General features: G+C 42.2%; 2 protein-coding genes across 6 annotated transcripts; one reads left to right on the top strand and one right to left on the bottom strand.

The window, feature by feature from the left end:
* Window positions 1–10,946: 10,946 nt before the first annotated feature.
* LOC140487892 (heat shock protein beta-1) lies at window positions 10,947–26,763 on the bottom strand. The gene is made up of 3 exons (XM_072587292.1): window positions 26,336–26,763; window positions 15,718–15,781; window positions 10,947–11,788 (listed from the first exon to the last, which is right to left on the bottom strand). The coding sequence occupies exons 1-3, from the start codon at window positions 26,667–26,669 to the stop codon at window positions 11,476–11,478; spliced, it is 711 nt and encodes a 236-aa protein (XP_072443393.1). The 5' UTR covers window positions 26,670–26,763; the 3' UTR covers window positions 10,947–11,475.
* A 26,708-nt stretch (window positions 26,764–53,471) lies between these two features.
* Window positions 53,472–138,386, top strand: LOC140487891 (coiled-coil domain-containing protein 60-like). 5 transcript variants are annotated; one of them, XM_072587288.1, is made up of 15 exons: window positions 53,472–53,582; window positions 53,678–53,967; window positions 56,020–56,109; window positions 72,365–72,444; window positions 99,226–99,411; window positions 101,444–101,596; window positions 104,598–104,702; window positions 108,003–108,093; window positions 109,215–109,479; window positions 121,300–121,387; window positions 124,721–124,819; window positions 132,773–132,913; window positions 133,822–133,956; window positions 134,909–135,038; window positions 137,881–138,385. In XM_072587288.1, exons 2-15 carry the CDS (start codon window positions 53,680–53,682, stop codon window positions 137,986–137,988), a joined length of 1,959 nt encoding a protein of 652 aa, XP_072443389.1. In that variant the 5' UTR covers window positions 53,472–53,582; window positions 53,678–53,679; the 3' UTR covers window positions 137,989–138,385. The 5 variants fall into 5 exon arrangements, with proteins under 5 accessions (XP_072443389.1, XP_072443386.1, XP_072443388.1 ...); XM_072587285.1 differs by having other exon boundaries at window positions 134,909–135,098; window positions 137,881–138,384; XM_072587287.1 differs by lacking the exon at window positions 137,881–138,385 and adding an exon at window positions 136,386–136,953 and having other exon boundaries at window positions 134,909–135,098.
* Window positions 138,387–144,179: the final 5,793 nt, after the last annotated feature.

The following is a 144,179-nucleotide window of genomic DNA, read 5'->3' as shown; positions in this document are numbered from 1 at the left end:
CGAGTGAACCTTCTCTGGACTGCCTCAAATGCCAGTTTATCTTTCCTTATATAAGGGGCAGAAAGCTGCTCACAGTTTCCAGTTATGATCTTACGTGTACCATGTAGAGTTTGAGCAAGATCTTCCTAATTTGTATTCTATGCCCTTTGGAATAGAGGGCAACTTTCCTTTTGCCTTTCCTATTACCTGCTGAACTTATATGCTTGCATTTTGTCATTTATAGAAGTTGAGATCACCCTAACAGCATAACTGAATTCTTTGGTGGCTAAATAATCACATTTATAAACCCACTTCCTTTCACCCTTAAGCATGTTGGGCTCAAATATCAGTTGATAACAACATAACATAAAATCCTTCAACGCCATTCAGTTTTTCCCTGAATTGGTTTAAACAACCTCTTTAGAGATGTTATGGCCCATCTCTGGAGTAGGTGGATCTTGAACCTTGGCATTCTGACCCAGAGGTAGGGGCACTATCAATGTGTCACATGACCCCGTTCACCATTTTCTATTCATTCTTATCACGTTGAGTGCCTCCTGCAAAATGAACAGTAATTATCCAAATTCCATTGAAAAGGCAATGGTGTTCTGGCATCATTTTAGTGCATATCTGCAGTGGCTCAGAGAATTGTACAGCATGGAAACAGACAGTTTGGCCCAACTCGTTCATGCTGACCAGGTATCCCAAACCTAACCAGTCTCATTTGCCTGCATTATGTCCATATCCCTCTAAACCTTTCCTGTTCATGTACCTGTAAAAGAATATCCTTCAGTGTCACGTGTACTCCAGTACAGAAGTACAGTGAAAAGTTTTTACAATGGCTGCCTTCTAATGGCACCATCTTAGGAACAAGTACCTAGATACAAAAGAGGAATAAAAGGAAAAGTGGGAACATTACTTACAGTGTCTAAAAAATAAGTTAGAAGTAAGATAATTAGAATATAGTTAAAGGATTGACATAACAGTGCGGTAAAGAATTTCAAATAGCAGCAGCTCAGCACGTGGTCTGACTACCTGCGCCAGACCCCAGTCCAACAACTGTCCTGCTCCATTCCAGACTCTAGTCCGCTCTGCACTGGCACCCAGCTGCACAAAGGGAAATTCCACTGTTCCAGGACTCACTTCCCCTCACGCTGCTCTGGGACTCAATTCCCCTCGCGCTGCTCTGGGACTCACTTCCCCTCGCGTTGTTCCAGGACTTGCTTCCCCTTGTGCAGCTCAGGTGCCCCGAATGATTTTATAAACCTATATAAGGTCACCCCTCAGCATTCCACGCTCCAGGGTTAGAAGTCCCAGCATATTCAGTCCCTCCTTATCACTAAGATTTTCTGGGTCATTTAAGGAAATGCACAATAGCCAACCACCTGATTTGGGACTGGACAGACCTGAAGGGTAGACTGAGTAAGGACAGAGGTAAAAACAATAACTGCAGATGCTGGAAACCAGATTCTGGATTAGTGGTGCTGGAAGAGCACAGTAGTTCAGGCAGCATCCAAGTAGCAGCAAAATCGACGTTTCGGGCAAAAGCCCTTCATCAGGACAGCATGCTTTCTTCCAGGATGGTATCACAAGATTTGTTTTGCCTGGCTCTGAGGAAAATAAATTGAGCTGTTGATTTTAAGCAGTGAAAGATCACATTCCGCATCAAAATGCATGCAATTTACATGTAAAAAGCCTTTGAGCCACTTTTATGTCTTAGAGGGACAGCATAATGATAGTATTCAGTTGCTTTAGATTGACATTTTAAGACATTTTTTCAGATGGAAAATACTGCACTCTCTCCTCATCTGGTACTTTTCTTTTCCAAAGCGAGAGGCTAGACAATGCAACAGACAGCATCCAAGAGATAAAAGGAGTAAGTCTCAATTTGCATTCACTATAAGCTTTTATGAGGCTCATTGAACACAGGTTGCAATGTTTATAAAGCAGCCAAAGGTGAAAGTTACAAAATAACTGTTATTAAATATCATTCAAGGTAACTCCATCAAATCAGTTTTTTTGTTTCTTCTAGAAAGATACCATAAATACAGGAAAAAGCAAACCAGCTATAAAACTGAGTCATAAATATTTCATAAATTTGTTAATGACTATCCTAATGGCTTCGGATGTTTAGAAATATCAAGGTAAACAATTGAGCATAGTTAATTAGGTTCTGTTCAAGGAGAGGGAAGTGCAATATTTTTAGGGGGAAGTCGGGATGAAGCAGTTAAGAATACATTATACAAAAGAAGATGGTGTATCTTCTAACAGAAATGTTAACAGCTCAAAAGGAAATTGATCCGTCCAATGTGTGCATGCTAACCTTAAATGACTTCTGGTCCCTTTTCAAAATCCAGCCCTTGGTCCAGAGCCCTCTAGACACCTCAAGTACAAATGTAAGCATTTTCAAACTACACTCAGGTTTTTTGCCTTGACCACCATTCAGGCTGTGAGTTTGAACCAACTATGACCTTCTAGATGAAACCATTACTCCTCATCTTTCCACCTATATCTTCAAACAATTACTTTAAACCTGTGCCTCCTGGCTTTTGGCCTCTTTGGTCCTTTCTATCCACTCTATCTAGGCTCCTTATAATTTAATATATCTTTGGTAAATCTCACCACAGCTCCTTCTATTCCAAGGAAAGCACATCCAGCTTATCTCGTCTTTCTCTCAGAATAAATACTCTCCATCGCTGGCAAAATTCTCATTAATTTGGTTCAGCGCTGCCTATAGCGTGATCACAGCTCTTCTGCAATGCGATGTCTAAAAGCTATTGCAAGTCCTTGCGATGGAAGTATTCTCAGTGAATTCTAAGGCAGTGCAGAGGCAATGAAGGATCGGCCAAAATAAGACGGTGTGTGATGTTAGGGGTCAGTGTCACCCAGTGTTGTAGCTAGTGTCCATCGGATCTGTTCACAATAGCACTCATTACGTACAATGTTTCGTCCTGCATCAGTTTGAATTTCTCGAGTATTGTTGCAGCTCCACTCATCTGGGCAAGTGAAGGTAATCCGTCCCTCTCTTGAAATGTGGCCTGCAGATTTTAGGAATGATTTAGGGGGTCAGTACGTGAGCTATCCAGCACTGAGTACTTGATAATTAACATGCCCTTGTTGCAAAAGCATTGATGTAGCTGGTCCATTTACAGATCTTGCTCATTTTTTTTTGACAGGATGTTGGCATCACTGGCAAAGTTAGCAGCTATTGTTCCTCCCAAATTGCTTTTGGGAAGTTGTTGACGAACCACATTCTTGAACTCCCTTCCATTCCTCATTGAAGCACAGTCATCTGACACATATTCCCTTTCACATCATTTCATAGAACATCACTTACCTGTACACCCTCTGGAGTGGTAGTGATCTTCCTCTGCAAGTGCAAATAATGCCAGACTCTCCTTTGCATTGTGTCATTCAATTATAGTATAAGGAGTACTGTTACAGTACGCAAAGGTGCCATGGGTGAACTTATATTAGATTAGATTACCGACAGTGTGGAAACAGGCCCTTCGGCCCAACAAGTCCACACCGATCCTCTGAGAAACCCACCCCCCTATACTTACCCCTGACTAATCCACTTAGCACTATGGGCAATTTAGCATGGCCAATTCACCTAACCTGCATATCTTTGAACTGTGGGAGGAAACCAGAGGAAACCCACGCAGAAATGGGGAGATTGTGCAAACTCCACACAGACAGTTGCCCGAGGCGGGAATAGAACCTGGGTCTCTGGCGCTATGAGGCATCAGTGCTAACCACTGTGCTGCTGTGCTGCCCCATTTAAGAGTTGTCGAAGATTTCACAATAGATTATGGAATACCTGTTCAAGTTTTCTCTATGACTCTATGACACTATGTTAGCTCACATCGGTTTACAAGTGGCTTGCATATGCTATTTTTAACATGTTGCACTTTTGCAAAGCATGCTAAAATCCATTTACATAAACAGACTTGTAACAGTGAATTATAAAATGTTGCAGACTCACTTGTCACATATATCACTTTTGCAAAAACCTCTAAAGATAAATATTATCTTAAAGGGACTTTTAAAACTTAAATATACCAAACTACATGAGGCATTTTAACTTGCATGGAAATGTTGAAAAAAGCAATTCCTTCATCATTAAATATTCAGCAGAGTTATGGATCATTGGAACAATGGTTAGGTTTCAAAACAAAACCACCCACCTTCACACATTCTCTGAGATAGCATCTGCCTCGCCTTGCTGGTGTAAGAAAATGTCTAAGAAACTGTCATTTTTCCTCATAGCATGCAACTGAAGTCTTTGCTGTTATATTCTGATAAATTGGTGCTGTTATAAAAATTATACACATTCAGGCACTTAAAGAAGCATTTGGGCGGCACGGTGGCTCAGTGGTTAGCACTGTTGCCTCACAGCGCCAGAGACCCGGGTTCAATTCCCACCTCAGGCGACTGACTGTGTGGAGTTTGCACATTCTCCCCGTGTCTGTGTGAGTTTCCTCCCACAGTCCAAAAATATGCAGGTCAGGTGAATTGGCCAGGCTAAATTGCCTGTAGTGTTAGCTGAAGGGGTAAATATAGGGGAATGGGTCTGGGTGGGTTGCACTTCGGCAGGTCGGTGTGGGCTTGTTGGGCCGAAGGGCCTGTTTCCACACTGTAAATAATCTAATCTAATTATCAGAAATTCAAACGTCATGAATGATCTTCTGAACATGTTTACGTGTCAGGACTTAAATGGGATCTTGATGCAAAACTTCAATCTATGCTGTTGCCCCAAGAATCTGTGACTCAGTCTGAGCTAATATTTTCTTTCAGGTTACGAACAAATTACTGGCCAGCTCACTGCAAGTAGGACAAAAGGTTAAAGCTCTCTACCATATGTTCAGGTTTATTAGCCTAGTAGAATCATCTCTAGTTTATGGTACCCCTTGTCTAGTGATGAAATCCTCTCATGCCCACTCCAAAGAAGTTAATGCTGGTGTTATGAAGTTGAAGGCATGTCCTGTACCTTTAAGAGAGAGTGAATGCTGCTCTCCACTGAGAGTCATAGAGTCATAGAGATGTACAACATGGAAACAGACCCTTAGAGTGTGCTGGAAAATTGAAAATATGTAACATTTGGCTGTGAAATAGTTACCTAAGTTGGTTGCTGTTTTGACAACAATTCAAATTTAACCAATCAGTTTAAATTATGCCCCAGGATACTAAAACCCAATCAATTTTGAATTTATTGTTTTGCCAACATCGAATAAATGAGACGATCCAATGATGGGGATATAAAAAAGGCTGGCATTTTGACATCGAGAGAGAGGCCCAAGACCTTGAAACACTCTCTATCAAAGGGACTTTTTTATATGAAACATCTTGCAGTAAAAGAAAAGAGACAACCCAGGGAGATCTTCAGATGGAAGAAGGAAAACACCAAAGATGGCAACCACTGTGTGGTTTTGAAATTAAGTTGATGTAATTTTAGTAAGTGTTTTGTGGAACAGTATATTGTTATAAAGTTGGAGGCAGGTAATAAGCAGTTAAGAGAAAGGGGGGCTTCGAGTTGTGAATAATTGTTGTTTTATGTTCACTTTTAGAGTTAAATAATAAATTGATATTATTTTCTTTAAGTAGTAGAATTTGAGAGTTCTCTGTCACTCACACTTTAACAGATTATGAGGTGAGCTGAGCTTTTCTGGGTGTTTAATTTAATTAACAGAAGGGTTGACTTCTGTGTCGTAACACTGGGAGATTCAGTGATAGTATTGGTCAAGTAGTAAATCGCTCATCGAGGATTGACTAACTCTATGTGTAAGTTTATCTGAAATAGTAGAACACATTTCAAATCATTAAGCAGGCATTGATTACTGTGTGTGCAACTGATTACTGTGTGTGCAACTTGCACACCTACAGCAGATTCATTGAAAGACAGTCACAATGTTGTATATGCATAATACATGGCATCCTTAAAGGTAAACATCCTTAAAGGCAGAGTACACACATACAGTCAGTTCTGCTATAATGCGATAGTTCTATTTTTGTGCAATCCCATGTTATAAGAAAATCACATAATAGCAGCATCACTTAAACTAATGGGGCTGAAATTGCAATATAACCAATTCATAATTTAAAACTTTGTGTTATAGAAACAGTGTCCCCGATTCATCAGTCGTGTTAAAGCAAATTCATGTTAATGAAATGTGTGTTATAGCAGAATGACCTATACAACATTGCTAAAGATTGGGGAGCTGTCTGGGCTTTATCTTGCTTCAGATGATCATTACGTCACACTTACATGCTACAAGTGTAATCTACCTTCAGGATTTGGCCAACCTGACCAATGTGCTACCATTAAGATACACTGAGATAGACTTTGAAGACTTGAAAACTTCTTCCCTAAGTGTTTACTCCAAGAGTTGTTAAAAGTGAAGGAGCCTAGACTTTACACTTAAGGTGTTGGAGGAATATGGGCTTTTGAAGGTATTTTGAGGGATTAAGACATTGCAAGATTTAAATAATGCTATGTATTTCTCTAAAACCTTTCTTTGAGCACAAATAAAATTATGTTTTCTGCTGCCCCAAGAATCTGGGTGCACCTGTAGTTGCAATGGTGTTGCAAAAACACAATTACTATCATGAGGATGAAACAAGGGAACTCAGCGTTGCCTTGGTTTAATTTGTTTTGCATGTTGGTATACACAACTTACATAACTGTTGAAATGTAATCAATAATAAATACCTTTCACTGATTTTCTTGCACTAAAACTTTGAGATGGTTAGAACACTCATTATTGTTAAGGAATGCTCATTATTATCAAAATATCTTCTGCATTATCGTCACCATGAAATCATAAACAAAGGGCATAAAACATTTGTGCTCAAGTTGATAAAGGAATCCCAAGATCTGAAGGTGGAACTAACCAGGCTTGTGATTATATAGAATATCGGGTATGGTAGTTAATTAATGTATGACTATTTCTGTGATTCAGGTTTAAGGGATATATCCTCATGAGTTTGGATCATTCTCATTGTTGAAGACGAGGAGAAGATCTCAAGAGACACCTAAGAATGATCAGAAACCTGGGATGAGGGATGCTCGGAAATATTTAGGAAGAATGGGGAGGTCACCTTGGAAATGTACCAGAAGCAAGGGACTAGGCATGCAAACCATACAGTTACAACTTTGGCCCAGGGCAGAAGACTTGAGAAATATAAATCTCGCTCCATACACAAACTACTACTCTGAAACCATAAAATATTATGCCGTTGTACTCAAACGTTAAATCACTGTCATCAATATAAGTAAGTCATTGGCAACAAAAGTCCAAAGAGGAATATGAAGCAAAGAGATCCTCCTTGCTCGGTTTTAAAACATGAGACCTCCCGGAGTCTGAAGTCAATATTGAAGGCTCCCAAGGTTATGCCGAGTTGCAACATGAGGTATATATGGGCCAACAACGACACTGGTAGATAGATATAATGTGGAGATGCCTGTGTTGGACTAGGCCAGACAAAGCTAGGTAAAGAAAGAGATTCCCTCTGTTCAGCCAAATAAAATACCTTTGTCCAATCACAGAAGATTACCTTTACCATACATGACATTTTTCCATTTTCATTAAAGTAATTCTGTGAATTCGACAATGGATGCCAATTTTGACAAATTAGCAATGGGTTTATATTTTGGTCCATATCCACCAGGAACTAGGCTAAGGCTACTCATACGTCAATAGATTGTGAATATTAATTCAGTTTTATTATTTATTTTCTCCTCAGTTAGGTTGGGAAGACAGGAAGGTTACCTTGTCCCGAATTTTCATAATTTCATCCAGATCTCATAGAGTCATAGAGTCATAAGCAGGGAAACAGACCCTTCGGTCCAACTCATCCAGATATCCTAACCAAATCTCATCCCATATGCCAGCACTAGGCCTGTATCCCTCTAAACCCTTCCTTTTCTTGTACCCATCCAGTTGCCTTTTAAATGTTACAATTGCACCAGCCTCCACCACTTCCTGTGACAGCTCATTCCATACACACAACACCCTCTGTGTGAAAAAATTTCCCCTTAGGTCCCGTTTAAATATTTCCCTTCTCACCTTAAATCTATGCCCTCTAGCCCCATTGGAGCTCCTCTGCTCCACCCATTTTCTCTTTTAAAGTCACAGAGATGTACAGTACGGAAACAGACCCTTCGGTCCAACCCGTCCATGCTGACCAGACATTCCAACCCAATCTAGTCCCACCTGCCAGCACCTGACCCATATCCGTCGAAACCTTTCCTATTCATACACCCATCCAGGTGTCTTTTAAGTGTTGCAATTGTACCAGCCTCAACCACTTCCTCTGGCAGCTCATTCCATACACATACCACCCTCTGCATGAAAAAGTTGCCCCTTAGGTCTCTTTTATATCTTTCCCCTCTCACCCTAAACCTATGCCCTCTCGTTCTGGACTCCCCCACCCCAGGGAAAAGACATTGTTTATTTATCCTTTTTGTGCCCGTCATGATTTTATAAACCTCTATAAGGTCACCCCTCAGCCTCCGACGTTCCAGGGAAAACAGCCCCAGCTGATTCAAACTCTCCCTAAAGCTCAAATCCTCCAACCCTGGCAACATCCTTGTAAATCTTTTCTGAACCCTTTCAAGTTTCACAACTTCTTTCCTAGGAAGAAGACCAGAATTGCACGCAATACTCCAACAGTGGCCTAACCAATGTCCTGTACAGCTGCAATATGACCTCCCAACTCCTGTACTCAATACTCTGACCAATAAAGGAAAGCATACCAAACACCTTCTTCACCATCCTATCTACCTGCAACTCTACTTTCAAGGAGCGATGAACCTGCACTCCAAGGTCTCTTTATTCAGCAACACTCCCTAGGAACTTACCATTCAGTGTATATTCCCTACTAAGATTTGCTTTCCCAAAATGCAGCACCATGTATTTATCTGAATTAAACCCCATCTGCCACTCCCCAGCCCATTGGCTCATCTGATCAAGATCCTATTGTAATCTGAGGTAACCCTCTTCACTGTCCACTACACCTCCAATTTTGGTGTCATCTGCAAACTTACTAACTGTACCTCTTATGCTCGCATCCAAATCATTTATATAAATGACAAAAAGTAGTGGACCCAGCACCGATCCTTGTGGCACTCCACTGGTCACAGGCCTCCAATCTGAAAATCAACCCTCCACCACCACCCTCTGTCTTCTACCTTTCAGCCAGGTCTGTATCCAAATGGCTAGTTCTCCCTTTATTCCATGAGATTTAACCTTGCTAAACAGTCTCCCATGGGGAACCTTGTCGAACGTCTTACTGAAGTCCATATAGATCACATCCACTGCTCTGTCCTCATCAATCCTCTTTGTTACTTCTTCCAAAAACCCAATCAAGTTTGTGAGACATGATTTCCCATGCACAAAGCCATGTTGACTATCCCTAATCAGTCCTTGCCTTTCCAAATACATGTACCTCCTGTCTGTCAGGATTCCCTCCAACAACTTGCCCACCACCGACGTCAGACTCACTGGCCTGTAGTTCCCTGGCTTGTCCTTATGACCTTTCTTAAAATGCAGATTTTTAAAAACTTTTTATTTTTTTAACTCATCAAGAGGCTAACACAGGGAGGCAAGTCCCAGAGGCGAGACCCAGACTAGAGGTGACGCATTGAGTGCTGAAGCCCAGCATGGTCTGGAGACCCTTGGCCCAGTGGCTGGAAGATAGGTAGTGGCATGGACTTGGTGTAAAGGACTGTAATTTGAGTACTTTCTAAAAAATTTTCATTCTCATGGTAGAGTTTTATTTATTATTCTTTCAAATCTGTACCAAATACTTAAGTATCTGTACCTAGGTACGTTATACCTAAGATGGTGCCATAATTGGCAATATTGCAAACCCTTCACTATTTTCATTTGAGTGCATGTGACAATAAAGCTAATTCAATTCGCTATCCTGGGAAAAAGACCTTGGCTATTTAGCCATGCCCCTCATGATTTTATAAACCTCTATAAGGTCACTCCTCAGCCTCCAATGCTGTATGGAAAATAGTCCTAGCCTATTCAGCCTCTCCCTCTGATTGAAGTTCAGTCAAAGATGTCTTATTCTCACTGAGTTACTCTGTGACAAATATTCACGGCACAAAACTGGGGCCCAAGAAAATGGATAATTCAGATATCCACATCGCCATGCACTGTTTTCACAACCTACTGTATCAGTTCACCATCTTGCAGGTCACAACTGGCTTCATACGTCCTGCGTCCTTTATGTCAGTGTACCATGCAATTTTGCAATGTCAAAGCAATGTATATATATATTGCTGTGCAACAACATGCACAATATTACCTTTCCAAAGGGAAAGTAATGAATTGCGCTCAAGAAAGATGGTTTCTTTGTTTTAAAGCAAAATATTACAAATACTGGAACTCTGAAACCAATACAGAGACTGCCAGAGAAACTCAGGATGTTTGGCAGCAGAGAAAGAGGGTTCTTGTTCGAGTCCACAAGAAGAGTCATATTGGACTTGAAACATTAACTCTCTTTCTCTCTTTACAGATGCTGCCAGATCTGCCAGGTTTCTCTGTTTGGTACTTTGCCTTTTTGATCAGCAGATTGTATTCTGTTCAAGTAAATCGTGACAGTGACACAATTGAGTTCCTACATTTATATAACATAATATCCTGCTATGGTAGTCATGGCAATTGGAAGGGGGCATGATTTGAAACCTTAAGGTAGGCATGGATCATATTTTCCCCTCAACCATTATACAGACTCGAAAAAAATGGCAGTAATTTTGTTTTTCCTTCCACTTTTACAAATTTTCATATTATGATTCAATTACAGAGCTTGTTGTGGTTAGGTGTAAATGATTTATCACAAAACTCAGGTAAATCTTTCAGCACAAAGATCATTGTGTATCGTGGACAATCAATGCCCACACATTTGCCTCTGCAATCTCTAAATAAAGAACCAACAAAATGGAATCCAGTCATCCATAAAATGAACAGCGTATAATTACATAACTAAATTACAGGCGATTTAACCTTAGGCTTTAAACTACAATTATAAATCATAAAAAGCTTTGCACTTTCAGGGTCTCTGAATTTCTTGAGTACATTGTTGCCTTGTAACTACATTCAGGTATCTGTTATTTTCTACAACATACTGAAAGTAGATATATTTATTATAGTTTCAGTACAAAATGTTCCAAAAGTTGGCTGTTTATTATGTAAATCAAATGTTTAAGACACTTTTAAATAATATGATCAGTTAGTGCAAATATCTCATGGGATTTCTCAAATATTTTCATTGCTTTACTTACATAAAAATGCAAATGATTTCTGATTTTGTCAAAACATTCTTGTTCAATTGTCTACATTAGTGCTGATTCTTTTTCACTAACGTTATTAAAATGATATCTTGCCTTAAGCTAATTAGCAGCCTTTTAATTATAACATTCCTTAACAGGTTTGCCTGTTGTCTTTTCTCCACAATTTCTTATTTCATTTGAGTCACTTCCTGGTCTTATTCTTGCAGTACCACTTTCTCTTGCTCTGCCTCCTCTTTATCTGGCTCCACCTCTTGCGCTGTATCCTTGCCCTGTTCCTCTGGAAGCTCCGTGTCTTCCTGCAGCTCCTTCCCTTGGTCTGTCTCCTCCTCTATCACCTTCTCCGTCTCCACTTCCCTCTCAGCTGCAGATTTGTCCTCTGTTTTAACAGGAGCTGTTACTTCCACAGGAACCTGGACAGCAGGATTGGGCAGTGGAGCTTCCACAATTAGGATCCCATCCGAAGTCAAAGATGAGGTCACAGACAGGGTGTCCACTTCAGACGGAAGCCTGCATCACAATTTAAAATAGGAGAAAAATCAGGATGAATTTAATTTAATGGAAAATGTAATAAATGTGCTGTGTAAGCTAAAAACACTGCATGAATTCTGTAACATGACGCTTCCTCAAGATTGGTGTTTACTCCAACCACAACATATTCATGTATATTGCAGGACTCTGTTTCTTTATGTTATCTACAATGACTACAATTGGTATCTAAGATATCTACAATTGGCATGTGAGGTACTCACTCCACTGGCATTACTTCCATAGATGGTACTTTATGGGTATTTTCAATGTGAAGGGCTAACTCTAGCATCATCCATGAATATAGTGAGAGTTTATTAACCTGTAAATGTGCAATTAACCTAGATTTAAACAGGATGTTCATAATGATTCCTTTTTTTTCTGCTTTTATTTTCTCAGTAACAGCATTTCTATTGTTTGAAAGAAAATATGGAACATATTATTTTAAAAATCAACATTGGGCATGTATCCCAGTAATTACATTTATCTACTGAATTGTCTTTTTAATGTCACTGTATCACCCAGAAGCTTACATTTGGACTAATTTTTAACCAAAAGTTATAACTCTGAATTTAGATTGCACTATCCAGGCAAGTACAATGCCACTAATTTCTCATCTTTACACTAACCCCTATTTCTCTGGTGTCCCCTCCAATCTTCCTTCTTTTACTTCCCTTTCTCTCTGCAAGGTTTGTAGCTCAGGTTGAGGTTTAGGGTGTAGGTTTGCTCGCTGAGCTGTAGGTTTGATATCCAGACGTTTCATTACCTGGCTAGGTAACATCATCAGTGGCGACCTCCAAGTGAAGTGAAGCTGTTGTCTCCTGCTTTTGTGGGCGGCACGGTGGCACAGTGGTTAGCACTGCTGCCTCACAGCGCCGGAGACCCGGGTTCAATTCCCGCCTCAGGCAACTGACTGTGTGGAGTTTGCACATTCTCCCCGTGTCTCCTCCGGGTGCTCCGGTTTCCTCCCACAATCCAAAGATGTGCCGACCAGGTGAATTGGCCATGCTAAATTGCCCGTAGTGTTAGGTAAGGGGTAGATGTAGATGTAGATTTAGGGGTATGGGTGGGTTACGCTTCGGCGGGGCGGTGTGGACTTGTTGGGCCGAAGGGCCTGTTTCCACACTGTAAGTAATCTAATCTAAATTTATATGTTTTTCCTGGATGGGGTTCCTGAGGTTTGTGGTGATGTCATTTCCTGTTCGTTTTCTGAGGGGTTGATAGATGGCATCTAGATTTATGTGTTTGTTTATGGTGTTGTGGTTGGAGTGCCAGGTCTCTCGGAATTCTCTGGCATGTCTTTGCTTAGCCTTCCCAGGATAGATGTGTTGTTCCAGTCGAAATGGTGGTTTTTTTCATCCGTGTGTAGGGCTACGAGGGAGAGAGAGTCGTGTCTTTTTGTGTAGCTGGTGTTCATGTATCCTGGTGGCTAACTTTCTTCCTGTTTGTCCTATGTAGTGTTTGTGGCAGTCCTTGCATGGAATTTTGTAGATGACGTTGGTTTTGTCCATGGGTCTTTTATGTTTGTTAGTTTTTGTTTGAGAGTGTTGGTGGGTTTGTGTGCTACTAGGATTCCGAAGGGTCTTAGTAGTCTGGCTGTCATTTCTGAAACTTCTTTGATGTATGGTAAGGTGGTTAGGGTTTCTGGCTGTGTTTGGTCTGCTTGTCATGGTTTGTTCTTGAGGAATCTGCGCACTGTATTATTTGAGTATCCGTTCTTCTTGAATACATTGTCTAGGTGGTTCTCCTCTGTCTTCCGAAGTTCGTCTATACTGCAGTGTGTGGTGACTCATTGGAATAGTGTTCTGATACAGCTTCATTTGGGATGGTTGCTGGTATAGTTAAGTATTTGGTCAGTGATTGTCAGTTTTCTGTATACGCAGATTTGTAGTTCTCCGTTGTCCGTTCTTTCGACTGTGATGTCCAGGAATGCGAGTTTGTTGTTGGTTTCTTCCTCCTTGGTGAGCTTTATGCCTGTGAGGGTGTTGTTGATGATGTTAAATGTCTCTTCTATCTTGTTTCGTTTTGTGATGACAAAGGTGTCATCCATGTAGCGAACCCTGATTTTTGGTTTGATGATTGGAAGGGCTGTTTGTTCTAGTCTTTGCATTACCACTTCTGCTATGAATCCTGAGAGCGGAGATCCCATGGGTGTGCCGTTGGTTTGTTTGTAGACTATGTTGTTGAAAGTGAAGTGGGTGGTGAGGCACAGGTCCACTAGCTTCATGATGTTTTCGTTGGTAATCTGATTGTTGGTGGTTGGTGTGTGTGTGATGGTCTCTTCTAAAAGTGTGGTAAGTGTTTCCTTTGCCAGGTCGATGTTGATGGAGGTGAATAGTGCTGTTACGTCGAATGAGATCATTACTTTGTCTTCCTAAGTAAAGACATGCCAGAGAATTCCTAGAGGCCTGGCACTCCAACCACAACGCCATAAACAAACGCATAGATCTAGATGCCATCTATCAACCCCTCAGAAAATGAACAGGAAATGACATCACCACAAACCCCAGGAACCCCATCCAGGAGAGAGATATAAATAGAAAGCAGGAGACAACAGCTTCGCTTCACTTGAAGGTCGCCACTGATGATCCAGGTAATGAAACGTCTGGTTATCAAACCTACAGCTTAGCGAGCAAACCTACACCCTAAATCCCTTTCTCTCTCCCATGCCTTCCAATTGTTCCTCCTTCCTTTACCTCGATTCTTACTTTCAAGCCCTCTTCTGCCTATCTAACTTTCCTCATGTTTCCTCATGTTGCAATTCTCTTCAGCTGCTTGAATTGAAAAGTGCCCTTGGTCCTCTGCACTCCACCATGAAAGAATATCCAGTTCTTTTTGTTAATTATTCAATGAATCTTGAAATAATTGTACACACTCACACCTCCTTTCTGTTTCTCTCCCATGTATTGTATAGCAAGAGTGTTGTTTCAGGACATGTTTTGGAAATGGTTAATGCATTAACAGAGACTGCATTAAGTTCTACACAATCTGATGATGTCATAAAGACTTGGGTGGGGAAAGGCAGAATAGCTTTCGGATCTCAAAGAGGAAGACCTACTTAGCCTTTAGGTTTCCTCATCACCTTTATAAGAATATTTGGCATCCTAATGTAACTTGTACCATACTGCTACCATGCAATACTCTACATCTTGTTAAAAACAAGAGCCGGTTTCCATGAAGACTCTATCGTGGTTTGCCTCTGACACTGCAAACCAAGTAGCCTTAGACCAAGTCAAGGCAAGCTCTTGATGGCAGCAAACTCCCCTGACCACATGCTGTTGATGGTTGGCATCACAGTGCATACAATAGTTATTATCTGCTGATGCTTCATTTTGTTTTCTGGACAGCTTTATTTATGTCAGTGATGGTTATCTTCCACTCTCAGGGGCAGGATGGGGAGGTTGGTCCCAAGTCTGCCTCAGCTAGAATGGGAACAAACCTGTACCCCAGGGAGTAAACGTTTGACTTTGCAACTACTGTAATAATACCTACTAGACTTGTGCATAAGGAGCTCTGACAGAGTGGCAGATCAGATCACATGGAACTGGGTTTGCAGGTTCTCTTATCATCCCTGGTGTAGAATTATATTAAATAAAGCCTGTTGAAGTTCTCTCACATAATGAAGATTTATATTACTACATACTATTACAGTTAATCTGTCATTTAACCAACTGAATTATCTGGCCCCCATTCTCTTATATACCTATGTCATTTTCGTTTTGTTGCCAGTTTGTATGAAATATAAATTGCGACTTTACCAAAAGACTGGCTAATTTCTCTCTTGGCAATCATACTTATTTCTTTCTCTTTTCCTATCTGTTTCTATTGTATCATAGTAATCATCTTATTAAACACTACATTCAAGTTAAGTACCAAGACAGTGGTTTGATTAATGAGGAGAACATACTCACATGTACTTTCTGGTAAAACTTCTCGAAATAAACCCATGTTGATCTTGTTTTTCCTTGTGGTTTCCTGAAAACAATAGCATTTTCATCAATCAATTTGTTATAGTTTACTGCCATATTATGAAGTCATGATGTCCAAAATAATTATATACCATAATCACTTATGTGATCACAATGGCCTTTTCTACTTTTGCACTTTCTTATTTTTCTTTGTAAGTTCAATGGAATAATACTTATTGATTAGCAATTTAGCTAAATCAGCTCAGAAATATCCTGCTTAAGATGCTACTTCACAACAGCCATCTGTATACAAAGACAGTTTATAAAAATATGCTTCCTGGTGGAAAATGTACATGGGATAAACATGGGAAAAAACCCAACTGTTTTATCACCCAGTGTAAAATGACTTGGCTGCACTCAGTGCCTGGGCCACTGCCCACAGCTTAGCTGTTTGGGTGTGGTGCTAGAAGGCAGCCAGTATCATGGAGTAATAATTCAACATGAGGAAACTCTTTCAAAATATCAGGGAAGAAAATTGAGCACAAAACAGAATTTGATACTCAGTAACTTCAAAATGTTGTAAGATGCACATACATGTCCGTGTTGTGATTTTAATGGGACAATGTATTATTTGAGTATCCGTTCTTCTTGAATACATTGTCTAGGTGGTTCTCCTCTGTTTTCCGAAGTTCGTCTATGCTGCAGTGTGTGGTGACTCATTGGAATAGTGTTCTGATACAGCTTCATTTGGGATGGTTGCTGGTATAGTTAAGTATTTGGTCAGTGATTGTCAGTTTTCTGTATATGCAGATTTGTAGTTCTCCGTTGTCCGTTCTTTCGACTGTGACGTCCAGGAATGCGAGTTTGTTGTCAGTTTCTTCCTCCTTGGTGAGCTTTATGTCACTTCCCATCCTGAATTTTCAGAGTTGATGGCAGAATTGAGCAACATTTTCACACACAAAAAAAAAATCAAAAACCATGATTTCAGGTGAATCTTCCAGTATTCTACTTCTATCAAGACCTGTTAATGGGGAAGCAGTGAAATGAAAGTAAAACTTGTGACTTCCTTTATCATTTTTATGGTCATCATATTTTTCTTTAGACATTCTACGAATTAAGAAATAATCAAATCTTGAGATCCTTTTTAACTGAAACCTTTAGATGAATGGCCAAGCCCTACAGAAAGAAAGGGGGCAAGGAAACGGTGGCATCTATTATGAGTTTAAAAGGCCTGCATGTTCTATGAAGGTGGGAAGACCAAGTCATTGATCTATATAGACTTGAAGTCCTGGAAATTAAAGAGTTAAAGAAGGAGAGAGTATGGTATGTCTTGACTTTAATATATTATATTCCATCAAGCAAGAGAAACATTGAATGGCAAAGATTGGGTTTCCATAATTATCAGATACTTATATTTTCTCTCACTCCTTCCATCTCCTTATACTACAGCAGAATACAACATGCAAAATGAGAAAGAGGATGCAGAAGAATCTCAGGCTGCCAACACTATAGGCTTGTAATGGTTTTACTAGGAGGATAAGGATTGACCCAACGATTCACTCAAAATGCTTGCCTCCCGCTGTACAAATTCTTAGTTTCAGCATTTATCTTCAAGCCCACCCCTCCCTTCCTCTAACAAGACTAAGTTTGGGAGATAGTGATATGGGACTTGTGTACTGCTTGATCCTCTATATTGACACGTTGAATTCTTTCATAAACCTGTCAGAATTTTGGTCCAGAATTTCATTCTGAAGGTAGGTAATGGGAATCAGCGAAATTCTTCGGTCAACTAGTTCAGTTCTCACAGTGCACATTTCCCATATCTCATTCCTGTTCCCTCATACCATCTGCCCCTTCGTCTTTTGTGCTGCCTATGCTAGGCTGTGCCTTCATCCACATTGTTCCTTATATGCCAAACTGAGGCATTTTCATTCCTTTTCACAGACTCTAACTGTATAAAAGCATTGAATCCTGTAGTCACAATTGGATTGTAGAAAGAACATCGATGAACAGTTATTAATTCATTATTCCCCACTTTCTTTTTAAAAATGCTCCTTTAAATAACAGAGTAACCAATAAAAGGTTCAGTCTTCCAGACACTTTAACGTATCAATAGCAGAAATTGCAAGCCCTTAAAACCTTTTAGTCTTAAACCCCTCCCACCTATAGTCTCTTTCAACCTCTTCTGCTGGGCAGAAGATACAAAAGCTTAAATACACGGAGCAACAGGTTCAAGACCAGCTTCCTCCCCGCCATTATTAGACTTTTGAACGGACCTGTCAAATTTTAGATTTAATGTTGATCTCGCTCTTTGTGCATGTTTTTTTGCAACCATAACATTCTATTCTTCTCTCTGCTCTATTACCCTAATGCATTCTGTATGTTATGATCTGCCTGTATTGCACGCAAAACAGAATTTTTCATGTACCTAGGTACATGTGACAATAATAAATCCAATCAAATCAGATCAGTTGGAACACAGTAAGCAATTAAACACGTAGAGCGGAATGTTTAATTTCAACTCATTTTACCATCTGGTCTAGCATTGCTTAAGAATCTGTAAAACAGAGAAGCTTTTCAGACTGATTTTAGATTGCACAGTTAAAAAAAGATGGATTAAGGGGGGGAAAAAACAGAGCAGGTCTCAAAGAGGAAACATTTTTTTAAAATTCAGAAAATATGCAAACTGATGAACAGAATATGGTTCCGGAGAATCTGCTCACAATGTTGAAAGACACCTAACGCCCCCTGATAGAATGCAGTTGGAGGACACACATTTGAGATCAGGGATGAGGTCAGTTTTATGGGCAGAAATTCAAGCAGATGGGTGGTTTGATAGGCAGGCAGGAGATTTGGATGGATTGTGATTATGCAAATAACGTACTGAGGCTCAGAATTCTGCATTTTTAAACCATGTAGTTGGCTTATAATCAGGTTACATGTGCATTTGGATGCAATGGTCGTGGAAGTTCCAGCATAGAATGCTAAGTAAGACAGAATATTTGTAGAGTTGTAATAACTGATGGTATTATTGGTGTGATGTTTCTCTGTCCATTAAATTAATTGCTAATATCTGCATTTATGTGGTGTCTTTAATGTAGTAAAGCATCCCAAGCCGTTTCACGAGAGCAATAAGCAAATGAACCTGCACACTGAGACACATAAGAAAATATTAACTTGGTAATTGTTTTTCTGCTATAATAGCAATTAGCAAAATGTTATATTGACATTGATGTTCATGTACTGTTATCGGCAACTGGCTTTTATTTGATTAACTAATACACACAAAATTTTCAATTAGTCTGATAATAGCACCATCTAGTGGTCTACAAATGCAAGATGTCATCAGGTACTACAACTTGCTGAGTTTTTCTAGCACTTTCTGCTCTGATTATAAGTTGGTCATAATTTTGCACTTTTTAACAACCCTAGTACAGGCTCAGACAGTTTCTTCTGCCAGATAGATATGTACTTTTACAGTAACTAGACAATCCATCTGGAAGGGGGAGCTCAGACTGGATGCAACAGACTCAGGAAGCTGGTTACAGCGCAGAAAGAACAGTGTCTTTGCACTGACAGAAGAACAACTCATTTTTAAATGTTTTACTTTAAATCTGATTGTCTTGGTATTTAATTACCCTGCAATTACAGCCTTTCATGTTTTACAGCATCACCTACAGCTAAATTAGACACCAGGTACACAGAGATTTGTTAAGCTGCAAATCACGTAAAACCCATTGTCATAATCAGCATCTTTCCATCTATTTAAGGTGATAGACATGTCGTGAATCCATTGGCGATGAACTAGTTTCATATGGTACATTGTTGCTGTTGATTGAAGAGACCAGTCCATGAAATACAAGTTCTTCCACAAGTGCAACATATCAGGAGTTTATTAGATAATGGGTGTAACATGCTGTTTTAAATATTGGCATCTGTGTTAAGCACACTGACCCATAAAAGTAATGTTTCTTCCTTCCTCCACTAATTGCCTGTGAAGATCAATATTTAGGGCCTTTATATTGTACTGTCAAGTATCCTTAAAGAGGAGATTCAGCCATCCCTCCTCAGACTGAACACCCTTGGAAAGATGTTTGAGTTCCATCCTGCAAACATGGTCCAGATAGCAAAATCAACTCTGACTCATTGAATGCAAACATACCTGGGAGATTTGCCTTTAAGTGGACCACAGCATTCATGATTTTGTCCTTCAATGAAATGCTGAGAACATGCCACAAACATTGAAATAAAATACATTGTTCCAATTTATCAACCTATTCATTTCGATTATATCATACGTATAATATCAGTTCCGGCTAAAAAAAAAATCTGAGGAAGGTGAAGGGGGTGACTTCTAGCACAGAATCGTGCAACTTGTTCACCTGAGGCCCATGAAGTGTGAACATGGCAATTCTTATTATTCAAAGATTGTCTGGTTTAAGCCCTGTTGTGTTTTATACATTCAGAGCAGCAGTCATTCTTATCAATGATGAGGTAACATGTCTTTAATTTGAGTGCTGTCACTGAACAACTCTTAAATGGCATTTTTAAAATTAAAACACATACATCTAATGCCGGTACACCTACAGTGTTCTGCCCAGCAAACTTTGCTTTTACTTTGGTATAATATTTTATAATGACAACATTCTATGACACTATGATAAAAGTTCAGTCACATATACAACTGGTTACAGTAGTATATTTGCTGCTCTATGCTAGCATTTGAATGTTCAAAATAAATTACTCAGTAATTATTGCTACAAAGGGGGAAGGTAGGACAACCAAATGCAGTCTCCCAGAATGGAAAGGGAATTGAAATTAATTTAATGAAGAAAAAGTGTGCCCAGTACACATATCAGGTAACAAATACAACTGAGAACCAAGCTGGACACAAAAGGTTCAGAAATGAGGTGGAGAAGCAGAAACAAGAAGGAAACATGGATGATAAAAGACGACGGGAGCTAATGGGGCAACGTATTGGCTGAGTGGTTCGCACTACTGCCTCACAGTGCTAGGGACTTGGGTTCAATTCTGGCCTTGAGTAACTGTCTGTAAGGACTTTGCATACTCTCCCCATGTCTGTATGGTTTCCTCCCAAAAATGTGCAGGTCAGGTGAATTGGCCATGTTAAATTGCCCATGGTGTTAGGTGCACTAGTCAAAGGGAAATGGATCAGGGTGGGTTACTCTCCAAAGGTCATTGTGGACTTGTTGGGCCAAATGGCTTGTTTCCACACTGTAGGAAATATAACCTAATAGTGGATGGCACGGTGGCTCAGTGGTTAGCACTGCTGCCTCACAACACCAGGGAACCGAGTTCAATTCTTGCCTTTGGCAACTGTGTGGAGTTTGCACATCCTCCTCATGTCAGTGTGGGTTTCCTCCGGGTGCTCTGGTTTCCTCCCACAGTTCAAAGCTATGAGGTTAGGTGAATTGGCCATGCTAAATTACCCGTAGTGTTAGGTGCATTTGTCAGGGGTAAATGTAGGGGAAGGTCTGGGTGAGTGGCGCTGGGTGTGTGGACATGTTGGGCCAAAGGGCCTGTTTCCACACTGTAGGGAATCTAATCTAACAAAGAAGGAAATCCCTGGGATTTCTATAAGCTACCTATCCATCATCTGTCTCCATCATTAGCAAAAGAATGGTAAAAGGTTTAAGATTTACAGATCAAAAAGGGGACCTAAACTTAGAGGCAAAAGGTGTGACTGAGGTATGAAATGAATACTTTTCATCTGTTTTTACTTGGAAGAAAGTTGGTGGCGGAGGATTTAAAATTGATAAGGAGGAAGTATTGAATAATATACTGGGAGAAAGTGAGGACTGCAGATGCTGGAGATCAAAGTCGAAGAATGTGCTGCTGGAAAAGCACAGCCGGTCAGGCAGCATCCGAGGAACAGGAGAGTCGACATTTCAGGCATAAGCCCTTCATTAGGAAGAATTGAATAATCTGTCTGTAATTAAAATTGATCAGACATCAGGACCAGGTGAGATGCCTCCAAAAGCATTGAATTAGGTGAGAGTGGAAATTCGGATGCGGTGCTGGAGGATTGTAAGATTGTAACCATTTTGCCCTTGTTCAAAACATTTGCAAAAAATTAGTTCTTGACTTATAATAGCTTGTAACTATGATCATATAAGTTATCAAGATGCCATAGAGTCATGGAGATGTATAGCATGGAAACAGTCCAACACATCCATGCCAACTAAAATAATCTCGTCCCATTTGGCCTATGTCCCTCAGAAGCCTTCCTATTCATATACCCATCCAGGTGCCTTTAAATATTGTAATTATACCAGTCTCACCACTTCCTCTGGCAGTTCATTCAATACATATACCACCCTCTGTGAAAAAATTGCACTTAGGCCCCTTTTAAATCTTTCCCCTGTCACCTTAAACCTATGCCCTCTAGTTTTGTACTCCCTTATCCTGAGGAAAAGACCTTGATTATTCACCCTATCCTCAGGATGTTATAAACGTCTATAAAGTCACCTCTCAGCCTCTGACATTCCAAGGAAAATAGCCCCAGCCTATTCAGTCTCTCTCTATACCTCAAACCCTCCAACCCTGGCAATAACCTTGTAACTCTTGCAATAGGTGAACAAAAGATAATTTCAAGGGATACATCTTTTGGGACATGCATAATTTTATTTGCTGCTTCTCTCTATCTGTGTTTGGCACATATGTTTTGAAAGGCAAGCAATAACATTATAACCCAAGTGGACACACTTCAGGAATTGAGACAGTAAGGGGAACAAGTGATATTTAACCTTGAGGTGCCTGTTTTCAAACTAAAAATCGGGATGGGTACCTCAGCCCCCTTATGAACACAGCAGGATGGTTACACATCCATTTATAGATCCATCTAAAAACAGATGGGGATTACTTAAACATGCAAATTGGGCCCCTACTCTGTTGTGGGACTTTGACCGCAATTTTCAGGAAAAAAAATGGATTGAGCGTGCACCATGGGTGATAGGAACTTGTAAAAGTCTTTTGAATTGCAGGGAAGAATTATTCCGAATATTATGTGAGCAAATCCTACTGTGAACCCAATCTGAAGGCAGTTAAATGTTCTTATCCATTTATTTGACTCCTTATTGTATGTGTCAATTCCAATTTGCAGCTGAATCATTTCAATGCACACGAGCAGCATTTGTAAATCAGCAAAGATTCGATGGGATTATAAAAAACACAATGATGAGGAAAGCCACCCTGGTTCATCTGTCTCGAATCTCTCCAAATTATCATTCGATTCATTCTTAATAATACTTTGATTTTTACCTTTAATGTCTTCAGAAGTAATTCATCGACTCTAAAATGCTCTGTAAAGTTCTGTGGCTGTGAAGACCGCAGTACTAATAAATCTATCCCTTTTGCCGGTTTGAATGTGACTCCAAGTGCTATTGTCACAGATTTAATTCCAGCTCGGGAGCTGGTGGCCTATTAAACTGGGTAATGTTCTCAGGACCTGGGTTCAAATCCCTTCAAGGCAGATGGTGGAATTTGAATTAAATTTTTTAAAAGTCTGGAATTAATAGTTAAATGATGAGCATTGTCACTTGTTAGAAAGACCCCTACCACCAACCACCCACCCCCCCCACCACAACACACAATCAGGCTCACTATTTCTTTTTAGGAAAGGAAACTGTCGTTTGGGGCAGTGAAGTGTGGCCAATAACTGTAGGCTTAACGAACAATGCCCACATCCCATGAACTAACATAAACAAAAATGAACCACATAAGAAACAAAGACAGATGTAGTCCATACAATCCCACAAACTGGTCTGCATTTCAATCATGAATGATCCTTGACCCGACTCCACTTTCTCATCAGATCTCCAGGTCCCTTGCTTGCCTCAAAATGTTTAAAAATCTAATAAACTTAGCCTTAAAGGTCAATGGTCAACCCACCTGCACAGTTTGATTTCACAATATTTATTTAGTTCTTCATTCATATGAAAATTGAACTCTCAACTCATATCTAAGAACAGTGATGCTTTTTACAATTTGATATGGACCTTTTAATAATGTTCTACAATTACCTCTTCTGTAACACTTAATATCTTATAAAAGAAGAAAGAGAGACTTGTATTTATACCATGTTTTTGCAAAAGCTGTGTGCCTCAAAGCACATTACATATTTTTTAAAGTGTAGTCACTGTTATGCATGCCTCTGTGATTTGACCTGTGCCCTTTAGTTGCTGTGTTTCAAGATTGAATAGCCAAACGTTTTCCCTCTGAATCCAGCCTTCTTACACCAGAGAGTAGAGATTCTAAGCAGTGAAGTTCACAGTCAAACATTTCTGCCATCTCACATACATCTGGGTACTCTGTTTTTGTACTGGTGTTAAGGAAGCATAGCATTTCTGTGAAAATGGTGCACAGAAGAAACTACTAAAAGGATGTTGTTATGTTACTATAGTCTGACCAGACAGAAGTGTGTACTGTAGATGCTGGAGATTAGAGTCAAGATTAGAATGGTGCTGGAAAAGCGCAGCAGGTCAGGCAGCATCCAAGGAGCAGGAAAATCAACGTTTCAACAAAAGCCCTTCATCAGGGCTTTTGCCCGAAACGTTGATTTTCCTGCTCCTTGGATGCTGCCTGACCTGCTGTGTTTTTCCAGCACCCCGCTACTCTTGACCATGGGGCTACACTCTCATTAGAGAGAAGCAACTGGTGGTGGTTTAACCTGAGGGCCACCAGACCTCAGGTGAGGGAAGAGGTTGAGAAGGAGAGTCCTTCATTGTAACCTCAAACCAGTGATGGGAATTGAACCCACTCTGCTTTGTAAACCAATGATCTAGCCAAATCAGCTAGTGAAAGGAGGTATTGTGATCATAACTTCACCAAACAGAAATCCCCATCTATGGATCAACTATGTGGCAAAGTCCTGCACTGCGCCAAGGGTTCACTGTCTCCTCAGTGTCTCAGTAATGAGAACTCAAACACAGTACGGTGGCTCAGTGGTTAGCACTGCTATCTTACAGTGCCAGAGACCCGGGTTCGATTCCATCTTCGGGTGATAATCTGTATGGAGTTTGCACATTCTCCCTCTGTCTGTGTGGGTTTTCTCCAGCTGCTCTGGTTTCCCCCGACTATCCAAAGATGTGCACGTTAGGTGAAGTGGCCACGATGAATTGCTCATAGTGTTCAGGGATGTATAGGTTAGGTGCATTAGTCCTGGGAAATATTGAGTAATAGGGTACGGGAATGGATTTGGGTGGGTTACTCTTCAGAGGGTCAGTGTGGACATGTTGGGCTAAATGGCCTGTTTCCACACTGTAGGGATTCTATGAGTAGTGCAATCTGACTGTTTCAGTTAATTACTCAAGCAAAGGGACAGCTAACAATATAAAGCTTCATCTGTAAGTGAATGTCTGGCTGGACAGATATCTGAGACAATTATAAAGATAGAAATGCAACTTAAAAAGGATTCTTAGTCTTGAAACAGTGAAGGACGGGAACTTTCAACATTTCTACAGTTTCATAATTTGGAGCGATTATGCTGTGTCAACTTTTTAAAAAAAAAATCTTACTATTTTGGTAATGTTTTTAAAATAGCATAACATTGATATTCTCCAACATTGGGTCAGATGTATTTAAGACTTAAACATACTGCAGTTCATGGACACAAAATAATGTGAGGGTGAGCTGCTATATGAATGGTTTTATACAGAAGGAGCAGGAGTAAATTGGTTCTGCAGTGAGTTCAAATGTGCCATACCATTGACCGGTACAATGTGAATTTGGGTCAAGATTAGAGTAGTGATGGGAAAGCACAGCAGGTCGGACAGCAGCTAAGGAGCATGAAAATCAACGTTTTGGGCAAAAAGCCCTTCATCAGCCTTTTGCTCAAAAAGTCGATTTTCCTGCTCCTCGGATGCTGCCTGACCCACTGTGCTTTTCCAGCCCCACTCTAATCTTGATTCTAATCTCCAGCATCTGCAGTGTCCACTTTCGCCTAATGTGAATTTGGGGTCAACCTAATTCGGCCCACCCTTGTAACATGGTCAATTGGATCCTGAGGCAGGCACCTGAAGACCATCATAGGTCAGTGCTTTCGGGATGTAAGGAAAAGTGGAGCAAATGCAAGTACGTAAAATCCTTTTGAAATACGCTCAAACAGTTGCTGTTACTTGCATTTATATAGTGTTATTAGGATTAGAATAGGTGTGTTATCAAACAAAATTTGACATTAAGTTGCAGAAGGACATATGATGACAGATAACTAAATGCTTCATCAAGAGGTATAAGGATGCTTTCAAGTAGAAGAGAGCACTGAAGAGATTTAGAGGATCAGGGAGAGAATTCCAATGTTTAAGGTTTATGGAACTGAAAGCATGGCTATCAACAGCAGGGTATTTAAAATGCGAGATGTGAATGAGGTTGTTGTCGCTATTATTGATCATTGATATATCTATGGAGGTCTGGTGACTCAGAGGTATTGACTGTATATACGTGTTAGAAGCTCCAGGTTCAAGTGCCACACCAGAATCTATTGACCATGGAAGGAGCATTCATGATGTAACTCAATGGCCTGAGAATAAACACAGAAATCCTTCTACCATTTCCCCAAAGGTGTGAGTGTGAAGATACTCTGCAAGAAAAGAAGTTGACATACCTGAAATCTCTAAATAACCCTCCTGGATCTTCACCTGGAGCTCCTCAGGGGTGAAATGCTTCACATCAAGGCTGATTTTCCAGTTGCCCGAGGTCTGCTGGATCAGGGACATTCCCCCAACCAGAGGCCTCTGCAAGGGTGATGGGCAGGGGCTGGGCGAGGTGCTGTCGGAGGGGCTCAAACTGAGCCGATTCTCTACCCACTGCATCCAGTCCTTCAGTGGCTCTTCGGAGAGAGGAGGGAGCCCAAAGTCCTGATCAAACAACCGCCTGGGGAAATAGCAGTTCCGCAGGGCATCCCAACGACTCAGGAGATAGGGATGCGAGAATGCCATTTCCCAAGGCAGGGGAAGAGAAAATGTGTCCTTCAAAATGAGTTAGCTGAAGGTGCAGCAAGCAGCCTGTACCAGGATGTTCCTGTTTCTGACAGTATTTATACAATCACCCTGCACACCGTACATAACTTCACCACAAATAAATGTGCCTCTGATTTGACACAGGCAGTTCAGAACTCCCCAGCAATTAGCTCAATGCAACCACATCAGAAGTTATATATAGAGACTTGACAAATAGGAACTAATGATCTTATTTATTGTGTGCATTCCACAGCAAGGATTACAAAGATGTGCCATGTTGGTGTTACCCTTTTACTGTGAATATTTTTTCTAACCTCGACTGCTGAGCAATGCTGTTGCAGGCTTCTCATTTGCTTCAGATTACTGTTTGCTCATGATTATCATTGATGCCATGGGTTTGTTTTCAATTTTTTTTTTGTTGAGGTGTTTCCGAGAAATTTCCCATATTCTCCCCCAAACCGAAATGAGATTTTCATTAATGGGAATGAATGGGGAGAAGCACCTCAAAACTTAATTTCTGATTTGTCTTCGGCATAAAAACGGAGGCCATGTACAGTTCAGATACAGGTCATTCAGCTCATCTGGTTTGTGTCAGTGTTTATGTTCTACATAAGCCACCTCCAACCTTACTTCATCAAACACTGTCTCCAAATTCTTTTATCCTTTCTCCCACATGCACTTAACTAATGCCTCCTTGATGTATTCAGCTCAACTACTCTATCTGGTAACAAGATAGAGTAGAATTTGCAAATTCTAACCACTCTCTGGGCAAATGACACTTCTCCTGAATTCTCATTTGGCTTCATGAATATCTATCTTCGACTTCTGGCCTGTTCTTTCAGTTTCACAAGTCGAAACACCTTTTGAATGGCTCATCATTCCTGATGAAGAGCTTATGTCCGAAATGTCGACTCTCCTGCTCCTCAGATGCTGCCTGACCGGCTGTGCTTTTCTAGCACCACACTTTTTGACTTTTCAATGGTGACCCAATCAATATCTTCACAATGTTAAAGAGTTCTATCACGTCACTGTTCAGTTTGTACTGCTAGTTAAAAAAATGCCTTTGCCTGTTTAATCTTTCCTGTCAGCTACACTGTGACTGCAAATGAGAGTTGGACTCTGGGAATTCTGCATTGCATGACTTACCTCCTCCACTCCCCATAGACTTCCCACCATCTACAAGGCAGAAGTCAGGAGTATGATGGAATACTCTTCATTTGTCTGGATGCGTGCATCTCCAACAACATGCAAGAGGCTTGGTACCATCCAACACAAGAAGTTTAATTTAAGTCACCCCCATCTTCCACCTTAAACATTCACTTTGTCCATGATAGCTGGGTGTTTAACACTGACAAGGTGCACTTCCACCAAGTAGAAGGACAAAGATAGCAAATACATGAGAGCCAATTCACCTCCAAGTCCTGCTTTAAGGTACACACCATCCTGAGACAGAAATATGTCAGCATTCCCTCATCATTGCTCTCTCAAAATGTTGGAACTGTGTCCATAATATTCACTGTAAGTGCAAATGCATTCTCTACTGTTATGTTAGCGCTGGTAACATGAACACTGAAACAGGGAACTTGTTGAGACCATATTTTAAAGGAATTTATTCATGAAGCAACTAATTAGAACTTTATCACAGACCTTAATACTATCTAAGTTCTACCATTTATCAGGCCAGTTGATGAATGACTTGCTATTGGGTTACAAAGGTACAGTAGCAGCTATTCAAGGTAGGTCTAGTACCTGTCTGAAGGAATATTAAGTGACATGATATCACACAGATGCAATCACAAGTCTCTTAAATATAAATGTTCACCTGGTAATACAATCATGCGATAAACCAAAAGTACCTTCAGCACTCGCACATTACTGGTTCAACAGCTTACCATTACCTTCTCATGGGCAATTAGAGATGAACAATAAATTCCAGCCTTGCCCATTCTGGGAATGAACAAAAAGCAACCCTCAGCTCACAATAAGTTCCGAATAAATCTTATCGATGCAAGGAGAAAGTGAGGATGCAGATGCTGGAGATCAGAGTCATAGAGTCATAGAGATGTACAGCAGGGAAACAGACTCTTCGGTCCAACCCGTCCTTGCCGACCAGATATCCCAACCCAATCTAGTCCCACCTGCCAGCACCCAGCCCATATCCCTCCAAACCCTTCCTATTCATATACCCATCCAAATGCCTCGTAAATGTTGCAATTGTACCAACCTCCACCACATCTCTAGCAGCTCATTCCATACACGTACCAACCTCTGTGTGAAAAGGTTGCCCCTTAGGTCTCTTTTATATCTTTCCCCTTTCATTCTAAACCTATGCCCTCTAGTTCTGGACTCCCTGACCCGAGGGAACAGGCTTTGTCTATTTATCCTATCCATGTCCCTCATAATTTTGTAAACCTCTATAAGGTCACCCCTCAGCCTCCGACGCTCCAGGGAAAACAGCCCCAGCCTGTTCAGCCTCTCCCCATAGCTCAAATCCTCCAACCCTGGCAATGTCCTTGTAAATCTTTTCTGAACCCTTTCAAGTTTCACAACATCTTTCCGATAGCAAGGAGACCAGAAATGCATGCAATATTCCAACAGTGGCCTAACCAATGTCCTGTACAGCCGCAACATGACCTCCCAACTCCTGCACTCAATATTCTGACCAATAAAGGAAAGCATACCAAACGCCTTCTTCACTATCCTATCTACCTGCGACTCCACTTTCAAGGAGCTATGAACCTGCACTCCAAGGTCTCTTTGTTCAGCAACACTCCCAAGGACCTTACCATTAAGTGTATAAGTCCTGCTAAGATTTGCTTTCCCAAAATGTAGCACCTCGCATTTATCTGAATTAAACTCCATCTGCCACTTCGCAGCCCATTGGCACATCTGGTCAAGATCCTGTTGTAATCTGAGGTAACCCTTTTTGCTGTCCACTACACCTCCAATTTTGGTGTCATCTGCAAACTTACTAACTGTGCCTCTTATACTCGTATCCAAATTATTTATGTAAATGACAAATAGTAGAGGGCCCAGCACCAATCCTTGTGGCAGTCCACTGGTCACAGGCCTCCAGTCTGAAAAACAACCTTCCACCACCACCCTCTGTCTTCTACCTTTGAGCCAGTTCTGTACCCAAATGGCTAGTTCTCCCTATATTCCATGAGATCTAACCTTGCTAATCAGTCTCCCATGGGGAACCTTGTCGAACGCCTTACTGAAGTCCATATAGATCACATCTACTGCTCTTCCCTCATCAATCCTCTTTGTTACTTCTTCAAAAAACTCAATCAAGTTTGTGAGACATGATTTCCCATGCATGAAGCCATGTTGACTATCCCTAATCAGTCCTTGCCTTTCCAAATACATGTATGGGGGTGCTGCTAGAAAAATACAGCAGGTCAGGCAGCATCAAGGAGCAAGAGAATCGATGTTTCCGGCATAAGCCCTTCTTCAGGAATTCAGCACCACACTCTCGACACTTATCTGTGTAATATTGTGGAATCCAATGCATCTCATCAGTCAGGAGAGTGAAACATGCATTGGCCTCTCCCTGGTGCTGAGTAAAAAGGGAATGCTTAAAAATGGGGAGGGGAGATGAGCCTGAGGGAGCGGGCAGCAGCAGGCACGGCAATAGGATGGATGTGTCTTACGGAGCCAAGAGAAGTATTCATGTTTGCCCGGTTCCCATCAAAAAACCAGTAGGAAAAGAACTCACTGCTGTTTTCGGAACAGCCTCCAGAGGTCCCTGTAAAGATTGGTTGGTCAACATCACTAGCAATGGTCAGGACCTGTGCAGTAAACACTCTCCCTATTGGTACCTGACAATTGCAAGAACACTACAATTGGCATTCAAGCACTGAATCCAACTTTGGATATTACAAGATCTCTCCTGTCTATTTAGAGTAGAGGTATTGGCTTTCCAGTTTGAGTCCTGCTCGAAACTCCAGGTGAATGTGGGTAGTTTTGTAGCTGTGAAGTGAAAATTTTCTTGAAACAATATTTGTTACGCACAGTCTCTTTGTTCAGCCCTCAGACATGGCAGGGTGGAGATAAATTACCCTTAGCATGTCATGCCCATTCCTCACCTCACCTGGCATCCGCATATTCTGAAAATATATTTGCTCTTTGGATCTGGGTAACACTGCTAAAATAGTATTTATTGCCTGTCCCAGATGTTCCAAAAGCAATAACAAGTAGTCACTTATTGGCGTACTGGAATCACTTGTAGGCCAGATCAAACAGAGGTTAACAGTCCCTTCCCTGAAAGACACTTCAGAACGAACTTGGGCTTCTCCAACAACCTGACAGGTTTTATGGCCAATCTTTCCTCGCACCATAAATTACTAAGAGAAAGGCTTACACTTTTTAGTACTTGTCACTACCTCGGGTTATCTGCAAGCACTTTATAGCCACAAAATACTTCTGAAATATAGCTGGTCAGAAGGAATTATTGCAACTTGCTGCACTGGGAATTTGACCTGATGACCTCTGCATTGCCAAACCTGCATCACAATAACTGAGCTACTCAGTAAACTTAGCATACAGAGTGGAGGGGGGCCCATGGCTGATAAACCTTTTCATTCATGCATTCACACTAGAACAACTGTAGCTCCTTTCTTTCCCTGCCCTCTGAATTATTTCAACACAGAATGGGGAGGTAATATTGAGACTTCATTGCTTCACCCATACAGAGGAGTCTCTGCACCAACTGGGCCATTTAGTGAAATGCTTATGGTATCTAGAATCAAACGTTGCATATCACAATTTGGTGAGAGGCAGATTGCCTTAGTTTTTATGGCAAACCATTGGGGCCCAGACTTATAGCCAATGTGAGTCACCTTCCATGGAAGTGCTGTTGAAGTTGGTTATATTGAACATGAACTGCTGGACGATGTAGAATAACGAATGTGAATGTGAGAACTTGCTGATCTAAACCAATGAACAGTTGACGTGAGCTCGCTATGTCAGGAAATAATAATTATGATGCACGATGGAAGTTAACTTTAGCCTTCCATCATCATTAAATTTGAGACAATTCTTGCAAAGTAATTTATGTGCACCAGCTTCCCCAGTCAGCTTTCTGTGTTTTTCAGAAAATCAAACTTGTCATGGGGGTCTTTGGTTGGATGTTGCTACAGCAACTGTGGTACTGGGGTTAATTATGCAGGTAGTCGGAGGAATGTGCTGTGACTCGACCTCCAGGGTACAGCATGAGTTGCAGCTGGTGCGTCATATCAGGAACGGAGATGACAGAGCCTGTGGGCTACATAGCAACATCACTCTGAGCACGGGCCATTGGTCCCAAGGGAGGATAGGATGTGTCAATATTTTGTGTTATACAGAAATGAAGATCTTCCATGGTTTAGAGTGTACATGCATCACATTGGTATGTTCCACAGGAACCTGAGCTTTGATCTTTGATTTTACCTCGGTTAGTTGATCAGTTATTATTCAAAGCCATCTCTAGCCTAGAGCAGTTCCTTTCAATCCAAAGGAGTGAGACCTACTTTATAAGCTGATCCAAAGTACCTTGACTTGAGAATGCTCCTCTGTAACTGAATATGCAACAGCACTACCCCCCAGAGTTACCATATTGGAGCTTGCCTCCAGGTTATGCACTATGTGCCACGAACAACAATCAAGTGAATCCTCGTGGAGTCAAAATACCTCAGGCTTCTTCCCATCCCATGCGAGTGTGTTTCAAACAGACTTCAGAACTAACCTGCCCAAAACGTGCACCCCCAAACCCCCCTGTTAAAACTGAGGCCTTCAGCTCAATTTTTTAACTCTATTTTTTCTTAATATGCAACTTGCTGGATTGGAAAAGAAAGGTCATAGGTTATGCTGTCAAGGATGGGGAGGACAACAGACAGAGGAGCTTCAGTGATTTGTGAAAAGAGAAATGTTTCAAAAACAGAGAAATTCATCTTTAATTCATTTTTTTCTTGAGACATTGAAGCCAACCAAGAATGTTTTGCATGATGGTCTGTTCATCTGTTTTGATGGATATATATCACAAGGTTAAGTACATTGGTATTAGGTGAAGGAGCAATGTTAAAATGGGAGTTAGATTCCACAGGACCTTCCTTAACAGAAAACAAATCAAACATAAGACATGCACTGTGTGACCTGTATTTACCTACTCTGGTAAGTAAAATAACTGTTTAAATGAAATAAATTTAAAAATAAAAAATAGAATTCTCTATGTACAGCATCTCCTCTAGTGTGCCCTCCGAGAGTGGAGCCTGAGGGGGCCCTGGGCACAGAGCCTATGCTGGGAGGCCTTTACCCGAAGATCCAGACTACAATAGGGTTAGGTCATGTCTTGCCTGCCTCTTAGTGGCACCTGGTCAGGACACTGGGGTGCTGAGAGGTTGCTGCAACCTCCAGGGTCTGGTCAAGCCATTGTTTGGAGGGGCTGCTCGTCCGTGCTGACTTTGGGTCATTTCTCCCCACCCCCACCCTCCTCTCATTTATCTCTCCACCTTACAGGCGCTCTGCCTCTATTCCTGATGAAGGGCTTTTGCCCAAAATGTCGATTTTCCTGTTCCTCGGATGCTGCCTGAACTGCTGTGCTTTTCCAGCACCATTCTACTCTGGAATCTGGGTCATTGGTCTTCCCTTATACTTCCAGACTGACAGGGTGTCGGTCGTGGCTGGGCTTATTGAATCTTCTGCTCCCCTCCGCCGCCACCCAGCCACCCTGCCACACCCCAACCATACACACACACACACACACACACACACACTCACAGACGTGTGTCTCATAGATGTACGGATGGTGGGAGAGCACAGGGGAGCTGCTGGCTTTTGTCTGGCCTCGGGCAGAGGGTACCTTGTTATTATAGTTGTGGACTGCAGGGTTCCTTAATGTGGCACAGGGTGAGGCCAGAAGCAGAAGGCAGGATACAGAAAGGGCCCTCAAGTCTATGAGATGGACGGATCAAATCAAAGTGGAGGCAACCAGGTCAAATACAACAGTATGCAATTGTGATACACCTTTAAGGCCCATGGTGAACCACTAATTCATCTCCTTGTGGAGTTTTTTGAGCATGCATTGCCTTGGTAACAGGCTGAATGGGCAGTGCCAGAACTCCCATTTGTAAAACCAGACAACTCAGTCCATCTCTGTAGGGATTGTGATTTGACAGTCAACAGAGTTTTCCCAGATGCCCTATGCCATAGAAGGCTTCTATGAAAAGCTGGCTGGGAGGTCATATATTTTCTAAACCGAATATAAGCCAGACTTACCTCCATGTGAGCTTGAGGGGTCCAACCAGGAAGCATGTTACTATAAATATTCACAAAGGAGTGTATGAGTGCACTCACTTGCCCTCTGGGGTATCTTTGGCTTGTGCCACCTTCAAAGGGTAATGGAGAACATCTTGCGAGAGCTGCCCAGAGTGGCAGACTGTCTGGATGACTCTCTGGGCTATTGTAAAGGCACACATGGAGAGTTTGGCTGGGGTCCGGCTATAAAGGGAAAAATGTGTGTTCCTAGTAAATGTGGGAATGTATCTCGGGTACAGGTTGGATAATATCCTGTCAAAGAGGAGATGAAAGACATAAAAAGGTGCTCCAACAGAGTCCATGTTTTTCGTCAGTCTCAGAAATTACTGGGACAAGGTATGGTCCACAGAAGGTACTTTGGTGAAGGTGCCTCAGGGATTCTGGAAGCTACATGGAAAAGGAAAGAATCAGCATTGTACACTGTCAAAGCCAGGGAGAAGATCGCAACAATAAAGAAAACACGCTGACTACCTCTGACAGGAACTCTCTACAGAGGCGATTGTTTCGATGGACATGCCATTGAGGATGCGCCCCCGTATTGGCTCTTGGACAGTCTTCACGTTTACCTTCTTATTATACACCCTTTGCCAAAGCTGGAAAGCAACAGAGATGGGATCAGGGGCAAAACAGCACAGGAGGACCCCAATGTCACAGGATTGAGGGGGAACCCTTGGATCAGTGGAGATAGATGTGATAACCCCGACACGGCCCATGGGGAATCATTCATGGAGTCTAGCGAATTTCAATTCCCTTTGGGCAATAGGCAATAGCTTTCCCAGCTGGAACTCATCACCGGAGCCCTTTACAAAGCAGAACCAGGGCCCCCTCTTGTGGTGCGGAGGTAGTGTTCCTACTCCTGAACCAAGAGGTCTGGGTTCAAGTCCACCTGCTCCAGAAATGTGTAATAATATCTCTGGACAAGCTGATTAAGAATATAAAAAAGCAGCAGAGCCAGGGATAGTTCTGCAGATCTGTCTGTCTCAGGCGGGAGCTAGCCTAGGCATCCCACCATCCGGGCTTCCGGAGTTATTCCAGGAACATTGATCTGAATTTGGTCATGCTCAACAGGATTTTAGACTAATAACTTGGAGTCATAGTCATAGAGCTGTACAGCACAGAATCAAACCTTTCAATCCAACTTGTTCATGTCAACCAGATATCCCAAAATAATCTAGTCCCATTTACCAGTGCCTGGCCCAAATCCTTCCAAACCCTTCTTATTCATGTACCCATCCAGATGCCTTTTAATTGTTGTTATTGTACTAGCATCCACCACTTCTTCTGGCAGCTCATTCCATACACGCACCACTCTCTGCGTGAAAAATGAAAGAGAAGAAATAAAAGCAAATTGATGTAGATGCTGGAGATCTGAAATGCAAAATTAAAGTGCTGGAGAAACCCAACAGGTCTGGCCGCATCTGCAGAGACAGAAACACCATTAACATTTCCAATCCTATGGTGCCTTCAGAACTGGAGAAGAAACAAATCTCCCTCAGGTAGAATTTTTATTTTCATATATATTTAGCAGAAAGGAAACAGGAGCTCTGGAAGACAATGTGCAAGTTAACTGAAAAGATCCAAAACATAGAAAGCTGTGCAAACAGCTTGGAAATGCTCAAGAGTTGGGTGTTTTACCAGAAATGACAAACTGTGAACTGAGATGTTATTTGTTTGACAGTTGAAAAGGAGCTTGGGAAAGGCAAACCAAAAGAGTTCACACCTTAGGACTTCTTTACTCTGATAAATACTCATTCTACATTAGGGTAAAGTCCATCACTAGCACTCAATTACTTTGATATTTCCCTAAAATTTGCCTGAACATTTATTCCTCCCTCCCTCTCTTTCAATACTTGGGAATCCATGGTGAACACTTAGCAAGTATGAACTGATAGCTGTTTTGAAGTTCTTTAATTCAAGTCAAATAGATTCAATCTTTGAACCTTCTAATATGTTGTTTTTCTATAGAACTGTAACATTATCCTTGGTAAATACTGATGCCCAACTACTGTACTCCGCACATCACCCACTCCCCCAACACTGTATTTTTCCCTTCTATAGTCTACATAGAAGCCCAAAATGTGGAGTTGTCGTGTTGAATCCTGATCTCTTCATGAGCTACTCTATCACAACTCCACGTTCCAACTTGCATCTGTAACTTGCCAAACTTACGTGTGACATTCCTCACACTAACAAAAATTCCTTTGAATAATGTGCCTGTCAACTCTGCTTTCCTGTCTAATCAAATATTACTTCCATTGTCACACTGACATGTCTGTCTTTTAAATGGCAATTTCCTGGAGGCGAGTATTGCCTGACCATTGTATCATGGAGGGCATTAGGTGGACAAGACAATTTTTAAAACCCAGTGCCCACTTACTCTCCAAGTTGCACCTGACTCAGTTTCTGAAGCACCTTAAAATGGTTGGCCACTGTTCTAATCCAAAATGGGCCAGGGATTGAGGGATCTTAATTAAAATATTTAAGTTGCATGCCTACCCAATTCCAGTTATAGGAATTTACAGCTATGAATCAGAAGCTTGGTTTTATTCCTGAGAAAGTAAATTGAGAAATTGCAAGTATTCTACGTACCACATTATGATCCTTGATGTTTATTGCGCTGTGTGGCATGTCTGGATTATAGCATCCAGGGTGTGATATTTGGTGTGTTGACCATTTAATATGTAAGAGATAGACAGAGTGGAGAGAAATTTCACACCATTGGGGTAACTTTAACTTTTAGCCAAAAAACAAGTGGGTGATAACATAGCAGCCTATTTTAAACGTCTTCCCATTTTCTTTTCCAAAATCCCCTAGTGGGTATGTGCCATTTAGTAGCAGTAAAATACTTTGATATGCAACATAGTTCATCAATATAATACCTCATAACATTTTCTGATGTAAATTCTGATCATATTTTAATGTTATTTCTCACAATTATGTTTCAGAACTAACATACATTTCATGCAGATTGAGAAGTGAATTTAGAAAGTTACATGATTATACACTAAATTATATTTGGAATTATCAAAAGTAATCTCCCTCTGGGATATATGAATATCATTTTATTCAGTTAAGCCTGTTTTATGTTTATTCTGAAGATACCAAAGGCCAAGCTACATGTAGGATCTTTAAAGCAGTGTGAATCCTTGTGCCTTTCCTACAGCAATTTCAATCCTAAATTATATTCTCAGAGTTGCAAATGGGAACCCATTATTGCAATTTACAACACCTTCTTGCAGTCTCTTCTTCATTGCTGTTCTCTTATCTGTCACTGCTGGGAAAATTGAACACTTTGAATCATCCACTCCCAATTTGGCTATAGCATCCAGTTAAACAGCAATGCTTCAGCTACTCTGACCCAGCCTTAACCTCAGAGAAGCAACCTCACAAACCACAACAGTTTAATCTTATCCACACAAGACATTTATTTGAGCTATCCAAATAACAATCTCAATTTAGGCACTGCCAGTATCCGACCATGACGATGTCTACACTGCACGCTCATGTCACAAGGAGTGAGATAGAGTCAGAGGGTCATAGAGATGTGTAGCATGGAAACAGACCCTTCAGTCCAACCCGTCCACGCCAACCAGATATCCCAACCCAATCTGGTCCCACCTGCCAGCACCCGGCCCATATCCCTCCAAACCCTTCCTATTCATATACCCATCCAGATGTCTTTTAAATGTTGCAATTGTACCAGCCTCCACCACATCCTCTGGCAGCTCATTCCATACACGTACCACCTTTTGCATGAAAAGGTTGCCCCTTAGGTCCCTTTTATATCTTTCCCCTCCCACCCTAAGCCTATGCCCTCTAGTTCGGGACTCCCCTACCCCAGGGAAAAGACCTTTTCTACTTAGCCTATCCTTGCACCTCATGATTTTATAAACCTCTATAAGGTCACTTCTCAGCCTTTGACGCTCCAGAGAAAACAGCCCCAGCCTGTTCAACCTCTCCCTACAGCTCAAATCCTCTAACCCTTGCAACATCCTTGTAAATCTTTTCTGAAACCTTTCAAGTTTCACAACATCCTTCCAACATGAAGGAGACCAGAACTGCACACAATATTCCAAAAATGGCCTAACCAATGTCCTGTACAGCCACAACATGACATCCCAACTCCGGTAGTCAATACTCTGACAAATAAAGGAAAGCATACCAAACACCTTCTTCTCTATCCTATCTACTTGCGGCTCGACATTCAATGAACTATGAACCTGCACTCCAAGGTCTCTTTGTTCAGCAACACTCCCTAGGACCTGACCATTAAGTGTATAAGTCCTGCTAAGATTTGCTTTCCCAACATGCAGCACCTCGCATTTATTGAAATTAAACTCCATCTGCCACTCCCATAGGCCCATCTGATCAAGATCCTGTTGTAACCTGAGGTAACCTTCTTCACTGTCCATTACACCTCCAATTTTGTTGTAATCTGCAACCTTTGAGCTAGTTCTGTATCCAAATGGCTAGTTCTCCCTGCATTGCATGAGATCTAACCTTGCTAACCAGTCTCTTATGGAGAACCTTGTCGAATGCCTTACTGAAGTCCATGTAGATCACATCTACCACTCTGCCCACATCAATCCTCTTTGTTACTTCTTCAAAAGACTCAATCAAGTTTTTGAGACATGATTTCCCATGCACAAAGCCATGTTGACTATTCCCTAATCAGTCCTGGTCTTTTCAAATACATGTACGTTCTGTCCCTCAGGATTCCCTCCAACAACTTGCCCACCACCGACATCAGGGTCACTGGTCTATAGTTTCCTGGCTTGTCCTTACCACCTTTCTTAAACAGTGGCACCACGTTTGCCAACCTCCAGTCTTCCAGCACCTCACCTGTGATTATCGATAATACAAATATCTCAGCAAAAGGCCCAGCAATCACTTCACTAGCTTCCCACAGAGTTCTCGGGTACACCTGATCAGGTCCTGGGGATTTGTCCACATTTGTGCATTTCAAGACATCCAGCATTTCCTCCCCTGTAAAATGGCATTTTTTAAGATGCCACCATCTATTTCCCTACATTCTATGTCTTCCATGTCCTTCTCTACAGTAAACATCAATGTAAAATACTCATTTAGTATCTCCCCCATTCCTGCAGCTCCACACAAAGGCCGCCTTGCTGATCTTTGAGGGGCCCTATTCTCTCCCTAGTTACCCTTTTGTCCTTAATATATTTGTAAAAACCCTTTGGATTCTCCTTAACTCTATTTGCCAAAGTTATCTCATTGCCCTCCTTCTTTGCCCTCCTGATTTCCCTCTTAAGTATATTCCTACTGCCTTTATATTCTTCTAAGGATTCACTCAATCTATTCTGTCTATACCTGACATATGTTTCCTTCTGTTTCTTAACCAAACCTTCAATTTCTTTAGTCATCCAGCATTCCCTATACCTACCAGCCTTTCCTTTCACCCTGACAGGAATATACTTTCTTTGGATTTTCATTATCTAATTTCTGAAGGCTTCCCATTTTCCAGCTGTCCCTTTACCTGTGAAATTATGCCCCCAATTAGCTTTAGACAATAGACAATAGGTGCAGGAGTAGGCCATTCTGCCCTTCGAGCCTGCACCACCATTCAATATGATCATGGCTGATCATCCTTAATCAGTATCCTGTTCCAGCCTTATCTCCATAACCCTTGACTCCACTATCTTTAAGAGCTCTATCCAATTCTTTCTTAAATGAATCCAGAGACTGGGCCTCCACTGCCCTCTGAGGCAGAGCATTCCACACAGCCACCACTCTCTGGGTGAAGACATTTCTCTCCATCTCTGTCCTAAATGGTCTACCCCATATTTTTAACCTGTGTCCTCTGGTTCGGCACTCACCCATCAGCGGAAACATGCTTCCTGCCTCCAGAGTGTCCAATCCTTTAATAATCTTATATGTCTCAATCAGATCCCCTCTCAGTCTTCTAAACTCAAGGGTATACAAGCCCAGTCACTCTAGTCTTTCAGTGCAAGGTAATCCCGCCATTCCAGGAATTGATCTTGTGAACCTACGCTGCACTCCCTCAGTAGCCAGAATGTCTTTCCTCAAAGTTGGAGACAAGAACTGCACACAGTACTCCAGTTATGGTCTCACCAGGCCCCTGTACAGCTGCAGAAGAACCTCTTTGCTTCTATACTCAATCCTTCTTGTTATGAAGGCCAGCATGCTATTAGCCTTCTTCACTAGCTGCTGTACCTGCATACTTACCTTCATTGACTGGTGTACAAGAACACCCAGATCTCTCTGTACTGCTCCTTTACCTAAATTGATTCCATTTAGATAGTAATCTGCCTCCCTGTTCTTGCTACCTTACATTTATCCACATTAAACTGCATCTGCCATGCATCTGACCACTCACCTAACTTGTCCAGATCACCCTGTAATCTCCTAACATCCTCATCACATTTCACCCTGCCACCCAGCTTAGTATCATCAGCAAATTTGCTAATGTTATTGCTAATACCATCTTCTATATCATTTACGTATATTGTAAAAAGCTGCGGTCCCAGTACTGATCCCTGCGGTACCCCACTGGTCACTGCCTGCCATTCCGAAATGGAGCCGTTTATCACTACTCTTTGTTTCCTATCAGCCAACCAACTTTCAATCCAAATTAGTACTTTGCCCCCAATACCATGCGCCCTAATTTTGCTCACTAACCTCCTATGTGGGACTTTATCAAAAGCTTTCTGAAAGTCCAGGTACACTACATCTACTGGATCTCCCTCGTCCATCTTCAGAGTTACATCCTCAAAAAATTCCAAAAGATTAGTCAAGCATGATTTCCCCTTCATAAATCCATGCTGACTCTTACCTATCCTGTTACTACCATCCAGATGTGTCGTAATTTCATCCTTTATAATAGACTCCAGCATTTTCCCACCACTGAGGGTCAGACTAACTGGTCTTCCTGTTTTCTCTCTCCCAATTTTCTTAAAAGGTGGAACAACATTAGCCACCCTCCAATCCACAGGAACTGATCCCGAATCTATCGAACTCTGGAAAATAATCACCAACCCATCCACGATTTCTCGAGCCACCTCCTTCAGTACCCTGGGATGTAGAACCATCAGGCCCCGGGGACTTATCAACCTTCAGACCTAACAGTCTCTCCAACACCAATTCCTGGCAAGTATAAATTCCCTTCAGTCCAGGTCCTTCAGCCACTGTTACCTCAGGGAGATTGCTTGTGTCTTCCCCAGTGAACACAGATCTGAAGTGCCAATTCAATTCTTCTGCCATTTCTTTGTTCCCCTTAATATATTCCCCTGTTTCTGTCTTAGAAAATTCTTGCCTAATACCATCAAAATTGCCCCTCCTCCAATTTAGAACTTCAACTTTTAGATCTGGTCTATTCTTTTCCATCACTATTTTAAACCTAATAGAATTATGATCGCTGGTTTCAAAGTGCTCCCCCACTGACACCTCAGTCACCTGCCCTGCCTTATTTCCCAAGAGTAGGTCAAGTTTTGCACCTTCTCTATAGGTACATCCACATACTGAATCAGAAAATTTTCTTTTACATGCTTAACAAATTCCTCTCCATCTAAACCCTTAACACTATGGCAGTCCCAGTCTATGTTTGGAAAATTAAAATCCCCCACCATAACCACCCTATTATTCCGACAGATAACTGCGATCTCCTGACAAATTTGTTTCTCAATTTCCCTCTGACTATTAGGGGGTCTATAATACAATCCCAATAAGGTGATCATCCCTTTCTTATTTCTCAGTTCCACCCAGTACCTTCCCTGAATGTATTTCTGGGAATATCCTCCCTAAGTACAGCTGTGATGCTATCCCTTATCAAAAACACCACTCCCCCTCCTCTCTTGCCTCCCTTTCTGTTCTTCCTGTAGCATTTGTATCCTGGAACATTAAGCTGCCAGTTCTGCCCATTCCTGAACCACATTTCTGTAATTGCTATGATATCCCAGTCCCATGTTCCTAATCATGTCCGAGTTCATCGGCCTTCCCTGTTAGGCCTCTTGCATTAAAATAAATGCAGTTTATCAGTCCTACCTTGTTCGCTGATTTGTCCCTGCCTGCCCTGACTGTTTGACTCGCTTCATGTCTCAACAGTACCAACCTCACTATCTCCCTGGATCCCACACCCACACCTTACTAGAGATGCACAGCACAGACAAGACCCATCAGTTCAACTCGTCCATGCCGACCAGATATCCTAACCTAATCTAGTCCCATTTGCAAGGCTCATATCCCTCTGAACCTTCCCTATTCATATACCCATCCAGATGCCTTTTAAATATTGTAATTGTACCAGCCTCCACCACTTCCTCTGGCAGCTCATTCCATACATGCACCACCATCTGCATGAAAAAGTTGCCCATTAGGTCCCTTTTATATCTTTCTTCTCTCACCCTAAATCTATGCCCTCTAGTTTTGGACTCTTCTTCCCCACGGAAAAGACTTTGTCTATTCATCCTATCCATGCCCGTCATGATTTTATAAATCTGTATAAGGTCACCCCTCAGCCTCCGACGCTCCAGGGAAAACAGCCTCAGCCTGTTCAGGCTCTTGCTATAGCTCAAATCCTCCAACCCTGGCAACATCCTTGTAAATCTTTTCGGAACCCTTTCAAGTTTCACAACATCCTTGACCTCAGGGTGAGAGATCCAAATTTATGTCATCTATGGTCTCATAATCAGCGAAAGAGGGAAGAAGACTATCATGCCATTACTTTTGGTTGGGTTTTAAGCAATGACCCAGAGGTCAGAGGCTAATGTGTTCTGTCCGTTTATTGCAGACAACTTGAAATAAATATATTTGTCAACACCACAGGACAACATCATATGTGTACTGTCCAGATTGTCGCTTCATTCAGTAAGGCGTTCGACAAGGTTCCCCATGGGAGACTGGTGAGCAAGATTAGATCTCACAGAATACAGGGAGAACTAGCCATTTAGATATAGAACTGGCTCAAAGGTAGAAGACAGAGGATGGGAGTGGAGGGTTGTCTTTCAGACTGGAGGCCTGTGACCAGTGGAGTGCCACAAGGATCGGTGCTGAGTCCACTACTTTTCATCATTTATATAAATGATTTGGATGTGAGCATAAGAGGTACAGTTAGTAAGTTTGCAGATGACACCACAATTGGAGGTGTAGTGGACAGCGAAGAAGGTTACCTCATATTACAACTGGATCTTGATCAGATGGGCCAATGGGCTGAGAAGTGGCAAATGGAGTTTAATTCAGATAAATGCAAGGTGCTGCATTTTGGGAAAGCAAATCTTAGCAGGACTTATACACTTAATGGTAAGTCCTAGGGAGTGTTGCTGAACAAAGAGACCTTGGAGTGCAGGTTTATAGCTCCTTGAAAGTGGAGTCACAGGTAGATAAGATAGTGAAGAAGGCGTTTTTTATGCTGTCCTTTATCGGTCAGAGTATTGAGTACAGGAGTTGGGAGGTCATGTTGCGGCTGTACAGGACACTGGTTAGACCACTGTTCGAATATTGTGTGCAATTCTGGTCTCCTTCCTATCGGAAAAATGTTGTGAAACTTGAAAGGGTTCAGAAAAGATTTACAAGGATGTTGGAGGATTTGAGCTATAGGGAAAGGTTGAACAGACTGGGGCTGTTTTCCCTGGAGCGTCAGAGACTGAGGGGTGACCTTATAGAGGTTTACAAAATTATGAGGGGCATGGATAGGATAAAAAGACAAAGTCTCTTCCCTGGGCTCGGGGAGTCCAGAACTAGAGGGCATAGGTTTAGGGTGAGAGGGAAAGATATAAAAGGGACCTAAAGGACAACTTTCTCATGCAGAGGGTGGTACATGTATGGAATGAGCTGCCAGAGGAAGTGGTGGAGGCTGGTACAATTGCAACATTTGAAAGGCATTTGGATGGGTATATGAATAGGAAGGGTTTGGAGGGATATGGGCCGGGTGCTGGCAGGTGGGACTAGATTGGTATGGATGGGTTGGACCGAAGGGTCTGTTTCCATGCTGTACATCTCTGTGACTCTATTTGTAATTTTGTCTTTTGAGACAAAACAAGTCAGGATGTCTATTTACTCATGAATTCTGCTGTTACTTTGAATCCGCTGATGATGGACAAGGGCTGGATCAGACTCAGTCATGCTGCCCCTTTAACTTCGCTGTTTTGGCCATTACTAAAAGCTGACCAGGCTGCTGCATGCTGGCAAATGTGAAATTCAATGGCTGTCGAGACAAGGGAGAAAGGCGAAGAAAGCTAAATGAATAAGAAGTCAAATGATGCATTCACATTTCTCTCATCTTGCACGTTCATTTTCCATAGACGATGAGATTCTATTTCTCTCACACTGTTAAAGATTCACATGGCTTCTTATAGATATGCAAATATTATGCTTGGTGCTTTATGATTCCATTCTGATACATTGCTCTGAGACTTGGGGACACTGTAAAGCAGACAAAGGTACCAATTTATCGTTTTTTGGTTGCATTTTCCAGAGTTTGAGTGGACGAAAATAACATAGTGCAGAAAAAGAACAATATGCTTTGAATTCCATTGCAAATGAATTGGCATTGCAGAGAATGGTTGTAATAAGGCAATGGGCACACTGTTGTGAATTTTTGCACACTGTCGTGGAATCTGAGAAATAACTGATAAGAAATGTGATACAATTAATTTGTCAGCTCATTGTACCTTTGTGCTATTCAATAATTATATCTATGGTCAACATGAGATTTTCAAAAGCAGATTTGCAACTTTAACAAATTACTAATTACAGCAAACAGACACTGCAAACGGTTTCCCTAAATATTAGAGATTGCTACAACTTACAGATAAATGTAGTAACCTGGGGTGCAAGAATCAACAATAATCTTTATCTGGCGCAATTCACAGTGCATTCTGAATACTGCGACTCTACACAAACTATGTGTTTGGAATTCTACAAGTCCTGCAATTTATTCCTCGCCTCCATTTTTTGTTGGATGGTACTGTCATCAATGGAAAATACTGAAATACTGTCAACTTAATCAACAGCTGAAAAGAATACTTTTTCTCTCAGCTCCAGGGGTCCTGCGGCCATTTGTGGCATCCTTGCACTTGACTTACTCAATGCAGACAAGGATTCTCCTCTGGGAATCTCCTGGTTCCCAGGGTGTAATATCTAATTACATTGCCCTTACAGCAACGAATCAGGCCTCTTGTTCTGGATGTTATTGCTTTACATAAACCTCCTCCTGCCCTGCATCAAAACCAAACCGCACATCATTTTATGCCTTTTGTCCTCATGCCTCTCAACAAGAATGTCTGATTCACCTCAAATTGAGGCCCTGATTTAGGAGTCCAGCTTTGAGGCAGGAGGCATCAGATAAATTCAGGCCCAGACTAGGGACCACAGGGTTACCAGCTGCAACTCTTGGTACACTTGACCGGAGGAAAGGAAAATCAAACAGTAATGCCATAGAAAAGCAATGGATTGAACAGTCCATGAGTAATTGCTGTTAGTATGTGCGTCTGCATGTGGGTGTGTATTACTGGTATTGATATATTGTTTTAAGGTCATAACTACCTACAATTATTAGCTTTGGCAATTTCTTTATTAATAAAGTTTACCGGCAGCATTAAACAGACTGGATGAAATGATAAATTCTTGATAAATTCATTAAAATTATCAATTAAATAAAACATTAAAAAGATGGTATGTACTGTGATTGAGGCATGTACAAGCTGCTGGATTCCAGTGTGATACAGGTCAAATATGTCTACCATAAATGTCTGCAGCTACAGAAACTTCCGTTTCAAATCAGTAAGCTGGGGGCTAGTCTGAAAATGTGGTGGCACATCAGCAGTGGGAGGATAGCTGCCATGTCACTTTATTCCAGGAGGTTGTCATAACCCCTTAAAATAGGATATTCTGATTTAGCCAGTGGTCATGGACAAGATGGTGTGACTACAAATGAGGCAGGTAAGGGAACCCAGAGGGCAGAAGTGCAAGGACTGCAAGGTTTGCAATTTTCCAACGGATCTGATTACTCAGCTTGTTTGCAAGGGAATGAAGGCTGAAAGGTGGATGGGCTAATTACCATGACATTGTGGCACAGGAAGCCCTTCAAATGGGAGAAATAAAAGGAAATGTAATGATGATAAGGAACAATGTAGTAGGGGTATTGATGCTGTTCCATGCAGCAAGGGTCTGAATCCAGATGGCTGTGTCGTGTGCTTGGTGCCAGGTTTTGGGGAAGAGTGTGCAGAAGGAAGTGAATTTGGTAGTCATTATCTGCCTCTCTATCAATGGCAAAGATACAGCATATGAACAAGCAGCGTAAATAGGCTTTTCTCAGCTGCTCAACTATTCAGTAAGTTCATGGCTGATAAAGTAGGAAATTAGGCCAGAGGTTCTGTCTGAGGGAGGATGAGAAGTTTAGAACTAAATTTAAGCACATGACCACAAAGGAAATAACCTCTGGATTACTGCCTGAGATACTTGGAAATTGACATAGGGCAAATAAAAGTAGAGAGGTGACCCTGGGACTAATATTGCAGATGTTGGTTGTAGTTTGTAGAGCACTGACACTGGTACAGGGGCAAGAGGGATCTGTATAACCTACAAATCTGGATAACCTACAAATCTGGTTCCAGTATACTAGTAATCTGAAAACTAGGTAAGTAGAGAGGGCTTTAAATTGAACAAAGGGATGAGTGATCAAACTTGGGTAGATGTAACAAATTAAGGGGTAAAGTCAAGACAGGATAGCAAAGTAGAAATATGGGAAATGAAGGTCAGAGAATGGCAGGAAGGGAAAAAGAGAAAGTGACTTAAGAATACATCAAATAATGTTAAAAATATAACAAAACAAAAACAAACTAAAAATATCTAAAGGTAATGAATTGAAACTGTAGATTGCAGTAAATAAATATGATTTTATAGCCATTATGGGGAGCAGTGTACCACAAGGATTAGCACTGGGTCCACTGCATTTCATCATTTATATACATGACTTGGATGATAATATAGGAGGAATGGTTAGTAAATTTGCAGATGACACCAAATTGGTGGTGTAGTCGACAGTGAAGAAGGTTACCTCAGAGTACAACGAGACCTTGATCAGATGGGCAAATGGGCCAAGAAGTGGAGATGTAATTTAATTTGGATAAATGTGAGGTGCTGCATTTTGGAAACACAAATCAGGGCAGGATTTATACACTTAATGGTAAGGTTCTGAGCAGTGTGGTGAACAAAGAGACTTTGGGGTTCACAGTTCATTGAAAGTGGAGTCGCAGATAGATAGGATAGTGAAGAAGGTGTTTGGTATGCTTGGCTTTATTAGTCAGAGCATTGAGTACAGGAGGTGAGAGGTCATGTTGCAGTGCAGCACATTGGTTAGGCCACGTTTGGTATACTGCGTGCAATTTTGGTTCCCTGCTATGGAAAAGATATTGTGAAACTTGAAAGGGTGCAGAAAAGATTTATAAGCATGTTGCCAAGGATGGAGGGTTTGAGCTATAGGCAAAGGCTGAATAGGCTGGAGCTATATTCCCTGGAACATCAGAGGTTGAGGGGTGACCTTATAAAGGTTTCTAAAACCATGAGGAGCATGGATAGGGTGAATAGTCAAGGTATTTTCCCCACAGTAGGGGAGTCTAAAACTAGGAGGAATAGGTTTAAGGTGAGAGGGGAAAGATTTAAAAGGGATCTAAAGGGCAACTTTTTGACATAAAGGGTGGTGCATGTACGGAATAAGATGTCAGAGGAGGTGGTTGAGGCTGGTACAACATTTAAAATGCATCTGGATGGATGCATGAAAAGGAAGGGTTTGGAAGGATATGGACCAAGTGCTGGCAAATAGGACTAGATTAAATTAGGATATCTGGTTAGCATGGACAAGTTGGACTGAAGGGTCTATTTCCATGCTGTACACTCTATGTGGCTGCAGGATGACAGGTATTGGGAATTGGGAGATATATGACATTCAAGAAGAATAGTAAGATGGGTAAAGGTGAAGGGATAGCAGTGTTAATTAAGGATGGCTTTTGTGCAATTATTATATATGAACTTAGAACAGGGGATCATTATGTAGAATTGATTTGAGTGGAAATTAGGAATATTAAGGGTAATAAATAATTTGTGGGAATGACCTACAAACCTCCTAACGGTAATTACAAAATATGCAAGAAGAAATACGAAGTAATCTAGAGATTATTAACTTTGGGGAAAAGATACAGCAATGATCAGTGGTAATTTTAATCTATATCCGTGATCTGAATCACAGAGTCACTCACAATCGATTTCAGTACCTGTCTGCTTCCCTTCGCTGTGTTAATCTCGGATAGTTAATCTGCCTGCTTGATCACGTTCCCTTGGCATGACACATCAAGCACTACATCACTGAATGAATTCTGCTTCTGGAAGATATGCAGCTCGATGGATAATCATTGCAGAGTAAGGTACAATTTGTGCAGGCAGTGCAAACAAATGATTAAGAAATATATTAGGACCTGGTATGCGAAGCCAGTAAGCTACAGTATGAGAAAAATAGGAAGCTATTTTGCCCATCATGTCTTGGCTAAAGGAGCTCAATGAGTCTTGTTCCTTTGCCTGTTCTCTAGATTTGCAGGTTTCCTCTGCCGCTGTTTATCTAATTAAAAATCTCACAACACCAGGTTATAGTCCATCAGATTTATTTGGAAATACTAGCTTTCAGAGCTCTGCTCCTTCATCAGGTAGCTATAGAGTAGGAATCATAAGACACAGAATTTATAGCATTAAATCACAGTGTCATGTAACTGATACGATATGCTGAACAAACCCGGATTGTTTTTTAAAAGTGTTCAATATATCGTATCAGTTGCATTCATGACACTGTGATCTTTTGCTATAAATCATGTGTCTTCTGATCCCTTCTAGACTCCACCAATCAGGGAAAACCTCCTTCTTACATCTAGTTTGTCCAGCCCTTGTAGATATTTATACCTTTCAATCAGATCCCCTCTCATGCTTCTCAATCAAGTGAATACAAATCCAGTGAAATCAATCTCTCCTCATCATCCCCAGTATCAGCCTAGTGACCTCAACTATGCCCCCTCTATAGTAAGTATATCTTTTCTTAGGTAGTGAGAGAAAATATTTAAGTGTGGCCACAGCATCTTATAGGAGAAAGTGAGGACTGCAGATGCTGGAGATCAGAGCTGAAAATGTGTTGCTGGAAAAGCGCAGCAGGTCAGGCAGCATCCAAGGAACAGGAGAATCGACGTTTCGGGCATCAGCCCTTCTTCAGGGGGGAAGGTGTAAGGCCCATTGCTTACAGTCATATTTCAGTCTCTCTTCTTTCCCTTTCTCTTCCTTTATTTATTATTACATAATAAATATTCATATTTAAGCAAATTGCTGTCATCGAATCTTAACTACATTTCACCAAATCCAAAAAGAGACACTTGGATACAGTCTGATCCAAGGTACCACATTGTACTGCATCTGCCATGTGTTTGTTCACTCACTCATTGTCTGGATAACCTGAAGCCTCTTTACATCAAATTTTGTGTCATCAGCAAACATGGAAATGTTGCATTTGGTTACCTCATCCCAGTAATTTATACATATTTGGGGTCTTGCAGTACCCCGCTTGTCACTGCCTGCCACTTCAGATAACAACCATTTATTCACTCTTTCTGATTCCTATCTGTCAAACCAATTCTCAATCCATGCTGATATATCCCATGAACTTCAACTTTGCCCATTAACCTCTTACGAAGGACTTTGTCAAAAGCTTTCTGAAAATCCAAATACAAGCAAAGCAGCTAGAAAAGTAAATATGGGTTGCGAGAATTTCTACAGTTATCTAAAAATATGTAAAATGTAAATAAAGTCTCCAGAGAATGAGAATGGGATGCTAATAGCAGATAATAAGGAAAGAGTGGATGAAATAAACAAACATCTTATAGAGGATACAAAAACATGCCAATAGTAGCTGTACATTGGAGGAGTAAAACTTAGTGAAATTCCAATCGTTAGGTAAGTCATACTAAGCAAGCTGACAAATCCCCAGGTCCTGATGGACTTCATTCTATGGTCTTATAGAGTCATAGAGTTATAGAGATGTACAGCATGGAAACAGACCCTTCGGTCCAACCCGTCTTAAAAGAGTCTAATTAGTTAAAATGGTCTAATGAGTTGGTCAATGAGTTGCTGGTTAATTTTCCAAAATTCATTAGATTCGGGAAATTTCCATCAAATTGGAAAGCTGCAAATATAACTCTTCTGTTCATGAAGGAATGGAGAAAGACAGCAGGAAAATTTAAGCAAGTTAGTTTGATGTCTGCCCTAAGGAAGGTTGTTAGAATTGACCAGTAAAGATATAAAAACTGGCCAAATTCAAGATAATTTGGAAAAGTCAGCATGGTTTTGTAAAAGAAAAATCATGCTTGACCAATTTACCGAAGCTTTTTGAAGGAGTAACATAAAGTGTTAATATTGACATACTGTACTTGGATTTCCAAATGGCATTTGACAAGGTGCCACATAAAAGGTTATTGTGCAAATTAGAAGTGGATAGTTTGGGGGCCGGGGGGAGGGGTGTAAAATCAATAGAAGGCTGGGTGGCCGAGAGAAAACAGAAATTATGCATCAATTGGACTTTTTTGATTGTCAGGATTTGATAAGAGGAGACCAGCAGGAGTATGAATTGAGATCTTCACACTTTACAATTTGTATCAATGACTTAGATAAGTGGAGAATAAGCATGGTAGCTAATTTTAAAGATGTCACAAAGCTAGGTAAGAAGATATGTCGTGAACAGGACATAAGAATGTTGCAGACATAGATAGATATAGGTAGGTTTGAGTGTGTGGACAAAGCTCAGGCAGTTGGAGTATGTTGTGGGAAAATGTGAAACTATTCAATTTAACAAGAAGGATTAAAAAAACAGAGTATAAATCACCACCATCCCCCCCCCACCCCACACACTTCCCCAAATGGAGAATGAGTGCAGAATTCTGAGGTGCGGACGGATCTAGGTGCATAAAAGTTAGTAAGCTGATACAGCAAGTAATTAAGACTGATGGAATATTATGTTTGGTTATGACAGAAATTGAATGTAAAAGTTATTGTAACTTGCAGGGTGAGTCTGTGATTAAGAAAGCAAATGTAATGTTGTCATTTATCTCAAGAGGGTTGGAATATAAAAGCAGCGATGTGCTTCTGAGACTTTATAAAGCTCTGGTGAGGCCCCATTTAGAATACTGTGTCCAATTCTGGACCCCGCACCTCAGAAAAGACATACTGGCACTGGAGTATGTCCAGCAGAGATTCACACAGATGATCCCTGGAATGGTAGGCCTAATACACAAAGAACGGCTGAGGATCCTGAGATTGTATTCATTAGAGTTTAGAAGGTTGAGGGGAGATCTAGTAGAAACTTACAAGATAATGTATGGCCTAGAAAGGTGGATGCTGGGAAGTTGATTCCGTTAGGTGGGGACACTAGGACCCATGGGCACAGCCTTAGAATTAGAGGGGGTCAATTTAGAATGGAAATGAGGAGGCATTTCTTCAGCAGGAGAGTGGTGGGCCTGTGGAATTCATTGCCATGAAGTGCAGTGGAGGCCAGGACGTTAAATGTCTTCAAGGCAGAGATTGATAAATTCTTGATCTTGCAAGGAATTAAGGGCTACATGGAGAGTGCGGGTAAGTGGAGTTGAAATGCCCACTAGCCATGATTAAATGGCGGACTGGACTTGATGGGCTTCCACTCCTATGTCTTATGGTCTTATGGCATTGGTGAAACCATTTCTCAAATACCGTCTGCAGTTTTGGTACTTAAGGAAGGATACATTCGCATTGGTACACAGGTCTACCAACTGATACCTGCAAGGAAATATAGAACAGACTGGTCTAGTTTCTGTTGTAGTTTAGAAGAGTGAGGGATGGCTTGATTGAAATACATAGGATCCAGAATGTTCTTGACAAGGCGAATATGGAAATGATGTTTCCTCTTGTGGGTGACTCCAGAATTAGGGAGCACTGTTGTTAAATTAGGCATCTTCTGATAGGACAGAGATGAGGAGGTTTTGTTTTTCACAGTGGTTAGTGTGACATCGGAACTGTGCCTCAGAAGACAGTGGAAATGGGTCATTAAATATTTTTAAGGCAGAGGTAGACAGATTTTTGTTAGGCAATGGAATTAATGGTTATCAATGTAGATGAGAATGTGGAATTCAAAACACAAATACATCGGCCTTAATCTTATTGAAAGGCAGAGCAAGCTCATGAAACTGGTCTACTTCTGCTCCTAATTCACACGTCAACTATTCTGCATTCCATATTCTATAGTTCCTTCTGAAAGTTTTGTTAAGTTTATTAGTGGCTCTTATATTTATAAGTTGTAAATGAAATGAAAAATCTACATCTCAAAATTATTTTAAACTTAACGATAATATGAGGTAGACACAGCATTAAACTAGACAAGTCTAGATGATAGGATTTTTGGGTAGTGTATTGGCAAACATCTAAAAATTATTTGAGCAATCATTGAATGCTATGAGAAGTGACTGTATGAGCTAAATGATGTTTAAACATGCATTTACCGATTCATACTTTGAACTATGGCTATGACAATAGTCTTGGTGCTGTGGGTGGGGTGATATATTTATGCTTCTTTTTATAATACATGTTAATTTACGTTTTAATCTAAGTAAATGAAAATATGTAAACACATCACCCATGGTCGAGGAAAGTCCTCACTGAAGGCAATACATATATTGAAAGTATTGATGCACAAAATGGCATCATCAGAAAAGAGAATTGAATACAGTCCTTTCAGGAAGCAGGCAGAAAGTAGAGTGGCTAAGAGTTGACTATATTTCTTGCAATTCTGCTGTTATCCATTCCCTTCCCTTCCAGAACCCTTGCCTTCCACCCCACAGCCATTTTCTTCAACAGATCATTCTTTGTCATTTCCATACCTCCCATGCAATGGAACCACCAAACACAGAATCACAGAAGTGTTACATTGCAGGAGTTGATTCAGTCCATTATGTCTGCAAATGAGCATCATTACCTACTTCCTTATTTGTTTTAACTCATACCTTTGCAATCATTTCAATCCAAATAATCATACAAGACCCTCTTGAATGCCTCAATTAAACCTGCCTCCACAATATCCCTCCCCCCCACCAATCTCCTTTCAACATTCCATTGTTTTTCTGATGAAAGGTCCTAGATCTACTTTGACATAAAGTTTATTTCTGCCTCCCTTGATAAGTGCTGAGTTGTTCCCTTCCCTCCAACCAAAGTGAACTCAAGCCTGTATCATCCAAGGAGACCAGACCACAGTTCGGGGAGGGGGTGGCAGTCCAGTGAAACATATTTGAAAATGGATTAATTAATAAGAAAAGTGGAACAACTATTTCCTGCAGATTGCAATTTCAAACTTTTGACGAGATTTCGAAGAAATACAGACATCAAAGGGTCGTCTTTGATGGAGTGAAGTGGACGTCGAGAAAATTACACCCCTGTTTTCAAAGTGGAAAACGCCGGCCGAAGTTGTAACCAAGGGAGACAAAAAAAAACAAGAAAAATAAGTTGGGTGAAACACAAGTGTGGGGAGAGAAAGTTTTGGAGAAGCGTTATTTAATTACTTCACTCAGGGCTGAAGTAGGTTAGGAGCCTTTTAAAGATCTAAAATTGGAAAATGCAAACTTTTAACAACATTTTAAATGTTTGTTTTTTTCTCTCTCTCTCTTTCCCAGCCATGCCCACCAACAGCAAAGTCCTGGAGCCGCGGAGTTTTGTGATGATCAAACCTTTGCCCTTCCCTCCGACCAAAGGCCTGAAGGTGAAAGCCCGGAGCCTGACCGTCTACAGCCCCAGCGAGCCCAGCAGGCAGCAGGTTTTCCACGAGAACTACAGCAGGAGGCAGGATCAGCTGAGCCGGCAGGGTTACCGCTCGGTTTCCTGGAAACCCTACCAGGCAATCGGCCAGCCCCTTCACCTGGAGCCGAGGCAACTCATCCTGCATTCACTGGGGCAGCTCGACCAGGTCAGCCAGGCACCAGAGAGTCCCCACCCCAACACTACATTCATGTACTGTGCACTGTCTCAAATCCTCCCCAAGATCAACTTGGGTGGTATTTAGAGACCAAAAAAAAACCCCCTGCCGATGCTGGAATCTAAGGTAGACAAGCAGGAGGCTGGAAGAACACTACAAGCCAGGCAGCATCAGGAGGTGGAGGAGTCAATGTTTCGGGTGTAACCCTTCTTCAATAATATTTGACAATCCTATGCACAAAATGCCCGCATCCCAACATCAATGCAATTCATTCTAAGCCAATTTTCGAGGGGCGAGAGTGTGGTGCTGGAAAAGCACAGCAGGTCAGGCAGCATCTGATACACAGGAGAATCAGGCAGAAGCCCTTCATCAGGAATTATGCCTGAAACGTGAGTTCTGCCCTTCAGATGCTGCCTGACCTGCTGTGCTTTTCCAGTACCACACTCTCGACTTTAATCTCCAGCATCTTCAGTCCTCACTTTCTCCTAGAATTTCTAGGGGATCTCACCATGGCAGAACAGTTTGGTAACAATGTAACACAACCATAAAACAAAGAAATTCTGGAAACCTGAAACACAAACAGAAATTGCTGGACCAACTCAGCAGGTATCGCAACATCTTAGAGATGCACAGCACGGAAACAGACCCTTCTTTGTTCTAGCACGACCAGATATCCTAAATTAATCTAGTTCCATTTACCTGCATTTGGCCCATATCCTTCTAAACCTTTTGTATTCACGCACCCATTCAGATGCCTTTTAAATGTTGTAAGTGTACCAGCCTCCACCACCAAGACCAGCAGCTCATTCCATACACAAACCACCCTGCATGAAAAAATTGCCCCTTAGGTCCCTTTTAAATCTTTCCCTAGTTGAGAGAAAGAGTCACTGGATTTCAATCATTAATTCTGCGTTTTCTCTGCAGATGCAGCCAGACCTGTTGAGTTGCTTTAGCAATTTCTGTTTTGAGTTCAGTAAACTTAATGGTCACCAGGAGATATCAATCTTTTGAGTCGCAATTAATTATAACAACTTTGTAATTAACCTAGAGCTGTAGGAAATTTAGTATGCTTTGTTCTTTCAATGTCACCTTGCCCTTAAGTAAATGAATGCCTTCCATCCTGAATAATACAGTTGCATTTTAAGAATGATTTTGATGTGTGGTTGGTGGAAAAGGGGAACACAGGGTACAGTGTATATGGGTTTAAGATGACCTCTCGTGTGAATGATGAATGCCAGCATAGAGTGGTTGGGCCCAGAAGGTGGTTTCTTTGTTCAGCATCTGTGTTACTTATTGTCTGCGTGAGTACCTTTGAGTTTGTGATGTTTCAGTCTCAGCCTGTTAACGTACTTGTGTTTGCAAGTACAAGCCACAGCTGCTGTGTAGCCCTGAATATTTTAAGCTGTTCCGAGAGATACTGGCAGAGTACACAATATTTCACTGCAAGCTGTGTGCGGACTGTACAATGTTTATACAGCAGTAAACATCATAGGATCATACAGCACAGAATGAGGCCATTTGGCCCATTGTGCAGTGCCGGCTCTTTGATAGAGCTATCCAACTTGTTCCCGCTCATTACAAGTAGCCCTGCAAAGTTTCCTTTTGAAGTAATTATTCAACTCCCTCTTGAAAGTTACTTCCAAATTGCTTCCATAGGCTTTGAGGCAATGCCTTCCAGATCATAGCAACCAACTACTTTTAAAGATAAAATCCCCACCTTCTGTTCACCCAGTTCCTTCACCTTAATCTGTGTCCTCTGGTTACCATTTCACTATCATTGCAAATGGTTTCTCCTTGTCTACCCTGTTGTTGCTTACTCTATCAAACCCTGATGACATTGAACACTAGTAAATCTCCTCTTGACATCCATTGCTCGAAGGAGTGCAATCGCAACTTCTCAGTATTCTTCTTCCTAGTCATTGCCATAGTCTTTAACCTTTAATGTTAGTGTAGGACAGTAAGTGAAAAACTTCTGTACATTCTTGAATAGTTGGGGAGAGTTCTTCCAAACTTGAAACTTCACTCTCTTTCTCCTTTGTCTAGACTGTAAATGAAGAGCCTAACAGCACTGCAAAGGAGAATCCAGAAGAAGCAAAATGCATTAGCCCCCCAAAGACGTCAAAAGAGAATAAGGTACCCAAGGTGTAAAATTGAGAGATTTTAAAATATTGATGGACCTGGCTACATGGAATTTTTGGTTTCAAAATCAGTGTGTAATTGTACTCGGTGACAAGTGTTCGTTTATTTTTGTTAAGTTTTCTTTTTGCTCCTGCTCCCTCCCTGAAGATACAGATTTCTGGTGGAAGTGTAGTTTTACAATTACTTTTGGTTCTTCATCCGATTAATGATTTAATTGAGTATATAAGTTAGCTCACTGAGCTGGAAGGTTTGCTTTCAGACGTTTTGTCACCATGACTAGGTAACATCAGTGAGAGCCTCCGGTGAAGCGCTGGTGGTATGTCCCGCCTCTCTGTTTATAGGTCTTGGTTTCTTAAAGTGGGTGATGTCATAGAGAAGTACAGCATGGAAACAGACCCTTCGGTCCAACCTGTCCACGCCGACCAGATATCCCAACCCAATCTAGTCCACTGCCAGCACTCGGCCCATGTCCCTCTAAACCCTTCCTATTCATATACCCATCCAAATGCCTCTTAAATGCTGCAATTGTACCAGCCTCCTCCACATCCTCTGGCAGCTCATTCCATACACGTCCCACCTTCTGCATGAAAACGTTGCCCCTTAGGTCTCTTTTATACCTTTCCCTCTCACCCTAAACCTATGCCCTCTCGCTCTGGACTCTCCGATCCCAGGGAACAGACTTTGTCTATTTATCCTATCCATGCCCCTCATAATTTTGTAAACCTCTATAAGGTCACCCCTTAGCCTCCGACGCTCCAGGGAAAACAGCCCCAGCCTGTTCAGCCTCTCCCTGTAGCTCAAATTCTCCAACCCTGGCAACATCTTTGTAAATCTTTTCTGAACACTTTCAAGTTTCACAACATCTTTCCGAAAGGAAGGAGACCAGAATTGCACGCAATATTCCAACAGAGGCCTAACCAATGTCCTGTACAGCCGCAACATGACCTCCCAACTCCTGCACTCAATACTGAGACCAATAAAAGAAAGCATACCAAACACCTTCTTCACTATCCTATCTACCTGCGACTCCACTTTCAAGGAGCTATGAACCTGCACTCCAAGGTCTCTTTGTTCAGCAACACTCCCAAGGACCTTACCATTAAGTGTATAAGTCCTGCTAAGATTTGCTTTCCCAAAATGTAGCACCTCGCATTTATCTGAATTAAACTCCATCTGCCACTTCTCAGCCCATTGGCCTATCTGGTGCAGATCCTTTGTAATCTGAGGTAACCCTCTTCGTTGTCCACTACACCTCCAATTTTGGTGTCATCTGCAAACTTACTAACTGTGCCTCTTATGCTCGCATCCAAATCATTTATGTAAATGACAAAAAGTAGAAGACCCAGCACCGATCCTTGTGGCACTCCATGGTCACAGGCCACCAGTCTGAAAAACAACCCTCCACCACCACCCTCTGTCTTCTACTTTTGAGCCAGTTCTGTATCCAAATGACTAGTTCTCCCTGTATTCCATGAGATCTAACCTTGCTAATCAGTCTCCCATGGGGAACCTTGTTGAATGCCTTACTGAAGTCCATATAGATCACATCTACTGCTCTGCCCTCATCAATCTTCTTTGTTACTTCTTCAAAAAACTCAATCAAGTTTGTGAGACATGATTTCCCACGCACGAAGCCATGTTGACTATCCCGAATCAGTCCTTGCCTTTCCAAATACATGCACATCCTGTCCCTCAGGATTCCCTCCAACAACTTGCCCACCACCAAGGTCTGGCTCAATGGTCTATAGTTCCCTGGCTTGTCTTTACCACCCTTCTTAAACAGTAGCACCACGTTTGCCAACCTCCACTCTTCCAGCACCTCACCTGACTATCAAAGATACAAATATCTCAGCAAGAGGCCCAGCAATCACTTCTTTACCTTCCCACAGAGTTCTCAGATACACCTGATCAGGTCCTCAAGGGAAGGTAGATAGGATCTAAATTGATGTGTTTATTGATGTTTATTGATTTAATTTGAGTTCTGACGTGAACTAATATTGGAAGTTCTGTTGTAATGTCCCAGCTAGAGTGAGAGACAGACCTGAACCTCTCAGGAGTATTCATGATTGGGCTGTTAGGATACATAGGCTCATGACATTGGTAGAATTGGTGCACCTTTAAGTTCTGTTGGTGTTGTTAGGAAGTAGAAAAATGTCGCACTGGAAATCATTGAGCAGGGCAATATTAATCTAGCTTTATTGTCACATGTACCCAAATTAATACAGTGAAGAAATTACTGGTCATCACTTATGACGCCATCTTTGGTACAAAGTACCTGGGTATAGATTCTTAAGTACAAATTCTGAGGGAAAAAGTAAAAATAAAGAAATAAAAAGTCCAGCAATTACAGATTATAGAAGTAAATTAGAAAAATAGAGGGATAAAACATTCAGTATAACAGTCCTTTCAGGCACCTAGTCTTTAGACTACAATAGATCTTGATTCCAGAATGTGCCAGGCATCAACTTGAGGCTGGGAGACTGTTTTGGAATCATCTCAAGGATATCCATGCTGAGGTTATGCTGGGCCATGAGACCATCATGCCAGGCTGTTGAGAGATTGCGATGCCGAGAGGACGCCAGGACTGGCTGAGAGGCTGCAAGGATACTATCATGGGCTGAGAGGACTTCACGCTGACCAGGAGATCGCCACCACCGGGTCCATGCTGAGACTGGGAGTTCAGGACATCACCAAGAAGAAAGAAGGAAAACAAACACAAAAGAGAAAAGGAAAAAAATGGAGGGAGTGGACAAGCTCCAGCTGAGAAGTCCTATTCCACCACCATCTTGGTATCATTTGGTCTCATTCTAGATAAATAGGCGTTTACGGTGCCCTGGAATAACCCAAATGAACTTTGTCACTCTAGTATTAGCAGTCTATTATCTTACTGCTTTCCACTGATTGGGGCTGATTAGGAGTGGGAGTAGAAGGTTATTGAGGAGATGTTGCCAGTCATGGGTCTTCAGAATTTGACAGAACATCCGGTCATCATTACAAAGTCTTCCATGCGGAGACAGGATTCTGCCTCTTTTTCAGCCTCCTACCAGCTTTGTCCTATTTACACATAGTTTCTCATTTTGGTTCTTATGGCTTTACCCCAGGTGAGCAGTTTTTGTGTTTTATAATTTGGCTATTTGGTTTATTTAAGCAAAAAAGGTGATGGCTTCTGGACAAGGAACGGGACTTGAAGGGAAAGGTGGAAACTGGCCCATGTGATAAAAACAATGACATTCTTGTAAATCCCTGAAAATATTTTGCTGCCTAATTCAACAGATGGATTTCAGTCTGTGAACAGTGCATGTCTAATGCACCTCATGTCTAATGACATGACCCACTCTCACCAGTATCCTTACATACAGGTGAGGAAGAACACCACTTCGACTGGGACAACACATCATCCTAGGACAAGCCAAACAGAGACACACACAAGAATTCCTGGAAGCATGGCATTCCAACCAGATCTCTATCAACAGACACATTGACTTGGATCACATTTACCACTCCCTGAGAAAAAGAACAGGAAATAACATCATAGGAAACGATGTCACCACAGGAAATGACGTCGCCAACCTTAGGAAACTCAAACATATAAATAGAAAGTGGGTTACACCATCAGTGCTTCATTCAGAGACTCACTGAAATGCTACCTAGTATGGTGACGAAATGTCTGAAAGTGAACCTTGAATAATTCCTAGAAGCATGGCATTCCAATCGGAACTCTATCAACAAACACATCGAGTTAGACCCCACCTACCACTCCCTGAGAAAAGGAACAGGAAGTGACTTCACCACAGGAAATAACATCACCACAGGAAATGACATCACCAACCCAAAGAAACCCAAACATATAAATAGAAAGCAGGAATTCTCAGCATTGCTTCACCTGAGGCCCACCAAAGATGTTACCTAGTAGGGTAACAAAACGTCTGGAAATGAACCTTGCAGCTCAGCGAGCAAACCTACATCGAAAAGGGACTTTGTATACCATACTCTTGTCTCGGACCTCTGACAAGCATAGCTGAACAGCTTTCTGTCAATTCTGATAGGTACATAGACACTCTGCAGGAATAACCTGGAGGCAAATGGCAGCAAAGAGAAAAGAATATGTCAAATAGCATTGATGCCAGAACACATTTTTAAACCCAATGCAAATTTCCTAGGGTTTAATGTCGCCCTATCACAGCTGACATTGTTCTTCATGTTAAGATGGAAAGAAGAGCTTGCATTGAGTGGCTTCAGTAAGGAGCCAGTTTTCTCCAGCTCCTTAAATAGACGGCTTCAGCTCATATGCTTGAATGCCTTGGTGACATTGATGAATGCAATAAGTAAGGGAATCTGACAACTGCCCTATTGTTGATTTTCAGGGAAGGACATCTCTCACTCTCACCTAGTCTGGCCAACATGTGACTCCAGACCCACAGCAATGACTCTCAACTGCCCTCTGGAAAGGCCTAGCAACCAACTCAGTTGTAACAGTCACTACAAAGTCTCAAAAAAGAAATGAAACCAGATAAACCACCTGGCATCGACCTCGGCGCCAGAAAAGCCAATGACAGAAACAGCTGTGTCGTCCCTGCAAAATCTTCCTTAGTACCATCTAGGGGCTAGTACCAAAATTGGGAGAGCTGTCTCAGAGACTGGTTGAACAACAGTCTGACATTGTCATACTCATGGAATGATACCTTACAATCAATGTCCCAGACTCAACTTCACCATCTCTGGATATGTCCTGACCAACCGGGAGGACCGACCCACCAGAGCTGGTGACACAGTGTATATGATCGGGAGGGAGTTACCCTGGGAGTCCTCAATGTTAACTCTGGAGCTCAAGAAGTCTCCTGGTTTCAGGTCAAACATGGGCAAGGAAACCTGCTGGTTATCACATACTGTCCTCCCTCAGCTGATGAATCAGTGCTCCTCCATGTTGCACAACACTTGGAGGGAGCACTAAGGATGGCAATGGTGCAAAATGTAATCTGGGTGGGGGATTTCACTGTCTGCCATGAACAGTGGCTCAGCAGCAGTATTACTGATCAACCTGGTGGGGTCCTAAAGGACACAGCTGTGAGATTGGATCTGTGGCAGGTGGTGAGAGACAAAAACATACTTAACCTTATGCTCACCAATCTGCCGGCTGGAGGTTCATCTGTCCATGAAAGTATCAGTAAGAGTGACCACTGTACAGTCCTTGTGGAAACGAAGTCCTGCTTTCACATTGAGACTAGCTTACCTGAAATTGTGTGTCACTGTACTAAATGGGACAGAATTTGTATTGGTGTAGCAACTCAAGACTGGGCATCCATGAGGCGCTGTGGGTCATCAACAGCAGCAGAATTGTACTCCAGTAATCTGGATCCAGTAATCCAGCAATCTGTAACCTCAAGGCCCAGCATATTCCCCCACTCAACCATTGCTATTTAAGCCAGAAGATCAATGTCAGTTCAATGGAGAGTTCAGGTGTATATGCCAGGAACAGCACCAGGCATTGTTTAAACTGAGGTGTTAACTTGCTGAAGCTCCAAATAGGATTACTTGTGGGGCCAAACAGCATAAGCAGCAAGTGATAGAGATAATTGATTCTGTGACCAACAGATCAGATCTAAGCTCCGCAGTCCTGCCATGTCCAGTCGTGAATGATGGTGAACAATTAAACCACTCATTGGATGAGGAGACTCCATAAACATTCCCATCCTTAATGAGAGACCTCAATACAAAAGATAAGGCTGTAGCATTAGCAACAATCTTCAGCTGGAAGTGCCAAGTGGATGAATGATCTTAGCCTCCTCCAGAAAGCTCCAGCATCACAGATGCTGCAGTCAATTCAATTCATTCCATGTGATATCAAGAACTGGTTGGAGGCATTAGATATTGCATAAGCTACGGGCCCTGATGACTTGGCAGTTGTACTGAAGACTTGTGCTCCAGAACTTGCCGCTTCCCTCGCCAAGTTGTTCCAACACTGGCAACTACCCAACAATGTAGAACATTGCCCAAGTATGCCCTATACACAAAAAGCAGGACAAATCCAGCATGGCCAGTTTTAGCGTCATCAGTCTACTCTCTATCATAAAAGGTGCCCCGAGTAGTGATATCAAGCAGCATGTGCTCAGGAATAACCTGCTCAGTGACGCTCAGTTTGGGTCCACCAGCGCCACTCAGCTTCTGACAGGTAAGTCTAGGATCACATTTTAAAACTTTGAAGTCAGCCTCTTTTGAGCGGGATAAGAATTTTTTTTTCCTCTGAAGGTTGTATGACTTTGGACCTCAGAAGTTGGTGGAGGTGGAGTCAGTGAATAGTAAGGTAGTTTTGGATGGATGTCTATGAGGTAAAGGAATACAGGGGTGAGTGGAAATATAGAATTTGAAACACAAACTGATCAACCTTGATTTTATTCAATGGCAGACAGGCTTAAAATGATGTATCTCCTACTTCTGCTCGAATTTTGAATGTTCATCTGAGAAGGCAGCAATAGTGTGGTCTCAAAATCTCTTTTTTTTTCCTGGGATGCAACATTATGTTTCAGTTAAGTGAAGGCCTGCTTGTGTGTCTGAATCCACAGTTCAGTATTCTCCCTACTGGCATTTCCCAAGAGAAAAAAATGGTTGATGTTCCAAATATATACAGCTTCTGCATTTCAAAGCCTTATTCAAGTCCTATGTGTATTTGTGTAAAAGAGACTTGGGAATATTGGTGTAGAAAAGTGGCAAGGGGCTGAATTCATTACAAGTGTCTTGTTAGAGACAGCATGCAATCGGAAATCAAAGAGCATTTTTGCTCCTGTGTGTTTGAACCCGTGTACTCCCCCAGTGTCAATCTATAATTCATCTTCTGACAGTCTGTTGCCTTCTGTACTGTCAGAGTGGCCCGAGTTTGCTACAAGAGAGTAATGCATAAAGGAATTGAAGATAATACCCTCTGCAACAAGAGTGCAGATATGACATGAATTTGTTAGTGCATGGGTGGAAGTTGTTGGGATGGTGACGCAGTGGGAGGGTTATTATTTTTCTAAACTATGTCTTTTAATTAAAATTCTGCTCAGGATTTTTAAGCTGCTTAACATTTCAGCATGAAGTTGATTGCGAACTTCAAGTATATTTCTGTGAACACTGATAAACGCGTAATATAATTACCTTTCCAAAACAACTTCTTCCTTTTACAAACTGAGATCAAATTACATTTATATTCCCCATTTGGTTTTCATTAATACTTTCGTAAATGATGGTATCCTTTTGTTGCGCTGAGCTATTTAGTGTCACATTCTAGGGTATCCAACAATTTCAGATCATTTCTATGACTGCAGATAATTCCTTAATGTGATTTGTTTTTTGGAAAATTAAATATTTCTTTTGTAATCCCAGCTTGAAGTTCTGTGTTACTTTTAGAATGGTTTCAGTGTTCACAGAAAATGTAGTTTGAACCTTAAACCTAGTAGAGATTAAAAAGAAACAGTTGTCCAGATCACATTAAGTATCTATCTCTTGTACATAGAAACATAGAAGATAGGAGCAGAGCAGGCCATTCAGTCCTTCAAGCCTGCTGTGCCATTCATCGCGATCATGGCTAATTGTCCAACTCAATAGCCTAATCCTGCTTTCTCCCCACAACCTTTGATCCCATTTGCCCCAAGTGTTATATCAACCACCCCTTGAATGCATTTTTACATCCCCTACTCCCTGTGGTAATAATTCCACAGGCTCTCCACTCTTTGGGTGAAGAAACATCACCTCATCTTTGACATAAATGATCCACCCTGTGACCTCTGGTTCCAGGCACACCCACCTCCAGGAACATTCTCCCTGCACCTACCTTGTCTAGTCCTGTTGGAATTTTGTAAGTCTCTATGAGATTCCCACAACCCCCCCCCCCCCCCGCCCGACTTGTCTGAACTCCAGTGAAAACAATCCTAACCTAGTCAATTTTTCCTCATACGTCAGTCCCGCCACTCCCGGAATCAGCCTGGTAAACTCTTGCTTACTCCCTAGAGAGCAAGAGCATCCTTCCTCAGAAAAGGAGACCAAAAACTGTACATAATCTTCTATGTATGGCCTCCCCAAGGCCCTCTATGACTGCAACAACACATCCCTGCTCCAGTACTTGAAACCTCTCGCAATGAACACCAACACACCATTTGCCTTCTTTATCGCCGGCTGCACCTGCATGCTTACCTTCAGTGACTGGTGCACAAGGACACCCAATTATTCCAGATTCAAAGATTATTATTGGACTAGAATTATTTGAGTAGCACTTATAAACCTTGTTTAGTATGTGTTCACTGTTAATCGAAACCATAGATATCAACAGCCCATTTGTCCCATTGTTTGTGCTGTTAATAGAAGAGCTAGCCAGCCGAATCCCACTCTCTGCCCTTTATTGTCTCCTCTAGCTCACTCGAGTTAGTAGTCTATGATACATTTCCAGTAGTGTGATTGTCTTTTATTTTATTTGCCATTTCAATCCTTATGGCTCTTCTAACGTACTATGTTTATCACAACTGTTAGTGTATCTTTGGCCAATATTACAAACCTCCTTTGTTATTGCTCTTTCTGTCCTAATTAAAACCCTGAAATCTGGAGTGTTGAGCTGTCATTCCTGCCCTCTTCAAATCACAATTCAGTGGTAGTTATGATATCATAGTATCGTTCCAGTATGTTAACTATCCCCTAAGCTTATTTATCATATGCATTAGAGTGAGAGAAATGTATAGATATCCCTTGCATTGAAGTATACACAATTAAGCATTACATAATTCTTATGTTGTTTGTTTTCTAGCCGTTGTTTTCCACTGCCTTCCATATCTGCTGAAAAACATTGAGTCTCTCTGCAGCTCTTGCTCCTTTCCCTTTTCAATCTGTATTCAGATCCCATTCCCTTGCAATACTAGTTGATTTTGTTAATTCCATTCTGATTCTCCACACTTAGTTGTAGTTACAGTAACCTTTCAAGCCAGTGTCCTCAGCGGAGTGGCAACAATGTGCTTTACTAGTAGCCTGACCAGTCTTGTTTAAATTTTAGATCCTTAAATCTCACTGTTGCCAGCTGATGGAGAAGTCCTAAAGACTTGGGAAAGCAGTAGCTGTCCTTGTGTGGTTCTCATTGAGCAGGGGATTGGTTTCTGCCAGCTTGTATGTATAAATGTGTTCTTGTCTGTGAAAGACATGACTGAAAAGTTCTTGTTTCAGTCAAAATGTCAATGAATTGGATTCCTGTCGGAATCTGCTGGTATGAAGTTGAGCAGATTATTTTATGTCCTGAGATTAACTAGCTACTAACATCTAACATTTTCTAACATCATTAAAATTACATGTATTACTTGAAGAGTGATAATACATGCTGTGCAAACAGTATAACTTTCAAATATCAATAAAATAAATTTTTTAATGGTTGCTTAACGGGAATATTAGAAGTATCATCAGGAGAAATCCTTGTATTTTGAAACATGGAATGGGATTTGGGATTCTAAAAATCAACCTGAACAGCAAGCCAGTGTCTCAGTTTATTATCTATTCCCAAAGACAATATTACTCGTAAAGCAGCACTCTCTTTTGATTATGCCGGAATGCCGGTTAGATTACTGCAGAAATTGGAATGTGACAACAGGTAAATACCAGCCACTTACAAATCCCCATCCCTTCCACACCTTTAGGAATAAATGTAATATATACAATGGAATTCTCCTGTGCTTTGTACTGAGCTACCCATCTCAATTGAAATATGAGGAGTGATTATTATATTTGCACTACTTGTCCCTAAGCTAAGGTGTGGTACTAATCTAAAAGTAGCCTTGGATTGCTGTTCATCATTGCCTTTTAGTGACCTTTGGCTGAAAATATGGGTGTGCATGAGTGACAAGTAAGGATCAGTATACAGGGAGCAATTGGAAATTCAAGAGTGTCAATAAGATAGTGTGGCATTAAGAATGTAGAAATTAATTAAAACTATCTCACTGTTCAGTTCTAATGCCAAGGTTTGCTTTCAAGACACACATTTGCCCCAAGTGATCTTTCTCCCAACTTGAGATAAAATATGAGTTTATCTCTACATGAGAGAACATCTCCCTTCTTCAAAAACCTGTAACTGGTATATAACTAATTCAGTTATGGCATGTTGCATTAATTATCTTAGGTATTTAAAAATCTGTTTTGAATGATTTATCACAAAGGTCGTTCAAATTTCAATGATTGCACCTTACTATTGTTGGAAATATTAGAAACATGCAAACATTTTATTTTCTTATAGATATTTGTATTAGAAATTTAACATTTTTACAAGTTTACAAAAATAAACAAAACTCTCAAGTACAAACATTGATATACAATTAAATCTTAAATATATAATAAGCAAAATTTAACAAAAGAAAAATACCGAGAAAAATAAACAAAACTCAACCAACTACTAATCTAACCTACAACTAACCAGAGTGTATATTTAAGTCTCTTACATTATTCAAATAAGAGAAAGAGAAAAAAACCCAACGGATAACATAGAAATTGGGTAGTGAGATACATGCTCGGAATGTGTTAACATCAAATATAACAAAACCCGTATTCGTGCGGGATTCCTCTCCCAAGGGGCCCTGGACCAGCCAGGTTCGTAATCTCAATTAAATAAAAGCCCTTGTTAGGATAGCCGAAATATCTGTATTCATATAATTCAAGAAGGGCTACCATATTTTATAAAATAATTCGGTCTTTCGGTGCACCATATTTGTAAGGACGTCAAGGGGAATACATTCCATAATTAATCTGTGCCAATTTGAAAGTCCAGGGGGCCCTCAGCCACCCAGTTTACCAAAATATTTTTCCTTGCACAGAAAGAGAGAATAGAAAATAGTCTCTTCCTGTACATGTCCAGGGAGGATAATTCGAAAAGCCCAAAAGGAGAGATACGGGGTCCACTTTAATTTCCGTTCCTAAAATTTCTGTCAGGGCACTTGCTACTTTTAGTCCAGTATCTACGGATCTTATGACAGGTCCATAGACAATGTACAAGAGTGCCCACCTCTATTTTACATTTGGGACACATTGGAGATGCCCCTGCCTTAAATTTTGCCAATCGATCCGGTGCTATATGGGCCCTATGAAGTATCTTCAGCTGGATAACCTGAGTTCTGTTACAAATGGTGATTTTTCTGGCGTTTTCCCAAATGTCATTCCACGTTTCTATAGCGATTTCTAGTCCCAATTCCTGATCCCATGTTTTCAGCAGATTGTCCATATCTTCCGATACTTCATCATGTAGTAAATGATAAATAGTACTGATGGAGGATACCCCCATTGGTCGTAGTACTCTACATTCTCTATCTGATTTATAAAGACTATCTAATAACGTAGTCTTCTTCTGTATATAGTCTCGAATTTGGAAGTATCGATAGAGGTCTCCATTGGGTAATCCGAATTTCTGACGCAGCTGTTCAAAAGACATCAGGACCCCATCTTTAAATAGGTCCCCTAGACATGAGATACCCCTGGATCTCCAGAGTTTAAAAGTGGCATCTGTAAACCCCGGTTGGAATCTCCATGCTCCCACTATCGGGGCATAGGGGGATGTTTTATGTGAGTTGCCCTCATTTTACTGCATTATATTCCAAGCTTTAATTGTATTTAGTATTATAGGGTTTTTACAGTGATCCGTAATGATTTTCCCCTTGTCTGAAAATAAAAGGTTAATAAGTGGGCATTTTACTTGAGAAGCCTCGATGTCCAGCCAGATTGATTGTGGATCAAACAAGACCCAATCAGCGATGTAACTTAATAAGGAACTTAACTAATATTTCCTAAAATCTGGGAAGTCCAATCCTCCCCTTGCCTGTGGAAGCTGTAGCTTCTTCAGCTTAATGAGGGGCCGTCTATGATTCCAGATAAAGGAACCCAACCAGCCATATAATTTACGTAGTGCCAGCCTCGGCAGCATCACCGGAAGCATTGTCATAGGGTATAGGAGACGGGGCAGGACATTCATTTTAATTAGTGCTATTCTACCCAGCCAGGAAATTGGAAGGTCTCCCCATCGCTGGAGGTCCTGCCTTATCCTTTCCAGTAAATCAGAGGATTACTGAGGAATAGAAGAACATCATCTGCATACAGGGTAAATTAATGTTTACCTGTACCAATCCTCGGGGCTGTTATATTAGGATCAGCCCGTACAGATTCTGCTAGTGGTTCAATTATTAGCGTAAATAACAATGGCGAGAGAGGACATCCCTGACGGCAGCCCCTATCCACACTGAAGCTATCCGAACCTAATCCATTGGTAATCACAACTGCTTTGGGATCACTATACAATGTTGAGGTCCATTTGGTAAACACCTTTCCAAAGCCAAACCTTTCCAATGTGTAAAATAAATATGACCATTCAACCCTATCAAATGCCTTTTCCACGTCTAATGAAACTACTACTCCTGGTATCTTTCCCTGATGGCAGGCTTGAATCATATTCAAAACCCTTCTAATATTATTGGATGATCTACGGCCCTTAATAAACCTCGTCTGATCCTCCTTTATGATGTGTGGCAGTACCCTTTTCAAGTCTCAATGCTAACGTTTTAGAAAGGGTTTTAAAATCTACATTTAGCAAGGATATTGGTCTGTATGACATACAATCTTCTGGATCCTTTCCTTTTTTAAGGATAAGAGAGATATTTGCCTCTTTCAGCGAAGGCGGGAGACAGCCCTGTCTATATGCATAGTTATACATGTCCATAAGTGGACCAGCAATATTTCTGTAAATTCTTTATAGAATTCAGCTTGAAAACCATCTGGGCCAGGTGCCTTACCGCTCTGAAATTGTCTGATTGCGTCAAGTATTTCTTGGACTGTTAGGGGAGCATTTAGGACCGATAGCTGTTCCGGAGTTAGGCCCAGAAAGGTCAAATTTTTAAAAAATGATTGCATCCTCCTAGTCCTGTCTTCACAATCCTGCGATTTATATAAATCAGAAAAAAAATTTCTAAAGATTTGCATTAATCTTTTTATGATCATGAGGCAAAATACCTGCACTTTCCTTGATAGACATGATAGTTTGAGGGGCCTTTTTTTTCTTTGCAAGAAATGCTAAGTATCTGCCCCGTTTGTCGCCAAATTCATATTACCTTTGTTTTGTAAATAATATTTCCCTCTTAGCCATTTGGGTAAGCATAGTGTTTAGAGCTGTCCTAAGGGCCGTAATCCTTTGCAATTTAATAATGGAAGGTCTATCAGCATATGCAGTTTCAGCTGCTTTTAAGCGAGCTTCGAGCAGACGCTGTTGTTCTCCCTTTAATTTTTTCTGGGTCACTGAGTAGGAGATGATCAAACCTCGCGCGTAAGCTTTGATGGTCTCCCACATCATTGATGGGTTGCTAGCCGTACCTAAATTAATTTCTAAAAAAGTTTTAAATTCTTGAGAAAAGTACTTTACAAATTTACTGTCTTTCATTAGGAAGGGGTCCATACGCCAATGCCGAGGGGATGTCCCATTGTTCCTCGCCTTGGTTTCCATATATACAGCAGCATAGTCGGAAATTGCTATACTACCTATTTTACAGGATGATATGGAATTTAAAAAAATTGAGGGGGCAAAAAACATATCAATTCTGGTATGACATTTATGTGGATTGGAGTAAAAAGAAAAATCTCTGCCCTGTGGATGAAGACATCTCCACACATCTACTAATCCTAATTCTTTGTTCAGATCCACCAATTGTCTAGATCTGGGAGATACTCCTGCAGTACTCTTGGGAATCCTATCTATTTCCGGATCCATAATACAATTAAAGTCTCCCCCTATAATTGTATGACGGGCACCAAGAGCCATCAATTTTGAGAAGGCTTTCGTTATAAATTTAAATGGGTATGCCAGGGGGGCAATACAAATTTAAAATCCCATATTCCTCTCCATTTATAAGGGCTTTAATCAGAATATATCGTCCAGATTCATCTTTTATCTGATTTAGGATTTTGAAAGGGAAATTCTTCCGAATAACAACTGTCCTAATTTTTGAGCTAAAAGAAGAAAAAAAGGCCTGATCAAATCCACCCTGTTGTAATTTCAAGTGTTCTTTGTCCAACAGATGTGTCTCCTGTAGGAGAGCTATATCAACTCTTTCTTTCTTAAGATTTGATAATATGTTCTTCCTTTTGACTAGCGAATTACTCCCTTTGACATTCCAGGTGCACCACTTAACCGACTGATCAACCATAATCATCCGGGCAAATCCGAGGCCCCTCCGGAGGGGAAACCCTATCCAAAACATCCCGAGCATAGAGCATATAAAATTCACAAAAATAAAGGCTCTCTAATACACTCACAACAGTATACTAAAAAAACTATTTCTAAATAATTTTTAAAAAGTATTTAAATGGAGATTTTCCCCCTTGTTCCCGGGGGGTGTCACTTCCTTTCCAAAGGTCCATCGTATCCTCTCCCAACCAATGCCCCACCCTTGACCCAGGCGCTCCTCAATAGGATGAGGAGAATTCAGATATAATATAAAGCTAGAGTTAACAGTGAGCACCCTACTCCCCCCCCCCCCCCCCCACCCAATCCACACCTGGATATATTTGGTAATGTTAATACCATGTATAAACATATATATCTATAAAATTACAACCTCAACAAATAATAATTAAATGTAATAATACAAAATGGCAAGGGAAAACAACCCCGCTCCTAGAGACAGAGGTAAAATAGAATAAGGTAACCACCTCCCCCCACCAACATTAACTAAACCCCACGGCTTATATATATACGTACACACATACATACATAGAATAATTTTTTTAAAATCCCAAGGGGGGGCAGAAAATCGTTAAATAGAGAACAAATAAATAAATCCCTCTCCCCACCCCCCAAGATAATATTAAACAGTAAGGTAAGAAATAAGAAAAAGGGGGGGGGATATAAACCGGAGTGGGGGGAAAGGCAAACAAACATCCATTATCTCTTACAATTTATCTCAGAGAGTCCAAAAATTCCTTAGCCTTTTCCGGCGATCTGAAGTTATACACGGATCCTTCATGGTTAAAGTGTAGCGTCACTGGGTAGCGTAAGGAGTACTGAATATTTAAACACTTCTTCGCCTCATCGAATGCCTCCCTCTTTCGGACCAGAGCTGGGGAAAAGTCCTGGAATAACATGATCTTTGAATCCTTTATAGATCATGGCTTGGGAATCTTTTCCAAGATTTCTTGAGGCTTCTAGGAGTATCTGCCTCTCCTTATCGCTCTGCAGCCGGAACATGACCGGGCGTGGGCGCTGGTTCGAGCCGGGCCCGCGTATTGCGATCCGGTAGGCCCATTCTATCCTTATCTGGCCTGATCCAATCTCCAGGTTTAAAAGCTGTGGCAGCCACTGCTCGAGAAACGCTGTAAGCTGGCCTTCCTCTTCCCGTTCGGGAAGGCCCAGCAAACGAATATTTTTTCGACAACCTCGATTATCGAGGTCATCAATATGATTCTCTAAGGTCCGGACTCGCTGTTCGAGAGGCCGGATCCGATCCGTGGCCGATTGCGCTGTAGTTTCGGAGGTCGCGGCCTTTAGCTCCGCCCCTCTGACTCGGCACTCGATTTCTTTAATGTCTCGGTTGTGCTTTTGCAGCGCAGCCGAGAGTGAGTCCCATCGACTTCGGGATTCTTCAATGAATGCGTCGATCTTCGCATCCAGTTTGGAGATGATTTCCACAAGGCTTGCCACTGTAGGTAAGTCCCCCGAGGCGGCTGTGGATGCCTCTGTTGCAGCTGGAGAGGGTGGGGAAGGGGTTCCTGCTTGCTGAGAGCTGCGGGCTCCCTTCCCTTTAGTCATTCTTACTAAAGATTTGATTGTTTAAATTTAATATTAAGCAACTAATTAAATTAAACAGCTATTTTAAATGATTTGGTGAGTGTGGTGGGGGTGGGTGACCCACTTTGCCCAAGTCTTGGGAGGAGCACTGTAGACTCAGACTTGCTGGGTCGCCGCCATCTTGGATCCCTGCAAACATTTTATAAGGGAGAGCTTGTGTGGGCATCTTGTGCTCAAAACATTCATATCTGAGATTACCATACCATATCGTAAAAGGTGACTGTCAGATAAGCAACACGATGGTTATTCTGGCCCGTGGTATCCTGCAAAGAGCAATGAGGCTAATGTGGTTTGCAGTTCAGACTTTTAGGTGTTTTCCCCAAAGCAACTTAACATGGTGAAGCTTATTTGTGAAGTTTGTCATGATGAGGCATGAACTCAAGCCGACTGTAAAGCAGCAGAAGTTTATAGGAATGTGTTTTGATCCTGCAGATGTTCACTGCAAAGTTGCTGCATCTGAAGTACAAGGAGAAAGACCTGAAGACCATTCGTAAGGATCTGTCCCATACCAGGTACGAATACATGATGAAGTCAAAGTAGCAGCTTTCCCGGTATCGCAGTGAGTAATTGAGCTACTAAGCCGGGATGATCCGAGATTTGAGTGTCTGGATCTCAAGAGTGTGGTTTCTTGCTGTAACTAGTTCCTGCATCATCTGAGTTATAGAGTTATAGTCATAGAGTCATACAGCACAGAAACAGACCCTTCGGTCCAACCAGTCCACGCCAAACATAATCCCAAACTAAACTAGTCCCACCTGCCTGCTCCTGGCCCGTATTCCTCCAAACCTTTCCTATTCATGTACTTATCCAAATGTCTTTTAAATGTTGTAATTGCGCCCACATCCACCACTTCCTCAGGAAGTTCATTCCACACGCAAACCACCCACTGCGCAAAAGATTTGCCCGTCATGCCTTTTTAAAGTCTCCTCTCATCTTAAAAATGTGCCCCCTAGTCTTGAAATCCCCCATCCTAGCAAAAAGACACCTATCATTTACTATATTTATACCCGTCATAACTTCTTGAACTTCTATCAGGTCACGTCTCAACTTCCTACACTCAAATTAAAAGTCTCCCAGCCTATCCACCCTTTCTTTATAACTCAAACCGTCCATACCCGGCAGCATCCTGGTAAATCTCTTCTGAACCTTCTCCAGTTTATCAATATCCTTCCTCTAACTGAGCAATCAGAATTGGGAGCAGTACTCTGAAGAGGTTAACTGAGATGGCTGGGCAGCTGGTTTGTGATGCAGAGCATGAGTTCAAATCCCACACTGGCTGAAGTTACTATGATGGACTCTGCCTCTCAACGTCTCCCTTCACCTGAAGCATGGTGTCCCTTGGGTTAAACCACCACCAATCATCTCTCTTTAGTGACAGAGCACCCTGTGGACTGGAAGACTCTGGTGACTCTATGTTGATTGGTTACCCATCACCAACTCAACACTCAAAGGCCTATTTCTAGACATTTATTGCTAAAGTTATTCCCAGTAACTCCATTCAATTCTTATTTTGATTATGAGCGTTTAGTAAATAAGGTTCCTACCTGCTTCCTAATCTGCTCATTATTTTAGGTTCATTGTATTAGAAAACTATGCTGTTCAATCTTGATCACCATGTGATAGAGTTGGGGATTCACAAAGACTGAAAAGAGGTGCTCATTGATAATGTTAAACTGTGTGAATTCCTGGATATAAGCCCTCATCTTTTGGTCCTGTTGGCTGATTGCCATAATTTGAACTGGCCTGGAGGTTCTGAATCAAAGATCTGCAGGTTTAGCTCTCCCATGTTGATTAGAGGCAATTTTTGAGAAAGAGAATTGATGAAGTCCTTGAATCCACTTACAGTATGGGTGTGGAGTGTTCTGAGTTGCATTTTAAGATGTCACAGAGAATGAACAAGAAGGTGCAGAGGATTGCTTGAGTGGAACTTGAGGTGCCAAGGAAGAGGAATATGTTGTAATCACAAAGTAGTTAAATTCCATCTCGCTTTCTGTCCCCACTCTCCCTGTTTCCAGCATTTGGTTCAACTCTATCTGGCCTCATGTCCTCTTATCATTCCTCATCTAAAACAATAGGCCTGTTAGGAAGAAGGCAGTTAAACACTCTGCTTCACCAGGTTACGCCCGAACAGTAGCACCACACTTTTCTTCATAGGTAACGTCTTCATAGTATTATTTTATTCACTCGTGGGACATGGGTGTCGCTGGCTAACCGGCCAGCATTTCTTGCCCGGCCCGAGTTGCCCTTGAGGAGGTGGTGAGCTGCCTTCTTGAACCGCTGCAGTCCATGGGCTGTAAGTAGACCCTGAATGCCCATAAGTGAGGGAATTCCAAGATTTTGACACAACTACACTGAAGGAACAGTGATGTGTTTCCAAGGCAAGATGGTGAGTGGCTTGGAGGTGGTGGTGCTTCTGTGTATCTGCTGCCCGTGTCCTTTGAGATGTGACCATCATAAGTTTGAAAGGTACTGTCTAAGGATCTTTGGTGAATTTCTGCAGTGCTTCTTGCTGCCACTGCTACTGAGTTCAGTGTGGGGGGAGGGAATGCTGTGGATGTCATGACATTTAAACAGGCTGCTTTGTCCTGGTTGGTGTAAAGCTTCTTGACCATCATTAGAGCCACACTCATCCAGATAAGTGAGCATTTTTCCAGCATGCTCCTGACTTGTGCCTTAAGATGTGAACAAGCTTTAGGGAGTCAGGTGGTGAGTTACCTGTTGCAAAATTCCTACCCTCTGATCTGCTTTTATAGCCACTGTGCTTATACGGCAGGTCCAGCTGAGTTTCTGATCAGTGGTCAGCCCATGATATTGTAGTGGGGGATTCAGTGATGGTAACACCATTGAACATCAAGGGGCCATGGTCAAATTGTCTCTTCTAGGAGATGGTCATTGCCTAGCATTTGTGCAGGGCAAATGTGACTTGCCCCTTGTCAGCTCAAGTCTGGATATTGTCCAGATCTTGTTGCATTTGACCATGGATTACTTTTGTAAACGAGGAGTTGTGAATGGTGCTGAACATTGTGCAATAATTGGTGAGCGTCCCCACGTCTGACCTTATGATGGTGGGCAGATCATTGATGATGATGATGATGATGATGAAGATGATTGGGCCAGCGCACTGCACTGAGGAACTCCTGAGAGACCCCTGCAGAAGCTGAGATGACTGACCTCGAACAATCACAACCATCTTCTTATGTGCTGTATATGACTCCAACAATCAGATAGTATGCCCTTGATTCCTGGTAATTCCAGTTTTGCCGAGGTACCTTCATGCCACACATGGTCAAGTATAGGGCTTGATGTCAATGGCTGTCACACACACCTTATCTCTGGAATTCAGCTCCTTCGTCCATGTTTGAACCAAGGCTGTAATGAGGTCAGGAGCTGAGTGTCCCTGATGGAACCTAAGCTGGGCATCACTGAGCAGGTTATTGCTGAGCAGGTGCTGCTTGATAGCACTGTTGATGACACCTTCCATCACTTCAGTGATGATGGGGAGTAGACTAGTGGGGCAGTAATTGAATGGGTTAGATTTTTCCTGCATTTTTGTATACAGGACATACTAGGGCGATTTTCCACATTGTGAGGTAGATACCAGTGTTGTAACTGTTCCAGAACAGCTTAGCTGGGGGAATGGCAAGTTCTGAAGCACGAGTCCTCAATATTATTGCAGAGTGTTGTCAGGGCCCATATCCAGTTCCTCCAACTGTTTCTTGATATAACATGGAGTGAATCGAATTAGCTGAAGACTAGTATCTGTGATCAAGGTGGAGACAGCTAGAGGAGGTCAAGATGGATCATCCACTCAGCACTTCTGGCTGAAGATTGCTGCGAAAGCTTCAGCCTTACCTATTGCACTGACGTACTGTGCTCTTCCATCATTGAGGATGGGGATATTTGTGAAGGCTTCTCCTCCAATAAGTTGTTTAATTGTCCACCACCATTCATGACTGGATGTGGCAGAATTACAGAGCTTAGATCTGATCTGTTAGTTGTGTGGTCGCTTAGCTCTGTCTATCACTTGCTGTTTATGCTGTTTTGTGTGCAAGTAGTCCTTGGAGATAGTGAGGACTGTAGATGCTGGAAAGTCAGAGTCTATAAAATGTGGAGCTGGAAAAAGCCACAGCAGGTAAGCAGCATCAGAGGAGCAGGGGAGTCGACATTTCAGGTTGGGACCTTTCATCAGGACTGGGGAGAGGGAAGAAGGACAGTCGTCCTGTTTGGTACATTAACAGGTTGGCCGATCATTTTTGGGTATGCCTGCTGGTATGCCTGTCCTCCTTGTTGAACCATATCCTTCTCAAAAAGTATATAAGTATCAAAAAACTCTGGGGTGTTAGTGAAATTCTGATAATGTTTCAGGAAGCTTCCTGACCTGTTTCGGAAGCCTTGCAATATTGAAAGTGAAATGGAGATAATCCTTTTAAGTAGTTTTTGAAATTGATGTCAACATCAAATGTACCCCCAAATGGCTGGCTTCTGTTAGCAGAAAGTATTCAGATAAACGCTAGCTACCAAAGTGTCAAGCACTCTCTTTAATAAGTAGTAACAGGTTTTTTAAATATTCATCAGCTGCTTAGCAAATCACTGAATGACTTTGCACCTTGTTGGCTTGAACTCCTTTAGCAAAATGGGCCTTGTGCTGATTGCGAGTTAAGTTGTCATTTCAGCTGAGCGCCCACACTGAGCCATTGTGGAAGAATGTTAGCACCTGAACATACTGCCAAAAATCTTGTTTGCCTTCGAGTTAAATTCCTATCTATTGTATGAGGTTCCAAGCTAAAAAAGGAAAATGACATTCCACATCAGCCCAGCCCAGTCCATCACGAAAACCAGCCTTCCTTCTATCGACTCTGCCTACTCTTCCTGCTGTCTTGGGAAAGTATCCAACATGATTAAATACCCCTCCCACCCTGGTTATACTTTAGCGAGCAGAATTAAATGAGAATCCCAAGGACTATTTTTCTTATATAAGAAGTAAAAGAGTAACTGGAGAAAGGGTTGTTCCACTAAAGGATAACAAAGGAAGGTTGTGTGTCAAACCTGAGAAAATGGGTGAGATTCTCAATGATTACTTTGCATCAGTGTTCACTGAGGAAAGGGACATGATGAATGTTGAGATTAGAGATAGAAGTTTGTTTACTCTGGATCACATTGACATTAGGAGGGAAGATGTGTTGTGCAGACTAAAGGATATTAAGGTGGACAAATCCCCATGACCGGATGGAATCTATCCCAGGTTGCTAAGGGAGGTGAGAGAGGAAATATCTGGGGCCCTGACAGGTATCTTTGTAGCATCCTTAAACACAGTTGAGGTGCCGGAGGACTGGAGGGTTGTTCATGTTGTCCCCTGTACAAGAAGGGTAGTAGGGATACTCCAGTTAACTACACACCTGTGAGCCTGACATCAGTGGTGGGAAAGTTGCTGGAGAAGGTACTGAGGGATAAAAATCTATTTATATTTAGAAAAGAATGAGCTTATCAAGGATAGGCAATATGGTTTTGTGCATAAGAGATCGTGCCTTATCAACTTCATAGATTTCTTTGAGGAAGTGACCAAGTTGATAGATGAAGGAAGGGATGTAGATGTCATATACATGGACTTCAGTAATGTGTTTGATAAGGTTCCCCATGCAAACTAATGGAGAAAGAAAAGTCACATGGTGTGCAGGGTGTTCAGGCTAGGTGGATAAAGAACTGGTTGAGCAACAGGAGACAGAGAGTAGTAATTGAAGAGAGTTTCTCGAAATGGAGAAAGGTGACCAGTGGTGTTCCACAGGGATCAGTGCTGGGGCCACTCTTGTTTGTGCTAAACATAAATGATCTAGAAGAGGGCGTTGTTGGTCTGATCAGTAGGTTTGCAGATGACACAAAGGTTGGTGAAGTAGCAGAAAGCATAGGGAACTGTCAAAGAGTACAGAAGAATAAAGATAGACTGGAGAGTTGGGCGGAGAAGTGGGAGATGGAGTTCAATCCAGGCAAATGTGAGGTGATGTAATTTGGGAAATCTAATTCTAGAGTGATCTATACTGTAAACGGAAGAGCCTTGGGAAAAGTTGATGAGCAGAGAGATCAGGGAGTTCAGGCCCATTGTACCCTGAAGATGGCTGCACAAGTGGATAGAGTGGTCAAGAAGGCATATGGTTTGCTTGCCTTCATCGGATAGGGTACTGACTGGAAGAGCTGACAGGTCGTGTTAAAGTTGTACAAGACTTTGGTTTGGCCGCATTTAGAATACTGTGTACAGTTCTGATTGCCACTTTATCAAAAGGATGTGGATGCTTTAAACAGGGTGCAAAGAAGATTTATGAGGATGTTGCCTGGTATGGAAGGTGCTAGCTATGAAGCGAGGTTGGGTAGGTTAGGATTGTTTTCATTAGAAAAAAGGAGATTGAGGGGGGACCTGATTGAGGTCTACAGAATCATGAAGGGTTTAGACAGGGTAGATAGTGATAAGGTTTTTCCCAGGATGAGGGACTCAATAATAAGAGGTCACACGTTCAAGGTGAGAGATGGAAAGTTTAAGGGGGATACATGTGGAAAGCACTTTACACAGAAGGTGGCAGGTACGTGGAACGTGTTGCCAGCACAGGTAGTAGCGGCAGGCACGGTAGATTCATTTAAGGTGCGTCTGGACAGATGCATGTGTAGGTGGGGAGCAGAGGGTTACAGAAGCTTAGGACTTGGATCGGCTCAGGCGTGGAGGGCCAAAGGGCCTGTTCCTGGGCTGTAAGTTTTCTTTGTTCTTTGTACTCTCTTCCACTGGGCAGAAGATACCAATGTTTGAAACCTTGTACCAACAGATTCAAGAACAGCTTCTTCCCCTGTTGTCAGACTTATGAACAGACCTCTCATATACTAGAGTTGATTTTTCCCTGCATCTCCTTTGTAGCTGTAACATTGTATTCTGCATTCTGATCTATTACCTTGATGTACTCATGTAACATATGATTTGTCTGGTAAGCTTGCAAAGTGGTACTTTTCTTCTGAATATATGTGACAACAATAATTTAATTCAAATCAAGTGCGTAATATAGGACAGGTGTCAGAGGTAGGTTCTTACCTCAGAGAGTAGTAAGGGTGTGAAGTACCCTGCCTGCAGCAGTAGTAATCTCACCAACTTTAAGGGCATTTAAATGGATATTGGATAAATATATGGATGATAATGGAATAGTGTAGATTAGATGGGCTTCTGATTGGTTTCGCAGGTCGGCGCAACATCGAGGGCCAAAGGGCCTGTACTGCGCTGTGATGTTCTATGTTCCATGTAAGAACACAATGTGGTGTGACAGAATCCCGCAGGGATCAGGAAGATGCCAGTTTCTAGCCATGTGCTGTGTTAGCTGATGCGCGTTTAGCAAAGTAAATCAGATAAAAAGAGATTCTGGTCTCAATTGTAATCCACTGGTGGATCTGGGCACTGGGTCAGGGCAGGATTGTGCCCAGGACGCTTGAGTCTCTCAGATGTAACAACCTACAACCATTTGCTGTGGTGAGCCTACACAAGAAACATGGAATCTTGGTCACATTCCTGGAGTATAAGCCACAGCTTGGAGAGGAGCAGAGGGTTAAAAATGGTGGGGGGAAGGCAGTAGGAATGGTGGTTTGTTGGCTTGACAAATCAGCCACGGATGATTGACAAATAAAACTGCCTATCTTTGCTTCACCCTCTGTGTTTTCCTCATCAACCTGTTCAGAGATGCCATCTCACACCCCTGGAGCAGGTGGGACTTGAACCCAGGGCTCTCAGCCCAGACGTAGGGACACCACCACGGTGCCGCAGGAGGGGTCTCTGCTTCACCCTCTTCAGATTCTTCGTTAATTAACTTAACACATTGTGAAATGTAATGTATGATAATTAGGAAACTGCTCCGGTGTGTAATTTTATTAACTTTAATTGCAGAACCTTTGAAACAAGATTGAATGAATTAGAATTTCCTAAGTAATTAATAAATGGAGAGCTGGTTTAAAAAATTTGGAATCTAGACTGAATAATAGTATTTGTTAAGATTAAGGAATTTGACAGAATTGATAAAAACTAATTAAACATTGAGTTGTGAGTACAAAATAGAGCTCTACCATTTAACCTATGTTTCTAATCAACCTGTTATTACGCATCTCTGGAGCAAATGGGACTTGAACCCAGACCTCCTGGTCTTGGGGTAGGGATCAGCCACTGTGCCACCAGAGGGCCTGTCAAATTCAGTGCAGTTTGTTGTATTATAAGGAGGAAAATAGGAAAAATGAGCATGTTTTCTTTTGCACATCCAGTTGCAATTTCTTTCCTGTAAAGTATAATGAATCGTAAATGGATCGAACGAGGAGTCATTAAACTGATGGAACATGGTTGTGCTGTTTTCATTGGGAAATCCAGAGTTAAGAGCTGAAAATGTGTTGCTGAAAAAGCGCAGCAGGTCAGGCAGCTTCCAAGGAACAGGAGAATCAACGTTTCGGGCATGAGCCCTTCTTCAGGAATGAGGAAAGTGTGTCCAGCAGGCTAAGATAAAAGGTAGGGGGGAGGGGCGTTGGAAATGCGATAGGTGGAAGGAGGTCAAGGTGAGGGTGATAGGCTTTCCTCATTCCTGAAGAAAGGCTCATGCCCGAAAGGCTGGCCTTCATAACAAGAGGGATTGAGTATAGAAGCAAAGAGGTGCTTCTGCAGCTGTACAGGGCCCTGGTGAGACCACACCTGGAGTACTGTGTACAGTTCTGGTCTCCAAATTTGAGGAAAGACATTCTGGCTATTGAGGGAGTGCAGCGTAGGTTCACGAGGTCAATTCCTGGAATGGCAGGATTGCCTTACACGGAAAGACTGAAGCGACTGGGCTTGTATACCCTTGAGTTTAGAAGACTGAGAGGGGATCTGATTGAAACGTATAGGATTATGAAAGGATTGGACACTCTGGCAGGAGGAAACATATTTCCACTGATGGGGGAGTGCCGAACCAGAGGACACAACTTAAAAATACGGGGTAGACCATTTAGGACAGAGATGGAGAGAAATGTCTTCACCCAGAGAGTGGTGGCTGTGTGGAATGCTCTGCCCCAGAGGGCAGTGGAGGCCCAGTCTCTGGATTCATTTAAGAAAGAATTGGATAGAGCTCTTAAAGATAGTGGAGTCAAGGGTTATGGAGATAAGGCTGGAACAGGATACTGATTGGGAATGATCAGCCATGATCATATTGAATGGCGGTGCAGGCTCGAAGGGCTGAATGGCCTACTCCTGCATCTATTGTCTATTGTCTATTGTCCTGCTCCTTGGATGCTGCCTGAGCTGCTGCGCTTTTCCAGCAACTGATCTCCAGCATCTGCAGTCCTCACTATCTCCTCGAAAATCCAGAGTTAAGGCCAAAGCCCATGTTTGAAAGTTAGCAGAGGAAGTATTTTCTACTTATCATTCATTAATAGAATGTGGGTGTCACTAGCAATCATTTGGTTTATTTTGATTGAACCACCGATACAGACTGTATTTTCGAGATGCATGGGAGTTTTGTTATGCCCACCCAGAGCAGACCCTGCATGGTGAATGGCAAAAGTAGCAACCACTCCTTCATTACCAGTCATTTACTTTTAAAACAATCAACCCCTGCTTTGGGAGGAATATGTTGAGGCTTCAAGCATTGACATATCTGATAACCTCTGCAATACATTTCACAGAATGAGAAACAAATTGTTTAAAAACAGCATTAGAAGCTGAACAATAAACAAACTGAGGTTAAAAACTCTTAATTTAAAAACTTATATATTTTTATCAGAATGGAATAACATACCATTAGCCCAAGTTTAAAATTAGTTTTCTCAGAGTAGAGAGGCTCTTCTGTAGTAGTTATGATAACACACTGTAGCGCTTCATTGTCAGGAAGTAACTTTCTCAGGTGTTTTAAACAGTTTAAAACAAGGGCAAGTTGTCATAGGCTTGATGATTTCTAATGGATTGCCACTTGCACAGATTTACAACAATGCACTCTGTGGAGAAGTGTAGAATCATCAAACACTACAGATTCAAGAACAGCTTCTTCCCCACTGTTGTCAGACTTACGAATGGACCTCTATCTATTAGAATTGATCTTTCCCTGCACCTTCTCAGTAGCTGCATCACCATATTCTGCATGCTGTTCTAATATCCTGATGTACTTAATTAAGATACGATTTGTCTGGACAGCACACAAAATGATACTTTTCACCATGTCTCAGTACATGTGACAATAATAAATCAGATCAAATCAACATCTGAATTTCTGCATTTCCTGGGGGTGTGCAAACTCCAAAGGTTGCTGTCAATTTGAAAGGAGTAATGAGAGGTGGTAAATTCTAACAGTTTCACCTTCATTACTACAGCAGAACCTGTGCCAGTTTTTTTTTGCCTAGGAGAGAACTTTGATGTTATGTCTTCCTCCTTCAAGCAGCCACTTTTTTCCTTCCATCTATTTTAGAAGTGTTGACAACTCTCCCAGCTACAGAGGGGAATTCATTCTGTTGATAGATGGCATTGCTCTTTACAGTGTTCAGATGAATTGGGAAGAAAAATTATTTGCTTCAAAATAAATTTCACCTGATTTCCTGTAATGTAACAATGTGCTCTCTGTGATCAATTAAGAAGAAGATCCAGCAGGTGGGGCTGTTAGCAGCAGCTTTAGAAAGGGATGGACTCTGACCTTAGGGTGAACATGATTTATGTACTAAGATCAACTGATTGTATGCACCACTGTTGAAGTATTGGCATCACTGTCAAGGCGCACATACTATTTAACAGCTCTTTAAATTTGCAACATCCTTCATGTTCTCACTAGTAGCAATTCAGTATTTCTGTACTCAAAGCCAACATAAGGTGAAACTTAAAATTGCTGCATGTAAAACTATGACAAAAGCAAATTGCCTTTAGGTTGTCATGCCCTTTCACCCAGTAATGTTACTTGTCGAAGTTACAGTTCCTGTTCTTCAAAGACCTCTGAGACTGATGGGGTGTGCATAGCCACAAGTGTTTCTGTGTGACACAAAGTTCAATTAACAGATAGGAGATCCTGTGGGACTCTCACAGCTGCTCCGTTAGCTCCAAAGTGTGAGACAAACACTTTCGTTTCTCACACCTCATGTGTCCCACACATTCTTTAACTGTGAGAAGTGGAGTGTTGTTAGTATCTTATCTGCACAACCACTTGCTGTGACCCAGAGAGATATACGAACTCATACAGACTATTTTAAGTTCACATGTTATGTCATATTATATATTCTCATAGATCAAGGTATATGGTTAACATACAGTCAGAGATTATGTTAAAAATCACACGCCACCAGGTTGTGGTCCACCAGGTTTAATTGGAAGCACTAGCTTTTGGAGCGCCGCTCCTTCATCAGATGGTTGTGGAGTACACAATTGTAAGATATAGAATTTATAGCAAAAGTTTACAGTGTGACGTAATTGAAATTATACATTGATAAATACCTTGATTGTTTGGTAAGTCTCTCATCTGTTAGAATGACCATGTTAGTTTCGCTTCTTTTGTATGTAAATCGCAAAACATTTTTAAAAGTTACATTCTCAAGTGAACTTTAATAATTGGTGTCAGCCCAGACAATATATTAGCACCTCTCTGTGCTGCTGTCTGTGCCATAATGTTTAAACTGATTCTAATCTAAAAAATGAATTAACAGAATCTTACATGGATTCATGTAGTTTTTGAGCAAAGTACAATATGACTGTGCAAGTACAAATTCACCCCACAAACTTGTATGTGTATATGTGCATGTGCGCGAGCGTATGTGTGTATATGTATGTGTAGTGCAATGGGGTCACCTGTAATGTGACATGAACCCACGGTCCTGGTTGAGGCCATCCTTTTGGGTACCGAACTTAGCTATCAGCCTCTGCTCAGCCACTTTTTGTTGCTGCCTGACCCAAAGTCCACCTTGAAGGATGGCCACCCAAAGATCCGAGGTCGAATGTCCCGGACCACTGAAGTGTTCTCCAACTGAGAGGGAACACTCCTGTCTGTTGATTGCAGAGATTATGATGTGGTTCTCACTGTATCAAAGGATACTCTGTTACTGTAACCCTGCAAGTTTATTTCCCTCAAGTGGTTATCTAATTGGTAAGTTGAAGAAATTTTCAGTGAAAGATTGTTCGCACAGTTGACTTATTTGTTTGGTGGACTAGTCATTACTCCAATCCAATCTAAAATTGACTGTTTGTGTTGGAAGATGAAGTCCTACCACAGCTCATCAAGGTGTAAGATCCATCTGGTAATTTGCTGCCACCATTCTCTTTCCTGGTAGGGATCTGCAAGGACCTGCGTGGTTTGATCTGGTGGAGGAAAGCCACCAGGTGATCTAATGATGAGAGGGTTTGCTTTAAACAAGGTGTAGTTTATTATGTCATAGCAGTTAGGTACAAGACACATTGGTATGATAGATATTGTTACTGAGACCAAGAAGGAAACTTCACTGTTATGTTTTCATCCTTCAAGATCCAAAGCTGTTCTCCCAAGTGTGTATGGCATCATCATGTTCAGCCATAGTAAATGTACTCCTCAGCATTACCCCTTTCAGATCCTAATACAGCACCTGACCCATTCTTCACATTGTATGTTTTTGGATATTTACTAGTAACCTATCTCACACCAAGACTCTGACTTCACAAATTCAGGCAGTCTGGAGGTTTCTCTGTTCTCCCAGAACATTTCTCTTCAGGCTTGGAAGATTGTTCGATTTTTGGGTTACTGACTCTTATCTTTGATTCTGTTCCTAACAGTGTGAGTCTGAGTCCTTTTAAACTGGAGAACCTTTAAATTACTTTGATCTTCTTCACTATGGACATCTTTCCTGCTGAAACCGGCTCTGCTGTGTTAACTGGAGAATCTTTCATCTCCTAAGCCTCCTTTACAGATGTTGAAGTCTGTTTGAGCCTGGCCACCACCAACTGCTGTCTGAATCCAGCAATAGCTGCACAGAGAGAAAAAGAGTCAATTCTTATAAATTCACATGTTACTTTGTTAATGTATTAAACTGTGCACCTATCTCTTACATTTTCTCTTTCAAACTAGAGCTTATATATTTTCCCACAACCAGAATTAAAAATCTATTTATATACCCACTCGATTCCCCTGACACTTCCTCAGCAGTCACAGAACACAAAAGGTAAGACCTGATCTGGATAACTGTTTTGCTGCTGCTGAGGAGGTGTGCACGCTCTCTTTCTTTCTCTCTCTCTCTCTCTCTCTCTCTCTCTCTCTCTCTCTCTCTCTCTCTCTCTCTCTCCCCCCTCCCCCCCCCCCCCCCATCCCGATGTGGGGTCTGGTTTGTGAGTGCTTGTCTCCAGAGTTACCACTGCCTGTATGCCTCAAGGGTCTTTTATCCTCTTTCATTATCTATCTCGAGTCGTGGTGTCTTTTTCCCATTAGCTCAGGCTCATCTGTTAATCGCATGTCTTTACCTTATTGGTTCTGGACCAAGGAGCTAGGTAGCATTACTTCATTGCCCCTCGTCCAAGTAAGGCTTCTGAATGACCTCACCTTTCTTACTTTTTCTGAAGAATATGGTTAGTTCCAAGCAGTACCTGGACTCTGGTCATTCTCAGTTCACAAGCTGTTTTCCCCTGCGAAGGCAGTTTTTTTACATACTGAGCATTCCTAGCCCCTGTCGGTGACTGGTACCTCTGTGTCTCTGCTGCTTCCTGACTAACATCTCATTTTCAGGGACATGTCTCCAACTGGCCCTCCTGTCTCACTCTGTGCAGCAGCCTGGCTAAGAGGATGGTAGTCTTGTTGCAAAAGCTATTTCTTCTATTTGGTGTCTCTTGGGTCTCTGTACCAGGCAGTTTCTTACTGATTGAATATGTGGATATTGGTCATTCCACCTCAGTGGTAGCCACCATGGAGTTGTACGCAACACGTTTTCAATCTGAGAGCAGAGTATTATTCTCAATCTGCTGACAAATCTGTGCTAAAGTGTGGAGAATCTTACTTTAACTTGTTTCTTAACTTCAACACTTCCATTCACTCTTGGTGATTGTAGTGTTGATGAAACCAAAATACTGTCTCTTGCCTCTGCTATTTGAGTTTTGCTTTTTACTTGGATGATCTCTGTCACTCTGAAGATAAGGAAATGGAATTCTCTGTTAAAACCTGCATCATTTGAAATAGCTCAGCATTTGACACCAGACGTAAATCTGTCATATCTAATTGCACACCAAGCTGTGTTGTACTCTGAGTGACACCAGTTAAAATTTGTTTGTTATCTCAAATGAATACTGACCTTCGGCTATCTGATGCTTATGGTGTGGTTTTTCACAAATCCTGCTGATTCTTACAATCTGAACTCTCTACTGTGTTGATAACAGTGGAAAACAAGTCTGCTAACTCTGTATAGTTACAGGTTGTACTATGGGCTACGAGATCTTCAACAGCCTTCAAGATCCCAGATCACTACACTGCTGACCAAGTTCTGCCTGTGCACGTGGTGATCCCCTGTGCATCTTTCCCAGGACATCTTCCTGGAGTGAAGCTGGAATAACCCATGCTTCAGGAAGTTTGTATGATTGTGAAATGCTGTAGGTGCATTAGCATGTGTTTGTTGCGAATCCACTGCACCTTTGGTCTGGCCACCCTTCTACATCATACCAATGAAAAGTGACTCATTCTTAGTCACTTCTGTCAAATTTGGTAGAGCTGATTTGTGGCTCAGTGACCACCCTCTGTTAGTGATACCATAGACTAAACTTCAGTTTGGGCTCTGCCATGAGTCTAGGAAGGCCTGTGAAATCTTCTACCAGCTGTCCCGTGACCAGTTGTTTGGTGACCAAAATTTCTTTGACTTGTTGTTCATAATATGCTGTCACTTGACCAGTAGTTCTGTAACTAGCTATTCCTTAAACTGTTGTTTCTGGACTTGAACTAATTTGACTCCTTCCTCCATTTGAAGAACATCAAGTCAAAATATGCGTCCACCTTGATTGTGAAGTATGTACGTGTTCTCTATTATCTGGCATCCTTTGTGCTGCTGAGTTGCTGGATGCACACCTTTAAATCTAAGTGATATACCTCCTTTCCCTGCTGTAAGGTATAAATAGTGGGTTTTTTTTTCCAACCATGGTAGGCTGTCTGATAGTAATGACATTCACCCCACAACAAGTATAAAATTAGTGAGATGTGCATTGATATAAATATCTTTTTGCCAAATGCTAGTTCTGCATCCCTGTTTCTCCTTTGATTGCCTTGGTTTTAATTCCATTGTAGCCTGTTTTATCTCATGAACCTCTTGGTATGAGTGGCTATTGCTCTGTTGCTCTGTGACTATGTTGTACTTGGGGCACACCTCTGAGAGTGGCCTACTGTCTTGCAGATAAAGCATTCCTTTTTAAAAGTTGGGCACAGCTTGTTCCTTTGAGATTTCCTTGCTCCACAGTGCTGACAATAATATCAATATCTCGTGTCTGTACTAGTCGCTGTACTGACTTCTCATGTGTGTCATTCAAAGTTTTTTTTTAAAAACTTTGATGATTGAATAGATTCTGCTGATCTCCTGTGACGAGGTTGATCTTTTCCTCTTAAGATTGATCTGTGTTGCTTCTGGATGTTGGCTTCACTGAGCACCTGAACAGCTTTATCTAAAATCAAACCACTTTTGATTGTATTAATTGCTGACAAAATTTTATCAGCAATTTCAACAACAGTCTATTTCATGTGAATTCTGATATCAAAACTCCATAGTCACATTTTCCATTAAAATAGACGACCCTTCTGCTTTCTGGGAACATGTTTATAATGTGCCCGTAGATTTTGAATGCTTCCCACTGACGTTCCTTCAAGTAGCTGTAACCAGTCCACCTTTGCCAGACCTTCTCTCAGCTTTGTAAAGTCTGTCAACCCCTAATTTAGAGCTTTTATTTCCATTCTAACTATGTCTCTTTCCACAGTGATGCTAAATCTGACTGTATTATGATCACTATCCCCAAATAAGGGCAACACGGTGACTCAGTGGTTAGCACTGCTGCCTCGCAGCACCAGGGACCCGGATTCAATTCCAGTCTCAGGCAACTGTCTGTGTGGAGTTTGCACATTCTCCCCGTGTCTGCGTGGGCTTCATCCCACTATCCAAAGATGTGCAGTCTGGGTGAACTAGCAAGCTAAATTGCCTAAATTGTTCAGGGATGTGTAGCCTAGGTGTATTAGTTAGGGGCAAATATAGAGTAATACGGTAGGGGAATGGGTCTGGGTGGGTTACTCTTTAAAGGGTTGGTGTGGACTTGTTGGTCCAAATGGCCTGTTTCCTCACTGTAGGGATCTTTCTATGAAAATTGTTGCTCACTTCTACAAAATCCACAGCCACACTTCCTAAGACTGAATCTAGAATTGCACTCTGTATCATTGGGCTTGCTTTGTGCTGAATAAAAAAAGTTCCCTTGAAGCAGTTGAAGAATTTTGTGTCGTCTGTGCCTTTGTACCCCAGTTAATGTATTTAAGGACACCAACACATCTTTTGATCATATTTTTCACTCAAATATTTGCTAATATTGTTGCTCTTCTAACCCTCTCCTATTATTTGGGAGTCTATAGTACATGTGTGGCTGCCCTTTCTTACATTTCGGAATTTAACCATATGGTCTCATTTAATCTTTCAGTATAGTTATGTCGTGTACCATCCCCTTCTCAGAGCTGTGTTTAATATTTTAACCAATAAGGCCAAGCTCCCACATTTCTTTATCCCTTTCTGTATCCTGCCTGGAAATTAGATCCAGAGATGTTGGAACTGCCATCCTTCCAACCTCAGTTATCAAGTGACACACATTCCAGCTCTAGGGAGTTCCTAATTCTCCTGTTTCAGTGTGTCTTTTGGAGGGAATGTAGGCACTTGCAGATTCTTACCATGAGGTCTGTTCTGCAGGATTCTGAAAAGTTCAGCTTTTACAGCTGCTAACTGTCTGTCTGCGAGGCCAGCCTTCTTAAAGCTTTGTCTGATGATCTTTCAGATCTCCACCACTGCCAGTCCTTTGTATGGGTGAATCTTAATACCACTCATCATAGTGTAAGATTGTCCAGTAGATATACTGGCCCCATCCTATTTCCTGGTAAGGATCTACCTGCTTGGGTCTACTTTAGTAGAGAAAAAAATGACATGTAGTCCAATGAAAAGACACGTATCATGAAGATGGTGTAGTCTATTGCAGGTAGAGATTATACTCGTCTGGTAGACATTGCTACTGACTCTCTGAGGATCACTTTAATGTTCGGTATTGCTTCTTCAAAACTCAAAGCTGTTCCTCCATACACAAGTTCTTGTGACAATCACATTTTTTTGGAGGGTTTGGGAGTTGGTGAGTGCTTGTTGAATTCCTCAGCATTAACCCTTTCAGACACTTAATTTCAATGATGCTGAACTTTGTAATATTGTGGCATGGGGCACCATATTCCATTTTGCCACATCCGATGGCTACTGTACAAAAAAATCGAATGCAACTTTCACGTCTCCAAAACAAGTTGGGAGAGCTATTGCTTGAGACATAATGATGTAGTGGCTATCTCACTGGACTGGTAATCCAGAATCCAAGTTTAAAGTTCTGGAGGCAAGGCTTTGAGGCCCACCGTGACAGATAGTGACATTTGAGTTCAATAAATAAATCTGAAAAATTAAGTTGGGCTCATGGTGTGGTGGCATATTACTCTTGTTGTTGGCCATACAATCCCTTTTGGTTGACTAATGTCTTTTAAGGGAGGAAACCTGCCATCCTTACCTGACCTGGTCCATATGTGACTCCAGTCCTGCAGCAATGTGGTTGAATCTTATCTGCCCTCTAGGCAATTAGGAATGGGCAGTAAATATTGGCCCAACAAGTGGCACCCACATCCCATGAACAAATTCTTTTAAAAGTCAGGATTGTGACATTGTGTGATCCACCTGTAATGATGCTAAACTAAGGCAGAAAGAATCAGGCATTGAGACTGAGGGGAGAGTCCATCTACACTGAAACAAAAGAAAGAAATTTCATTTGTGTCACACTTTTCCGGACCTCAACATGTTCCAAAGTGGTGTACAGCCAATTAATTTCTCTTAAAATGTACTAACAGTGTATTGTGGCAGTTGGTTTGTCCTGCACACAATAATTAAATAGCCTCTTTATTTATGTTATTTGGGGGCTAAGTATTGACTTAAGAGAGCTTGACTGTGCTTCATCAAAAGGTGTCATGGGATCTTTAATGTCCACCTGTGTGAGCAGATGTACTCTAAATTAATTAAAAACAGAAAGACCTGTGAATGCTGGAAGTCTGAAACAAAAACAGAAATTGCTGGAAAATCTCCGTGGGCCTGGCAGCATCTGTGGAGAGAAATCAGAGTTAAAATTTTGGGTCCAGTGACCCTTCCTCAGAACTGTCAGAGAGAGGAGCAGAACCTCTTCAAGGTGGGCATGCCTGGAAGAGATTCTGAGGAAGGGTCACCAGATCTGAAACGTTAACTCTGATTTCTCTCCACAGCTGAGAGTTTTCAGCAATTTATGTTTTTGCACTAAGCTAATTCTCTTTTCAGTCATAAGTGGATGGAAGTAGGGCAATTTGCACATTTTATTCCAGCAGTGTTGATCTATGTTCACAATCAAGTTAATAACTGGTACCATTAGTTGCCTAGAAACTACCATTTCTCATCTTTCTGCTTCAGCTATAAGTGGTTTCTCTTGCAATTAACTTCTGTGGTAACTGCTCACATCTTTGCAAAAACAGTCAAAAGATTAAAATGTACACAAAGAATCCCCATATAAACAGCAACAAATTATGAAATTCTGAGGGGAAATGGTTGTCGGTTGCTACTTCGATGCTATCAAACAAAACTGGGATTGGACACATTCATCAACGCGGCTCCAAATTCTCTGATAGATATGAATAAATGGAGAGAGGTTTACATTGAGCATGAATGATTAAATTAGATTCCCTACAGTGCGGAAAAAGGCTATTCGGCCCAACAAGTCCACACCGATCCTCTGAAGAGTAGCCCACCCAGACCCATTTCCCTCTGACGAATGCACCTAACACTAAGGGCAATTTTAGCATGGCCAATTCACCTAACCTGCACATCTTTGGATTGGACATTCTAGAATGGATATCCTAGTCCACCAGAATGTTATAACCCTTTCCTTTATTTCGAACATTTCCTTCTATGACTAACTTCTAACATTTTTTTTTAAAATTATCAGAAAAGACAGGGATTGTGAATAATGTTCACATTTCAATCCAGTGCTACCCACACCCCCTGCTGGGGATTGCCGTTCGGCACGTCAGGAATCAGCAAGGATTGAGACTGTCAACTGCTTGGTCAGCCCCCACATTACAGAAAGCCAACCAAAGCTAAGAGAGCGTTTAACCCCACGACCTCACGCCAGGGACCAGGAAGAAAAGTTACAATTGGGAGGGAAAACCAAGGGGCTAGAGTTGTAAAGCAAAATCCCGCAGTCTCCTGTGTGAAGAGTCAATGGTTAGAGCTTGAGCAGTGAGGTCTGAGAAAGGATTGCTCCTGGACGGGAGGCACACTGTGTGTGTCGGACTGATAGGGAACCAGAGGAACACTAGTTAAAGCAAAGAATAGAAAACTATGACTGGAGCAAAAATGGTTGACTGGAAGACTGTTTTCTATGAGAAGCCATATTATGAGTGGGCCGGGTGTGGCAGGTGGGACTAGATTGGGTTGAGATATCTGGTCGGCATGGGCGGGTTGGACCGAATGGTCTGTTTCCATGCTGTGCATCTCTATGACTCTCTATGACTCTGAGTGTCCAATGGTAGTGTACCTTAAGGAGACTGCCCAGGAGGAGGAACCAACCCACCTCCGTAACTCTGTCAAAGGCTTAAGCTCTTTCATCACCAATCTGTTGTAGAGCTACTCATTTAGAAGTTGGAACTGCTAACCTGAGATTCAAATACTCTGAGTTCAGCCACATGGCTGACCACGTTTCTCCCTTTCTATCAGTAACCTAATACTTAACCTCTTCTACTTGCCTTATATCTTGTCTGTGAGTTTTTAGTGCCAGCTGTTGGTGAGGTGGGGGGGGGGGGGTGGATTTGAGGGTAATAGTCTGGGTAATTAGTTAGTGTTTTTAAGAATTTGTATCATTGCCATTCCGAGAATTGTGTGAAATACTTTTTGTTAGTAATAAATAGTTATTACTGTTTTACATGAAACAAATATTTATTGTCTTCCTGATGAGTACAGGTCAGGGGCACTAAATTAACGATCAGGTAATTTGGGAGGAGTTAATGTCTTGCAAAGCTTTCATCACATGTTATGGACCTGTGATTTTCCAAGTTTTGTTTGTCTGTGTGGTTAAGTCAATGTCTGTGACACTAAATTCTGAGGAGAAAATGTCACCAGTCATTAATTTGATGCTCTCATGCAAGACTGGGATTGGACACATTTATCAGCCCCACTCCAAATTCTGTGATAGGTATGAATAATTGGAAAGGGGTTAAAATTGAGCATGGATAGACATTCTAATCCACCAGAAAAAGGGTTAGACAGTTAAGAAAGCAGAAATGGAATAAAATATTGAACAAGTGACTTCTCTTTGAGTATCATCCACACTGAATGTAAATACGCAGTGACTGATCACTGGCTGATTTTTCAGATATGACCTATTTGGATAATCCTTTGCCAAAAGCAAATTGATCTCTGTGAATTTCCATAATTTATTTCAATATCTGGAATTGATTTTTTTTTTAAATAAGTGACTAGAACTTCCTATGTTATTGCTAAGAGTAAAGGGAAAGATTGTATGTTAGCAGCATCATACCATACAACCTGCCGTTTATTACTATGTACTGAAGTCTTCAACTGTGTAACCTGAATCAACTTTACAAGCTGGAAGGTAGGTTGCTGTTAGAGATCATTAAAAGGTTGATGACTGACTACATTCACCATTTATTGAATGTGATACTTGACATGTATTCACACATAACTCACATGCTATTTTCACCTAGTCTGCCAATATTTCATATGAGCTTCACTTCAGATGTTTTCAATTGTGAAATATTCTTTGCATTTATGAGCTTCTTTTAGTATTACTTTGTTTTTAATGCCATTACTTTAGTAGACTGAATTTCCACACAAGGAATTCATTATATACATGAATCATCTAGTTCAAAAGATAAGGAAAAAAATGTCCTGTCCTTGTTTCATCTGCTGTCTGAATTAAGAAGTAGTTCTTGAATGTGCAACAGTAATAATTTGAATGGTTACTTTCTTTATGCGAAAATAGTTTTGGAATATAACCAGTGAAATTGGCTTACAGTTCTAAATTAAGAGTTTACTTAAATTTGGACAGCTTTTCCTCCTCAGACCAAGTGCAGGAAATCAAATTAAAGTGATTCCTTTTTCAGAGTGAATGATCATTATTTTTTCAACTAAACCAGAGTCTGAGGGGTAAGCTGCTGTGCTTACCCTAAAATTAACCAGTGTTTTTGAAGGGGATTGTGTGCAGAGGTGAATTGGCTCTCCTTGTTTCAGTGTCTTCAGTTAGTCGTACCAAAGGTAAATTATTTTGTCACGACACTCTACTTCGTTCCAATTAAAATGTATTTAAATGATTTTTACTGTCACACCACGGCGCTAATCACAGGGTTTCTGTGTGTGAAAGTGTAATTTTATTGCCCAAGGAATGTAATAAAAGCTGGAAATAATGCATATGTTTTTCATGCAGTGACACACACAAACATGTTATGTGAGAGACGTGCACATTCTTAAGAGGTGTTAGTGCCTAGTACAATATAGGGTACTTTTGGTCATTGTTGTGATGTGATCTCGGTTAATTAGTTGATCTCCACAACCATCAGAGTAGAGGATATTGAAGTTATCTTTTTCGTTTTCAGTCTCCTAATGTTTCTTTCCAGTTGGTGTTATGACTAGCTTTTTTTCTTGAGACAGTACAGAGCCTTCTTCAATTCATTTTGGTTTTGCAGGTAAAGTCCATCTCTTCTCCTCTGGCACAGAGAGAGCTTCTTGAGATTGCTTTTTGTTTGTTTATTCGAACTGCATGTGATGCTTCATCTCCAACATGTGAAGATTCTAATGATGGTGCAAATTAAACAGGAGAAAAGGACCTTTCCATAGCTTCAAGGGTGGGGATGAGCAGTTTCACTGGCTTTGGATAAAATGTTAATTTCACCTCAGGTTGACTTTGTCTAATTCATATTGGTTTCATGAAAATTGGCCAACTTGTGTGGATCAGATGATGTCTGTGACCATTTCAAATTAATGTTTTGGTCCCTTTTTTTAAAAAGAAACCATCTCAGTCCATGATATTGGTAGGTATAAAATGGAATTCAAAAGCAGTCAACTGCCTGAGAATGTTAATGTTTTCACAATGTGCGACTTGGCCAGCTGTGCTTTTAATTAAAGCAGAGGTGAGGGACAAGGCAGGTAGATATCCAACATCTGACCCAACCCCCACACCCCCATCACTGGGACCCAACACTGTCACCTACCCACTTAAAACTAGCCTAAACACTCCATCACTTTCTGGCCACATTGTACCTTGGGATTGTACTTGCCAGGTGTTCTTTCCCCTGACACCCTGTCGCTAACCAGTTCAGACCGTACCCTCCTGGTATCCTAATTTTACAATTGCCTTACGTACTTAGCTTTTGATAGCAGCTGTCAAAGTGGCTGTTTGAGATTCTGGACCTGAATCTGACATTAAATCTCAGAGTATGGCAGCTGACTGCTGTGAGTGTAGGGGCCTGGTTTGCCTTCCTCTGACTGTTCTTCACAACAAGAGAACTGTCAAAATGAAAGTACAGCTCTTCATTTCTGAAGAGTCCTGATTGGATTGTCTAACATGGTGTTAAAAACAAGTGAGACAGCCATCAAACAAGAGGTTCGGGAGCATTTGATTTGCCTTTCTGCTTTACAAGCCTATCTACCAGGCCAAAAGTATATATCGTTTTGACCTACCGTGCTTAATTGAACAGAGAGCCTGAGTTCATACAGGTTATGGGGTTGAACCTTTCAGAGTTTGGATTTGTGGCTGTTTCCCACCATCCCCCAAGCCAGAATAGTCAGTAACCTTAACCCTGGAGGGAAAATCCAGCCCAATATTCCAGGCTGATGATCGAGATTTAACAGCATGAAAGCATGTCTAGAGTCAGGGAAAAAGGGGCGCAAGAGTAAAGGGAAGATTAAAGGAAAAGATCTCGTAGGATGAGGAACAGGAGCTTTTCCTTTGTTCTTTAATTCCATTCTGCCATGTCCCTGTCACTTTCTCTGGCTATGGACGTGGCTTTAAAACTGACGAAGGGCTTTTGCCCGAAACGCCGATTCTCCTGCTTTTCGGATGCTGCCTGAACAGTAAGTGTGCTTTTCCAGTACCACGCTCTTGGCTCTAATGTCCAGCATCTGCAGTCCTCACTTTCACCTAATGGCTTAAAACTGTTAAATATCTAACTTCTTCCAGTTCTAATGAAAGACTACTGACCTGAAAGGTTCACTATTTCCCTCTCAACAGATGATGTCTGACCATCAGGGTATTCACAGCATTTTTGTTTTATATCAGATTTTCAGCATCCTCAATATGTATCACAAGATGGCCTACCATCTTGTGATGGTATATCATTTTGGCATCAACATACAGGGCTTGGTCCTTTTCTAGTGATTTATGCATCCACAGGAAAGCAACTCCTCGATAATGTATGTGTTGCTCCTAAAATATCTTTAATCAAGGAATATCATCAGCCTGATTTTCTTTTCTTCTGTAAACAGTAAGCGTTAATTAAGATTTTGACTCTGCAGTGAATAGCATGTTAATTTCCTTAATAATGCTATTCAGAGCACTTGACATGTTGGTGAAGTGCAAGTAGAGGCAGTTCAGACTGTCTGCAAATAGCTGCTTTTCCAGGGCTGCTGGCTGAACCTCATTTACAACAATAAACCTATCATTGAGCATTTCATCAGGTAATGGGCTGTAGCGTCACAGCTTGACATTTGCAGTTGTTATGGTGACTGGTAAATTAGATAAGAGTTGGATCATCGTCATGTTCAATAAATACGCAAACAGGATGTTTGATTAGCATGGCTTATCCCACAATGGGTTTTAGCACGGTGAAAATTTATCATTTATCCACATATCCAGTGTGCGTGGTTGTGCTGAACTATAAAAAAGCTGCAGAAATAAGTTGGGCTTTAAACTAGACAGCCCTGATACTTGGACATATAGTTCATGATCTACTACTCTGGTGCCCGTAGAGGGAAATAGAAAACAAATTTGGTGCTGTCCCTCATTTCTGTGATTGTAGCTGTCGTGAAGATGTGTTCATTCGTCAACTGGTTACTTATATGTTGAACTGTTTCCTTTAAAAAAGGACACTTTCGCTAAACAAAAGACATGGTCTTGAAGCTGTTGTTAATATGCTCCAGTGAATGCACGTGCATGCCATGAGGCTGCATTTGTGGGCAGCGCCATCATTAGGCAGAGCAAACCACTCACTCTTGCTCATCCTTTATCTCAACACTGATTTATTTCGGGTTACACCTCCATGAAGTTCAGTAGTCAAGGTGGTATGTAAAAATTTTGTGATTTTTCACAGGGACAAAATTTTCCATTTTCCTATTGGTGCACTCTGTGTTTCTTGCGGATAATCCGTGGAGAGATAGTTTGCTTTTCAATCTCGTTGAAATCAAGTCAATGAAAATGCATGACCTACAGTGGGACAGTGTCACCCTTTTACATTAGTCGCATTTGTACAAGAAACAGAATGTGGTATCAAGTAACACTATGATTCAAAGCTCTTTCTCATTTTTCATTTTTTTTTCAATCATTCATTTTTGCACTTTGAGGTTTCTCAGGTTAAAGCTCACATGGTTAGAAAATAGGAGCCTAATGTGACACCATGAATCCAATCACGGCCCTTTCTGTCCTCCATGGTGTTAGTCAGAGAATAGCAGAGCAACCCTGAATAACATTGATGTTTCAGCTGATACAACCAAAAACAGATATCTGGTTATTTACCTCTGTGCTGATTGTGGGATCTTGCTGTGTGAAGATTGGCTGCTGTTTTTTTCATGATACAATAGAGCCAGCACTTTTGAGATGCCCTTCAGTCCTGAAACGCTGTGAAGTGCTTTCAGAATATCTGAAGTTGCAAATGATGTTATAAACACGCAAATTTCTTTTCTCCTTTAGCAACCCCTTAATATAAAAATAGTTCCATTTCGACTATTGGGATCTTTTGGGATTGGGAACCGAAACGCTTTTGCGCATGACGGCAGCAAGTGAAAGCAACAGGCTTGCCAGGGCTAAAAAAAAAGCAAAAGGGAGCTTTGGGAGTGGGTGACATTATTGCAACACGTCAGCTTTACGTGACAGATTCTCACAAGGAGGACAGTGGGCTGATCTCAGAGGGAGATCAAAGTGCTTCACTTAGCTCTTGCAGATTTGCAAGCAGAAATCAACAAAAAGAATGCAGAAGATCCCTGCACATTGGTGTCCTGTCTGTCCTTTAGTAGCTGCCTGGATACTGAAGTGCATAAAGTAATGCGCCAAAAATAATGTAGTGTGACTAGATACAGCCAGGAAAGTCTCCGACAACAATTGACAGGAAATGAGGCAAATTGAAAAGTGATGACTTCTTCTCCATTCCTCCCTGTTTTTAAATTCAGTGAGATGGTGTAGTGAGGTACTGTTATTGTAGGAAGTGGAGGATATTTTGAATCATGTGTTTCAAGAAGAAGTGTAAACCTTATGCTTGAATTAATATTGTGTTAGGATACAAAAGGTAACTCAGAATATTGTTGCGTACTCATAATACCAAGCTGTTTGAATTTGCAACTGAAGCACTATCCTTTAGGATAGTGTTTTTCAATTAGTTGAAAATCCTTAGTGCTGATGCATCATCAAGCCTTTGTCTTGCACTTCTACTTGGTATAGACAGCACTTGCTGCATGTGACTAGGAATATTGGTGCCCAAAGTGGATTAAGTCAACAGGGCAGAATTTAGTACACAGATATATGGCAATTTCTGCAACTAAGAAAGAATTTGGTCAGGCTGCCAATTCTTGTCAATTTCATATAATACCACTGACTTGAAACAACAAAGGCATATTAGCACCCTCATGCTCTGAATGTATAATTTGAATGCTCAAAGTTTTGACAGCAAATTAGACTCAATCATTTCTTAAGTGCTGCAAAAAAAAATCCTTAATTCTTGGTTGTTGAAACAGGAATAGATCATTTGGCCCCTCAAATCTGTTCCACCGTTCAGTAAAATCACCATCCACAACCTAATTGAAGCAATCTGTTTATTCCCTAATCCCTTAAGGTTTGGATAGCAAAAACTTATCAGTCCCATCATTAATATTTACAAATGATCGAGCCTGAATTCCCATTCGTAACCCAAATGATCTAGCATCAAATCCCATTCAAGATTCAAACTTTCACCACATTTTATTTGAAAAAATGTTTCCTCAGATTGAATTTTACTGGTCACCCAATAAACCGTCACCTTTCAGATGGGTACACCCATTAATTATTGTGTTGTGTCATGACTCCCAGTCCCACCCGTGCCCTGATTTTAAGGATAGCAGGGAGGCATCAGATGGGCCGACTATCCATGATCCAAATGAGACCTTAATTGGGCAATGAATACCAATTCAGTGCCTCACCCTTGCTGCTTCACCTTAATGGGTAGCAGAAGAGACCTGGACCCAAACTATAACCCAGTATGTTTACCACTGCAAGATGCCTGGTGGTGAAAGGGAGACTGTCACCCATACCAAATAGTGAAAGAATCTTCAGGAGAACTTGTTCTCACTGACTTCATACATTTCCTTTGTCTGATATTTACTGATATTACCATTGGTTTCATTCAAGAATACTCTCACTATAGCCAGGATCTCCCTGTGCTGTGTACTTGGCTTGTGTATCTCCAATAACACGTCTTGCCTTTGGAACCTTGATACTGCTTACATTCAGAAGTTTTGCTTTTCTGGTGTCCCTCAAGGGGAAGAGCAGGGATTTCTGTTGAGGGAGGCATTTCTACTACATAATCCACAAAATCAGTGAGAGAACTGCATTAAAAATGCCCATGAAAAGGATTGATCCATTACTGCAGTTCATACAAGAAATATTGAGAATGGCCCTTAAAGAAGAAGCATCTCAGTACTGCGGCTGGTCATTCTCCAAGCATCAATGGATGATATTAATGACCATGCAAGCCACCTAACCTTGGTAACTGAAGAAGGAATATGTTGAACAACCAGCCTACTATCTGTCATGATGATAGTGATCCAATTTTATAGTTGCACTGTCTTACCTTGTTTGACAGGCAGTTGGTAAACACAGCTAAACGAGGACAAGGTTTCTTCAAGCGGTTGAAGAGAGAGGAAGAGGAGAAACAAAATGTGCTGCTGATGGAGCAAAAGAAACTAATGGAGAAGCGCAGCAAAGAATGGCAACCTCCCAAGTACTCTTCAGATGAGGAATCTGAGGAAGAACAACATGAAGTGAAGGGGTAAGTGGCTCTTTGATATTATTGGAGGCCTACTATGCTCATTCAACATACTGTATGTATTTCATTGTGACAGCATTTCATTGTTTTGTAAGCTAAATCTTTACCATTTTTGTTCTTTCTCAGAAATAATAATTCAAATTTGGCAGGAGAGAAATTAGCTTCAAACAATTTTTAAAAAATTAAAGTGTAAAAAATATGGTTATGTTTAATTCGAAAGAAGATTAACTTTGCATAAAGGAACACAGTGCCTGCAGATTTCTATATGGATTGTTATCTAGTTTGCTATCTTCCAGAGATTACCATTTTTGGGTTGTATTATTTGTAGAATTAATCTGGGCAGCACAGTGGCTTAGCACCACTGCCTCACAGCGCCAGGGAACAGTGCTTTGGGCAACACGTTCTCCCTGTGTCTGCATGGGTTTCCTCCCATGGTCTAGGATGTGCAGGCTAGGTGGATTAGCCATGGGAAGTGCAGCGTTATAGGGATAGGGTAGGGGATAGGTCTGGATGGGATGCTTTTCAGAGGGTCAGTGTGGATCGATGGACTGAATGGCCTGCTTCATCATTGTACTGATTATTATAAAAAATGTTGAAAAACACACCAGTCATACCATGGCTGGAATACTGTGAACAGATTTGGTCCTCTAATCTAAGGAAAGATTTACTGACAATGAGGCAGTCCAGAGAAGTCCACTGGGTTGATCCTGAGAATGGACAGCTTGCTGTATGAGAAGAGCTGAATAGGTTAGGTTGCACTCATTGGAATTCAGAAGAATGGGAAGAGACCTTTACTGAAACATACAAGCATCTCGGAGGGGCTTGACAGGGTAAATGCTGAGAGATTGGTCCTAGACCCCCTGACAGGGGATACAATGAGCATAATCTCGGAGGAAGAATCACCCAGTTAGGACAGAGATGAGGAAGAATTTCTTCTCTCAAAGGGGTGAATCTGTGCAATTCTTTACCACAGAAGACTTGCCAAGGTTGGGTTGTTATGTATATTCGAGGCTGAAATGGATAGATTTTTAATTAATAATAGAATCAAGGGTTATGGGGGAAAAGACAGGAAAATGAAATTGAGACTTATTACGTCAGCTATAATCTCATTGAATAGCATAGCAGGCTTAAAGGGCTGAATGGCCTACATCTGCTTCTGTGTGTTCTGGATAACCTTTCTAAAGCATCAACAGTGTTCTCAGACAATTCCTATGCAGGAAGTGACTCTTTCCTGGCGTTGGGTGGATAGAAGATGATGGCATTTTCTTTATATAATACTTTTTGTGATCTCAGGATGTCCAGAAGAGCCTTCTAGTTATGAGATTTTTTTAAGTGTAATTCTGTAAATATTACTTTGATTTTAGCATTTTATCTATGTGCTATGCAACTTGTAACCTCGTAGACTTAAGATGTACATATGTCGCAACCAAACTGCCACCGCTGTGGCATGGTGGCTTAGTGGTTAGTACTGCTGCCTCACAGCTCCAGGGACCCAGGTTTGATTCCATCCTCAGGTGACTGTCTATGTTTCCTCTGGCTGCTCTGGTTTCCTCCCACAGTCCAAAGATGTGCAGGTTGGGTGAATTGGCCATGCTAAATTAACCCATAGTATTCAGGGATGTGTAGGTTAGGTGCATTAGTGAGGTGTAAATGTGGGGGAATGGGTCTGGATGGGTTACTCTTTGGAGGGTCAGGGTGGACTTGTTGGGCTGAAGAGCCCGTTTCCACACTGTTGGGATTCTATGAATGTATGAAATTAGACATTGTCTTTCTGCCACCAAGAGCAGTCATTTTTTGGTATTACCAACTCATACGCACAACATCCTTGCACATGCTCAGATGCAGCTTGATGTGCCCTCTACACTGAAACAAATTCCCATCAATTCTGCATCTGTAACATATATCATTGTTCATGTCAGAAAAACGTCAGTATGTGCAACTTTCAATCATGTTGCACTCCCAAATTAATGAAAAACCTCAATTGTGCTGATATGTGCTTGGTGATGATATTTTCTTGTCATGGTATTTTGCTTAGGATTTTTATAACGGAACCAATCTTCTCACCACGGTCAAATGCACTAAAAGTCAACCCCCGAAGGACTTCCAGTAAAAGAAAGATTCCAGATGCACGACCTTACACCCCAGTACATTGTAGCCTTGTGTCAACCAGATTGACGGAAAAGGACATGTGAGTATAATTCCAAATGGATGTGCTTGGATAACTATTTTTCACTCATCACTTAAAAAAGTTATGAGGAATATATCATCCAATGAATCCCATTATAGGGGAACCAATCTTATAGTAATATTCAAGCACCTCTTAAGATAGTGTTCCATGAGATTTTGTAATTACTTTAGTGCCTGTCGGCTGGCCTTTGTATAATTGACACTGAAACCTTGCTCTCCCATAGCACCTAGTCACTCACCATTCGGAACAGACTCCTAATTTCTCTGTTTTGTATCCAAAGTCTTCACATTTCCTTACCTTGAACCCCATCTTCCACAGTTTTTTGTTTGCTTAACATGTCTATGGTATTTTGAAACTTCCTGTTTTCACGATTAATTGTGCCTCCCAATCTCCTGAAAAGAAACAAGCAACTTCATTACTGCTGTATCTTTCATGAGATGGATTTCCAAAATCCTTTACAGTCCATTAAATACTTTGGAATGTGACAAATGTTGTCTTGTAATAGTTTATTTATTGCTGAGAAAAATATATTAAAAATATGCAAGAAAAATCCTGCGCATTTCACTCCTAAGTATAAAGGACAGAGAAGAAGATCCACAAAATCTCAATGCAAGCACAAAATGCTTTGTAGCCAAGTATGTTAATTAAAAATGATACAAGCATTTTAAAATATTGTGTTCTGCTAAGATTCATGAGGAGAATAAAGGTTTCTTTTATATTTGATATGCACCAGGCCTGCTATTGCGTTCACTATAATTGTGCTTAGGATTCCTCACAAGTGATACATTCTCTTTCTGTGCATTTAAGTGATGGTTTATCAATGCAGATCATGTTCAGCAATCTATCCAAATATCATCATGTCTTTCATACCTGGTTTCTGACAACATAGAAATGTTAAAAAATATCATCTAAGGATATTTTTATTCTAGCTGCATGTTTGAAGGAATATATGAAATTTTTTGATTTGACTGATTTTTCTTCTCTACCTTAAGTAATCTGACACATAAATCCTTCCATTAGGGCTATAATTACACCGTGGTTTCTGCCTTCCCTTCAACAATCAGCTCTAATCACTTCACAGGTGATTTTCATAATTGTACTGAAAATTCATTAAGTGGTCATTTATCTGAATTTCTTCCGTCATTTCTTTTGGAGAAGCAAATGATTTCATCTGGTCAGGTTGAAGGTGCTTGAATATTAGGTAACTGACAACATAATCTAGGAGAAAATGAGGACAGCAGATGCTGGAGTTCGGAGTCAAGATTAGAGTGGTGCTGGAAAAGGACAGCAGGTCAGGCAGCATCTGAGGAGCAGGAGAATCGATGTTTCAGGTATAAGCCTTTCATCAGGAATGCTAGGCATAACCTAGCAATGCACTGTTTCACTCCTGAGTAGCCACTTCCATCCAGAAACATTACTAGTTGTGAAGGACTTAGTTCTCAATGTTTTAACCAAGTCTGCTTCTCTATTGTCCTATTTAGAACAGTGCAATCTGAAGTTATTGTTACAAATTCAGTAGTAGGTAGTTGCCATGAGTAATTTAAATCCTTGCATTTTTTTGTAGAGATTTTATGATTGGTGCTATCTGTGAAACCTTCCATGGGAATGGAATGCAGGTGGGGAATCAAGCACACTGATCTCACTCTATTCAAAACTGGACATGCATGCCCAAATTCTCTGATATCCACTCCCATTGCATCAAGAGGTTTATAAAGTCATGAGGGGCATGCTTTGGGTGAATAGCCAAGGTCTTTTTCCCAAGGTAGGGAAATCCAAAACTAAAGGGCATAGGTTGAAGGTGAGAGGGGCAAGATTTAAAAGGGATCTAAGGGCAATAGTAGAAAATCGTAAAATGCATACAATAATAATTCTCCACATGCAGTATTTACCTGGACTATTGCCTTGAAAGAGAGAGAAATCCTGCATAGGAGAAAAAGACAGAGGGCAAAAATGTTCAAGTCAAGATTACAAACTCTGCTCAGGCGAAGAAGCAAATAATTTTTATAATTCCTTGATGAATTGAAAATCCATTGTTTCCCAGTTGGTGCACATCTTGGGAATTGCCCCAACAAAAAGTAGAACGTGAGCCCTACAGCTGATGGAAGGACAGGTCCTTTGTTAGGAGACTATTCTAAACCAGATAGCAGCAATAACGCTACAGTTGATTGCCCTCAGTATCTGTGAACTCAGAAGGAGAAAGAAAATTACATCCATGTGTCTGATCATTACATGGTGATCGCTGCTGCAGTGTTCATATGGAGGCACTTCAGGTGGGGATTGAGTCAGTCAGCCTTGGTTCCTCTCAGTACAAGAGCCCAACACTGAACTTACAAATTCTATAGGAATGATGTAGTTAAACTTGAAAGGGTTCAGAAAAGATTTACAAGGATGTTGCCAGGGTTGGAGAGTTTGAGCTACAGAGAGAGTCTGAGTAGGCTGGGGCTTTTTCTCTGGAGTGTGACCTTACAGAGATTTATAAAATCATGAGGGGCATGGATAAGGTGGATAGCCAAGGTTATTTCCCCAGGGTAGGGGAGTTTAAAACTAGAGGGCATAGGTTTAAAGTGAGAGGAGAAAAATATAAAAGGGACTTGAGGGGCAGCTTTTTCATGCAGAGGGTGGTGCGTGTGTGGAATAAGCTGCCAGATGAAGTGGTGGAGGTTGGTACAATTACAACATTTAAAAGGCATCTGGATGGTTATATTAATGGGAAGGGTTTAGAGGGAATGGGCCAAATGCTAGCAAATGAGACTAGATTAATTTAGGATATCTGGTTAGCGTAGATGAGTTAGACCGAAGGGTCTGTTTCTGTGCTGTATAACTGTATGACTAAGGACTAGTCACTCACCCAGTGGACAACTGATGCCCTTTGGAGCAATAACTCAGGCAAGGGTCAGAACTTTAGGGAAAGAGGGTAATCTCATCTGAGTAGACTTAATGTTTTTCAACTGTAATGTCTGAAGACCCTGCTGCTCTAAGTTCCATGCTTGCTTTCCTATAGGGAACCACTCTTCCGACAACTTTGTGCTTTGACCTGGCTACTTGAGACTGTAACTGTAGAACCGCCAAGCACAATGGGCACTGTTACAACCTGCTGGAGTGCCAGGTAACACTTACCATAGCATCAGATATTAACTCCTGCACTGTTTGTTCCTTACAGATTTAGAAAAGGCCAGTGTAACTGAAGCTTTCAGCTGTAGTCCACTGATAATGCAGGACAGCATTGAGTCACTTGCTTAGCCACAGTAACCTTGCTGTAATTGGATACAAGTTAAGGTGCTGCAGTTAAGCCTCAAATGTTTCAAAGATAGCATGGGTGGAAGAAACAATTTGAGTTCCTGTTCCTGCTTACCACTCATATTCTGGCTGCACATTGTATATTGATGCTATCAGGTGGGGAACAAATTCGGCTTCATTCCTTGTAAATCCATTTCATACGGTCACCATTTTCTGTCTGACCTTCAGTTCTTATGTACTGTAATGCAAAACCCCTCAGCTCCAATCCAGACATGTTTTTGGAAGTAATGGGACTTGCAGTCATTCCAAATTTAGTTGCGACTCATCACGAGCTATTAAGTACACGGTATTTGGTTATCGTTAAGAGGAGTGGCACCACAGTTAATGGTTCCACAGTGTTTGGCACAGCACAGGAACAGCATGCATGTCTTTAATTTTGAAGTCAGAAGGTAAATAGGAAACCAGACTCCAATTTTTTTACTTAATACTAGATTTATTGTTAGAATGCAACACAAATCGGTCTCCTCCCTAAACAACAGTTAGCATACCATACATCTCTCATACCCAAATTAAATAACTAACCATCCCTTACAGGTTAAATGAAAATAGTATTTTTGGGGGGTGGGGGAAGGTTGATGTGCTCTGGCCTTGTGGTACATACCTAAAGGCAGACACCTAGTGCTCCCTCAGCAGTGACACCCAGAAGAGATGGCACCTCAAGCAAGAGGTATCATAGAATTGTACAGTACAGAAAAGGCCCTCTGGCCCATTGAGTCTGCACGGAGAGAAAACTGCTCTAGGTCTACTCTGGCCCCAGTTTCCTGCACTTGGCCCATTGCCTTGAATCCTATGACATTTCAAGTGCTCATCCAAGATGTTCAAAGATTGTGAGGTTTCCTGCTCAACTATCCTCCCAGTCAAAGTCAAATGGTCCCCTCAACTGCCTGCTACCTGGATCTATTGAAGGACACCTTGGCTAGGCCAAGGCACTGCTAATGGGCTGCTCTTCTGATCTATCTGCCCCTTTCCACACCAGGTAACCACAGATTGGATACATGAGTCTGAAGTGGAACCAAGTGTTGAGGTGGTATAGCTGCTGCTGTTGTGGGAGTACTGCCAGCAGATCTCCTGTTGTGGAATGCCATGCTTAAGGACTACTCTCTCAAGTAGTGCAACCTCATCTAATCTACACAAAGGTGGAAAACAGACTCCTCAAGACTGCAGAAATGACAAAAGTTGTTGCATGCAACACCTATTTGTGTCCTATTTGTTACGTTGACTTAAACCTGGTTTACTCCCTCCGTGACTGGTAAAGGCTTCAACATGTGCCATTCTGTGAACAAATCCAGAACTCATCAAAAAGGATGTGTAGCACTGAGGAAGGACAAAAAAAAAGAGGATTGAGTGGTAACCTGCTAGAGGTCTTTATGCTTTTGAAAGGGTTTGATTGGGTAGATATAGGGAAGATGTAGTTCGGAACTCGAGAAGAGTAGTCTCTAGCAAATCAGAAGGTCTCTTGAGGAAGAGCCTCTTTTACCCAGAGAGGAAATAGAGTGTGGAACTCACTACAGAAACAAATAGGTAAAATGATAAGTGTTGATCCATTGAAGAGCAGGATAGATAAATATTTTAAGAAGGAAGAGATGTATAGTTATGCTGATGGGGTTAGATGAAGATGAGAGAAAGCTCAAATGGAGCATAAATACCAGTATGGATGATTTGGGCTGAATGGTCTATTCCTGTGCTGTAGATGTAATATGTTAAGTCTTGACCTGAAGAACATTAGCTCATTTCCCAGCCTCTACTGATCTTTACATTAAAGTACACTGGCCTGTTTACAAATTCACATCAAAATATGAAATCTAGAACACTTTATAAATTGAAACAGAACAGACCTTAAATCATTTGTAAGTTAATTGAAGATGGATGTGCAAAATAATGTCAAATGAGTTTTGCACAAAGGACAAAGCTAATGAATCAGCAGCTCATAAGAACCAAGGGAAAGTGATTGTCTTCTTCATTTGAAACTTGAGAAGATATTCTGTTTATATCTGGATATGCCATCTTCATGAGCCACAGTATGTATCCTCAGTCAGATATATGCCCTCAGATAAAATCTCCTATTCTCTGTATAAGTGAAAATGAAGCATCAGGAATTCAATAGAAACCTTGCAATGGAGGTCAAAATACAACCAGAGATTCTCACCTCAATGTGGGCAAAACCATCTTCCAGGCTACAGGGAACACTTGGTTGTTTGACCCTCATTATACTGTGTATGAAGGTGATTGCAGAAGCTTAATATTCACAATATCTCCCCACTTAACGTTGTTTCAACTTTTCGTTAATAATGTAGGATTAGTATGACTATTTGAAGTTGTCAGTTTACTTTAACATTGCTTTGCAGACTTGCTGTTCTACCATCTGTTCTACCATTCCAGCCTCATTTCTGGGTTTTGCTTTGTCACAGTTTTGTTTGCCAGTGTTTCTGTGTCATTGGCCTCACTTTCTGCCTCTGTGCTTACCTGAGGCTTGAGCTCTGTCCTTCTGTTCACTGCTGACTCCACTCCAGAATTTGACCCGAAGTCCTGGATTCCATCCGTAGCAGCAGAAATCAGCCAGAGCAAGGAATTGTGGGAATTGTGCTGCTGCGAAATGATTCTAACAGGGGCAAGAACAGAAGTCACAAGGTTCAGTACTGCTCCTGGCTAGGGCCCCCCAACCCTCAATCCAAACACAGTGGCCCTGGCCCCAAATAGAGTACACACACACACGCACACACCTCCTGATATACTCCCGGACTGTACAATGAGGGTGACTAGTATTTTTTTCTGAATCTTCTATTATTTTTATAGTTAGTGATGCATTTTATCTTATGTTTTCTCACCCAGGAATGCAGTGTTGAGAACATATAGTGCAATATTTCAACTTAAGCATTCTTTTTTGTCTGGATGATAAAATTCTAAAGAAAGCTAACTCAAGCTTTAACATTGATTTCTATGGGAAAACATGATTCATGTAGAGTTGTGATTTTCAGGAATACAAGCACAACTTCAAGTGAGGACTTGGTGTATGTTTTTAAATACACTATGCATTGTTACAAACTGTGTCTTGCTTCACTCAGAAACACCTCAGCTCCTGAGTAAACTTTATTTCCTCTTCTTTGCACAGAGATCCAGGTGGAATGAAAAATACACCCAGGAAAATCAATAAAGATAAGTCCATAGAAACAAGGTGGGAACAGTTCGTAACACAGCCCAAGGTAAAACATTCAGCCTTTCCCCATAGCACCTAAAAAGTAGCATTACATCGGTCCCCTTGCAAGGTTTGTGAAGGTTTGTACTCAGGTTGAGGTTTAGGGTGTAGGTTTGCTCGCTGAGCTGTAGGTTTGATATCCAGACATTTCATTACCTGGCTAGGTAACATCATCAGTGGCGACCTCCAAGTGAAGCGAAGCTGTTGTCTCCTGCTTTCTATTTATATCTTTCTCCTGGATGGGGTTCCTGGGGTTTGTGGTGATGTCATTTCCTCTTCATTTTCTGAGGGGTTGATAGATGGCGTCTAGATCTATGTGTTTGTTTATGGCATTGTGGTTGGAGTGCCAGGCCTCTAGGAATTCTCTGGCATGTCTTCGCTTAGCCTGTCCCAGGATAGATGTGTTGTCCCAGTCAAAATATCGGTCCCGTTGTTAATGCTGGCACTGGGTACCAAGCTGTTTACACTGGTGCCATGTTTGTCAGTCATATCTCAACCAGGAAAGAACTGAAAAAAACACACACAGTTATGCAAGAGGTACTTTTGTAACAACCAGTCACTAAATATAGCTCAGACTGACTGTTTCACTGTTTGAACATGAACATTGAAGGTTCAAGACCTGTGTAAAGTTAGAGCAACCTCTCAGTGAAATACCAAGTGAATCATCAAACCTAACACAGTCGCTTGTTTGATAGCAATGCTTGTGAAAAACATTTCCCTTGGATCAGTTTGCAACTCAATGCATTGAACCACCATGAAGAAGCCCCAAGAAATTGTTTATGTACTTTCTTTTTTACTTTTTGCATGTCCTTTCCGTGATGCATTTTTAAAATAATGTTTATACACAGTAAAAATTATCAACCACATATTCTCTGCAAGAATGGACTGAAATTGTTCCTCTGGCTTCCCTGAACAGTGCAGGTAAATGCATAATATACTTTGCTGTTCAAGATGGAAGCAACTTGCTCTCTTTTAACATTTTAGAGTTGAATTTTAATTTCATTGCACAATAATTAGATCAAAATCTCTTCTCTCAACTGGCAATGAGTGCCCTATGTGGCCTCAACACATTGTACGTGTGTGAGTATAAATCTACATGCTGGTACAACTTAAACCTTTATTTTCCAGTTCAAAAAGCTTTCTCCTCGGATTCTACGCAGGACATCGTTACGACCCAGAAGGACCTCTCTTGCAACTGTATCACATACCAGTGATGCAACCCCCATCCTCGGCAGTGCCTCGTCAGTGATCACTGCTTCTGATGACCTGGGGGCAGGGACTCCGGCTCCAATTTTAGAGTCAGTTTCTGAGGCTGAGGACAACGACTCAACTGCAAGCAGCTCAATCACCCAAAGTAAACAGGAGCAAGAAGGAGAGGAGCCGGTGTCTGACTGTGAGTATGACCAATCAGTTATCAAGTATTATGCCAGTTGACAGATTGAACAGGAATCTCAGCAATTTGGTAGCCATTAAAACATCTTAAAATGGCCAGACTAGTGAGCTCAATGCCATGTTTCCCTCTTCACTGCTTGTTTGAGTTCTGCGAGTGGTGTGAAAGGATTGTTCTCCGCAAAGACCACACACAAGGCTACAACACGTAATTTGGAGAGGGGAGGAGGTGGCTGTGGTAACATGTCAGTGTTAGTATGTCCCTATGTCTGGGCCAAGTCTCTCGTGCTCATGAGGTGTGTCATGTGATGTCTGAACTGGTTGATTAAAGATACCTACAACACAAAACCTGTCTGCAATTAGGTACTAATTGACCATAGCAGATTTAATTGTTTTAATGAGTAATTAATATCTGTGTAAATGTTATGTCTGCCAGTAAAATGCCACCAATCAGCCATTTGTTTTAGCTGGGTTAATGGCTGAATGAAAAAAGTAAGAATTTTACTATCCGTGTCATTGTTGAACTCGTGGTGCACAGATGAGAAAAACCCATCGACTGTCAGTGTCAAGGAGAGGCTTGTAAGTGAAATTGAAATATTTATTACAATAGAGAGGTATTCTTTTAAGTTTGATATTGAGACAGTTTATATGAATTATAGAGTCATAGATCTGTACAGCAAGGAAACAAACCCTACGGTCTAACTTGTCCATGCCAACCAGATATCCTAAATTAATCTAGTCCCATTTGGCCCATATCCCTTCCTATTCATATACCCATCCGGATGCCTTTTATCTGCTGTAATTTTACCAGCCTCCACCACTTCCTCTGGTAGCTCATTCCATACACTCATCACCCTCTGCGTGAAAAAGTTGCCCTTCAGGTCCCTTTAATGTCTTTTCCCGCTCACCTTAAACCTATGCCCTCTATAGGATTCAATAGGTTACTCATTTAACTTGGTACCTCATTGATGTTGCCCTTTGATACTGATGGTAGATAAGCAGGAGGCTGGAAGAACACAGCAAGCCAGGCAGCATCAGGAGGTAGAGAAGTTAACGTTTCGGGTATAACCCTTCTTCAGTCCTGAAAACTTCTCCACCCCCAGATGCTGCCTAGCTTGTTGTGTTCTTCCAGCCTCTTGCTTGTCTACCTTGGATTCCAACATCTGCAGTTTTTTTGTCTCTAATTTTGATGCTGATGGACTGTAATAATTACAGCGACTAACTTTCTGTGATTTTGTCATTTGTGTTTCATTAAAAACACACTTAGTAGAACCTATTTCCAATGATACTGTTTTGGCCGGCTGTCTATGTAAATGTTCATCACCATCTGTTTGTGTGCTTGAGCATAGCAAGAATTAAACGAGGAAAGGTATTTGAGCATTCACAATCTAAACTGAAGGTGCTAATTGGGAACTAATGATCGGTTTTAACAAACGTTGGCCTATTTTAACTGTCCAAACATGATTGGAAGCTACATATGTAACATCCACTGGTGTGCAACAGTATTTTTTCTAAGTGCACTGACTGGTGTAGAACTGAGACAAGATTAGAGTGGTGCTGGAAAAACACAGCAGGTCAGGCAGCATCCAAGGAGCAGGAGAATCGACGTTTTGGGCATAAGCCCTTCATCAGGAATAAGATGAAGGGCTCCTGCCTGAAACATCGATTTTCCTGCTCCTCAGATGCTGCCTGACCTGCTGTGCTTTTCCAGCATCACTCTAATCTTGCCTCTGGTCTCCAATATCTACAGTACCCACTTTCGCTTAGTGTAGAATTGAGTCAGAAAGGCCCAGATTCAATTTTTTTGCTTTATGCCCCATTATCTGATTATAGCCAGGATATGTGTCACAATTGACTGCAGACTAAAGGAGGAGCAAATCCAGGTAAGGCTCTCACACATAGCCATTGTCACATCACCCCATATTAGACAGTGTGTATACATGTCGATATGAAGTGACAGCAACTCTTGGTTATCATACCATCCTGTGTTTACTTCATCAACTGGAACATCTTCTTGCATCTGAGGAATAACCACTGGGCTGAGATGGCGGCTGGACTGAATCCCAGCTCAAACCACTGTATCCAGCAGAGGAGAGAAAACTGGGGGCACACGGGGTGTGAGGAGGAGGAAGAAGAATGCATTGTTATGATGAACAGTAGCATTAGGCAGGAACTTCATGGAAAAACATCTCTTTGAGGTATATTGACCTAACACAACGGCATAAAAAGGTGACAATAGTTAAAAGCTGAATTTTATAGCATAACTTTCTTCAGATGAAATTAATTAACACCAGCTCTGAATAAGCCCAATTCTGAATCATAGTATTACATGAAATGTGAGATAGAAAGTTTGTTTTGTCATGCCATTTATTTCCAACTCCTTCCAACTATCCAGTAGAGCAGTTGCTGTCGGTGAAGGGTGCTGTGATTTCATAGAAACGTTTGCAATGCCACTGTAATACAAAATAATATTTGGGGTAGGTTGGCCCGAACACTTGCTTTGTTGCTTAAGCATTCCTGTTTTAAAGTCTTCTTTGTTTCATTACATATCAAATGTTTTATTTCCTCTTTCTCTCACATTGCTATTTTTATACAACAGCATAACGTCCGCACCTCACCTCCACTCCATTTGCTCCTTTAGTGTTACATTTCACCAAACCCCTATTTACCTGGGAAACTTGAAATTACCTGCACACTCTCTTCAGTTGTGAAGATACTTTAATATCTATTTAATTTGATGTGTTGTCTAGCTGTATCCTTCCAAAGATCTTTTATTTAAAAAAAGAATTAAAGCCGTTTCAATTTTTTGAATGTGGTTGTTATGTTTCCTGCATAACTGGTTTCTTTCAGCAAGTGTTGATTGATTTATTGGACAAAACAGAATGTGATAATCTTAGTGTAACAATGCATGATAGACCATACAAAGCCAAATCACTGAGAAAATGAGGTGTTGCAACGCAGGTAACTGATAATACTTTCCACAGAAATTCATCAGCTGATCTCTAAGCCATCATGTGATTTAAGCTCTTTACCCTAATTGCTATTTATTTCCTTTCAAGATCCTGAAAATATTAATTTGCATAAAATAAAGTTTAGTTGCCATCACTGCTTGCATATTTCCCCTCTCCTCTCTGCAACCTGCATTTGCGGTTTCTAAATATTCTAAGACATTCTTCAACCTGAGGGACGTTATGTAGTTGCACAATGTTGAAAGAATAACAAGCCAGTTTCCTTTCCTCCTGACAGGATTTGTGCTTTCCCAGTCAAAGGCTTACATTTATAAAACACCTTCCATGTCCACAATGAATGTTTTTATGAACAAAAACATAAATTTCTGGAAATACTCAGTGGGTCTGGCAGCACCTGTAGAGAGAAAGCAGAGTTAAAGTTTCGAGTCCAGTAGCCCTTCTTCAGGACAGATTAGTTTAGGAATGTAGGTACTGTTTTCTGTGGGGGGGGACTACTTTGACAGCTAATGTAGACAACAAGTCTCCACAAACGACATGACTTATGAATTAAAGACAAGAACCAAACAGCACCTCATAAAGTATTGTGATTCTTAAGTTTAGGAGCAATTCTAGATGCCACACTGTGAGAAGAATGTAGGTGCAGAAGAGACTCACCAGCAAGTTGCCTGGGCTGGAGGGATTCAGTGATGAGGACAGACTAGATAGCTGGGGTATTTACCTTAGAGAAGAGAAGGCTGAGGGAGAATCCGAGTGAGATGTGCAAAGTTTTGAGGGACATAGACAGGGAAAATTTTCCCTTTTATTAGAGGGATCAATATTTGGGGGCATAGTTCTAAGGAAAGGACCAAGAGATTCAGAAGGGATTTGAAGCAAAAAAAACCTTTCACCTAGGATGTTGTGCGTGTCTGGAATTTACTGCCTGGAAGGATGGCGGAGGGGAGAACCCTCAAAACATGAAGAACTGCTTAATCCACTTGAATTGCCATAGACTACAAAGCTACTGGCTAATTGCTGGAAAATGGGATTAGACAAGATGGATGTTTGGTGACCAACATGGACACAATGGGCTGAAGGGCCTCTTATCATTCTGTAAAAGCTCTCTCTCTACCTAAAAACTACTTACAGCTTGAGATTCATTGTAGATTTTAATAAACCCCTTATTAGTACTCAAATTGCAAGGTACTTTGGATTCTCCTCTCTATTTATCTGTTGTGACCCCCCCCCCCTCCCCCCCACCCCACCCCCCTCCCCCCCCCCCGCCACAGGAAACAGAGTTTTTCAAACTTGGGTGGGGGTCAGACACACTAGTGTTCTCAATTTGGTGTAAGGAGCAACATAAAGTTTGTAGATGATATATACTTGACAAAGTAATCAGTTGGATTGATGATGACATAGACAGGATAGTGAAACGGATAGGTACATGTCCAATGGAGACGTGTGAAGTGTTCACTTTTGCTATAAACTATAACTGGCTCGATCTTTAATATGTATGAGAAGAGAGACCGTGATACTCATTTGCATAAATCCTTCAAGCCAGCAGGGCAAGTTGACAAAATTGTTAATAAAGCAAATAGATTATTTGAATTTCTAACTAAAGGAATGGAATGTAAGCAAAGAGATTATGATGGAACTTTATTAGTAAGACTTTGAAAGAATTGTGGAAAATCCAAGCTTTGTCTATGAGCAAAGATGTGAAGGTAAGGAAAAGTTGCAAAGAAAGTTACTCAGGTATTATAAATTTATGTGGAGACATTTGAAAAATTGCAACTGTTTTTCTTGGAGCAGAGAAGGTTAAGAGATGACCTAAGAGTTTGCGATGGTGACCAGTAATGTACGCAGTACTCCAGAGTCAGTCTCATGAAGGCCCTGTATAAGAGAAGTATAACCTCCCTTCTGTTACATCCGATTCCTCTCACAATAAGCCATAACATTATATTAGCTTTCCTGATTACTTGCTGTATCTGCATACGAACCTTCTGTGAATCATGCACAAGGACACCCAGATATCTCTGTACCTCAGCGCTCTGCAAACTCTCAGCATTTAGATAATATGCTGCTTTTTTATTGTTTCTGCCAAAACTGACAATTTTATACTTTCTCACATTGTATTCTAGTTGACAGACCTTTGCCCGAACCATATCTCTTTCTAGGCATCTTGTGTCCTTTCCACAACTCACTTTCCTACTTATCTTTATGTTATAATGCTAGCAAATTTAATCATCATACCTTCAGACCCTTCATCTAAATTATTTATATACATTTTAAAGAGTTGAAGCTCCATCACCAATCACTTGTGACATCCTGCCAGCACAGAAAAGACCCACTTATTCCTACTCTCCTACTGTCTGTTGAAAGCAAACCATGTACTGGACTGACTTTATTGACAGACATGTGTAAGTCAGAAAAAGAATGTTTTGCACTGTTCCGATAGACGTTTTTGTAACCATTTCTTCAAGGGGTACTCATTATGACTGCTTGCATGAGTTTCAGAAGTTACAGTTATCTCAGCAAGGTGTGCTCACAGGTTGATTTACAATTTAATGTTTCAGTTAAATGATTACTGCCTTTGATGTGGTATCTGAGTAGAAGTTTGTTTCTATATAAGATCAACAACTTGAGATTTAAGTGCTTTGAATGATTTCACAAATGGTAGTTTCTTGACTATCAAGGACTGTCTTAGATTATTACAAGATTTTTAATCTCCATGTGACCAATGAGGTCTGCCCATGATAGGTACTGAGTTACCATGGAAGTGGGTGGCATGGGTGTCAAAAGGAGACATGGGGTGCATGAAATGGCAGAAGTTGGTATTGATTGTGGCATGGACAGTATAGGTGACCACGGGGGAATGAGTGGAGGTGAGGTGATATAAGAGGTGAGACCTGGTGTGCCAGTCTCTTAACGGTCCAGCATGGAAATCTCTCGGCTCAACGTGGCCTCAGTATGGACCTCTGACCTCATGGTGATTCCAGAGCACTCATGGCCTCGAGAAGCTCAAGGTGAAGCCAAGCATAGTCTGGAGTCAGGGCCTAGTGCAGACTGGACACTAGGTGCCAGTGTGAACTGAGTTGGAAGGACATTTGTTCTGTACTTTTTTATTTCTCTATTTTGTAATTTATTCCTACGAACTGCAATGCAGAACTTTTTGTTTCTTTATTGTGTAATCTTTTTTCCTAAGAACTTGTGCTGAAGATTCTGTACCGAGGTACCTCTATACCTAACATGGCGCCATAAGTGGCGACTTGTAAAATTTTCATTGTGCATATCTGAGTATTGAATTTGTTTCAATGAATTGAATTCATTTTAATTCAATTCACAGGATTAAAACGTTTGTAGAAACAAATAGGACAAAGTTTCAGAGAATTGACACAGACCTTCCAACCAGCCCACCTTGTCATACACCTACCTTCATGATCTATCCTCAAATTAATGAAAACAACTGTACCCTTCCCTCTGCCTCTCAAAGATGAAAACATAGAACAATATTTTTATTAGTGAGGTAGATGTAGCAAGTTGAAAAACTCCCTGGTTCTGCCTATCCACCTCGATAGCAGAAATCAGACCAAACAAGTATTAGAGTCGAGAGTGGGGTGCTGGAAAAGCACAGCAGGTCAGGCAGCATCCGAGGAGCAGGACAGTCAACATTTTGGGCATAAGCCTTCATCAAGAAAGTCAATTATCCTGCTGCTCGGATGCTGCCTGACCTGCTGTGCTTTTCCAGTACTACACTCCTGACTCTGATCTCCAGCATCTGCAGTCCTCACTTTCTCCCAACCGAGCATTAGAATCAGGATAAAACACTGGATTATCCCCTCTGGACCACTATATCCAACTTTAGACACCACACCTTAGAAAGGAGATGCAACCTTTGGTAAGGGTATAGAAGAGATTTGCTTGCTTAGTTCCAGGCTGATTGGTGACCGATTCAATCGTAGTTTTGAAATAGGTATTGGATAAATACTTGGAAGGAGAACAATTGTGTGGGGTAATAGGAAAAGATTGTTGATGTGACTAATTGGATCGTGCTTTCTGAAAATAAAAGTATGGGTTCGATGGCCAAATGACCTCTGTGCAATATACAGTTCTATGGTAAGAGCCAATTTCAGTAAAATAGAGAGTTCTGGGGAGGGGAGGGAGAATGTTGTTGGGTCAGAGGGGTTGTATCTCCTGCCTCCAGTGCAGTTGTTTGAAAATTTCACAGCCGGTCCCCTCACTCCTGGCCCTCTGTGATTTGAAAGCCAGGTCTTGAAGAACCTGGCATTCCTGATGAAAGGCTTATGCCCGAAATGTTGATTGTCCTGCTCCTCGGATGCTGCCTGACCGGCTGTGCTTTTCCATCACCACACCCTCGACTCTGATCTCCAGCATCTGCAGACCTCACTTCCTACTTCCTGAAGAGACCACTGGTGTTGCAGACTGTGAGCAGGAGTTAGAATTGAGTGGACACAATCAAACTAGATGCATCAGATCAGCTGGTTTAAAACTGGTCCAGCTTGTTATAATCATTGGAATGAAGAAGCATCCAGTTCATTACTTCTTACACCTTACAACCATATGGGAAAGTACTTTTGTGGCACAGTGTCTCTACCTCTGAATCAGAAGTCCTGGGTTAAAGACCCACCTACTCCAGTGGAGGGTAATAACATCTCTGGACAGGTTGGTTTAAAATATCTGTAGCCATGTGGGAGATTTCTTGTGGTGATGTGATAGTCGCCCTACATCTGGATCAGGAGATTTGGGTTCAAGTCCCATATAATAATGCCACTGGAATGTGACGATTATATACTGCCTACAAGCATGTGGGTCTGTTCTTAAAATTGCTACAAGGGAGGCGAGGGGTGTAGCTCAAAGACTGGTGGTTAGTAAGTTGACGTAACCATTGTTTCATTTGGAATGTTGATATGCTGGTGATGATATTGTATAACATGTGAACTGATCCTGGAATCTACAACAAAGTATCTCTCAATAATCTGTCAGTAATGATAAAATGGCAGCTGTTGTACATCCCTGTGTGATTTTATAATTTACTGTTAATGTGTTTTTCCCACATGGTTGCCTATTCCTAGTTGCCCTCAGTGATAAGTCACTACCTTCTCCAACAGCTGCAATCAGTATGTGCACTTGTCTTTCACCCTGGAATGTGGATTTCCATCCAGGCCCAACTGACGAGGTGGAAAACTCCTCTCTGGTTTGACACATCCTGCATGAAATTCATTTGGAACTCCCCAGCAGGGACTAATCCAACACAAAGGTGCCTACTGTCTGCTGCTGTTGTTGCATTTGGCAATTTCTCACGGATGAAGTAACGATGTTCTGGGATTACAGGTTAATTGGGTGTTGTTGAGAGATCTTTACTCTGAATGTTGGTCCTTACACACAGAGTATATAGGACAGTAGCAGTATGAAAGTGGTTCACTGCCAGCACTAAAACCTTCACTTTTGACAAACTCACAACAGAAAATGCTGCTTTCTGTGATTTTATTTACAGCTTTGTTTCTGATGATAAACCAGATGACTTTTTCTTAATAGAAAACACTTTTTGGGAATAGTTTGGAATGGGTGTCTGGTACAAATCGCACATTTTAGATTTCATTGGATACCATTTGAAACTTGGCTGGAATAAACTCAGAATCAGCCATGCATGGACATAGATCCAAAATACCAATCTGAAACCTGCTTTTGATGACTATCATCCATAGCGTGCAATTGTAAAAGGATAGTTTGATAAAGTGATGTACTATCATGTGTGCTGTGTATTCACTTTTTCAGCTAAGTGCACCTTACGCTGTAAGAAATGATAAAACTGACGCCCTAGACTGGAGCAGCGCTCCCTCATAAGATTGAAATCATAAGTGGATATCGTGGTGTTGTTTTAAGGACCGAATACTGTACACTAATGAGCCATGGACCAGGATGACACCACATGACCAGCAGTCTTGAGTCCCAGCAGTAGTATGCTAGACTAAGAATGTGTTTACATATTGTTCAGTAACTGAGAGTTATCAACTTGTATGTTAATTAAACCTATTAGAGTTTTCAATTAACTTGAAAATACTTCACTAGTATGAAATGGTAAGGTGTGTTGAGGAAAACACACGAATACTACTGGTGATATTTTGTTGAGTGGTCTAGATCTCCCCTTGTAGATTTTTTGAGGAAGTTGCATACAGAACTTTCTGATGAAATTGAAGCTGGGGATTTGTTGAGACTCAAAGGTTCCAGTGGGCTAACGTGGACTGGGAGAGTTCACATGTCTGCAGGTGTATGTTTTGCTGTGATTAGGCCAGAAACATCATGGACTTGTGGACATTCCTTTATTTGATGAATAGAAGGCCCTCTCCAGGAATCTCACTATGCCAATCACCTTGCCTGATAAATGTGATCTCAGGACCCCTTCTTCTACCAATATTGGGATCTGAAGCCCATGGGAGAATCCTGCTGAAGATCTTTGAGACTGTTCTTTTGCATTGAAGTGCTGGAATGGTGAGTCCACTCTCAAAAAAATGATGGAAGCAAAACCCATAATAACTTTTAAAAGGAAAGTGGACAGATGCTTAAAGAAGGAAAATGTAAAAAGGTTATGACTGTGCATAGGAGAATAGGAGCACACAGTTAGCGGGTTGGCATGTGCAAAACTGACCAAATAGCCATGCTTTCTTTCAAATGATTCTGCGATCATGGGTTTCTATTTCAATTGATTTAATGAGACAAGGCACACTATACCACCACTGTGCTCTCAGTCAGCTGGAAGAATAAGGTGAAGGTCCTGGGAAGCTCAAAAATACCATGAAAATGTGCAGTGGGAGAGTAGGTAATTAGCAGCATTTTGTCATAGATTAATAACACGTGTGAAACTGTAGGAACACAACAAAGATTGGGATGCTGCCCAATCTAGAATCAGCTTCTGTAACGGACTTGAATCCTGAACTGAAACCTAAACGCCCGCATAGTTATTTACAAAATCTGTTTAAAACTCAGCACACAATGCAAGACCTGATTAGGGCTGCTGTCTGTGTGTGTTGTGACTAGATTCTGATGCTTCTAGTGAGTAGTGAACTGTAGCAAGGATGGGAACTATTGTTTCAAGCTTTTCTTTCAAAAATGTGCTTCATTCATAAAATTTGTACAGGTTAAATACAATCAAAATAGTACAATACTGTTCAATTAGAGAGAGCAATGTTTCATGGCACCCTAGAGTTCCTCACTTGGCTGGCTAATAGCAGATAACATTTCCAAGGCATTTAATAATTTTGTCACACCAATAGATCAAAAGGATTTTAAACAGGTTTCAAGCCCTCTGTTTGTTTCAAAGAAATGTTGAAGGTGTCTATCACTCATAGAATGACTTCATTTCTCCAATTAGTTCCTAGCCACTTATAATTTCCTCCACTTCTAGCTTAAAGATGCTCAAAATGTTTGAGATCCAAACACACAAAGCTGGCAACAGCATTTGTCATCTCACTTAATTACCATGCTATCATGTGCAACTTTAAGGTTTAAACCTTAAAAGGCAGCAAACATATATTTTTCGTTTACAGCAAATAATTGATATTCAAAGGGAAGCCTGTTCCTGCAGTGGTGACTATTTGATGGTCATCAACATTTGTTAGTCATCACCGTGGGCGGCACGGTGGCACAGTGGTTAGCACTGCTGCCTCACAGCGCCAGAGACCCGCGTTCAATTCCCGCCTCAGGCGACTGACTGTGTGGAGTTTGCACGTTCTCCCCGTGTCTGCGTGGGTTTCCTCCGGGTGCTCCGGTTTCCTCCCACAGTCCAAAGATGTGCAGGTCAGGTGAATTGGCCATGCTAAATTGCCCATAGTGTTAGGTAAGGGGTAGATGTAGATGTAGGGGTATGGGTGGGTTATGCTTCGGCGGGGCGGTGTGGACTTGTTGGGCTGAAGGGCCTGTTTCCACACTGTAAGTAATCTAATCTAATTTACAGTGGGAGAAATAGGATGCATATCTTCCTCCAATGACATCCAGAAAGGCATGCAGCAGGGTTTTTTGCAGTAGGCTGTGGGATCCAATTTCTTGGCTTCCGAAGTTTGCAATGTGGGGGGAAACATCACATGACAGTGATCACCCCAAATTGTCCAATGCGTAGTTAGGGAATGGGTTCGCCATCAGTTAAGAACCAATGGGAGGCCCTCCAGTAGTGGCTGCTCCTCATGATTCAGGAGCACTCATTTCAAATTTATAATTTAAAAAAATTATACCTTATTCTCCTTCCACCTATCGCATTCCCAACACCCCTTCCCCAAGTCCCTCCTCCCTACCTTTTATCTTAGCCTGCTTGGCACACCCTCCTCAATCCTGAAGAAGGGCTTATGCCCGAAACGTCGATTCTCCTGCTCCTTTGATGCTGCCTGACCTGCTGTGCTTTATCAGCAACACATTTTTCTGCTCTGATCTCCAGCATCTGCAGTCCTCACTTTCTCCTTGCTGATATGATGCAGGAAAGATGGGAGGACTCAAGGTCTGCTGGTCAACATTGAGGCTGCCTCTAGGCAGCTGAGTTCATCCCTGATACCTAAAGGGGAGGGGAAGTTGGAGGCCAACTGTGTGAATGTAGTCACTTTCTGACAATAGCCCTCAAATAGTGTTGAAAGTGCCTCACTGGTTACCCACCACTTGTGGTCAAGTATCCCTGCTGATTCCACCCAGCATCCATGAAAATGGTCCAGAATGGGATAGTTTCACCACTCCTATCGTTGGTATGAATTTCCTTGCCAGCCCTCTTCTGTACTCATTCCATTTGAGTCAAAGCAATTCAGCCTATGGCCATATTTTATAACAAGGATCACAATCTGACAACTTACTCTGAATGTTGCCATTATTCTTGTATCTGACAGATCTTCAAAAACTGCTCGACACTGTGTACCAGAGCATAAGCAAAGAGCTTCACCTTGAGGATGCAAAACCAGGCAACCGTGAGGAAAGGTACATGGACTTTGTATTAGAAAGTAGAACTGCTTCTAATCTTTATGGTTCTACAAAAGTTGGGATGATTACATGTCAAAATGTACCCAGCACATGTCATTCGGTAAAACAATGTGGAAAATGTGGAGAGCATCATTGTGTGAATAGACATGCAATGGCCAGGATTTGGGAGAAGAATTGGGGGGACTAACCATGGTAGCAACGTGATAGTTTTGCAAACAGAAGGATTGGATGGAAGAAGATTGGGGCAAAATTTCCACAGTGCTATACAGCGACAGGTGTAGGACATGCCTGGAATATGGGAAAGAGTAGGCATGGAAGAATATAAAGAGTAGCATATTGGAAGAGCAGGGAGTACAGGAAGAAACAGAGAAAAGGCTAAAATGAGCATCAGGTGAGAAAGACTGTAGAGGACTGGGCAATCTATCTTCTGGATCCTGGAAATATGTGGCAGATCAAAGGGTTAATTCATTGTTTTATTCTGTTACATTCTGAATCACAACAGTATTATGGTGCCATTTGGCTCATTGTGTCTCCAAAAAAGCATTAAGGCTTGGTATCATTCTCCTGCTTTTTCTTTGTAATCCTGCACATTATTTATCCTCAAATAGTCATCATTGAGGCCTCTAGAATGCCTCAGTGGAACTTGCCTCCACACGTGCCTTTCATTTGCAGCTTAGAGTTGAACTGCATAACGTGGGCTGTGTAACAGCCATTTTGCACAGGTATCCATCAACAGAATAGGACTAATGAGGCTTTAGCAAAGTCTTTCCATTGTGGGCGTTAGCCGTGCTTACACAGAGGGACAGTCATGGCTGGCCACCTTGCTGGGAAGTAGAGAGAGCCTGAGGCTGGAGACTTGGACCACACTGGGTAAGCACAAGAAGAGGAACCAGGAGATGGATTACAGCAAGTGTAGCAGAAACTATCCAACAGCGATTATCATGGACTAGAGCAAGGCTTTCCAAAGTGGAGGTCAGGGTCCAAAGTGAGATCATGAGCTGAAATTTTGGATCTCAAGCTCTGAGCTAGCAATGGTTAACTGTCCTTCCCTTAATAGGTCTCTCCACTTGCCCAACTGCACGCTGAAGGTTCACAACAATTTGCAAGCTTTGAATAGGTTCAAAGTAGAAAAAGATTTGGGAAGTACTGGACTAAAGATAATTGGGGACAATCTTGTTTTTATTGTGTCAAAAGTGCTTACTTTTAATTCATACCTTGACTGACAGTGTCACAGCTGCCTGTTCCTAAACGCCCTCAATTAAATGGTTGTGAGTGACCTTGTTGAACTGCTGCAGTCTGTGGGGACAGACTGGGTAAGGAGGGCATCCCTGGGTTTTATACCAGTGGTTGAGGCAAGCAAAGTATGAAAATGCACAATTTTTATAGTTCTGGTCTAGAATGTCTTGCTGATTTTGGCCATGATGGAGGGAGATTGCGACAACAGGATTCAGAATCGTAGAGAAGAACAGGAGATTTGAGATGGAACGGGAGTTGAAGAGGAGGGTATTTTTAAGGAATGTAAAGATAATGGTAGGTTTTGAAATGGGTGATCATGCTTAAAGAAGGTTATTGGGTAATGAGTAACAGACTGAAGAGGTTTACAGTCCTTTATGTTAGTACGCGTGTTTTGTCAACGCGATGGTGAACGCTGTTTGTAAAATGCGAACTTTCGCATACATATGGTGGCTGTTATGCAATTCCATCCCCAACATTATGTGTTATTTTTAATGCATGATTTTCGATAGCACAAGGTTGTGCAAGAACACAATTTTCACTGTATAGCAGAAAGGACGAGTTGAGCAGTTGACAGGTGCTATGGTCAAGAGAGCAGTAGAAATTAGGGCAGTGTGAGGTTAGTTTTTAGGTGAAGTATGAGCTGGTCACAGCAAGCATAGACTGTGCTGAACAGATCATCTCTTTTTTTTTAAGAGGAAAAAATAATCCATGAGGTTGGATATTATATGCACCCGCCGTGTATGTTTTTGGCAGGACAACATGTAAAATAGGGCAGGTGACCAGGCCACCGCATTCCCACGCAGCCCTGTAACACAGAGGATGGGAGGGTGCTAAAGTTAGCAGCCAGCCTGCCAGAGATAGATGAATAATTAAGGGTAAATTGCTCAACTGACCTTAATATTACCCTGTCCATGTTGTAATATGCTTGGAGTGGGCAAGCAGGTGGGATTAGATTAGATTACTTACAGTGTGGAAACAGGCCCTTCGGCCAAACAAGTCCACACCAGCCCTCTGAAGAGCAACCCATCAAGAGCCATTCCCCTTCACCTAACACTACGGGCAATTTAGCATGGCCAATTTACCTAACCTGCACATCTTTGGATTGTGGGGTAGGAAACCGGAGCACCCGGAGGAAACCCGTGCAGACACGGTGAGAACGTGCAAAGTCCACACAGATAGTTGCCCAAGGCGGGAATTGAACCTGGGTCTCTGGCGCTGTGAGGCAGCAGTGCTAACCACTGTGCTGCTGTGCCGTGGGAGTGAATGACTATTTCATTTCACAAATTTTTAAAAGTGCTCAGAAAAGAAATGGAGTCAGAGAAGGGTGCCCCTTGTGCATTAAGAAGATTTGACCCTAACTGTCTGCCCCCACCCCCACGCCAGAGGGCAGTAACCTACAAAACTCCTCCCTGCATGGACTTCCAAAACCCACCCGCTCACCCCTTGCTGAATTTTCCAAAGCTTCCCTGCTCAATGCACCTTACTTACCCACAACCAGGAATCAGCTGGGACTGAGGCCATTTTCTTAACAAAATAAATATCAAATAATTTATTTAATCATGTGTATTTAATGCTTTGCTTTCTTGTCGGTGTTTCTGGACCATTTGACCAAGATCATGATTTGTGATCCTTGGTTATCTGTCAGTTTCTGTTCTTGATCAAGGGGATCTCGGTGTCTGTGGCAGTTAGTTGGGATTTTACTGCAGATTCTCATGCAGACAATGTCCTGCATACTATCAGGATTTCTGTTTGACAAAATAGGGAATGTTGGCTCTAGCTATCAATCCTCTGGTGCACGGCCATTTCTATTATTGGGATCAAGCATTATCAACATTCACTTGTATAAAGTGTCATAACATAAATACAGAGGCCCAATGATTAAGCTCATTAAGTTCTCAGATGCTACATGGAGAAATGTCCTATCGCAGAAACATCACCTGATCGATTATTTTTTCAATATGAAGCTTGTTCACTGTTTCTGCCCATAATGGACAATTCAGAAGGACTGAATGTCCAGTATTCAAAGATCGTGAGGTGTCATTGTTGACTAGGTACACTAACTGGGTATGATGACAATTCTCTTTCTGCCTATAGTCCAACAGCAGCCCTGAGTGATGAGAAAAGAAACGTCACGACCAATTCCGGTACAGAACAATGGACTGACCTCAATAAACCACAGGAGAGGCCGAAAAGGTATTTCTCAGATTAAGATTGATACCTGAAAAAATTGTCTGCGATCCCAATTTGCTTGGTGAGCGTGTGGAGCATAAAACCAGTGTTCCCAATGTTCATTTTAATTTGGTGTAAGCACAAGTGTAAATCTCCTCGGGTATTAAATCTATGAAAGCCTCTTGGGGAGTATTCCTGCCTTAGTTATGAGTTATGCTGTACCGTGAGATGATTTTACTCAGTCAATAATTGACTGCATGGAGCTTGAGCCGTGCTGCAATACCAACCTGGCTGTGTCTTAATCATAAATAAATATATTCATAGCAAGTTTCTAAGTATAGACTTCTGTTCATGTGATGGCAGCAGTTTAAAGAAAAATAAAACAATAATTTGAATTCATCCAGCGTCTTAATGTACAAAAGCATCCCAAGGTACTTGACACAGGTGTGAGGAAAATATCAAAAGTAGAAACAGATAATTTACAGCAGAGAAGCAAGACATTTTGTGCATCACAGGTGAACTGTTTCAGAAAGAACCCTCTACTAATCAAGCTGACCATACCGTGGACTCTAACCTTGCAAGTTATGGTAGCTCATGTGACCATAAGACTCAGAGCAGCAGTAGGCCATTCAGCCCATCAAATCTGCTTTGCCTCACACTGTACCTGCAAATGAAGTTAGAAGCATTGCTGACCATACTGATGTCATTGCACTAATTTGTCCACCTCTACTCCTTAAAATAAATGACTAGTGAGATGGTTGATGCATTGCTTTTAATTTTCCAAAACTTCCTTTTTATCCATTACTTGGATGAAGGGACGGATTGTATCATTGTCAAGTTTGCTGCCGATGCAAAGGTAAATACGAAAATAAATTGTTAAGAGAACATAAGGAAGGTACAAAAATATACAGATATATGGAGTAAATGGGGTGTGAAATGTGAAATTGACCATTTTGTATATAAACATGTCTAAATGGTGACATGGCAGAGCTTTGAGATACAGAGGGTGTCCTCATGTATGAATCACAGAAGGTTTGCTTTCAGTTACAGTAAGTAATTAGTAAAGCTGGTAGGATGTTATCATATGGTGAGGGGAATTGAATACAAAGGCAAGGAGGGTTATGCTTCAGTTATGCAGGGCACTAGTGAGATGTCATCTGGTGCATTGTATACAATATTGGTCACCTTATTTAAGGAAGGGTGTAAATGTGTCAGAAACAGTTCAAAGAAAGTTTGCCCAATGCATGCATGGAATCATAGAATTCCTACTGCAGATAATTCGGCCCATCGAGTCCACACCAACTCTCTGAAGAGAATCCCACCCAGACCCACCCCATCCCTGTAAACCTCCATTTCTCATGACTAATCCACCTATCTTGCATATCCTGGACACTATGGACATTTTAGCATGATCAATCCACCTAACCTGCACATCTTTCTACTGTGGGAGGAAACCCACGCAGACATAGGGAGAGCATGCAAACTCCACACAGACAGTCACCCGAGGGTGGAATTGAACCAGGGTCCCTGGCACTATGAGGCAGCAGTAACTATGAGTCACTGTAACACCCTGGGGAATGGAGGAGTGGGGGTTAGTTTATGAAAAAAGGCTGGACAGGTTGACCGAGTATCCACTGGAGATTAGAAGAGTAGGAGGTGATTTGATTGAAACATATAATATCCTGAGGGGTCTTGATAAGGTAGATGTAGATAGGATGTGTCCTTTTATGAGAAAATCTAGATCTAAGCGTTTCTGTTCAAAATTCAAGTGTCATCCATTTAAACAAGATGTGAATATGAGGCAAAAGTTTTGCTTTCAGAAGGTCAACAGTCTTTGAAACTCTCTTGTTAAAAAGGTGATAGAAGCAAAGTCCTTGGATTATTTTTTAAGGCATATGTAGATAGTTTCTTGTTAATAAGAGGATGGAAGGTTATCAGTGATTGGCAGGGGTGCAGACTGGATGTTACAACCAGGTCAGCCATGATGTAGTTGAATGATGGAGCAGGGGCTAAATAGCTTATCAGGTTAGGCAACATCTGAGGAAGAGGAAAATCGATGTTTTGGGCATAAGCCATTCATCAGGAATGAGATGAAACATCGATTCTCCTGCTCCTCAGATGCTGCCAGACCTGCTTTGCTTTTCCAGCACCACTCTAATCTTGTATCTGATTTCCAGCACCTGCACTCCTCACTTTCGCCTGGCTAACTAGCTTATGCCTGCTGCTAACTTGTATGTTTGTAAGTTACATTTCATAGTCTGAAAGAGCCACATATTCAAAGTGGTCTTCCAATTTGATTTGTTTGAATGTGGAGTCTTATGGATCAGTGTTACAGTGTAACAAGCCAGCTATACCAAACCAGCTACTTGGTAGTTTCGTTTGTCTCATTAATAGTTATGTTTTACAAGTATTCATAATATTGCTGCGCTTTCTTCAGTGTTACATGTACAGGGTATCCTCGATTATCCGAACGAGATTGGCGGGCACTATTTCATTTGGATAATCGATTATTCAGTTAATCAATAAATGGCTTTTCTCTGGGGCTCGGGAGTTTTTTAAAGTCTGCTCCCCATTTAGGGGACTGCAGCAGCACACAGCGCGCAAGACCCCGCCCCCATCACCACCCCCCGCCTCCAACACCGCCCCCACCTGCCCTGCCACCCCAACCCCGTCCAACACCATCCCCGCCCCCAACACCGTCCAACACCGACCTCCGTGCAACACTGCCCCTGCCCCCAATCCTGTCCAACGCCATCCCCCACCCTCAACCCCGTCCAACACCACCCTCCTGCCTGCCCCTGCCCCCCAACCCTGTCCAACACCACCCCCTGCCCTCAACCCTGTCCAATACCACCCCCCGCACAACACCACCCCCTGCCCTCAAACCTGCCCAACACCAACCCCAACCCCAACCCCATCCAACACCACCCCTGCCCAACACTGACCCCCAACCCCAACCCCATCCAACACCACCCCTGCCCAACACTGACCCCCAACCCCGTCCAATACCACCCCCACCCCCAACCCCATCCAGCACCACCCACCGCCTGACCCTGCCACCAACCCTCTCCAACACCGCCCCCTGCCCAACACCACTCCCAGCCCCCCAACCCCGTTTAAAACTGCCCCACCCAACACCACACCACGCTCCCAACCATGTCCAATACCACCCCGCCTCCCCCAACCCTGTCCAACACTGCTCCCCACCCCTCCAACACCGCCCCCATCTCCACCAACCCTGTCCAACACCATTCCCCGCACCCCAACCCTATCCAACACCACCCCCGCCTCCCCCAACCCTGTCCAACTCAGCTCCCTGCCCCTCCAACACCACCCCCACCTCCACCAACCCTGTCCAACACCATTCCCCGCACCCCAACCCTGTCCAACACCGCACCCACCTCACCCAACCCTGTCCAACACCGCTCCCTGCCCCCCAGCCCTGTCCAACATCGACCCACCTCCCCAAACCCTGTCCAACATCACCCCCGCCTCCCCCAACCCTGTCCAAATTCACTCCCCACGTCCCATCCCTGTCCAACACTGCCCCACCTCCCAAACCCTGTTCAACACCGCCCCCGCCTCCCCCAACCCTGTCCAACACCGCTCCCCCCTAACCCTGTCCAACACCACTCCCCGCCCCCCCAATCCTGTCCAACACTGCCCCCGCCTCCCCCAAACCTGTCCAACACGCTCCTCACCCCCCCAACCCTGTCCAACATGCTCCCCACCCCCCCAACCCTGTCCAACACCGCTCCCCACCCCCAACCCTGTCCAACACCGCACCCGTCCCCCCAACCCTGTCCAACACCGCCCCTGCCTCCCCAATCCTGTCCAACACCACTCCCCGCCCCGCCAACCCTGTCAAACACTGCTCCTCGCCTCCCCCAACCCTGTTCAACACCGCGCCCGCCTCCCCCAATCCTGTCCATCACCGCTCCCTGCCCCCCAACCCTGTCCAACACTACTCCCCGCCTCCCCCAACCATGTCCAACACCGCTCCCCACCCCCCACACCTGTCCAGCACTGCTCCCCACCTCCCCCAACACCGCCCCAGCCCAACACCATACCCCGGCCCCAACCCTGTCCAATACCACCCTTGCCTCCCCCAACCCTGTTCAACACTGCGCCCGGCTCCCCAACCCTGTCCAACACCACTCCCCGCCCCCCCAACCCTGTCCAACACTGCACCCACCTTCCCAACACCGCCCCTGCCCATCACCACACCCCGCCCCCAACCCCATGCAACACTGCCCCCGGCCAACACCACACCCCGCCTCCAACCCCGTCCAATAACACCCACACCTCCCCCAACCCTGTCCAACACCGCCCCCACCACCACCACCAACCCTGTCCAACACCATTCCGCGCCCCCCAACCCTTCCAACACCGCCCCTGCCTCCACCAACCCTGTCCCACACCGCTCCCCACCCCCCCAACCCTGTCCAACACGCCCCCATCTCCACCAACCCTGTCCAACACTGTTCCCCACCCCCCAGCCCTGTCCAACACCGCCCCGCCTCCCCCAACCCTGTCCAACAACGCTCCCCGCCCCCTAACCCTGTCCAACTCCACTCCCCGTCCCCCAATCCTGTCCAACACCGCCCCCGTCTCCCCCAACACTGTCCAACACCGCTCCCCGCCCCTACAATCCTGTCCAACATCGCTCCCCGCCCTCCAACCCTGTCCAACACTGCTCCCCACCTCCCCGAACACCGCCCCCGCCCATCACCACACCCCGCCCCCAACCCGATGCAACACTGCCCCCTGCCCAACACTGTCCCTCACGCCCCAACCTCGTCCAACACCGCCCCCGACCAACACTACACCCCGCCCCCAACCCCGTCCAATACCACCCCTGCCTCCCCAACCCTGTCCAACACCGCTCCCGCCTCCCCCAACCCTGTCCAACACCGCTCCCGCCTCCCCCAACCCTGTCCAACACCGCACCCGCCTCCTCCAACCCTGTCCAACACCGCCCCGCCTCCCCCAACCATGTCCAACACCTCTCCCCAGCCCCACACCCCTGTCCAACACAGCCCCCGCCTCCCCCAAACCTGTCCAACACTGCTCCCCACCCCCAACCCTGTCCAACACCGCTCCCCGCCCCTCCAACCCTGTCCAACTCCTCTCCCCGCCCCCCAACCCTGTCCAACACAGCCCCCGCCTCCCCCAAACCTGTCCAACACTGCTCCCCATCCCCCAACCCTGTCCAACACTGCCCCCACCTCCACCAACCCTGTCCAACACCATTCCCCGCGCCCCCAACCCTGTCCAACACTGCCCCCGCCTCCCCCAACCCTGTCTGACAACGCTCCCTGCCCCACTGCCCTGTCCAACACTGACCCGCCTCCGCCAACCCTGTCCAACACTGCTCCCCACCCCCAACCCTGTCCAACACCGCTCCCCACCCCCAACCCTGTCCAACACCGCTCCCCGCCCCTCCAACACTGTCCAACACCGCTCCCCGCCCACTCCAACCCTGTCCAACACCGCCCCGCCTCCCCCAACCCTGTCCAACACCGCTCCCCGCCCCCCAACCCTGTCCAACTCCTCTCCCCACCCCCAACCCTGTCCAACACCGCTCCCCACCCCCAACCCTGTCCAACACCGCTCCCCGCCCCTCCAACCCTGTCCAACTCCTCTCCCCACCCCCAACCCTGTCCAACACCGCTCCCCGCCCCTCCAACCCTGTCCAACACCGCTCCCCACCCCCAACCCTGTCCAACACCGCTCCCCACCCCCAACCCTGTTCAACACCGCTCCCCGCCCCTCCAACCCTGTCCAACTCCTCTCCCCACCCCTCCAACCCTGTCCAACTCCTCTCCCCGCCCCCCAACCCTGTCCAACACTGCCCCCGCCTCCCCCATCCTGTCCAACACCACTCCCCGCCCCCCAACCCTGTCCAACACCGCTCCCCGCCCCTCAACCCTGTTCAACACCACCCCCGCCTCCCCCAACTCTGTCCAATGCCGCTCCCCGCCCCCCAACCCTGTCCAACCCCGCTCCCCGCCCCGCAACCCTGTCCAACACCGCTCCTGCACCCCTCAACCCTGTCCTACACCTCTCCCTGCCCCCCCAACCCTGTCCAACCCCGCTCCCCGCCCCCCAACCCTGTCCAACACCGCTCCTGCACCCCTCAACCCTGTCCCACACCTCTCCCTGCCCCCCCAACCCTGTCCAACACCGCTCCCCGTCCCCCAACACTGTCCAACACCGCCACCGACTCCCCCAATCCTGTCCAACACTGCCCCTGCCTCCCCCAATCCTGTCCAACACCGCCCCCGCCTCCCCCAACCCTGTCCCACACCGCTCCCCACCCCCCCAACCCTGTCCAACACCGCTCCCCGCCCACTCCAACCCTGTCCAACACCGCCCCGCCTCCCCCAACCCTGTCCCACACCGCTCCCCGCCCCCCAACCATGTCCAACACCGCCCCCGCCTCCCCCAACACTGTCCAACACCGCCCCCGCCTCCCCCAACCTGTCCAACACCACCCCCGCCTCCTCCAACCCTGTCCAACAACGCCCCCGCCTCCCCCAACCCCCATCCAACACCACCCCCGCCCAACACTGACCCCCAACCCGGTCTAACACCACGCCGCGCCTGCTCCAGCCACCAACCCTGTCCGACACTGCCCCGCACGCCCCAACCCTGTCCAACACCACCCCTGCCCCCCAACCCTGTCCAGCACCGCCCCACCCTACATCACCCCCCACTCCCCCAACCCCATCCAACACCGCCCCGTACCTACCTGCCCCCTCTCCTGGGCAGCCAGACTGTATACAAACAACAAGACTGCTGCTGCTGCAGCTGCTGCCTTGTGGGGTAAGTCTCCAAATAGTAGACACATACACACAACTTTTTATAGCAACTTTTTGACAGGTTCCATGTTTGCCCTGTACAGGACAATGTTGGAGAGATTATTTGAGGGGGGACGGGAGGGTAGGGGTATTAGGGTAAAGTGTGGGGAGAGAGAGGGCGGGAGGTCAGTCATTTGGAGACGGTGCCTGTTTAATCACTGTCAACAAAAGATGCAATCACTGTTGGAAACACGGTTTTGATTTAATTTTTCTATCAGGACCTCGAGATCTCCTTCAGGTAATCCGATATTCCGATAATTGGTTTTCGAATAATCGAGTATTCCAACTAAAAGCTCATTTGAATGTACTTCTAACAATGCCATTGAATGATTCCAGTGGGATGTGTCATAAATATGTTGGATGTATCAATTCAGTTTTTTTTACATTAATTCTTGGGATATTGATGTTCCAGGTTGGGCCAACATCTATTGCCCATCCCTAACTGCCTTTGACAAGGTGGTGGTGAGCTGTCACCTTGAACCACTGCAGGCCGTATGGTACAGAGAGTTCTAGGATTTTAATCCAGTGACACTGATGGAATGGCATTATGATTCCAAGTCAGAATGTTGTACTGGAGGAGAACTTGGTGCTGTTCCATGTATTGCTGCCCTTGTCCTTCCTACCCTGGTAGAGGTAATCAGACTGGAAGGTACTATGGAAGGAGACTTGGTGAGTTACTGCAGCGCAACTTGTAAATGATTGTGGAATGAGCAAATTTGAGTTCTGTAAAACCATCAGAAGGGCTCAAATCCTCTTGCATGCTCATTAATGTGCCTGTCTGAAATTCATATGTGCGTTATCTGATGCAATCAATTGGCAAACCAATTACTGATTGAAATTAGCATGGAAAATAGTACAGAATACAGAAAATTTGTATCAACCCAAGATCTTGTAGGCTGGCTGAGAAGGTTAGGCTTCGAGCTAGATAGCTTAGTCAGATAGCAGGAGTATTATTGTGAAACATTTACCTGGTTTTAACACAGTATTAAGAGTTGTATGTGTGATGAGTGTGTGTTACTGTCAGGTGGGGCTGACTAAATGCCACTTACAATTAAGTTCTCTGTACTCAGACTGAATTTAACTTGGTTTACACTCTCTTGCTCATTTCTATCAGCTCACCTTTAGACCTTGCTTCAGAAACCAGTCTGTTTGTTGCCAGCAAATCCTCTCTCCCTCTGGAGATGCAGTCAAAGTTCATCGAGGTAAATGAGGAAGCAGCTTTGTGTCTCCATGACAACCTGGAAGCCTTGGAGAAGTGCGTGTACACTTTCTTATCTCTACTTCATACAATGTTGAATCAGATTTATTTATGGCAGTTTTGTCTTGAATAAAAAAAACAGATTCAATAATTTAGCCTTGAAAAAATAATAACCTGGAATAAATAAAATGCCAACTTGAAGTAGTGCTGTAGTCCATGCCTCTATTTTAATTTCGCTCTTACTAATTTTAGAGCAACAGTTTGAGTTTTGAATGAGCTGCTTGGACGTTCCTAAAATATAACTCTAATGTTCACTATACAAGGCTTTTCCCATCTGCTAGTTTGTTTTATAATGAAAACATCAATCGGGTAGTGGGGCAGGCTTGAGGAGCTGGTTGGCCTACTCCTGTTCCTAACCACGTTCAGTTATCTATGAACGACTTAAACTGAGACAAATATGAATCACTTCTTGCTCCATTCTTACTGGTTTTTAACCGATAGAAAGCAGCTTCCATTGGCTCTTAGAGGATCCACAATACCGCGCTCAATTCCAAATTGTGTTTTTGGCATGTGCTGTGTAGAGGCTAGGCAAATCCCAAGGTGGAGGAAAGATACAAAGCCCAACACTCCTCTTTGCCTGCTCCTCCTTAAGGTTGTTTGGCCCTACTTCCAGGGGGAGGTAGTGATGGAGTCAAAGAGTGTGGTGCTGGAAAAGCACAACCAGTCAGGCAGCATCTGAGGAGGAGGAGAGTCAACGTTTTGGGTAGAAGCCCATCTTGATGAAGAGCTTATACCCGAAACGTTGACTCTCCTGCTCTTCGGATGCCGCCTGACCGGCTGTGCTTTTCCAGCACCACACTCTTCGACTCCGATCTCCAGCATCTGCAGTCCTCACTTTCTCGTAGTGTAGATGGAGTGACAATGTTTACCTCGTCACTGACGAAATGTTCTATTTTAAATTTTAGGAAACGCTGGGAGACTAGCAAGTGCAAATTCCGTGCCCTTGACAGTGTAGTCAGCTTTTATACATTCAACGAGGATATGCAGAGATCACTTCAGGAATCTAAAGGAGATAAAGTACAAACGAATACAGAGACCTGGTAAGTATCAAATGTCGAATAAGTTATTGTCTTTCCTTTGTATGAAACAGTTGATGAAAAAATAAGTGAGAAGTGGGCAAGCAGTAATTAAGAATCCCAAAAAACTTAAAGTAGGAATAAATTACTGCAGATCTGGAATCTGCAATGAAAACAACAAATGCGGGAGATCACAGCAGGTCAGGCAGCATCCATGGAGAGAGACCAAGCTAACATTTGGAGTCCAAATGACTCTTCATCAGACCTGAAAAGAATTATGAGCTTTTATGTGAGTGGTTTGATCCCTAGTTGCTCTAGTGGAATGGTTGTCTGCCCTGTCAAACGAAAATGTCAACCATGCAGATGGTGAAGATTCTGGGTATAATCTCCAATCTGTGCTGAGGTTGCTGTAGAAATGATACAATTGACCTTGGCACTTCTTGGAATGGGAAAATGAAAACCTCTTTAATAATTGTCATAGTCACTACAATGGGTTTCCAGCCAAGTTAAAGGTCCTTTAACTACAGACTGGCCTTTCATGATAAAAGGTCCTTCATAAGAGCACAAGTCCAGCACTGACAATGATGCATGGTCATTGTGAGTGTGTTATAAAACATACATGATGGCTCATCATGAGTGAATATCCTGCCATTATTTATTATCAGCCTCATGCAGAATGGCTATTAAAAGATGCAGAAGACAGTTGTCAAGCATCCCTATCAAATGTCAGGACTATCAGTAATGGGTAACAATTATAGTGCACAGCCGCTTTGAGAAAGAGAGTTCAGTATTGTTACTGAACAGCAAAGAGTGACTTCCTTTTTTTTTCAAAAGTTAAAACTCACACAATGCCAGGTTTATTTGGAAGTACAAATGCTGCTCCTTTGTCTGGCAGCTAGTGGAGCAGGATCATAGGACACAGAATTTGTAGCAAAAGATCAAAGTGTCATATAATTCATGCCATTTTGTTTTTCAGGTATTCCAGCCTATTATGTCGAATTCCTGAGACTGTTAAAGCAAACCAAAAGATCGACCGAATACTGAAAAGATTGAGAAGGTTTGGAGAGCGGCAGAGTTTCCGAGTTCGGCCACATCAGTTCCTCAAGGTGCTCAATGGACTGCGAACCTGGGAGTTGTGTTCTCCAGATATCAGTGCAGCTATTGAGGTGAAAACCAATCTGCATGATTAGTGGAGATAGTAACAGGCAAATTCCATTTTCACAAAAAAATTTAGTGTAAACAGCAATGAGTCCTATGTCATGAGATTATTTTACCTTTGAGAACGGGAGGCTTTGCTGAGAGAGTCGTTGGAATACATCTTTATATTTGTTCTTGTTAAAACCGGAGAGTAACAATGACAAGATACACTTATTGTTCATCTAGTAGCCATGAACCTCCTTAGCTTGCTACTGTCAGTGTGCCTCAGCCTGGTTTATTTCCAATTTTGAGCTTAAATGTGTTTCCTATAATCTTAATGCTTGATGTTTTTTTTAAATAAATGTCAGAGATCTATGAAGTATATAAAAGCAAGGAAGTGATGCTACACCTCTACAAATCATTGGCCAGTCCATATTTGGAGTATTGTGTTCAGTTCTGGGCACTTTATTGAAAGGAGGATGTTAAAGCCCTGGAGGGTGTTCAAAGGAGATTCAGTAGAAAGATAGTAGGATGAGGGATTTTAGATACAAGGAAAGATTTGAGAAATTGGAGCAGAGAAGAATGAGGTCACCTTATTGAGGTGTTCAAAATTATGAACAATTTTGACAGGGTAAAGGAGATTTGGTTTCGCCTATTGCTATATCAGTATTGAGGGGTCACAATTTCAACATTGTCAGCAACATAACTTGGAGTGAGATGAGGAGAAGCTTCTTTACTCAGAGAGCTATTAGAATTGAGAATGCACTGCCTGAGAGAGTATTGGAGGTGGATTCCAGATGAGGTCTCAAAACACGATTGGATATATATTTGAAAATGATGAATTTAGATAGGGCTGAAGAGTGAGACTAGCTGGGTAGTTCTCTCAGGAATAGGATGAGTTGAATGGTGACCTTTTGTACTGTATCAGTCTATGATCAAATGAGCTAGCAGGTATAATTGAAGCAAGCTCAAGCAGTTGCTGCACTGTTTATTGCAGACTGCACTTGTTTCACTGCAATGTGCTGATGTTAGCTGTTGCGTACAATGGCAAGGTTTTGGTGAGTGCTAACCTGAAAGATGGAAATGGAGGGTTTGAGTTACAAAAATAGACTGGAAAGGCTGGGATCTTATTCGCTGAAGACTAGGAGGTTGAGGGTGACCATATTGAGGTTTGTAGAATCATGAAGAGCATGGATAAAGTGAATAACAAGGTTCTTTTCCATAGGGAGAGGGAGTTCAAAACTTGGGGGACATATTTTACGGTGAGAGGAGAAAGATTTAAAAAGGACACGAGGGACAACTTTTTTTTTACACAGAGAGTGGTTCGTGTGTGGAATAAACTTCCAGAGAAAGTGGTGGATGCGGGTACAGTTAGAATGTTTAAAAGACATTTGGGTAAATCCCAATGGACCAAGCACAGGTAGGTGGAACTAGTTTCGTTTGGGAACATGGTTAGCGTGGACTGGTTGGACCGAAGGGTCTGATTCTGTGCTGTATTTCTCTATAACTCTATGTGAATGTTGGGAGACTTGACTAAGGCAGTTCAATTGACAATCGAGGGGAAAGTGGTGCTTTTCTTTCTTGTACTGGCAAGGCCCTTGGTATCTTGCCATTGTTAATCTTACTTCTCAGCCAAAGCCAAGGTCCTGTTTATATGCAGGTAGGGACATATGCATTGTGTGACAAATTGCAAATGGAGCTGAGCGCTGTGCCGTTGTTTGTGAATGGCTTTCATTCTGACCTTATATTGGAGAGAAGATTATTGATGAAGATCGCCAAGTGTAGGCTGCTATCCTGAAGCAGTACTGGTGCTCAGTAATCACACTTATTTTCCTGTGTGCTGGGTGTGACTCCAGAGACTGGAGTGCTTTCCCTGAACTCCATTGAATTAAGTTTCCTTTGGGCTCCCTGGTGCCATGTTTTTTTGAAGGTGTCACAGGCTATCACTCTCACCTCTAGAATTCCGCTTATGCCTAATAACATAATTATTTAAATAAAAGCAAATTACTGCGGATGCTGGAATCTGAAACCAAAAGAGAAAATGCTGGAAAATCTCAGCAGGTCTAGCAGCATCTGTAAGGAGACAAAAGAGCTGACGTTTCAAGTCTAACTGGCCCTTTGTCAAAGGGTCAAATTATTTTCTTTTCTCTAACTTACATAATTTTTTTCCTCTATTTTGCCTCAGTTGATCATAGCTTGTGGAAGATAAATTCAGGTTGTGAGAGTTTAGCGAACTCTTTGTCTAAGAGAGCATCGTAGCCACGTTCAATTCTGGTCTCATCTGACAAGCACATTTTCCACTTGGAGTCACTGGATAGGAACCCAAAACACAATGTAATGTTGAGGTGAAGCATCCTCATTGTGATCCTGAGTGGCATCAGCCAACAATACTGACCAAGCAACATACATATTCAGTACCACATCCAGTACAGCATACACCTACAAGCCAAAGACCTTTTTTCTCATTTTATTTCCTGCTGTAAAGTCTAACCATTGATGAAGTAATGGGAAATGGAAAGGGGTTTTCTGAAATTCCCATCTAACACTAAAATTATGATGGTGCTTCTTAAGTATGTAGGGGTTTCACTTTTTATATAAATGCTTATGTCAAATGCCTTTGTGCATTATTTAAATAGCATTAGCAGGCTTTGTTTAAACTGCTTACCCACTGTTTTAAACTAGCACCCAGAGATATTGTGTGCAAGCAGCAAACTGTCAGAGGAAACAATATCACTGTTTGTAACTGTCCTGTGCAGAAGGATCTGTTCCCATATTGCACTGAAATCATCTATTATGCTATTTAATTCACAGTTTATGCGGGACAAGGTAGTTCAGATGCCTGCAGCTGACTATGACAACTGGTTACAACTAAAGTTGGATTTACCGAAGAGGATACAGAGTGCGCCACCCCTCAGGTGAAAATTACACCGAAGGAGTATGGAAAACGTTGTTGCAATTGTGATGCCACGGAACTTTTGAGAAGTTGTTTCTAAAGCCTTTTTAGGTTAAATGTAAATGGACTTTGATTTCTTTGTACAATATTAAAGGACATTTTTCTGTCTGTTATATTAAACTGATCCAGCCATACAATAATACCAAAGGAGCTCTTCACAAGTGTTACTCAGTTTGTAATTTTTACTAAGGGGCCTCATCCCCGTGCTGCTAGGATGAACCCAGTGGCAGGCAAGGGGGCTCGCTGTGTGGGGAGCACAACTGGCAAACCTTGGAAACTGGGTTTGTGAACAACCTTGGAATTGAACATCAGAGTTGGGGAAGGAGTGGATGTGCTGAATGCCACCCCTGCCCCCCCACCCTTAGTGCTCAGCGACCCCCCTCCCCCCTCCCCCACAACACACACACACACACACACACACACTGTCAAGATCAGTTGCCACACCACATCCTCCCAAGACCACAAGAAACTACAGGGAGTCCTGAACACAGCACAGTCCATCATGCAACCCAGCTGTCCATCCACTGACTCCATCTACACTTCCCTCTGCCTTAGGAAAGCAACCAACGTAATACCACCCCAGTTATACTGTCTTCACTCTCATCCATCAGGCAGAAGATATAAGAGTTTGAATACACATATGAACAGCTTCTTCCCCGCTGTTAACAGACTTCTGAATGGACCTCTCAAATGGCAATGTTGCTTTCTCTCTGCGCACCTTCTCTGTGGCAGTAACACTGTATTCTGTTCTAGTACCCTGTTGCATTTTGTATGCTATGATCTGCCTGTGTAGAATGCATAATGACACATTTCACTGTATCTCAGTACATGTAACACTAGTAACTCAAATTTAAATCCACACCCACCTGTGCTGGGGTCCCTGTTCGATCCAAGGCTTTGGTGCAGTACCAACAGCAACCACCAGTTCTATGGTGGTGCTGCTGAGTACAGAAGAGCTGCTGTCCTCTCATTGGTCAGCAGCTGTCAGCTGGATTCCTTGAGTTGCCTGTTGAGACCCAGGGTGGTAGAAGAGGCACGGAGTTCTTCCCAAAGCGAAGCTTGTGGGGTGGGAAGGGATTCTCTCTGACTCTTTAGTTGGTGGCCAAGCCTCCCACCTCTTGTGCAGATTCTGCCTGCTGTGCCAAACTAAGCAATTAATTTCAAAGCATCTTCAGTCACTTCATCTGTGACTCAATTGGTATGAACATCTCTGTGAGCTAGTGTGGATTTCGAGCATCTTGCAATCAGGCCACCAGTGTCCAAACAACTCAATACCACAGCTGCTAATTCGTCCTGTTTGAATTATGTCGAGGTTTGATCAATAATTTTAAGTTATTCATATTCTTTTAGTCTCAGCATCTTGGGATATGGGTAAATACACAATAACATGGATTTGAACCTTCTCTCAAAATCCCAAACTCCATTGTGCACACTGGCTTGGCCCATGAAATATAAAGCTACATCACTGTACCGATATTATACTGAGAAATTGAGAGTTTTTTGCCCATTTTCTCAGTGAAAATAGTTAAAAATTACACAACACCAGATCATAGTCCAACAGGTTTATTTGGAAGCACCAGCTTTCAAAGTGCTCCTTCATCAGGTGGTTGTGGAGCAGGACCACAAAATACAGAGTTTGTAGCAAAAGGTTACATTGTCGTGCAGCTGAAATGATATATTAAACAAACGTAGATTGTTAAGTCTTTCATCTTTTAGAATGGGTTTGCTAGTTTTGGCTCTTTAATATGTAAATCTCAGAACTTCTTTTAAGTCACACTCTCAAGATAGCTTAAGGTTTTATAACAAAAGGTGACACATCAGCTCAGACAATGTATTAAAGGTGTGAGGTTAAAGTCTGTCTGTATCCCAATCTTGAGTCAGACTGGTTCTATTTCCAAAGTGGAATTTTCAAAATATTACATGGGTGAAGAAGCAGCACTTTGAAAGCTCGTGCCTCCAAATGAACCTTTTGGGCTATAACCTGGTGTTGTGTGATTTTTAGCTTTGTCCACCCCAGTCCAACACCGGCATCTCCACATCATGTGAAGATACGCAGTGTTCCTCTGCTATAATTAAACTGATAACACAGTGGGCATCATCCTGCTAGAATCTCACCTTCACCTGTGGAATTGAACAGCTATCAACCCTCTTACTAAGGAAAAGGATAGGAAAAATAATCTCATAAAAATAAAAGAAGGTTTTCATGATTTAACATTTTAATTGGCAAGGCTGTCTTTCTCATATAACTGGGCAATATGTCAGTTGGGTCTAAAAATATCCATTTTGCCAAATTTAGGTTTATAGTGCCTGCTGTGCACGTTTTCCTCCTTTAATTGTTTGTGAATCCTTTTAAATTCTGCTAATGATTTTAACTTTAAAAGTTGGCAGCAAAAGTACTAGATACAACTAAAAGTCACCTGCTTGTCTCACTGAAATCAGAGGCTCCAACGCAGGAATAGGCCATTCTGCCTATCCTCTCCCAAGGCTGCAGCATACTAAGATGGTTCATCATTCTCTGATGGATGATAAAAATGATTTTAATAAGATACAAGAGAATGTTCTGATTTATTGATTCATGTGAAATGTAAGGCTAGTATTCAAAGTTTGTGAGATTTGTAGCTCGGGTGCTCATTGTTGTGGTTCTGTTCGCCGAGCTGGGGATTTGTGTTGCAGACGTTTGGTCCCCTGTCGAGGTGACATCCTCAGTGCTTGGGAGCCTCCTGTGAAGCGCTTCTGTGTTGTTTCCTCCGGCATTTATAGTGGCCTGTCTCTGCCGCTTCCGGTTGTCAGTTCCAGCTGTCCGCTGTAGTGGCCGATATATTGGGTCCAGGTCGCTTCACAGAAGGCTCCCAAGCACTGAGGATGTCACCTAGTCAGGGGACGAAACATCTGCAACACAAATTCCCAGCTCGGTGAACAGAACCACAACAATAAGGCTAGTATGCAGTATGTTACAAACTCTGATGTATTCAAATGGATGACAGTAATCATGTATTTCTTTAATCAAGTCATCAAAACTATTGCAGAAACAGAAACTGCTGGAAAAGCTCAGCAGGTCGGGCAGCATCTGTGGAAAGAAATCAGAGTTAATGTTTTGGGTCCAGTTACCCTCTCTCAGAACTCAAATCCTTCCTTAGTTGCTGCAGAGTTTTTCTAGAAATTTCTGTTTTTGTTCCCTGATTTCCAGCATCAGCAGTTCTCTCGATTTTTTCATCGAAGCAAGTAGTTGTGTAATAGAAAATATTTGTGAATCATATTTTCCTACCAGGTTGTTAATCATGAAAAGTCCAATCATCTATCATTTAAAATTGGAATTTCACACTTTAATTTACTGTTCGTTATTTCCTCTGCTGAAAACAACTGGTTGAAATATTGAGGTGAATGGATGACACAAATCAAATAGTTAAAAAATAAAGCATGTTGTTTACATCAGGAGACCAGCTCAGTTTTAAAAAGGTTTATCCCTATTACACCACAATGATTGTGAAAAGTGAACGGTAATTTCACAAGCATTCCCTGTCCTGTCAAAATCATGAGGGAGTTTTGGACAGAGTATATGGGGAAAACCTGTTTCCACTGCTAAAACTGGAGGGCACAGATTTAAGATAATTCTGGAATGCACTGCCTGTGAGTGAGAGGGAGGCAGCTCCAATCGAGGCACTCCAAAAGGTCAAGAGGCTGGTATTTGGAAAGGGACAACGTGCAGGGCTACAGAGAGTAAGTGGGGGAATATAACTCAGTGATTCAGTTTAATCCGAGCCTTGCAATTGGTACACATGAGCATAGCGCATACTGTTATGTTTCTATTCTTTGTGCAAACATACTCCTACATGTGAGCGTATATAATTAACAGCTGCCTCACAACAATTGCTGGCCCTTCCATTTGGTAGACGTCAGCTTCACGTGTTGTTGACAGGATTGTCGTTGCCACTCAGAATCCCAGCTCAATGGGCACCAAAGATGCGTTTGTACTTTGCATCAATGTACAGATATAGAGTAATAGAGATATACAGCACGGAAACAGACCCTTTTGTCCAACTCATGTACAATTGCAACATTTAAGAGGCATTTGGATGGGTATATGATTAGGAAGGGTTTGGACGGATATGGGCCGGGTGTTGGCAAGTGGGACTAGATTGGGTTGGGATATCTGGTTGGCATTGGTCGGTTTCCATGCTGTACATCTCTATGACTCTATGCTGACTAGAAATCCTAACCTAATCTAGTCCCATTTGCCAGCACTTTACCCATATCCCTCTAAATCCTTCCTAATCATTTACCCATCCATATGCCTTTTAAATGTTGTCATTGTACTAGTCTCCAGTACTTCATCTGGCAGCTCATTCCATACACGCACCACCCTCTGGATGAAAATGTTGCCCGTTTAAATCTTTCCCCTCTCATCCTAAACCTATGCCCTCTCGTTCTGGACTCCCCCATCCCAGTGAAAAGACTTTGTCTATTTATTCTATCCATGCGCCTCTTGATTTTATAAACCTCTATAAGGTCACCCCCCAACCTTCGGTGCTCCAGGGAAAACAGCCCCAGCCTATTCAGCCTCTCCCTATAGCTCAAATCCTCCAACCCTGGCAACATCCTTGTAGATCTTTTCTGAACTGTTTCAAGTTTCACAACATCCTTCTGATAGGAAGGAGACCAGAATTGCACACAATATTCCAAAAGTGACCTAACCAGTGTCTTGTACAGCTGCAACATGACCTCCCGACTCCTATACTCAGTGCTCTGACCAATAAAGGAAAGCATACTAACGCCTTCTTCACTATCCTATATACCTGTCATTCCACTTTCAAGGAGCTATGAACCTGCACTCCAAGGTCTCTTTGTTCAACAACTGTTTGGGCAGAATCTTTGAGCTGGTGGGGCTTGAACCCACACTTTCTCGTCCAGAGGTGGGAACATGACTACTGCACCATAAAAATCTCCAAAGGTGCTTTGAAGTTTTCAGGTTGCTGTTTGCTGTAGTTTCAACCATGAGTTTGGAGATAGATGGTGCATTTTTTTTGACACTATGCCCTCAGATTTATTTTTCTTTCCTTCTTAACTAATTTACAAGAAGTTGCGCTTAAAGGTAATTGCATCTGTAACGAAGTTTTGCAATCATCATTGTACACTTGCAAACATCAAGAGGATGATACAAGGAGAAAGAGCTAGTCATGGCGTATTGGTTTCTTCTGACGGGCAGCTGATAAAGTGGAAGCAGCTGGGAATCTACATACCTCCCTTATCAATGGCAGTTCATTTCCAGTTGGCCCCAGGATATTGTATGTCCACAACAATTAGACCTGGTGACCTTAATGATGGATCAGAACAAACAATTAAACCTGAGCAATGCACTAACATTATGGACTTGATGCTACAGTATGGGACACCATCATACAAATTGAAATCAGTCTAATTTCTATTTAAAAGATATTGTTATGCATTTATTTGAATCATTAACAACTCTGGAATAGGAGTGGAGAGAGCAAAACAGACAAACTGTGGCATGCTGAGTGCACCCAAATTGCTTGGCATGATCTCATGAACTTTGTGCATGAGAAATTGCTCTATCTGTATTACAGACACAGTGAAAGCAAGATGAAAGGAGAGCTGATTGAAAGTAACTTTTTGAATTGAATAGTAGGCAAAACATTGATTTTTCTTTGTCAGTTTCTTCAGGTCTCGCAAGCAATTTCTCTCAACAAGACAGAGCAAGATTTTTCACCAAATGTTCCATTAAGTACATATACTGCCTCTGTAGTGCCCTTCACTCAATTCTAACACCATTCTACCATCCGCTGTTCCCAGAAAATGAGCTACTCATCAGATTTCCACAAAATTTTGGTATCTCTGGTGCCCACACTGCACTGTACACCCAGACAAATGTTGGCAAGTACACATTGCTCCTCACTAACAACATCATGGCACAGCAACCATCAAATCACACTGCTCATCGATCAATGTCAATAGAGCTGAAACCCATTCTCCCACCATGGTCACTGGTTAATTACCAGGCCACACAGCTTAACTCTTACTCTGCATCTCATTTCCACACCCTCTGAGTCAGTGCTACCCTGTCCTTAGTGCCCACTGCTGACTCGCAGCTTGTAGGGGAACATCAGATACAGGGAAGCAATCGGACAATTTAGAGAGACGC

The sequence above is a fragment of the Chiloscyllium punctatum genome, chromosome 17, assembly GCF_047496795.1.
Source record: "Chiloscyllium punctatum isolate Juve2018m chromosome 17, sChiPun1.3, whole genome shotgun sequence".
Classification (NCBI taxonomy): domain Eukaryota; kingdom Metazoa; phylum Chordata; class Chondrichthyes; order Orectolobiformes; family Hemiscylliidae; genus Chiloscyllium; species Chiloscyllium punctatum.
This window is presented reverse-complemented; position numbering and strand designations above follow the sequence as displayed.

Excerpts from the sequence above, each read along its gene's own strand:
- LOC140487892 (XM_072587292.1), bottom strand. The coding sequence starts at position 26,669 with ATGGCATTCTCGCATCCCTATCTCCTGAGTCGTTGGGATGCCCTGCGG. Across the intron at positions 15,782-26,335 it reads GGGTTATTTAGAGATTTCAG|GAAACCACAAGGAAAAACAA; the intron begins GTATGTCAACTT and ends TATTGTTTTCAG. Across the intron at positions 11,789-15,717 it reads AGTTTTACCAGAAAGTACAT|GCTTCCGTCTGAAGTGGACA; the intron begins GTGAGTATGTTC and ends ATTGTGATGCAG.
- LOC140487891 (XM_072587285.1), top strand. The coding sequence starts at position 53,680 with ATGCCCACCAACAGCAAAGTCCTGGAGCCGCGGAGTTTTGTGATGATC. Across the intron at positions 104,703-108,002 it reads ACAACCTGCTGGAGTGCCAG|AGATCCAGGTGGAATGAAAA; the intron begins GTAACACTTACC and ends TTCTTTGCACAG. Across the intron at positions 109,480-121,299 it reads AGAGGAGCCGGTGTCTGACT|ATCTTCAAAAACTGCTCGAC; the intron begins GTGAGTATGACC and ends TGTATCTGACAG.